The sequence below is a fragment of the Heteronotia binoei genome, chromosome 7 (assembly GCF_032191835.1).
Source record: "Heteronotia binoei isolate CCM8104 ecotype False Entrance Well chromosome 7, APGP_CSIRO_Hbin_v1, whole genome shotgun sequence".
Classification (NCBI taxonomy): domain Eukaryota; kingdom Metazoa; phylum Chordata; class Lepidosauria; order Squamata; family Gekkonidae; genus Heteronotia; species Heteronotia binoei.
In genome coordinates this window covers 18,017,233-18,161,411 of record NC_083229.1, presented here as the reverse complement: position 1 = coordinate 18,161,411, position 144,179 = coordinate 18,017,233, and the positions used below count along the sequence as shown (strand labels likewise).

At 48.0% G+C, this 144,179-nt stretch overlaps 1 protein-coding gene and 1 non-coding gene across 2 annotated transcripts; both read right to left on the bottom strand.

The window, feature by feature from the left end:
• Positions 1–52,549: 52,549 nt before the first annotated feature.
• On the bottom strand, positions 52,550–127,784 carry DNAAF11 (dynein axonemal assembly factor 11). The gene is made up of 12 exons (XM_060243109.1): positions 127,694–127,784; positions 127,109–127,276; positions 124,384–124,461; positions 110,590–110,762; positions 107,248–107,456; positions 104,914–105,105; positions 101,648–101,725; positions 93,088–93,153; positions 89,696–89,765; positions 85,693–85,788; positions 75,266–75,351; positions 52,550–53,004 (listed from the first exon to the last, which is right to left on the bottom strand). The coding sequence occupies exons 1-12, from the start codon at positions 127,782–127,784 to the stop codon at positions 52,818–52,820; spliced, it is 1,494 nt and encodes a 497-aa protein (XP_060099092.1). The 3' UTR covers positions 52,550–52,817.
• Positions 127,785–141,535: 13,751 nt separating this feature from the next.
• TRNAV-GAC (transfer RNA valine (anticodon GAC)) lies at positions 141,536–141,607 on the bottom strand. Its single transcript has one exon. It is a non-coding gene; the product is annotated as a tRNA-Val (tRNA).
• Between the last annotated feature and the right edge of the window lie 2,572 nt (positions 141,608–144,179).

Here is a 144,179-nt window from a genome sequence, read left to right as displayed (position 1 = left end):
AAAGGAGTCCACTGATTTATATGGCTAAATCTGAGTCCAGCAGCACCTTAGAGAACAAGATTTTTGAGAGTCAAAGCTCCTTTTATCGAATCGAGGAAGCTCTAATGCTGGAAAGCTTGTGCCCCCTCCCCCAAATGTTGTTGGTCTCTAAAGTGCTCCTGGGCTCGATTCTAGTTGTTCTACTATGGACCAGCATGGCTATCCTTGGAAACTTCAGGGATAGTCCAAATTGTATTAACTAGAAAGTCTGATGTGAGAAAGGAGGGCCAGTTTGGTGTAGAGGTTAAGTGCGTGGACTCTTATCTGGGAGAACCGGGTTTGACTCTCAACTCCTCCACTTTCAGCTGTTGGAATGGCCTTGGGTCAGCCATAGCTATCACAGAGCTGTTCTTGAAAGGGCAGCTTCTGGGAGAGCTTCTCTCACCCACCTCACAGGGTGTCTGTTGTACGAGAGGAAGATAAAGGACATTGTGAACTACTCTGAGACCCTGAGATTCAAAGTGAAGGGCGGGATATAAATCCAATATAATCTTCTTTCTTTAAACTAAAACTGCAATCCTGTGCAGGTGTAGAGAGTAGGTTTCACAGTGCTCACTGTAGATTACTTCCGAGTAACCATGGAGAACAAGCCCAATGAGGAAAGGCTAAGGGACTTGAGGCTATTCAGTCTGGAGAAGAGGAGGTTGTGGGGGGAGACATGATTGCTCTTTTGAAGTATTAGAAGGGCTGCCACTTAGAGGAGGGCAAGGAGCTGTTCCTGCTGGCAGCAAAGGAGAGGACTGGCATAGGGAAAACTTTTTAACAGTAAGAGTTGTTCAAAAGTGCAATCAACCCATCACTGGCAGCCTTTAAGCAGCTGCTGGACAAACACTTGTCAGGGATGCTCTGAGAAACCAGAACAGCAGTGCAACAGTTCAAAAACAGCTTATCAACAATTTGCCTTATGGTCCCTGTAGCTTGAAAGCGCTCTGCTCAGATACTGCTATCAGAAACATCATATTTGAAAGCAAGGAATCCTGCAGTTCCTTCCATTCCACTCCTAAACCAGAGGCGATGCTGGCCGCTGTTTCTGCGAGATTAATGGGATCCAACATTTCCTGTAATAAATCCACATCCCTTCAAAAAAAGGATGATTCAAGGTCCTGATCTCTCTCCCCCCCCCCATCCCCACACACCCATGCTCTCTTCTTCCCTTTGGCTTGGACCGTGTCACAGCAGTTTTAAAATATGAAATGCAACCAGTCTTGGCCACATGAAGCTGCCTTATACCCATCTCTCTAGTGCAGGGGTGTCCAAACTGTGGCTCGGGAGCCACATGTTGCTCTTTGACACACATTATGTGGCTCTTGAAGCCCCCACCAGAGAAGGCATTTGTCTCTTTAAACCACTTTCTCAAGCCAAGCCAGCCAGTGGCTTGGAGAATGCATTTAAAGTTCAAGTTGCTTTCTTTCCACTTCTCCCTCCCTGCTCCCTCCCACCATCGATTTTCCTTCCTTCCTTCCTTCCTTCCTTCCTTCCTTCCTTCCTTCCTTCCTTCCTTCCTTCCTTCCTTCCTTCCTTCTCTCAGACATCTGACTTTCGTGTCTGGTGGCTTGCACACATCTGACATTTATTCTATGTGGCTCTTATGTTAAGCAAGTTTGGCCACCTCTGCCCTAGTGGGTCCCATCTAACCCCCTCGCTAAAAGTGCAGGAACTCCTGCAAGGAATTTTCCTCTGTGTCTTGTGCTTGGGGGCTGCATTGTGGTTGCACCCACCCCCCTACATCAGAATTCCAAAGGTGCCCATGAGCTCAAAAAGGTTGGAGTGACCTGTTGTCTCTCTGAAGGAGGCCCAGTTAGGGTTGCCAGGTTTGGGTTAGGAAATACCTGGAGATTTGGGGGAAAGAGCCTGAGTTTGGGGAGAGGAGGATCTTCAATGACTCCAAGTCCACCTTCCAAAATAGCCAGCTTCTCCAGGAAAACTTATTTCCTGTCACCTGGAGGTTTGTTGTAATTCCAGGAGGTTTCCAGGTACCACCTGGAGTTTGGCAACCCTGTTCTGCACCCATGCTCAGAAGGGTATAATGCCACAAGGTCCACCTTTCAGAGCAGATATTTTCTCCAGGCGAACTGACCTCCATCACCTGGAGATCAGTTGTAAAAGCCAGCAACCTCCAGCTACCACCTGGGGGAGTGGTGGCCAAACTGTGACTCGGGAGCTACAGATGGTTCTTTTGCAACTATTGTGTGACTCTCGAAGCCCCCATCAGCCCATCAGCCAGCTTGGAGAAGGCATTTGTTTCTTTAAATCCCTCTCCAAACCAAGCCACTCAGAGTCCTCTCTGTGGGCACACGCGCTCTTTGTCTTCCCCCGAGGCTCGGCTCCCCCCTGCAGCCCCCCCGCCAACTCCCCACCTTCCCTCCCTCCCTGGAGCTGCAATGCAGCCATGCTCTGTGGCCATCCTCCTCCTAAGAGGGACGCCGAGCCACGCTGCGCCAAAGCTGAACCCTACTGGCTTCGATGCAGCCAGCGCACCTTCTAACTCTTTGAAGCCAGAAGTGAGGGGGAGTGAAACCTTCTCCTGCGCGGGCTTCAAAGAGTTAAAAGGCACGCTGGCCACATCAAAGCTGGTTGGGTCAAGCTTCAGCGCAGCACGCCTCTGAGGAGGAGGGGGGCCATGGAGTGTGGCTGCATTGCAGCTCCGGGGAGGGAGGGAAGGTGGGGGGGGGGGTGGCGGGAGGCCCCACGGAGGGGGGAGCCAAGCCTCGTGCATGGCAGGGAGCAAGGGACCACGCGTGCCCACGGAGAGGGCTTGTGATGAGACGCTGAAGATTTGATCAACGTCGCATACCAGAGACCTTCACGATATGACTGCAGGTAAGGTGTGAAGACCACACTGGCTCTGCCTTTGGTGGAAACCATTTTCTGGCTGTGCCCACCATGCTGTGTCAGAATTCCAAAGGGGCCCACAAGCTTGAAAAGGTCAGGGGGGAGGCTGCCCTACATCCATCTGATGAAGCAGGCTCTGGGCCAACTTCTGCTGGAATAAACTCATATTAATCTTGAAGATGCCACCAGAAACGGATAGAAGGAAGTACTTCTTCTCTCAAAGGAGAAGAATTCACTGCCACAGGTGGTGGTGGCTGCAAGCATAGACAGCTTTGAGAGGAGACTGGATAAGCATCTGGAGCAGAGGTCCATCAGTGGCTATTAGCCACAGGGTATTGATGAAACTCTCTGGGGCAGTGATGCTCTGTATTCTCGGTGCTTTGGGGGGCACAGTGGGAGGGCTTCTAGTGTTCTCGCCCCACTGGTGGACCTCCTGATGGTGCCGTTGAGGGTTTTTTGGCTACTGTGTGACAGAGTGTTGGACTGGATGGGCCATTGGCCTGATCCAATATGGCTTCTCTTAACATTCTTATGTTCTTTAACCTGTCTGGGAGGGGGAGGGGTAACAGAGTTACACAGCTCAGCTGCCTATAAGGGAATGCAGGGATCTTCAAACCTGCCTTATACCAGGTTGGATCCCCGGCCCCCTGTGCTGTCTGTTAGCAATGGTTTCAGCAGTTTCCAAAAATCCTTTAAACAAAACAAACAAACAGGGATAGAACCTGAGAATCTCCCCAAACGTGCTTCCCTGAAGCCACGAGCCCTCCCCTAATTGCACCGTTTTTGACAAAACGTTCATAGAAACGAAGCGGGTCGTTGCCAGGTGATAAACCCGCTTTCCTTGGGCTGCGTCTCTGCATTTACGTCTGATGCCAGTGTCAAATAAATGCCTTTAATGGTCAAAAGGATGGATTCCAAACGAGGAAAGGAAACGATCAAGAACTGTTGATCTGAAATAGATGGATGGTCCGTCCATTGCCAGCTACGTCTCCTGGCTGCCAGATGGCGAAGAGCGTCGTGGGCTTTCTGGGTACAGTCAGCCAGTCATTAATTTGCCTTATCCTGGGTTTTTTTTTTCCCCGTTATCAAAATAACAAACGGCAGCATCGGTGCCAAAGGAGATGATCTTATCACTGGGTTGATGATAAAAGGGCACAGGGCCGCGTTTATTAAATCAGACAGGAGGCTAATCTCTAGTGACAAGCGGGCTGACATCCAAATACATCGCAGGCCCTTCACGGTGTGTGTAAAGTTCCATCAGGTCTCAGCCAACTGATGGTGACCCCAGCAAGGGGCTTTCAAGGCGAGTGAGAAGCAGAGGGGGTTGGCCATTGCCTTCCTCTGCAGAGCCTTCCTTGGTGGTCTCCCTTCCAAGAACTGACCCTGCTTAGCTTCCAATTTATGGTGACCCCAGCAAGGGGCTTTCAAGGCAAGCGAGAAGCAGAGGGGGTTGGCCATTGCCTTCCTCTGCAGAGACTTCCTTGGTGGTCTCCCTTCCTAGTACTGAATCTGCTTAGCTTCCAACTTATGGTGACCCCAGCAAGGGGCTTTCAGGGCAAGTGAGAAGCAGAGGGGGTTGGCCATGGACTTCCTTTGCAGAGTCTTCCTTGGTGGGCTCCCTTCCAAGTACTGACCCTGCCTAGCTTCCAGCTTATGGTGACCCCAGCAGGGGGCTTTCAAGGCAAGTGAGAAGCAGAGGGGGTTGGCCATTGCCTTCCTCTGCAGTGCCTTCCTTGGTGGTCTCCCATCCACGTACTGACTCTACTTAGCTTCCAACTTATGGTGACCCCAGCAAGGGGCTTTCAAGGCGAGTGAGAAGCAGACGGGGTTGGCCATTGCCTTCCTCTGCAGATCCCTCTGGGCTTTCAGACTAGAGTATCCAGCTGCTTTGTTTACCATTTTCTACTAACTGTGGTTTGTTCACAAACCATGGTTTGTTGAGCAGCATCACCCTTTGCCTAAGCACACATATAACCTGGGGGACATGTCACATGAATGCATGAATCTGCTTTACAGTGAAAGAGGACACTGTCCCATCTAGGTCAGCATTGTCTACTCAGAGTGGCAGCGGCTCTCCAGGGTCTCAAGCACAGGTCTTTCACATCATCTACTGCCAAATCTTTTAAACTGGAAATGGCAGGGCTTGAACCCAGGACCTGCCATGGAGCCATGCTCTGCTCTGCCATGGAGCCATGGCCCCTCCCTGCAGGAAGGCAAGAACCAGACAAACTGTGCTTGACAGACAATTCGCTCGTTATTTACTGCTCTGTTGTTCACTGTCGTGTTCTTTTAGCTGGTTGTAATTCTAACCATTAATCAGGAGTTCGCTTTCGCTGAAATGTCTCGTTGCTGTTTTTATCGACGGAGAGTTTGGAAAGGCATCTGGGGAAACAAAGAACCCACTTTGGCTTCTGCACTGAGATTTATGCGTGCCATAAACAAATGTATGCATCTCTGCATGAGTCACCGCCGCGATGAGTCCCTTTTCAATCAGGATGCCTCGAACAGTGACTCACACAGAAGCACGAGGGCATTCCTGCTCTTCCCCATAAACTTCTGTAGGGTGTAAAAACGGTCTGTGCTTCCAGTTGGAACATATAAAGCTGCCAACTGGTGGGCTGCACTGGACCTAGATAGCTCAGGCTACCCTGACCTTGTCAGAACTCGAAAACTAAGCAGGGTCACTCCTGGCTAGTCCTTGGATGGGAGACGACCAAGGAAGTCCGGGGTTGCAATGCAGAGCCAGCCATCTCTGTTTGTCTCTTGCCTTGAAAACCCTATGGGGTTGCTGCAACCAGGCTGTGACTTGATGCCGCTTTCCATCACAGCGTTGCCAGTTTGGTGTAGTGGTTAAGTGCATTGCCTCTGGGAGAACTGGGTTTGATTCCCCACTCCTCCACTTGCAGCTGCTGGAATGGCCTTGGGTCAGCCATAGCTCTGGCAGAGGTTGTCCTTGAAAGGGCAGCTGCTGTGAGAGCCCTCTCAGCTCCACCCGCCTCACAGGGTGTCTGTTGTGGGGGGAGAAGATATAGGAGATTGTAAGATGCTCTGAGTCTCTGATTAAGAGAGAAGAGCGGGATATAAATCTGCAATTCTTCTTCTTCTAGTGTCCTGGCCCCACTGATGGGCCTTTAATGGCCCCTGGTTTTTTTGGCCACTGTGTGACACAGAGTGTTGGACTGGATGGGCCATTGGCCTCATCCAACATAGCTTCTCTTACATTCTTAGAGAGGGGAGGGACTTCAATGGGGTTTAAGAAGAAGAAGAAGAAGATATTGGATTTATATCCCGCCCTCCACTCCGAAGAGTCTCAGAGCGGCTCACAATCTCCTTTCCCTTCCTCCCCCACAACAGACACCCTGTGAGGTGGGTGGGGCTGGAGAGGGCTCTCCCAGCAGCTGCCCTTTCAAGGACAACCTCTGCCAGAGCTATGGCTGACCCAAGGCCATGCTAGCAGGTGCAAGTGGAGGAGTGGGGAATCAAACCCGGTTCTCCCAGATAAGAGTCCGCACACTTAACCTCTACACCAAACTGGCTCTCCAGTTAATGTTGTGGAGTCCACCTTCCAAGTCAGCCATTTCCTCCACGGGAACTAATCGCCTGGAGATCAGTCTTAAATTACGACTCGTAATCAATGCTCCCTCTAGGTTGTGGAGTCTTGTGAGCAAAAATTCTATTTTGTGAGCTACTGGCATTAAAGCTGTGAGCTACTGCATAAATTTGTTAGCTCTGGGGCCATCCTTCCTGAGCTAAGACAAAAATGGGTGAGCCAAAGGCTAAAAAAACTGAGCTACTTCCCACCAGCTCAGCTCAGAGGGAATTCTGCAGAAGATCTCCAGCCACCACCTGAGGATTGGTAAACAACGAAAGTATCTGTGCATAGAAACCAAATATTACACAATCACATCGACAGATAAATCCTAAATAATGTGCATTGTTGAAAAGTTTCTCAAAAAATAGACACCAAAAGAGAGAAACGCTTATGTAAATAACTTTTTGATGCAATAGAAACTCATAAGAAACATCTCAAGGGAGAACCAGTCTTATATCAAAGCATTAGACCGAAGAATTCTTCCAAAAAGCATCTCAGTGCTGATGAATAAATGACTCAGAGTCGAAGAATGAAACGTCTTGAGGAAAGTCTTTGAAGATGCAATTCTGGCCCAAGTCCAGAGTCAGATGCTCTGAGATTCAAAGGCGAGATATAAATCTAATATCTTCTTCTTCAAGCCTGGACTCTTCCTAGATACTAAAATGATGACTAAACCGAGGCTGTAGAACTTTGGTCGCATGATGAGAAGACCAGAGTCACTGGAAAAGACAATAAGGCTAGGAAAAGTTGAAGGCAACAGGAAAAGAGAAGGAGGAGGAAGGAGATATTGGATTTATATTCCGCCCTCCACTCTGAATCTCAAGAGTCTCAGAGCGGCTCACAATCTCCTTTATCTTCCTCCCCGACAACAGACACCCTGTGAGGTGGGTGGAGCTGAGAGGGCTCCCACAGCAGCTGCCCTTTCACGGACAACCTCTGCCAGAGCTATGGCTGACCCAAGGCCATTCCAGCAGGTGCAAGTGGAGGAGTGGGGAATCAAACCCGGTTCTCCCAGATAAGAGTCCACACACTTAACCACTAGATAAGCATATGAAGCAGAGGTCCATCTGTGACTAGCCACAGTGTATTGTTGGAACTCTGTCTGCAGCAGTGATGCTCTGTATTCTTGTGTTTGTGGCGGGGGGGGGGGCACAGTGGAAGGGCTTCTAGCCCCACTGGTGGACCTCCTGATGGCACTTGGGTTTTTTTGGCCACTGTGTGACACAGAGTGTTGAACTGGATGGGCCACTGGCCTGATCCAGCATAGCTTCTCTTATGTTCTTATGTACACCAAACTGGCTCTCTGAGACCCAACATGAGAGGGATCAACTCCATCAAGGAAGCTGCAGCCTGCAGTTTGCAAGACCTGAGCTAGACTATGAACGATAAGGCATTTTGGAGGTTCTTCGTTCATAGGGTATCCATAACTTGCAAGCGGACTTGATGACACTCAACACACCCAGCTTTGTGAATCATTTTGTACAATGCTCCACCACAGCTGTCAGCTGTCTCCTTGATGTTTCCTTAACAGCAGGGGGGAGGAAATGTATTGGAACCAGAAAGGAGCTACTGAGTTAAGGATGTCATCAGTCATGTGGGAGGGATGACCAAATTATTGGAAGCTGGTTGCAAGGACATTAAGTGGGGACAACAAATCTATTAGACATTCTGGAGTGGGATCTAGCAAGGAAGGAGGCATCCACATCTGTTTCTTCTTCTCCAGATGGCCCCGTTGCAGTGGCTGAATGTTGTTTCCTTCCTTGCTTTCACATGAACTGTGAATCTACCTTATACTGAATCAGACTATTGGTGCATTGAGGTAAGCATTGTCCACCTCAGATTGGCAGCAGCTCCCCAAGGCCTCAGGCTAAAGAAGAAGAAAATGACATGGGATTTATATTCCACCCTCCACTCAGTGTCTCGGAGTGGCTCACAAACTCCTTTATCCTCCTTTCCCCACAACAAACACCCTGTCAGGTAGGTGGGGCTGAGAGGACTCTCCCAGAAGCTGCCCTTTCAAGGACAACCTCTCCAAGAGCTATGCCCGACCCAAGGCCATTCCAGCAGCTGCAAGTGCAGAAATGGGGAATCAAACCTGGTTCTCCCAGACAAGAGTCCATGCACTTAACTACTACACCAAACTGGCTCTCCAGTACTTACAGGGTCAGTAACTACTCTCAGCCCCACCTACCTCACAGGGTGTTTGTTGTGGGGGAGGAAGATAACGGAGATTCTGAGCCACTCTGAGTGGAGGTCTTTCACATCACCTAATACAGGATCTCTTAACTGGAGATGCTGAGGATTGAACCTGGGACCCTGCCTTTGAAATGCACTCTGTCCACTGTGAAGGTGGAGCAGCCCACCTACCACAGGTATCTCTGTGTTGATCCATATCCCAACATGGAACAAGTTGAATGACTTGAAACGACACCGTTGGATCTCTGCTCTGGGAGTTATTAGGAAGGGAACTGAAAACAAATCAACCAGTATCATAATGCCCCTGTATAAATCGATGGTGCAGTCTCATTTGGAATACTGTGTACAATTCTGGTCACCGCACTTCAAACAGGATATTATAGCATTGGAAAAAGTGCAGAAAAGGGCAAGTAGAATGATTAAAGGTTTGGAACACTTTCCTTATGAAGAAAGCTTAAAACATTTGGGGCTCTTTGGCTTGGAGAAACGTCGACTACAGGGTGACATGATAGAGGTTTACAAGATTATGCATGGGATGGAGAAAGTAGAGAAAGAAGTCCTTTTCTCCCTTTCTCACAATACAAGAACTCATGGGCATTCAATGAAATTGCTGAGCAGTCGGGTTAGAACGGATAAAAGGAAGGACTTCTTCACTCAAAGGGTGATTAACATGTGGAATTCACTGCCACAGGAGGTGGTGGTGGCTGCAAGCATAGTCGGCTTCAAGAGGGGATTGGATCAACATATGGAGCAGAGTTCCATCAGTGGCTAATAGCCACAGCATATCATTGGAACTGTCTGGGGCAGTGATGCTCTGTATTCTTGGTGCTTTGTGGGGGGGGGGGGGGCAAAGTGGAAGGGCTTCTAGCCCCACTTGTGAACCTCCTCTTGTGAACTGAGGGCCGTGGCTTCCATGACCAAGTCAAACCATCTCATTTTGGATCACCCTCTTTTTTCTGCTGCCTTCAGATTTTTCCTAGTGATATGTCTTTTCCAGTGACTCTTGTCTTTTCATGTAAGCACGGCTTTTTTTGTGTGTGTAGCAGGAACTCCTTTGCATATTAGGCTACACCCCCTTGATGTAGCCAATCCTCCAAGAGCTTACAGGGCTTTTCTTACAGGGTGTACTGTAAGCTCTTGGAGGACTGGCTACATCAGGGGTGCGTGGCCTATTATGCAAAGGAGTTCCTGCTACAAAAAAAAGCCCTGCATGTGAGAGTTACACAAACCTTCGCTCCCTGATATTTTGTGGTTGGCTCTGCCTCCTCGGGCAGCTCTTTTGTGACCATGCCACCATATAAGAACATCATAGAAGCCATGTTGGATCAGGCCAATGGCCCATCCAGTCCAACACTCTGAGTCACATAAGAGAAGCCATGTTGGATCAGGCCAATGGCCCATCCAGTCCAACACTCTGAGTCACATAAGAACATGAGAGAAGCCATGTTGGATCAGGCCAATGGCCCATCCAGTCCAACACTCTGTGTCACACAGTGGCCAAAAACAAAAACCCCAAGTGCCATCAGGAGGTTCACAAGTGAGGCTAGAAGCCCTTCCTTCCACTTTGCCCCCCGCCAGCACCAAGAATACAGAGCATCACTGCCCCGGACAGAGCGTTCCAACAATATGCTGTGGCTAATAGCCACTGGTGGATCTCTGCTACATATGTTTATCCAATCCCCTCTTGAAGCTGGCTATGCTTGTAGCCGCCACCACCTCCTGTGGCAGTGAATTCCATGTGTTAATCACCCTTTGAGTGAAGGACTTCCTTTTAGCCGTTCTAACCCAACTGCTCAGCAATTTCATTGAATGCCCATGAGTTCTTATATTGTAAGAAAGGGAGACAGGAAAGAAAAGCACTTCTTTCTCTATTTTTTTCTCAGATTTAAGAGATTTTTTTTTTAAAGATGCACCTAAACACCTACATGTGACTGCAATAGATGTCTGCAAATGGAAGTATTATAGTATGTTTCTCAGGAAATCTTCATTGGCTACTTCTCCCTGTTGAGAGTATACTTGGAAACAAACCTAGGCGTGAAAGGGCCGCTCCAGTGGTGGCCCCAAACCTCCAGTCCAACCCTCCAAGCTTATTGTCTAGGAGGATTCCCATACAAACAGAGGGTGCAACCATGGCTTAAAACTCTTCAGATCTGGAAGCAAAATGTTTTTATTCCTGACAGATAGACATATAAGATGGTTCGCAACTCCTTCCAATGTACCTACTCTCAATAATTTCTTGTTTGGACTACTATTGATTCTTCACAGCTCTTTTATGTATCAACAAATTTATTAGTTTCATTTCTTGCCAGTAGCTCATAGCAATAAGGCAAGGTGTAGAGTTCATTTTCTCTCTTCAACGACCCATTCTTCTTCCGAGCTCTTAATGGTAATCAGGAAGAGGAAACAACCTTTTCAGGGGTTATAAAAGGCAAATTACTTTTAAATTCAATCAAAGTTTAAGGGATTGATGGCATCTCTTTCTGGCCTCATCTTCTAGAAAATGTTGTCATTTTAGCTGTCTCTCTTTTTAACCTCATGACATGAAGCAAGGTCGTAGAAAGGCCACCAGTTTCACTTGTGGGTCCCAGAGCAGTTATTAGCACAACATGGTCAGAGTCTAACCGTTATTCTCTTTAGGCATCATCAAACATCGCGGTTTATTTATCAAATGTTTGGAACTTCTGGACTGGATTACTGCAATGCCTTTTATGTGGGGCCACCCTTGAAGACTGCCCAGGAATTACAGCTAAAATAGAGTTCTGAGGAAAGAATGTCCAAGGGGAGCGGGCCAAAAGGAACATACCACTCCAATCTTGTTCCATCTATGCTGGCTCCATGTTTGCTTCTGCACCCGATGTTTTGTTGTAATGTTCACTGGAAAGGCAGCATAGAAATGTTTTAAACAAGCAAATAAATAAACTTAGTCATACTCACCTACCATAGCTCCTGACATGGGTCAGCGAGGATCCAGCAGTAGTGAAGACTCCTCAGAGAAGGAGGGTCCCTGCATAGCCAGCCTGGGGCAATACTCCCTCTAAGATGTGGGGGTCTTGTGAGCAAAAAAATTATTTCCTGAGCCCCTGGCGTTAAAGCTGTGAGCTACTGCATAAATTAGTTTGCTCTGGGGCTATTTTCCCTGAACTACAACAAAAAAATGTGTGCTCCAGAGGCTAAGTAACTGTGAGCTAGCTCACACTAACTCAGCTAACTCAGAGCCAGCTTGGTGTAGTGGTTAAGTGTGCGGCCTCTTATCTGGGAGAACTGGGTTTGATTCCCCAGTCCTCCACTTGCAGCTGCTGGAATGGCCTTGGGTCAGCCATAGCTCTCATAGACCTTCTTCCCCCGTAGTGGTTAAGTGTGCGGACTCTTATCTGGGAGAACCGGGTTTGATTCCCCACTCCTCCGCTTGCACCTGCTGGAATGGCCTTGGGTCAGCCATAGCTCTCATAGACCTTCTTCCCCTGTAGTGGTTAAGTGCATGGACTCTTATCTGGGAGAACTGGGTTTGATTCCCCACTCCTCCACTTGCAGCTGCTGGAATGGCCTTGGGTCAGCCATGGCTCTCATAGACCTTCTTCCCCTGTAGTGGTTCAGTGCACAGACTCTTATCTGAGAGAACCGGGTTTGATTCCCCACTCCTCCACTTGCAGCTGCTGGAATGGCCTTGGGTCAGCCATAGCTCTCATAGACCTTTTTCCCCTGTAGTGGTTAAGTGCGCAGACTCTTATCTGGGAGAACAGGGTTTGATTCCCCACTCCTCCACTTGCACCTTCTGGAATGGCCTTGGGTCAGCCATAGCTCTCATAGACCTTCTTCCCCCGTAGTGGTTAAGTGTGCGGACTCTTATCTGGGAGAACCGGGTTTGATTCCCCACTCCTCCGCTTGCACCTGCTGGAATGGCCTTGGGTCAGCCATAGCTCTCATAGACCTTCTTCCCCTGTAGTGGTTAAGTGCATGGACTCTTATCTGGGAGAACTGGGTTTGATTCCCCACTCCTCCACTTGCAGCTGCTGGAATGGCCTTGGGTCAGCCATGGCTCTCATAGACCTTCTTCCCCTGTAGTGGTTCAGTGCACAGACTCTTATCTGAGAGAACCGGGTTTGATTCCCCACTCCTCCACTTGCAGCTGCTGGAATGGCCTTGGGTCAGCCATAGCTCTCATAGACCTTTTTCCCCTGTAGTGGTTAAGTGCGCAGACTCTTATCTGGGAGAACAGGGTTTGATTCCCCACTCCTCCACTTGCACCTTCTGGAATGGCCTTGGGTCAGCCATAGCTCTCATAGACCTTCTTCCCCTGTAGTGGTTAAGTGCGCAGACTCTTATCTGGGAGAACAGGGTTTGATTCCCCACTCCTCCACTTGCACCTGCTGGAATGGCCTTGGGTCAGCCATAGCTCTCATAGACCTTCTTCCCCTGTAGTGGTTAAGTGTGCGGACTCTTATCTGGGAGAACCGGGTTTGATTCCCCACTCCTCCACTTACACCTGCTGGCATGGCCTTGGGTCAGCCATAGCTCTGGCAGAGGTTGTCCTTGAAAGGGCAGCTGCTGTGAGAGCCCTCTCCAGCCCCACCCACCTCACAGGGTGTCTGTTGTGGGGGGAGAAGACATAGGAGATTGTAAGCCGCTCTGAGTCTCTGATTCAGGGAGAAGGGTGGGGTATAAATCTGCAATTCTTCTTCTTAGAGGGAACACTGGCCTGGAGTCCTCAGAAACCATGAGGAGGACAAAGAGGTGCAGGCATGTCAAAATTGACCAACAGTTGGGGCAGGATACAGTTGCCAGATCCAGGCTGGGAAAACTCCTGGAGATTTGGGAGGGCAGTCTGGGGAGCGCAGGGACCTCAGTGGGTGTACAGTGCCACAGACTTCATCTTCCAAAGCATCTATGTTCTCGAACTTATCTCTGTAATCTGGAGATCCCCAGGTCCTACTGGAGGCTGGCATCCTTAGGGCAGGATCACCTCCACCTCCCAGCTCTTATGAGAAGAAGAAGAAGAAGAAGAAGAAGAAGAAGAAGAAGAAGAAGAAGAAGAAGAAGAAGAAGAAGAAGAAGAAGAAGAAGAAGAAGAAGAAGAAGAAGAAGAAGAATTGTGGGGCATCAAGTTGCAACCAACTCAGGGCAGCTTCAGGACCATGGGATTTTCAGGGCAAGAGGTGACGAACAGAGGTGGTTTAACCTTGATTGCCTCTGCATAGCAACCCTGGGCTTCCTTGGTGGTCTCCCATCCAACTGCTAGCCAGGCCAGGTCCTGCTTAGCTTCCAAGCTCAGACAAGCACCAGCTAAACTGGGCTAATCAGGCTGCTAAAAGTTGGCGTTGCAACGCAGTCTAGGCCGCCTCCCAGCTGGCTGAGTGCAGCACCGCCTAAAAGCATGCCCAGAATTCTCTGCGATGGTGCAACTCTTTTCGAGGTGCGAGATCTCCATCGACCTCCAGTTCCTCCACCTCTCCCTACCTACCCATGGAGGGGTCCTCCCAGCTCCGTTGCCCAAGAGACTGGATCTGGGTCTATGAATACATCCTCTCAAGTTCTAAAAGGTCTATTTTGAGAAAGTAGGGCAGCTAGAACACAGTGTGCAACGCCTGGCTGTGCCCTTAGGATGCATGCCATCTCTTTAACAAGTTCAGTTCTCTGTCTTGTCTTGTGGGGTCAGAGTAGGTTTCAGCTCATATACCCATCTTTGCAGCAGTAGCAGAAGAAGAAGAAGAGGAGGAGGAGGAGGAGGAGGAGGAGGAGGAGATTGGATTTATACCCTGCCCTTCACTACCTGAAAAAGTCTCAGAGCGACTTACAGTTTCCTTCCCTTCCTCTCTCTGTAACAGACACCCTGTGAGGTAGGTGGGGCTGAGAGAGCTCTTTTGAGAACTGCTCTTGAGAGTATAGCTTCAAGCAGGCACTTTTTTTTTTTTTTTAAAGCAGGAACGCACAGGAACGCAGCTCCGGCTGGCTTGGTGTCAGGGGGTGTGGCCTAATATGCAGCAAATGAGTTCCTGCTGGGCTTTTTTCCTACAAAAAAGCCCTGCGCAAGACCAAGGTGGTGCAGGGGTGTGTGGCCTAATATGCAAATGATTTCCAGCTAGGCCTTTTCTGCATATAAAGCCCTGGCTTTAAGAGAACTGTGACTGACCTAAGGTCACCCAGTTGGCACCATGTGGAGGCAGAGTGGAGAATCAAACCCAGTTCTCCAGATTACAGTCTGCAGCTCTTAACCACTACACCAAAGTGGCTCTCATGGTAGGTTAGGAGGAATAACATAAAGTCATGCAGTCACGCGGAGTAGTTTCATGGCAGAATTACTGGCACAATGAGCCATGTTTGAGAAAGGTGATGCCCAAAGTTTAAGAGAGGCGCATGAGACCACGTAGCCGCTGTTTCTCCTCTTTGGAACACAGCTCAAAAGCACACCAAATCAACTCAGAGACATCTGTAGACCCCGGCGGGATTAGGATTTGCTGGCCGACCTCTTAATGATTATATATAGCAGACCTCCTGAGAATTGTGTTTAAGATTAAAAAGAAAAATCTGCTGTGACATTCACAGTGCTCAGGAGATAGATCAAAAGAGTGTGATTTACAACCAGAGGAACATCCACCGCGGTCACCTATACTACCATAAATTTGTTCAGATACACATTTCATTGACACATCCAAGAAGGGATGTTGTCTTCCATCCAAGGTAACCACATTACTGCTGAGCAGGGGTCGTTTTGTAGAAAAATAGATGGTGGAGCTCATTAGCATAACTCATTAGCATATGCTGCTCCCCCCCCCCCCGTCAGCCAAAAGCAACCTAATGCAAGAAAGGAGAGCCCCGGATGAGCGAGGCCTCCTTGGGCTAGCTAGACTAGAAATCCAGCCAGCCCAAGCAGGCCTCGCTCACCTGGGGCTCTCCTGGACTGCCGCCCCCAGTCAAAAGGCTAGCAAGCCACCCGCCACCCAAAATCACATAAGAAATGGAGAAAGGGTGGTGTGGACTTCTCCAGGGGTTAATGAGGGCTGCTGGGGGTGTGGCAAAGACTCTGGTGGCTGTCTGGCTGCCCACTCTCCTAATCCAGGGATTGTTATGCAGCTGCACCTACTATTCAATGGGCAAGGAAGGTGGGGAGGAAGAGCGGGGGCGTCAGAAAGGTTCAGGAGCTGTGCTCCTGCTGAATCTGAGGCCTGCTGCTGAGCATCTGGGCACACAGAGACATGTATCTATTCAACATTTGGACCAGCTTTTACAATTTGGCCAGCTCTCAGAAAAGAGGTCCTTAGTAGGCCCATATATCCTTCAAGAAGCATGAGGGTGTAGGGAAGCAAGACATTTGATTGACCTTTTCAAGCTACTTGGCCTCATCTTTGACCCAGGTAGTGGCTGTCTTGGAAGGGATGACTCACTTTCTTCATCACTGACCCAGTCCAAGAAGCCATGGCTCTGTCCAGGAGGCAATAGACGTTACCTTCTTCATCTCCAACAATTGGGAGCAACGCAGATTTCGGTTGCCAGGCAACCTGTTTGCTCCAACTAGCAAAAATTTAGGGCTAAGCGCCATGGTGCAACATCATGACATTATTTACGTTGTACCAAGAAGGGATGTCACCAGGGCCGGCTCGCCCACTAGGCAAACTAGGCATTTGCCTAGGGCACCGGGAGGGGGGCGCTGAATTGGGCTCCCCCTCTCCTGCTGCCCAAGACAAACGCCTAAATTTGCCTCTTCCCCCTGCTGCCGCCACCACAGCTGCTGCTGCCACTGCTGCCACCACCGCCACCTGACCCCTCCCTTCCACTGTGCAGTGCTCTGCCTCCCCACGATCCCTGCCCAGTGCCCACCACCACCCTCCCTCCCTCCGCAGCACCACAGTGCTGCACTCCACCCCCCCCCCCGAGTCGATCAGAGGAGCGTGTCTCGACAAGGCCCCATCGGCTTCAATGTGGCTAGCATCTGATTGTTTTGAGGAGAGTGCTGGAGGAGGCTTCGCTCCCCCCTCACTTCTGGTTCCAGAAAGGAGGGGGGGAGAAGCCTCCTCTGGTGCTCTCTTCAAAACAATCAGATTGGCTGCGTCGAAGCTGGTAGGCCTGAACCTTATCGTGGCACACTCCTCCGATCAATCAAGGGTGGGCGACGGAGCACGGTGCTGTGATGCGGCACTGCGGAGGGAGGAAGGGCAGGGGCGGGACACTGGGCAGGGAGCCTGCCTGGGGTGCCATGTTCCCTAGGGCTGGTACTGGAAGGATTTCCCATTCTCTATGGTTAAAACCTTAGAGATTTAGGGAATTCCTAGAGTGTCCTGATGTCACTTCCAGATACAACCCACTGACACTTCCCACCCATTCTCCATTTTTGCTCCCCTTGGAGAAAAGAGCAGTGGTGTGGGCCAGGAAACTTTTTTACCATAGAGGGAAATCAGGAAACTCCGGACCTTACAGTATAATTGGTGCCACCTTCATTGTGCCCCCCCCCCACAAGCAATCACTTGGGTGTCTTAGCTGGAGAACTGCCCACAATTTCAAGGAGACTGTACCCCTTTTCAGACATCACAGCCCATATATACTGGCTGGCCAGCAGCTATGGGTAGATCCTCCTAATATGTGTGTGGTCATCACCAGAACTTTTTTATTTTGAGCAGGAAGGCGCAGGAGCACAGTTCCGGCTGGTTTGGCATCACGGGGTGTGGCCTAATATGCAAATAAGTCCCTGCTGGGCTTTCTCTACAAACCCCCACCCCCTCAAAAAAAAAGCCCCGGCCATCACCACGTTGTCTGAAAGGAACAACACAAGCTTCAGAGTTTGGAGTAGTGCGTTCAGAGGCTGCACACCCCTGAGAAATCTAGACCGATTTCACACTAGGCTTCTTCCGGGCAGAGAGCCCTTTTGCTCCCGGCGCTTCTCTCTGTTTTCACACAAACTGCCACGGAGCTGCGAGTTGGAGCGCCGCTTTCCCGCTGCAACTAAGATCCTCTTACAAGCGGTTTCTGCTTGCCGCGGGAGGGCAGCGCGCCAACCCTTAGCTCCGCAGCAGTTTGTGTGAAAACGAAGAGAAGCACCGGGGGCAGAAGGGCTCTCCACCCGGGACAAGCTCTAGTGTGAAATCGGTACTAGCGTTGTCAGCCTCCAAGCGGAACCTGAAGATTTCCTGGAACTGCAATCCATCTCCAGACCACGGAGCTTGGCTCCCCTGCAGAAAAGAGCTGCGATGCTGGTTGGACTCTATGGTCTCTCCCCTACCCACACCTCACCAGTCCCCACGCTTTGCCTCCAAATTTCTTAACCCAGAGTTGGCAACAACCAGAGCGTTGCCCTTCTTAAACAACACGGTCACGATGTCTATCAGGAGGGTCGGGGTAGTGAAAGATTGGCACGGTGTATGTGCAATTGTAGTGCTTGGGAAAGAGTTTTTCCTTGGGCCACATGTGGTTAAGTCCACAACGCTGTAAGTTATGAGGTTAGCTTAAAGTCCTTTGTTGTACAGGCAGGCCTCAGATTCAGCAGGAGCTCACAGGAGCACAGCTCCTGAACCATTCGGAGGGTTCCCCCTCCACCTCCCCACCTGTCTTGTCCAATGAATAGTAGGTGCAGCTGCATAACAATCCCTGGATTAGGAGAGCGGGCAGCCAGCCAGCCACCAGGGGCTTTGCCACGCCCCTACCAGCCCTCATTAACCTCTGGAGAAGCCTGGACCACCCTTTCTCCACTTCTTATGCGATTTTGGGCAGCAGGGGACTTGCTGGCCTTTTGACTTGGGGGGGAGCAGCCCAGGAGAGCCCCAGGCGAGCGAGGCCTGCTTGGGCTGGCTAGATCTCTAGCCATCCCAAGCAGGCCTTGCTCATCCGGGGCTCTCCTTTCTGGTATTGAGTTGATTTTGGCTGGGGGGAGGGGCTGCATATGCTATTGGGTTATGCTAATGAGCTCTGCCACCTATTTTTCTACAAAACGACCCCCGTGTACAGGCGCATATGGAGTTAAGCCTTGGACATACAGATCTGTATATATCAGATTCAGGGGTGGCCAACGGTAGCTCTCCAGATGTTTTTTTTTCGCCTACAACTCCCATCAGCCCCAGTCATTGGCCATGCTGACTAGGGCTGATGGGAGTTGTAGGCAAAAAACATCTGGAGAGCTACCGTTGGCCACCCCTGGTATATATCCATTGCAAAGACTTCTGTGTCCTTCTGTAAGGATGCCTTTCCCATATGTAGTGAAACGATAACAACAACATGGAGAAGGACGGTTTAGTGCCGTTGATCAGGGAGGACACAATCTGTCAGGCAGAGAGAGGGACACGCATGTCAGTGAGCTGATCTCTGCTCCCCCCTCCCCCCACCCCAGTGCAGAATTTAGACGGCGGTTTAGACGGAGGTTGAAGTCGGGGCCTCCTGCATACGCATCACACTCTGAAAAGCAGGTTCGTTATCTTTGCAATAATGTTTCGTATCTCTCCGAGCAAGACTACCTGTCCACCTCCTCCTCTTGCAGGCAGAAGAAAGCTGATGAAGATAAGATATTGCATTTGGGGGTGGTAGAATGTGCTATTGAGTCGCAGCTGACTTATCATGACCCTGCGGGGTTTTCAAGGCCAGAGATGAACAGAGGTGGTTTGCGCCATCGCCTGCCTCTGCGTAGCAACCCTGGACTTCCTCGGTGGTCTCCCTTCCAAGTACTAACCAGGGCTGACCCTGCTTAGTTTCTGAGATCTGACAAGATCAGGTAAGACTGTGCCATACAGGTCAGGGCTGACTGGACATGAAGTACTTCAGATGAGAGCGAGACTACCCCTTTTCCTCGACAGAACCATTTCTTCAGTGTAAAGTTACAGCTAGTTTCTATAACAGGGGTCACCAAACTCACTTAACATAAGAGCCACTTTGAATAAATGTGAGATGTTTGAGAGAAGGAAGGAAGGAAGGAAGGAAGGAAGGAAGGAAGGAAGGAAGGAAGGAAGGAAGGAAGGAAGGAAGGAAGGAAGGAAGGAAGGTGGAATCAACTTCCGGATGAAGTGCGGGCCCTGCGGAGTCTTGATCAATTCCGCAGGGCCTGCAAGACCACTCTTTTTAAGACGGCCTTCGCCTAAATATGGAGTTAAGTTGATCCGCTGTTGACGTTCCCGCCACTAAATTTACTGAAGGTTTGAGATGTAGCACCATAAATCTTAATTTTTAATAGCAATGTTGGTTTTAAATGATGGCTTTATTAATGCATTAATGTGTATTATTTATTGAATTGTATGGATCTTTTGTTGTATATTGATTTACATGTTGTGAGCCGCCCTGAGCCTGCTTCAGCGGGGAGGGCGGGATACAAATAAAATGTATTATTATTATTATTAAGGAAGGAAGCCTTAGCTTGAAGAAGTGATTCAAAGAGAGAAATGCCTTCTCCAAGCTGGCTGATGGGATGGTGGGGGCTTCAAGAGCCACACAATATGTGTGTAAGAGCCACACGTGGTTCCCGAGCCACAGTTTGGCCACTCCTGTTCTATAACCATGATTACACCCACCCTCTCCCCTACTTGCATGTTTGAGCATTCCAATCTCATAATTCCAACCTCATCTGCAACATTCTCAAGTGTTCCCGTAATCAGCCCAGTTCTTGCTGATGGGGCAACAAAAATGGCAAAGAGTGTGCCGAGCACACCAGAAGGTGTGGCAACCGTGCTGCCACCCACTGGTCACGGACTAGCATTCTACCACACACCCCTGATGTAGCCAATCCTCCAACAGCTTACAAAAAAAAAGAGCCATGTAAGCTCTTGGAGGATTGGCTACATCAGGGGGTGTGGCCTAATATGCAAAGGAGCCCCTGCTAGAACTCCACCCCTGCCCTTTTGCATATTAGGCCACACTCCTTAATGGCACCATTGTTTCACATAGGGGCTTTTTGGTAGAGAAAGCCCAGCAGGAATTCATTTGCATGTTAGGCCACACCCCCTGGCACCAAGCCAGCCAGAACTGTGTTCCTGCTCAAAAAAAGCCCTGCTAACCAGAAATGACCCTGTTTAGCTACCAAGATTGGGACTACCAATCACTAGAGCCAGAGAAATAAGCACCACCGGACACTGTTCCGAGAGCAATCTGTCGAACAGCACAAGGTATATACTTCTTCCCTTGTCTCTTCCTGTGACTTTCAGCATAGAACTGCCAGCATCTCGATGAGTTTTTACACCTTCCCCCACCCACCCACCTCCTTCGTCTCCGGCACTCAAGTTCTTTGCAAGAGGTGTTAATACGTTTCTGCAGTCAAGCGGAGCTTCAGCCCGACGGAGCTTCTGACACCAAGGGTTAAATCTGGAGCTCGGCAAGATGTATTTTTGGCCTTTCAAGCAGGCACAAGTCTATTGACTGGGGCCAGAGCTAGAGGAAGGCAAGGAAAACAAACATGTTTGGAAAGAAATCCGCCGCAATCCAAAAGGAAAATAAAGAACAAGGGATGGAACGCAAACATCACTCCGGCAGCCGAAGCACGAGAATTCAACACTGGTCTTCAGCAGTGTTTTCGTCATTCTCTTCTGCAATCTCACCATCAAATATTTGCAGGGATATTCAATTAATGTCGGCCAAATATCCAAGCAAATATGGAGTGCTGGCATAGAATATTTGATTGAATATTTGACAGATGTCATGCAACAGAGATGGGCTTTTGGAATTTCAGTAATCCAATCCAAGCTGAATGTGTCCTCTGGGTTGACCTTGGAAAGGGGGAGAAGAAGGAAATGGTTTTTATACTCTGCTTTTTCCTGCCCTAACAGCCCCATGGTGCAGAGTGTTAAAGCTGCAGTACTGCAGTCCTAAACTCTGCTCACAACCTGAGTTCGATCCCTGGAAGAAGCTGGGTTTTCAAGTAGCCAGCTCGAGGGTGACTCAGCCTTCCATCCTTCCGAGGTCGGTAAAATGAGTACCCAGCTTGCTGGGGGGGAAGTGTAGATGACCGGGGAAGGCATTTATCTTGATTTCAGTAAGGCTTTTGATAAAGTTCCACATACTATCCTTGTTGACAAGTTGGTAAAATGCGGTTTGGATCTTATTACCGTTAGGTGGATCTGTAACTGGTTGACAGATCGCACCCAAAGAGTGCTTGTGAATGGTTCCTCATCCTCTTGGAGAGGAGTGACAAGTGGAGTGCCTCAAGGATCTATCCTGGGACCTGTTTTGTTCAACATCTTTATCAATGATTTGGATGAAGGAATAGAGGGAATGCTTATTAAATTTGCAGATGATACTAAATTGGGAGGGGTTGCAAACAGAGAAGAAGATAGAAACAGGATACAGGATGACCATGACAGGCTGGAAAACTGGGCTAAAATCAATAAAATGAATTTTAACAGGGATAAATGTAAAGTTCTACATTTAGGTAGGAAAAATCCAATGCATGGTTATAGGATGGGGGAGACTTGTCTTAGCAGTAGTATGTGCGAAAAGGATCTAGGGGTCTTAGTGGATCATACGCTGAACATGAGTTAACAGTGTGATGCGGTGGCTAAAAAGGCAAATGCAATTTTGGGCTGTATCAACAGAAGTATAGTGTCCAGATCACGTGATGTGATAGTATCGCTTTACTCTGCTGTGGTAAGACCTCATCTGGAGTATTGTGTTCAGTTTTGGGTACCACATTTTGAGAAGGATAGAGACAAGCTGGAACAGGTCCTGAGGAGGGCAATGAAGATGGTGAGGGGTCTGGAGACCAAGTCCTATGAGGAAAGGCTGAAGGAGCTGGGGATGTTTAGCCTGAAGAGGAGGCGGCTGAGAGGTGATAGGATCACCATCTTCAAGTACTTGAAGGGCTGTCATACAGAGGATGGTGCGGAATTGTTTTCTGTGGCCTCGGAAGGTAGGACCAGAACCAATGGGTTGAAATTAAATCAAAAGAGTTTCCGGCTCAGCATTAGGAAGAACTTCCTGACTGCTAGAGCGATTCCTCAGTGGAACAGGCTTCCTCGGGAGGTGGTGGGTTCTCCTTCCTTGGAGGTTTTTAAACAGAGGCTAGATGGCCATCTGACAGCAATGAAGATCCTTTGAATTTAAGAGGAAGTGTTTGTGAGTTTCCTGTATTGTGCAGGGGGTTGGACTAGATGACCGCAGAGGTCCCTTCCAACTCTATGATTCTATGATTCTAATGGCAAACCACCCCGTAAAAAGTCTGCCATGAAAACGTTGTGAAAGCAACATCACCCCAGAGTTGGAAACGACTAGTGTTTGCACAGGGGACCTTTCCTTTTCCTGCCCTAAGTTGTCTCAGATCAGCTTACAATCACCTCCCCTTCCTCTATCCAACTTTATGAGGTGAGTGGGGCTGAGAGACTCCTGTGAGAAGTGCGATTGGCTCAAGGTCACCCATGGGGAGGAGGAGGAAGACAAAGAACAGAAGAGTTGTTTTTTATACCCTGCTGTTTGCTACCTTATGCTGTCTCAAAGCGGGTTACAACCTCCTTCCCTTTCTCTCCTCACAGGCACCTTGTGAGGGAGGTGGGGTTGAGAAAGTTCTGTGAGAACTGTGCCTGGCCCAAGGTCACCCAGCAGGCTTCATGAGGAGGAAGAAGACAAATAAAAGTTGATCCTTTATACCAGGTGTCCTCAACCTACGGCCCGCGGGCCAGATGCGGCCCGCTGAGGACGTTTATCCGGCCCTCCGGGTTATGGCAAAATCAGACCGGAAGTGACGTTCGACCTAAACTCGCGTTAGCAACGCACACTTCCGGCACTGGGCTGAGGCGGCGGAGACAGAGTGTGAGGCGATACCGAGGTGAGGGGAGTTCCCAGGCCAGGGTGTGTGGTGTGGGGAAGGGAGAGAGATGCAGAAGACGGAGAACTGATGGCCCGCGGCCTTGTACAGTAACGGCAGTCCGGCCCTCCAACAGTCTGAGGGACAGTGAACTGGCCCCCTATTTAAAAAGGTTGAGGACCCCTGCTTTATACCCTGCTTTTGCTACCTTAAAGTGTTTCAAAGCGGGTTACAATCTCCTTCCCTTCCTCTCCCCACAACAGGCACCCTGTGAGGTAGGTGGGACTGAGAGAGTTCTGAGAGAACTCTGACTGGCCCAAGGTTACCCAGCTGGCTTCATGGGGAGGAGGAAGTAGAGAATCAAACCCAGTTCTCCAGATTTTTCACCCAAAGGGTGATTAACATGTGGAATTCACTGCCACGGGAGGTGGCGGCGGCTACAAGCATAGACGGCTTCAAGAGGGGATTGAATAAGCATATGGAGCAGAGGTCCATCAGTGGATATTAGCCTCAAGGTACAGATGGAACTCTCTGTCTGGGGCAGTGATACTTTGCATTCTTGGTGCTTGGGGGGACATAGTGGAAGGGCTTCTAGCCCCACTGGTGGACCTCCTGATAGCACTTGATTTTTTTGGCCACTGTGTGACACAGAGTGTTGGACTGGATGGGTCATTGGTCTGATCTAACATGGCTTCTCTTATGTTCTTATTAGACTCCACCACTCTGAACCCCTACATCACATTGACTAACTAGTACAGATCCTCTGATTGGCCACTCCAGATGGATTAGGGCAGATCCAGCAATCACACTGGTGGCACTAAAAGGTCTGGGGCTGTTGTCATCTTGCTCGTGACTTGCACCATCTGGTATTTCCATTTCCTAAGGAGGGCAAGGGTCATGAAAGGAGCAGCAAAGTGATAGACTTAGCAGATATGTGCCTAATAGGCACATTGTCCAACCAGAAGAATTAGCTCATCTTTACGCCACATGGTATAATTTCTTTGTACAGCGTTTCCCACATTCTCTGTGCTGGCTCACCAGCTTGGCGGGGGGGAGACTCTCATTTTAAACTACTGTTGTATCTACTGAGAGAAAGCAGGGAGAGGACAGAGGCATATATTCATATATATTCCGTTTCGTGTTGGATTGACAGGTCCGCTTTGGCCAATGGTGTGTTATGGGGAGGTTTAAGGTTGCCAGCTCCGGAAGGGGGAACTCCTGGAGATTTGGGGATAAGGCTGAGAGGGCTCTCACAGCAGCTGCCCTTTCAAGGACAACAGTTCTAACTAACTAGATGGCTTTGGATAATAGTAGGCCATCTGCTTAGTTCAGTTCAGGAGGAGAGACATTGTGCTGTTCCTCCTGATGCATGCAGGGAAGAAGAAAAAAAGAGGAGGAGAACAAACAGGAAGGAAGTTCCCTGAGTGACATTCTACTGGTTAGAGAGGTGAGTGAGAGTACACAGGAAGAAGACTGATATGAACCTAGCTATCTATATTGCTTTACGGTATTTGCAGTCTTGGAGGACTGAGCAAGGGACATAGTCTTCTAACAGTCTACATCTGAACTGTAGGGTTGGCAGCTCTGGGTTGAGAAACCCTCTGGGTTGAGGGGGTGGACACTAGGGAGAGTGGGGTTTGGGGAGGGGAAGGACCTCAGCAGGTATGATGCCCTACAGTCCACCACCCAAAGCAGCTATTTTCTCTGTGGGATCTGATCTCTGTCATGGGAGATCTCCAGCCACCAACTGGAGATTGGCTGCCCAACTGAACCCAAAGATGATGCCTTCTGAGATCTTCTGAAGTACTTCCTACTCTAGAGAGGTAGAGGCGCACCAAGATTGGAAGAAGAAGAAGAAATTAGATTTATATCGCGCCCTATACTCTGAATCTCAGAGTGGTCACAATCTCCTTTTCCCTTCTCCCCCCCACCCACAACAGACACCCTGTGAGGTATGTGGGGCTAAGAGGGCTCTTACAGGGAGCCGTCCTTTCAAGGACAACTCCTATGAGAGTTATGGCTGACCCAAGGCCATAACTATCACAGGAGTTGTCCTTGAAAGGATGGCTGCTGTGAGAGCCCTCTAACCCCTACCCACCTCACAGGGTGTCTGTTGTGGGGGGAGAAGATATAGGAGATTGCAAGCCGCTCTGAGTCTCTGATTCAGAGAGAAGGGAGAGGTATAAATCGGCAATTCTTCTTCAAGTGGAGGAGCGAGGAATCACCCGGTTCTCCCAGAGAAGAGTCCGCGCATTCAACCACTACACCAAACTGGCTACACCGAACTGGAAGGAACAAGCAAGGCTCATGGAAACCCACTGATTGCACCAAACACATGTGGTGCCATATCGGGCGATGAGTGCCATATCAGGCACCACTGGTCTCAAGAGTACAATTCTGTGCACACGTCTTGGACTAAAGCCCGCGCTTACTGGGGTGCTTACCAGTGAGAAAAGCACTCCGTTCTGGTAAACAAGGACCATCAGCACGTCTGCATTCTCTTGACACTTGGGAGCGAATATTTTTTAAGTGTTTGAGAATAATTGTTCCTTCTTCCCCCTTTCCCCCCATTAGTAACTGCACCAAAGGTTCCATATGCTGAGCTATAAGCCTATTAATTTATCGAGATGGCATTTAGATGCTTGGCAGAGACCCTGGGCACATTTTTTGTAAAAAAAAATATTTAATCGCTTCGCTGCCGTTTCCTTTAGACGTCACCCGCCCAGTGGAGAACTTGTGGCCGCTTCTTTCCTCGCTTCGTCTTAAGCCGTCCGTTCAAATTAAGCAGATTTAAGACGTTAAACTACTTTTCATTTGAGGTTTGTGAGAGATGCGCATAGGAATCAAGAAATTAAGAGACTGAAAGAATCGAACAGGTGTTCAAATGTGCCAAGGATATTATGTTGAGTCTGCCAAAGATAAGATTAACCCGAGGGGGAGGGGGTATATGATTATGGTTTTCAAATATCTAAAAGAAACCAAGAAAGAGTCCTCGTTTTTCTAAATGTCCAACAGAAGTCTGCTGAAGAGAGGGCATGATCTAGGCCCTTCAGCTAAGAATGGGAAACCTGGGGAAAGTGGCATTTAGGGAAGGGATGGTATTCAGCAGGGATGTGATGCCATAAAGTCCACCCTCCAAGGCTGACATGTAATCTAGGGGAACTGATCCAGAAGAAGAGGAATGGATTATACTCTGCCCCCCCTATCTTCTCATCCCCATCTGCAGAAGAAGAAGACTGCAGATTGATACCCCGCCCTTCTCTTTGAATCAGAGTCTCAGAGCAGCTCACAATCTCCTTTATCTCCTTCCCCCACAACAGACACCCTGTGAGGTGGGCGGGGCTGAGAGAACTCTCCCGAAAGCTGCCCTTTCAAGGACAGCTTTGCGAGAGCTATGGCTGGCTCAAGGCCATTCCAGCAGCTGCAAGTGGAGAAGCGGAGAATCAAACCCAGTTCCCCTGATAAGACTCTGCACACTAAACCACTACACCAAGCTGGCAAGATTAGTTCGGTAGAACCATAAAGACCAACAAGTTTTTCAGAGAAAAAGCTGTCAAGAGTCAACGTTCCCTTGATCGGATTGGGATGAGGGAAGCTTGGACTCTCAAAAGGTTGCAGGCCGGAAATCTTGCCCGTCTGTGAGATGCTACTGAACTCAAATCTACCCTTCGCACATTGGATGCTTCCTTCCACCCTCAAGGTCAGGAATGGGGGGAGAATTCTCATCTCCAGCTCTCTGGTATCCTATGCAGCAGTGAATACTTCCTTCTGTTGCCCTGCAGCTGCAACCCCCCCCCCCCCAACAGCAGCCAAGAGGGTCCCAGACGAAGGATTAGGTCATCGCCATAAATGATTTGGCAGCCGGTGCGGGAGGCACGTCACGCCTGCCATGCAGGCAGCTCTGGGAAGCTGTGCTTGAAAAATGTAGGACTTCTTAATTAAAAAAAATAAAAATAAAGCGAGGGCACAGACTTCTCTCCTCTCCCTGCTCAGGAGTCTGAAATAGCATCAGGGACCCGAGCGGAATACATTGAGGGTGTTAGCCAGACCGAACCGCTGTCATCGAGAACCGAGACGCATTCGTAGCGAGCACTGTTGGATTAGCGCTGGAGAGTGGCGAAAGAGGACACCCCCCACCACCCTTTGCCCTACCCAATTCAACACGCAGAGCATTTTTCTCCCAGAAAAAGAAAAAGAATTTCCAATTCCAAAAACCTGTACTGGCATAATGAAAAAGAATGTCACCATCACAAGAACCAGCTTAACCCAGCACAGAGGAGGAGGAGGAGGAGGAGGAGGAGGAGGAGGAGGAGGAGGAGGAGGAGGAGGAGGAGGAGAAGAAGAAGAAGAAGAAGAAGAAGAAGAAGAAGAAGAAGAAGAAGAAGAAGAAGAAGACGACGACGACCACAGATTTATACCCCGCCCTTCTCTCTGAATCAGAGTCTCAGAGCAGGTCTGGATCTACAAATTGTTTGAGGATATTAGGGATCACAATGGCCTTATGGGCCATTCTATCTTATGGGCCCATAGAATACAATGTACTCCATACCCAATTTGGCGACCCCCCTCTGTCGGCGCACGGGGCAAGCATCCCCCTCTGCCCCCCCAGATGCCACCCTGCCTCAGAGCGCCTTACTATCTCCTTTATCTCCTTCCCCCCACAACAGACACCCCATGAGGTGGGTGGGGCTGAGAGGACTCTCACAGCAGCTGCCCTTTCAAGGATGACTCTGACGAAAGCTATGGCTGACCCGAGGCCATTCCAGCAGGTGTAAGTGGAGGAGTGGGGAATCAAACCCGGTTCTCCCAGATAAGAGTCCGCACACTTCACCACTACAGGGAAGAAGGTCTATGAGAGCTATGGCTGACCCGAGGCCATTCCAGCAGGTGTAAGTGGAGGAGTGGGGAATCAAACCCAGTTCTCCCAGATAAGAGTCCGCACACTTCACCACTACAGGGAAAGAAGGTCTATGAGAGCTATGGCTGACCCGAGGCCATTCCAGCAGGTGCAAGTGGAGGAGTGGGGAATCAAACCTGGTTCTCCCAGATAAGAGTCCGCACACTTCACCACTACAGGGGAAGAAGGTCTATGAGAGCTATGGCTGACCCAAGGTCATTACAGCAGATGCAAGTGGAGGAGTGGGGAATCAAACCTGGTTCTCCCAGATAAGAGTCCGCACACTTAACCACTACAGGGGAAGAAGGTCTATGAGAGCTATGGCTGACCCAAGGCCATGCCAGCAGGTGCAAGTGGAGGAGTGGGGAATCAAACCTGGTTCTCCCAGATAAGAGTCCGCACACTTCACCACTACAGGGGAAGAAGGTCTATGAGAGCTATGGCTGACCCAAGGTCATTACAGCAGATGCAAGTGGAGGAGTGGGGAATCAAACCTGGTCTCCCAGATAAGAGTCCGCACACTTAACCACTACAGGGGAAGAAGGTCTATGAGAGCTATGGCTGACCCAAGGCCATGCCAGCAGGTGCAAGTAGCGGAGTGGGGAATCAAACCCGGTTCTCCCAGATAAGAGTCCACACACTTAACCACTACAGGGGAAGAAGGTCTATGAGAGCTATGGCTGACCCGAGGCCATTCCAGCAGGTGCAACTGGAGGAGTGGGGAATCAAACCCGGTTCTCCCAGATAAGAGTCCGCGCACTTAACCACTACACCAAACTGGCAGATACATCTCTGGTTCTGAATAGGGCAGGGTGTATTTCCCAGAGACATGTTATTTTGTATCATCAATGTCCAAGGCACATTCCTTCTGTTAAGTGTGTGTGTGTATTTGAGTGAGAAAGAGGTGGCTTCTGCGGAATATTCAACATTAAACTATTTTGCTAGCCCCCAACATTTAGGGCTGCCAAGCCCCCGGGCCAGGCGGGGGGAACGTCCCCCAATGTCGCCGATGCGATGATGTCACCCGGGAGTGATGTCATCATGCCAGCGATGTCGCACACTGGCTGCTCTAGGTGTTTCCAGGAAAATTCTATGGTTTTCCCGGACACTCTAGCATTTTGGGAGGGAAAAACTCAATGAACTTGGCAACCCTATCAGCATTGTACAAATTAAGACGTGCCGTCTTCCGCTTCTTTTACATTTCATGGCCTTTTCACCCACACGCTTCACAATTCTATTTCTCCTCTCCCCCACCCCCTGCTGAGTATATATCCCTGCTGAACACAAATCCACTTTGTGCATCATAGTGCTGCCAACCACCAGGAAATAGCCTGGCATTAGAACTCATCTCTGAGCAAGGGAGATAGTTCCCTTGGAGAAAATGGTTGCTTGGGAGAGTGGACTCTACGGCAGTATACCCAGATAAGAAGAAGAAGAAGAAGAAGAAGAAGAAGAAGAAGAAGAAGAAGAAGAAGAAGAAGAAGAAGAAGAAGAAGAAGAAGAAGAAGAAGAAGAAGAAGAAGAAGAAGAAGAAGAAGAAGAAGAAGATAATGATGATGATGATGATGATATTGGATTTATATCCCGCCCTCCACTCCGAAGAGTCTCAGAGCGGCTCACAATCTCCTTTACCTTCCTCCCCCACAACAGACACCCTGTGAGGTGGGTGGGGCTGGAGAGGGCTCTCACAGCAGCTGCCCTTTCAAGGACAACCTCTGCCAGGGCTATGGCTGACCCAAGGCCATTCCAGCAGGTGCAAGTGGAGGAGTGGGGAATCAAACCCGGTTCTCCCAGATAAGAGTCCGCACACTTAACCACTACACCAAACTGGCTCTCAATATCCCTTTGTAGAGCATCCCCCTCTGCAGGAGATAAATTTGATAAATGAAAGTAAAAGCTCAGAAAAAATATCAAAGTGTTTCTGATGCACCAATAAATCAAAAGAGTTTAGGTCCTACCTCTCCCCAAACCACTCCTTATACAGGCTCCACCCCCCCCCCCCCAAATCTCCCCACAAAGCTTTTTGCAAGTACTTGAAGGACTGTCATTTAGAGGATGGTGTGAAATTGTTTACTGTGGCCCCAGAAGGTAGGACCAGAACCAATGCGTTGTAATTAGAAGAAGATGATTTTGGATTTATATCCTGCCCTATACTCTGAATCTCAGAGTCTCAGAGCGGTCACAATCTCCTTTACCTCCCCCCCCCCACACACACACAAACACCCTGTGAGGTAGGTGGGGCTGAGAGGGCTCTCACAGCAGCTGCCCTTTCAAGGACAACCTCTGCCAGGGCTATGGCTGACCCAAGGCCATTCCAGCAGGTGCAAGTGGAGGAGTGGAGAATCAAACCCGGTTCTCCCAAATAAGAGTCCGTGCACTTAACCACTACATCAAACTGGCTCTCAATATCCCTTTGTAGAACATCCCCCTCTGCAGGAGATAAATTTGATAAATGAAAGTAAAAGCTCAGAAAAAATACCAAAGTGTTTCTGATGCACCAATAAATCAAAAGAGTTTCCGGCTCAACATTAGGAAGAACTTCCTGACAGTTAGAGCGGTTCCTCGGTGCAGCAGGCTTCCTCGGGAGATGGTAGGCTGTCCTTCCTTGGAGGTTTTTAAACAGTGGCTAGATGGCCATCTGACAGCGATGAAGATCCTGTGAATTTGCGGTAGGTGTTTGTGGGTTTCCTGCATTGTGCAGGGGGTTGGACTAGATGACCCCGGAGATCCCTTCCAACTCTATGATTCTATGATTCTCAAGGTATTTCCCAACCTGCAGCTGGCAACCCCTTATGCCTCTGACAAAGAGGATTCTTGCTATGGCTTCCAACCTCCAGGTGTCTTGTAGGATAAAGACAGCACAACCGAAGTTACAGTGACCGAATAACTAAGAATGTATTGAAACAAAATCATACAAATACGTCCAATAGAAGACTAAATAGTAATAACGATTCCCCGAAAGTTTCACAGTTCCGTTAAAGGAGTCCCAATGAACAGGAGGTCGACTTTTCAAATCCTCTTCTAGCATAGGGTGCTCCGACCACATATCTCAACCGAAGGCAATGTTTTATTATATATTTTATTTTTAAAATGATACGTTTGCCTATTGCTAATGTTTCTACACTGTTGTTAGCTGCCCTGGGCCTGTCGGGGGAGGGCGGGTGATAAATTTGATAAATGAAAATAAAAGCTCAGAAAAAAATATCAAAGTGTTTCTGATGCACCAATAAATTGCAAACAACTGCAAAACCCACAAGATTCTTTTTCAGTGGAGTTTAGTGCCGCTTTGAAAGCTTACTGGAGAATTTCTTTCCCATTTGTCTGTTGGGAATTCTATGTGCCGCCTTTGGACGCACGGAAAAAGAACCTTGTGGGGTTTGCAGCTTTTTGCAACTTATTGCTGCATCGGAAACGCTTTGATATTTTTTTTCTGAGCTTTTGCCTTTGGTTGAGATATGTGGTCGGAGCACCCTATGCTAGAAGAGGATTTGAAGCGGGAGTAATTGAGTCGATCTCCTGTTCATTGGGACTCCCCTTTGATGGAACTGTGAAACTTATGGGGGATTGTTATTGCTATTTAGTCTTCTATTGAACCTATTTATGATTTTGTTTCAATACATTCTTAGTTATTCGATCACTATAACTTCGGTTGTGCTGTCTTTAACCTCCAGGTGTTGGCTGGAGATCTCCTGGAATTAAAACTGATTTCCAGACTAGGAAAATGGCTGATTTTTTTATCTAAAAGTTTATTCCGCACCTCCGGGAGTATATGGCTTCTTTGGAAGGTGAGCTGCATGGCATTTACCCTACTGAGGACCCTCCCCTCTTTGGAGAGCCAGTTTGGTGTAGTGGTTAAGTGTGCGGACTCTTATCTGGGAGAACCAGGTTTGATTCCCCCTCCTCCACTTGCAGCTGCTGGAATGGCCTTGGACATATCACATAGCTCTCCCATGAAGTTGTCCTTGAAAGAGCAGATGCTGTGAGAGGGTGGGGTATAAATCTGCAGAAAGGGCGGGGTATAAATCTGCAGTCTTCTTCTTCTTCTGGAGAGCCAGTTTGGGGTAGTGGTTAAGTATGCGGACTCTCATCTGGGAGAATCAGTTTTGATTCCCCCTCCTCCACTTGCAGCTGCTGGAATGGCCTTGGGTCAGCCATAGCTCTCTTAGGAGTTGTTGTTGAAAGTGCAGCTGCTGTGAGAGCCCTCTCCAGCCCCACCCACCTCACAGGGTGTCTGTTGTGGGGGAGGAAGGTAAAGGAGAGTGTGAACCGCTCTGAGACTCTTCAGAGTGGAGGGCAGGATATAAATCCAATATCTTCATCTACCTCACAGGGTGCCTGTTGTGGGGGAGGAAGGTAAAGGAGATTGTGAGCCACTCTGAGACTCTTCGGAGTGGAGGGCGGGATATAAATCCAATATCTTCATCTACCTCACAGGGTGTCTGTTGTGGGGGAGGAAGGAAAAGGAGATTGTGAGCCGCTCTGAGACTCTTTGGAGTGGAGGGCAGGATATAAATTCAATATCTTCTTCTTTTTAAAACCCACTTTCCCAGGTTCCACCTTCTAAACGCCGGGGACTTCCAAATAAGGTTGCCCGCTCCAGGTTGGAAATACCTGGAGAGTTGGGGTGGGGGCGACAGAGAAAGACCAGTTGTGATTCTGCAAGATCGCCAGACACCATGTGGAGACTGGAAATTCTAGGGGATGTCATGATGTCCAAGGATACCTCACTGGGGACTCCGTTCCTCCTCTTCTGTACTCTGCACTCCACCACCTTGGCTGGTTCCAGACCAGGCAGCTTGGCACACATGGGAGGCATCCCAAATTGGGCCAGCTCAAAATGGAGCGGGGAAAGCCCGTCCACGTGCTCCCCCGCTAAGCACCCGTATCCTATGCGTAGGGTTGCCAAGTCCCCCGCGAGTCCCTATTGTACCATAGAATTTTCCCTCCCAAAATACTAGAGTGTCTGGGAAAACCATAGAGTTTTCCCAGAAACACTTAGAGCGGCTGGCGCACGATGTCGCCAGCGCAATGATGTCACTCACAGATGACATCATTACTCCGGCAACATTGGAGAGGATCCCCCTACCGGCCCAATGTGGCAGCCCTACCCATGTGGGAGGCGCTTTGGCATGGTCAGACAAACGTAGCACACCATTCCCTTGGTGCAGTTTAGGTTTCTTTTTTTCCATTCATTTTTAGTGGTCATGCGCATATGAGCTCATGCTTACATGTGCTCTAAGCAATTTAAAGAAGAAGACGACATTGGATTTATATCCCGCCCTCTACTCCAAAGAGTCTCAGAGTGGCTCACAATCTCCTTTACCTTCCTCCCCCACAACAGACACCCTGTGGGGTAGATGAAGATATTGGATTTATACCCCGCCCTCCACTCCGAAGAGTCTCAGAGCAGCTCACAATCTCCTTTACCTTCCTCCCCCACAACAGACACCCTGTGAGGTAGATGAAGATATTGGATTTATATCCCGCCCTCCACTCCGAAGAGTCTCAGAGCAGCTCACAATCTCCTTTACCTTCCTCCCCCACAACAGACACCCTGTGAGATGGGTGGGGCTGGAGAGGGCTCTCACAGCAGCTGCCCTTTCAAGGACAACCTCTGCCAGAGCTATGGCTGACCCAAGGCCACGCTAGCAGGTGCAGGTGGAGGAGTGGGGAATCAAACCCGGTTCTCCCAGATAAGAGTCCGCACACTTAACCACTACACCAAACTGGCTCTCCAGAGAATGCCGGCGAGTACCTAGAGCGGATTGCCAGGTTCACACCTCCAATCCACCTCACTTGCGTGCTTCTGCGTCCAGGCGCTGAAGAGGCGAATAGCGGGCGACTCAGAAATTTGCTACCATTTCAAAAACGGTTGCTTTTTGAGCCGCTTTGAGGATGCTGGAGGATGGGATGCTGGAGGATGCTGGAGGATGGGGTGAGTACAGGGCCGGGGCGGGAGACAGATGCGGGCATTTGGATATGCTTTTCTGATCTGTTTCTGATCCATCCCTGGGTTGCCTTAAACTACTGGTCTGGGACCAGCCCTTGAGTCTAGGGCTAGCAATGTACTAGATAAAACCAAACTAAAATTAAACCAACACATAAGGACTTAAAATAGCTTTGAGTTGCAGCGGTATGCAAATAGGAAGTGTGGGACCCTAGGGAGGGTGGGGGGAGCACCGAGAAGTGAAAGATGAAAGAGAACATTATTCCTACAGGGTGCCAACACAGCAAGTGCAGGTTTCCTAGGATATCAGTCCAATCCTGCTCCAGCTCACTTAAAAAGGTAAAGGTAGTCCCCTGTGCAAGCATCGGTCGTTTTTGACTCCGGGGTGACGTCGCATCACGACGTTTATATTTTTATGGGTTGGTTTGCCATTACCTTCCCCACTCATCTATACCTTACTCCCAGCAAACTGGGTACTCATTTTACTGGCCTTGGAAGGATGGAAGGCTGAGTCAACCTTGAGCCAGCTACCTGAAACCAGCTTCCACCGGGATTGAACTCAGGTCGCAAACAGAGTTCGGACTGCAGTACTACAGCTTTACCACTCTGCACCACGGGGCTCCTGGAACTTAGGCAGTAGGGGAGGGACGGTGGCTCAGTGGTAGAGCATCTGCTTGGTAAGCAGAAGGTCCCAGGTATCTCCAACTAAAAAGGGTCCAGGCAAATAGGCATGAAAAACCTCAGCTGGAGACCCTGGAGAGCCGCTGCAAATCTGAGTAGACAATATTGACTTTGATGGACCGAGGGTCTGATTCAGTATAAGGCAGCTTCATATGTTCATATGTTCAAATTCTAAGAAGGCAGAGGGAAGGAAGAAAAGGAAGCAACAACCTATATCACTGGGAGCTTAGGGGGGGGGTGGAATAAAGCTGACATCCACAAGCTCAGAAATGTCAAAGAAGTACAAAAATAGGTAAAATAAAATAAAATCTCAAGCTCGATTTAACACAGCTTTGCAGCAAAAATCAGACTTCCAAATGGTGCCCTGGAAAGTCAGGTTATTCTGCTACTGTGTTACCTGCAAACATTACCATAGAGGAATGGTAATGCAAGGGTCATTTTGTAGAAAAAGAGGTTCCAGAGCTCATTAGCACAACTCATTTGCATATGCCACACACCCCTGACATCACCGGAAGGCGTACTAAATTATATCACCTCAGCATCTACCTGAAAATGCTTCTGGAATTATAATTGTCATAGTAAAACCTCACTCCCATCATACTTTTTAAAATCACTTTCTCCTATGTGATCACAGTGGCAGGATGACAATTTCCATCTGAACATAAGAGAAGCCATGTTGGATCAGGCCAATGGCCCATCCAGTCCAACACTCTGTGTCACACAGTGGCCAATATGTGTGTGTGTGTGTGTGTGTATACACACACACACATACATACATATACACACATATATATACTGTGGCTAATAGCCACTGATGGACCTCTGCTCCATATTTTTATCCAATCCCCTCTTGAAGCTGTCTATGCTTGTAGCCGCCACCACCTCCTGTGGCAGTGAATTCCACATGTTAATCACCCTTTGGGTGAAGAAGTACTTCCTTTTATCTGTCTGCTTTATATGTTTTGGTCATTTCTCCATTTTTATGGGGGGAAATATTAAGAAAGTTTGTCAAAACTTAAGAGTTCAGCAAAATTCTCCCAGGGGGTTGGAACAATGGAGCCCAGAAGCAAGTACTGAAGTGGTAGGGGTAAGAAAGGAAGAGCACAATAAAATGTAGAGGTTCCGGAGCTCCGCTCCTGTGAGCTCCTACCCAAAATGAGGCCTGTCCTGAAGCATGCCATTGATTAACGCTTTCTTTTTTAGTTTTCTCCCCACGGGAGTGAATGCCTTTTCTGACCAGAGGAACTGCTAGATTGGAGTCTAATTTCACCTTTAGAGACTGACACGTAGGGATGCCAGCCTCCAGGTGGGACCTGGGGATCCCCTGGAATTCCAGTTCATCTCCAGATTACAGAGATCAGTTCCCTTGGAGAATATGGATGCTCTAGACTAGAGGGTGGACTCTATAGCCTTGTCCTCCACTGAGCCCCCTCTTCAGTTCCCACTAGGCTCCAACCCCAAACCTCCAGGAATTTCTCAACCTGGAGCTGGCAACTTACCCTCCCCCCCGGCCAGTGTTCCCTCCAAGCTGATTTAGTGTAAGCTAGCTCACAGTTTTTTAGCCTCCGGCTCACACATTGTTGTCTTAGCTCAGGAAAAACGGTCCCAGAGCAAACTAATTGATGTCGTAGCTCACAACTTCAATACCGGAAGCTCACGAAGGAGAATTTTTGCTCACAAGACTCCACAGCTTAGAGGGAGTATTGTCCCCTGCCCCTCACTAGAGGCCAGTGAAGAGCTGGTAACCCTATCAAGAAAATTTCTGGGATATACATTTTTGAAAGTCAAAGCTGTCTGCCTTTATATCTGACGAAGGGGGGGGGTTGATTTTTAAAGGCTTATATCCTGAAAATCTTATTCTCTATGGTGCTCTTGGACTGGAAGCCATCTGGCTTTCTGCAGACCAATATGGCTACCTCTGAAATGGACCAAAGAGGAAATGACTTCCCTATGACTTCCTCTGGGAGAAGTGGGAAGCTCAAAACACCTCTCATATTTTTATGCAGATGTGATCGGGGTACGCTTGGTGGGCGCCTTCCTTTGAGGAAGAGGCTTCCAACAGAGTCTACTAGGATCTGAGACTAATGGAAACAGTCCAAGACAACAAAGCAGAGATTCTGTCCACTGGGGGGGGGGGGGGGTCAGGGGCTAACTTTTAACTTTTAAAAAAGGAGAGCATTGTATGAAGTAGGGCTGCCAATCCCAAGGGGGGGGGCAGGGAATCTCCCAGTTTGGAGCCCCTTCAAGCGGAGGGGAGGGGGAAACGTCTGCTGAGCACTTCGTTATTCCATATGTAGATCGATTCCCATAGGGTATAATGGAGAATTGATCCACGGGTATCTGGGGCTCTGGGGGGTTGTTTTTTTGAGATAGATGCACCAAATATTCAGCATAGCATCCGGTGCCTCTCCCCAAAATACCCTAAAAGTTTCAAAAAGATTGGACCAGGGGGTCCAATTCTATGAGCCCCAAAAGAAGGTACTCCTATCGTTCATTATTTCCAGTGGAGGAGAGGCATTTAAAAGGCGTGCAATCCCTTTAAATGCAATAGCTAGAACTCCCTTTGGAGTTCAATTATGCTTGTGACACCCTTGCTCCTGGCTGCACCCCCCAAAGCCTCCTGGCTCCACCCCCAAAGTCCCCAGATATTTCTTGAATTGGACTTGGCAACCCTAGTATGAAGATCCAATCGTAGATCTTTCCTTTATCTAGTTTGAAAACTTGTCAGGATACTGTGGGGGAGAGTTATTCTGTCCTTTCCCCACTTCATAAACCCAATCCAATTTGGACCCACTGGGGGCTGAAGGCTACTTTTAACTTTTAAAAAAGGCGATAATCATATGAGGATCCAATCACAGGTCTTTCCTTTATCTTGGAGAAAAGGGACTAGTTTGAAAACTTATCAAGGTCGCGAGATCTGAGTTTGCTGAGAGAACACGGCTGGCCCGAGGCACCTCTGAGCCCCCGGCGAAGTATTAAAATGGCACAGCCTCTCGGGATTTCTTCCCAGGGCTTCGAGTTCATCGGCAATCTTCTTTCATTTGCTGAACCGCAGTAAGCCGAGCCGCGTACCCACTCGCCCATGCCTGCACTTTTGGGACTGGAAACAGTGACAAATTACAGCTGTCTGAATACCTCCCTCAGGGAGGTTGAAGTCCTTCCGCTTGCCGCAACGACTGAAGATGTGGTCCCCTCTGAGGCTGCTCTTTGCCATGGCCCAAGGGCCAGGGGCTGGATACAAAGGCCTTTTCCCTCAGCCTTCCTGACCAAATTTAGGGTTGCCAGTCTCCAGGTGGGGCCTGGAGATCTCTGTTGCAACTGATCTCTAGCTGGCAGAGATGAGCTCCCCTGCAGACAATAATAATACAATAGCACAGGTACCGGTGTATTAAGCACAATATATCCTTCAAAACCTCACCGGTTGAATTATCACTCTCACACAAAAAGTGTGTAAGCAAACATTTAGTGCACAGTTTATAATAAGTCCATACAGCAAAGTAATAGAACAAACACCCACATGATGCTCCCCCAGACTGTTTTCTAAAGTCACGTCTCAGAGGCACTGCCTTCAGCTGCTTCTTGCAGTTCAGAATCTGGGTGGAGACAACAAGGGCATTGTTCTGCAAAACTTTTCACAAAGAGTTCAAAAGACCGTATTTCCTGGATTCCTACGGTTTCATTGGTTTCACCCTTCGTCAGTCTTCTCTCAATGCTGTTTTAACTGGAGCCACAGTACAAAGTATTCAATCACGGATCAATGCATACATGCTCAAGTCTCTGCTTCCAGAGCTGGTAGCTGGTAGCAGAGTCTTGAGCAGAAGAGCTGGTAGCAGAGACTTGAGCATGAACGCGTTGATCCGTGATTGAATTCTTTGTACTGCGGCTCCAGTTAAAACAGCATTGAGAGAAGAAAGATGAAGGGTGAAACCAACGAAACCGTAGGAAATCCAGGAAATACGGTCTTTTGAACTCTTTGTGAGAAGTTGTGCAGAACGATGCCCTTGTTGTCTCTACCCAGATTCTGAACTGCAAGAAGAGGCTGAAGGCCTTCCCCTGGAGACGATGGCTGCTCCGAAGGGTGGACTTTAGGCCAGGGGTCCTCAACCCCTGGGCCGTGGACTGGCACCAGTCCGTGGCCTGTTAGCGACCGGGCCGTGAGTTGAATAATTGTTTCATTATTCATTATTTCAATGTAGTAATAATAATAATAATAATAAGACACTGGATTTATACCTGCCCTCCACTCTGAATCTCAGAGTTTCAGAGCTGCTCACAATCTCTTTTAACTTCCTCCCCCACAACAGACACCCTGTGAGGTGGGTGGAGCTGAGAGGGCTCTCCCAGAAGCTGCCCTTTCAAGGACAAGTGTGTGAGAGCTATGGCTGGCCCAAGGCCATTCCAGCAGCTGCAAGCGGAGGAGTGGGGAATCAAACCCGGTTTTCCCAGAGAAGAGTCCACCACAACAAACTAATAGAAATAAAGTGCACAGTTGTATCATCCTGAAACCATCGCACCCCGCCCCCACCCTGGTCCGTGGAAAAATTGTCTTCCACAAAACTGGTCCCTGGTGCCAAAAAGGTTGGGAACCGCTGCTCTAGGCCATTGTACCCTGATGAGGCCCTTCCCCTCCCCAAACCCCATCGTCTCCTGGATCCAACTCCATTGTCTCCAGGTATTTCCAACACAGATCCTACAACCATACAACTACCATCTCTGGACATAAGGACATAAGAGAAGCCATGTTGGATCAGGCCAATGGCCCATCCAGTCCAACACTCTGAGTCACACAGTGGCCAAAAAACCCAGGTGTTATCAGGAGGTCCACCAGTGGGGCCAGGACACCAGAAGCCCTCCCACTGTTGTCCCCCCGCCAAGCACCAAGAATATAGATCGTCACTGCCCCAGACAAAGAAACATAAGAGAAGCCATGCTCGATAAGGCCAATGGCCCATCCAGTCCAGTTGAGTTGGGAACTACCTGGGTTACTACTCTGGAAACTACTCTGGGTTGGGAACTACCTGGAGATTTTGGGGGGCGGATCCAGGAGGGCGTTTGGGGAGGGCAAGAACCTCAGCAGGGTACACCTTCCAAATCAGCCGTTTTCTCCAGGGAACTCATCTCTGTTGGCCGGAGATCATTTGTCATTCGGGGAAATTTCCAGGCCCCACAACCAGTGTTCCCTCTAAGCTGAGTTAGTGTGAGCCAGCTCAGTTTTTTAGCCTCTGGCTCACACCTTTTTGTCTTAGCTCAGGAAACATGGCCCCGGATTTATTTATGCAGTAGCTCACAACTTTAATGCAAGTAGCTCACAGAGCAGAACTTTTGTTCAGAAGAACTTTTGTTCACAGTTTAGAGGGAGTATTGCCCACAACCCATACCTGTCCATCCGTCAGCACTCAACTAGGGTCACCACCAGTGTTCCCTCTAAGATGAATTAGCGTGAGCTAGCTCACAGTTTTTTAGCCTCCAGCTCGCACATTTTTGTCTTAGCTCAGGAAAAATGGCCCCCAGAGCGCAAGAATTTATGCAGCAGCTTTACAACTCTAATACCAGTAGCTCACAAAGTAGAATTTTTGCTCACAAGACTGTGCAGCTTAGAGGGAACATTGGTCACCACCTCCGGGTGGAGAAATTCCTGGATATTTGGGGGTGGAGCCTAGGGAGAGTATAGTTTGGGGGGAACAGGAGCTCAGCAGGAATGTGATACTTTAGAGCAGGGGTGGCCAAACTGTGGCTTAGGAGCCACGTGTGGCTCTTTCAAACATATTTTGTGGCTCTCAAAGCCCCTATTACCCTGTCGGCTGGCTTGGAGTGTGCAGTTAAGGTTTAAGTTGCTTTCTGTCCACCTCTCCCTCCCCCATCTATTTTCCTCCCTCCCTTCCAGCCTTCCTTTCCTCCCTCCCTTCCTCCCTTCTTCCATCTGTCAGACATCTGGCATTCATGCCTTGTGGCTCTCAAACATATGACATTTATTCTATGTGGCTCTCACGTCAAGCAAGTTTGGTCATCCCTGCTATAGAGTCCACCCTCCAAAGCAGCCATTTTCTCCAGAAGAACTGGCCCATGTGGTTTGGAAACCAACCCTGGAAGAATTCCAGTTTCCAGGTCCCACTTGGAGGCTGGCAATCATCACTTTCTAGGACAGGGGTGGCCAATGGTAGCTCTCCAGATGTTTGTTGCCTACAACTCCCATCAGCCCCAGCCATTGGCCATGCTGGCTGGGGCTGATGGGAGTTGTAGGCAAAAAAACATCTGGAGAGCTACTGTTGGCCACCCCTGCTCTAGGAGAAGGGAGGGACCGAGAGGAACCTTCTATTCTCTATTGGCATAACTTTCATTATTTGGTATAGGATCACAGGCTGCTGTTTCACAAGGTTTTCCATTTCCCACAAACTGTCCTATTCAGCTGGGTTGCCAGGCCCCCTTGGCCTAGGGTGGCCAATCCCCAGTTGGGGACAGAGGCCCTCCCTCTACTTCAGGGAAAATGTCCACAGGAAACTCCTTTATTCCCTATGGAGATTGATCTGGTATGATAAAGAATCAATCTGTGGGTATTTGAGGCTCTGGAGGGACTATTTTTGGGGGTAGAGGCACCAAATTTTCTGCATATCATCTGGTGCCCCTCCTCAAAAAACCTCCCAACTTTCAAAGAGTTTGGACCAGGGGGTTCAGTTCTATGAGCCCCCAAAGAAGGTGCCACTATCCTCCATTGTTTCCAACGGAAGGAAGGCAATTTAAAGGAGTGCCGTCCCTTTAAAACGTGATGGCCAGAACTCCCTTTGGAGTTTAATTGTGCTTGTCACAACTTTGCTCCTGGCTCCACCCCCAAAAGTCTCTTAGCACCACCCCCAAGTTCCCCATATATTTCCTGAGTCTGTCACTGGTGGGGGATGGTGGGGTAGGGTTGGCAGATCCAGGTTGGGAAACTCCTGGAGATTTGGGGATGGAGCCTGGGGAGGACGGGGACCTCAGTGGGCCACAATGCCACGCTGTCCAGCCACCAAACCTTCCATTTTCTCCAGAGGAAGCTCATCTCTGTAGTCTGGAGATGAGCAGTAACCCCGAGGGATCCCCAGGCCCCACCTGGAGGCTGGCATCCCTTTGCCCCAGGGCAGAAAGCTCCTAAATAAATTCACGCTCCATCAGTCATTGTAAAGAAAGCCTTGGGTGAGGTTTCAGACCCCTCTGGGCCTTGCTAATTTGTTCTCCTTCGCTTCGTTAATCAAACCCCGCAGCAGCTCGACCACCGTGGCTATTTTTAGGAATGAAGTCATCTCGGGATTACAATTACCGTTTAAAATTAAAATCACGTACGTTTCCTAGATCGGAGGGGGGGAGCTTTTTTAAAAAACAGCACTTTCTGTTCTACTCTTCCGAGGGTAAACGAAGGGGGCTTCAGTTACTTCCCAAACCATCTGCAATAAAAGAGACTGCAGAACCGCTCCATGCTGAGGGGTTGCCAGAAAACACCATCCAACATTTCTCACTGACCTTTCTTCTCGCTGGCTACCGGAAGACCCCTGGCGCAGACCCCTGGCGTCTTTATTTAAGAGCATACCAATGTATAGGAAGCTTTGGTTGATTGGGATTCATCTCTGCCCCTTCCCCATAAAAAGCAGGCGCTCATGTTAACGTGATTTATGTTCATGTGGGTTCCACTCTTGAAAGGAAGAGGCGACGGGACTTCCAAGTTTTGTGCTTTCTTTTCTGTTTACATTCTCAAGGCTACTGGCAGCATTTCAGAGTTAAATGTTACATGCAGCGCGGGCCCAAGGGCGTGTGGCGCCCCAGCCAGGCGTCCCCTGCAGCGCTGCAACGCAGCACCACACTCTGTCACAACCGCCCCCCAGCGTGCGGAGCCAAGGCGCGGCACCCGTCTCTCCTTTCCCTTCCCTTCACCTCCCCCCCCCCACCAGTGATCACAGCACGTTGCACCTGGGCCCCGACGGCCACAACTGCATGCATCTTCCAAAGGATGCGCTGGAGAAGGCTTGGCTCCCCCTCCCTTCCGAAACCGGGCAGCAGGCGGAGGAGGCGGGCAAACTAGGCACTTGCCTGGGGCACCGGGAGGGGAGAGCCCAATTCGGCGCCCCTACCTTCCCAGCGCCCTAGGCAACCATCTAGTTTGCCGACTGGGCGAGCCGGTCCTGGTTATGTGCCTGTAAACAGGGTTACCGACTCTGGATAGGGAAATTCCTAGAGATCTGGGGGGGAGGCGCGGAGCCTAGGAAGAGTAGAGTTTGGGGAGGGGAGGGAAGAGACTGGGCAATGCCACAGACTCCGCCCTCCAAAGCAGCCATTTTCTCCAGAACTGATCTCTCTTGCCTGGAGAGCGGTTGTAATTCCAGGAGATGTCAAGGATCTTCCTGGAGGATGGCGACTTCCTGGAGGTCCCCAATTCTAAGTAGCACCTGGAGATCTCCCACTATTACAAGTGATCTCCAGATCACCGAGATCAGTTCCCCTAGCAGTGCCAGTGCTGGGGCTTCCGGCACCCCAGGCAAGCGTTGCCCGCCCTGCCCCCTTCAGACAAAGGAGGTGAGCGGGGTACTCGGCGTCTTTTCTCAGCTTTGAGGGGTTCAAAGGTGCTCTGAATGGGCCCGCTCCGAATGCCTCAGCGCCAAGGGAAAATGGTGCAGGTCGGCACGAGCGGGGACAGGGAGGGGGCGCCTGCCCCCGCACCTGCGCCCAGGTGGCATCCTAGGCGGCCACCTACCTGGCCTATTCCCACCCGCTGGCCGTGTACCCTGGAGAACATGGCTGCTTTGGAGGGTGGACTCTGTGGCATTGTACTGCTGAGATCCCACCTGTCCTCAGACTTGTCGGAAGTACCTGGTGCAACGTCCCTGTGCCTCAGACCTCCAGAAGCAAGTGACGGAGTAGGCAGGGCATGTAAGCACACACTAGCTCCTTCCTGCTTACTCTCTACTGTCACAGTCTCCCTTTGAAATGCAGATGAACGCTCCTACAAAAAAAAGCAACTTCCTTCCTTCCTCACAAAATGGGGCTGCAGGGTGCTTCTCCCTGCATCCACCCCCATCTGCTAGTAGATAGCGTAAGATCCTTCTCCGTCTCTTACCCCACACTCTATCAGACATGTATTTCTAGGATAAACTGGGTATTATCGTGTTTCAACCCAAAACGGTGGTTCTGTGTGACTTTGTAACTTTGCAGCCCCATGGTCTGCATTAAAGCCTTGTGCATTAAAGCCTTACGCGCTCTGCTAACTGTTGTGTATGCGGACTCAAGTGAAGACTAAATAGGGTTTTCCTGCCTGGCTCATTGGAGCCATAAGAACGGAGCTTGGGGACTCAGGAACAATGGGGCAGCAGGATGCAAATCCCTGCTGCCCTGCACCAATCACGGGCCCCCTCCTGGTTTGAATGACCCAATAACGTGCTTGCGCGGGAACCCTGCGTCGTATATAGTTGGCCCAGTTCTCCAGCCTGGAAGTGCAGCCTACCTAATGCTGTATCCAATACAGAGCTGATGTTCCCTACCACCTCGCCTCTTCCGTGCATTGAACCCACTATATTATACTAACTGAAGAAGGACCTGAACCAACCAGCAAATGACTCTGCGTTTAGATCAAGGTGGGTAGCCATGCCTGTCTCCTGCAGCAGCACGAAAGAGTGAGAGTCTGGCAGTGCCTTCGAGATGAATAAAATCCGTTCGGCACGAGCTTCTGTGAGTCGCCGCTCACTTCTTCAGGTACGTGCATTCGGAGCTGCAATGACAGGGAAGCGGAGGGTTCTCCTTGCATTGCAAAAGCGTAATACCTCACACCAGCTTTGCCCTGTTGGCATCATCAGGACTTGCCTTATGTACTTCAGATGCTGGGGATTCGGCGACAGCCAAGATCAGGCATCTATTGCGGGGGTGGCCAACGGTAGCTCTCCAGACGTTTTTTTGCCTACAACTCCCATCAGCATGGCTTGCTTTGCAAGGCTTGCTCAATAGCACAAGAGCTAAAGAGCAACGTCTCTTTTCTCCATTGGCTGAGGCTCCTCCCTTGGAGAGGAAGGGGGGGGGAGGGAGAGCTTGCTTTGCCAGAATCCCTCAATGCACAGAAGGGGGGGAGGGAGAGCTTGCTTTGCCAGAATCCCTCAATGCACAGAAGAGTTACAAAGCCAAGCCTCTCTTCCTTCTATTGGCTGAGGCTCCTCTCCCTCATGGCCCCTGGGGAAGGAAGGCTGATGGGAGTTGTAGGCAAAAAAACGTCTGGAGAACCACCGTTGGCCACCCCTGATCTATTGTATTCATAACAAGCAAATGGTGGGCTCCCACCTACTGCCCTTCAGCACGTGTCTATGTTGGCTGCTTCTCAGCCCTCTTCAAGCAGAGCTCAGCGAGGAACACGCGTTCCCTTGGAGCTCTGGGGCTTCCACGAGGGGTTGGTTGCCTTGGCAACTCTCCTGGGTGCCACATCATTGGCAGGGGCTGCGCCATGCGTTGGCAGGCCTCGTGTGCTTTTTTCTCCCTGCCACGTCTGTCGGGAGAATTCCCAACTCTGGGTTGGGAAATCCCTGGAGATTTGGGGGTGGGACTTAGAGAGGGTGGGGTTTGAGGAGGGGAGGGGACCCTGTACAATCTGCTTCCCAAAGCAGCCGCTTTCTCCAGGAGAACTGATCTCTGGATATGTAGTCATGGCGGAAGATCTCCAGGCCCCACCTGGAGGTTGGGAACACTACATCTTGTGCTGTATGTTGGGGCACCCCCTGGGCTTGAGGAACAGCTTCTTGTTCACCTACTCCTAAACCGCAACAGCCTAGGATAGGGGTGTTGAACTCACTTGTTCTGAGGGCCGGATCTGACATAAATGAGATCTTGTCGGGCCGAGCCATGTTGGACCAGGCCCTGTGTCTACCTATTTAAGATTAGATAGCAGAGATATACATTTTATAAAGGACACAGGCAAACACAATTAAAGATATATTTTTTTTAAACTTAAAACATTAGCACTCGTTGGTCTGAAAGGTGCTTTCCTTGTATCTCTCCCATGGGATCCAGGGAACTGGGCAAAGGAAGCTCTGGTTCTTTCCTTCCTTCCTTCCCCAGGGGCCATGAGGGAGAGGAGCCTCAGCCAATAGAAGGAAGAGAGGCTTGGCTTTGTAACTCTTCTGTGCATTGAGGGATTCTGGCAAAGCAAGCTCTCCCTCCCCCCCTTCCTCTCCAAGGGAGGAGCCTCAGCCAATGGAGAAAAGAGACATTGCTCTTTAGCTCTTGTGCTATTGAGCAAGCCTTGCAAAGCAAGCTGGGATGCAGAAGGAAGCAAAAGAGGGATGGAGAAGGAAGCAAATGACAGCCAATTGCTTGGGGGCCTGATAGGAGCTTTCCAAGGGCCTGATTTGGCCCCCGGGCTGCATGTTCGACACCCCTGGCCTAGGACTACAGCATACTTAGCCAGGCTGCTGAGAATGGGAACCAAACAAGCACAAATCTCCTCACCTACCTCCGAACTTGAACCCGAGCAATACAGTGCAGGGTGGTCTGATTCCTCATCTCCTCTGCAGTTAGGCTTCTTCTGTGCGTGGGGTTCCACCTCCGGAGGCAGCCATTTTGTCTGCACCCGCCACCCCTGTGTCAGAACGCCAAAGGTGCCCACAGGCTCAACCAGGTTGGGGACCCCTAAGCAGAGAGGTCAAAGTAAGATCACCTAAATTTCTATTTTTACAACAAGGGTGAACAGCGAAGACAGCCCGATGTTCGGTTTTTGTGCGCTCTCAGCAGAATAACAATGAAATGAGCCCTGCAAGGAATGAAAATGTCCTCTAAAGGCCAAGGGCAGACTGGGGAGTAAAAATAGTCCAGCAGCAAGCAAGACTTTGTGGCCCCAGGAGTATGAGTTCATGCTTATGGTGGGGCTGTGACTCAGTGGAAGAGCCTCTGCTTGGCATACAGAGAGTCCCAGGTTCAAACCTCAGCATCTCCAGTCCAAAAGAACCAAGCACATAATGATGAAAGTCTTATATGAAGCGGCCTTATACTGAATCAGACCCTTGTTCCATCAAGGTCGGTACTGTCTGCTCAGATTGGCAGCGGTTCCCCAAGGTCTCAGGCAGAGAAGTCTTTCACAGCATCTACCGTACTACAGGGGTGGCGAACCTCCGTCCCGAGGGCCGTATGCGGCCCTCGAGGTCCCTTGGTGTGGCCCTCGGGGATTGCTGGGCCGAACCGAGCCATGTGGCAGCCTCTCTGGGGCCTGGCTGGCCAGCGAGGATCGTGGGGTCCAGCCGCACTGTGCAGCAGCCTCCCCAGGGCCAGGCAGAGATCACAGGCCCCAGATGCACTGTGCGGCAACCTCCCTGGGGCCTGGCTGGCTGGCCAGAATTGCTGCAGGGCCTGGAAAAGTTACTGTCACAGTTTAGTTTGCACTTGATTATCCCAGAGGGTGTGGCCTAATATGCTAATATTAGGGGATGTGGTCTAATATGCTACTGAGTTCCTGCTGTGCTTTTTTCTACAAAAAAACCCTGGACCTATGCATTTGCCTAGGGTGGCGGGCCATGTGTGTATGTGTTTGCCAGATTAGGCTCTCCCCACATGACTTCAAATAGAAAAACAATTACTTGCATTAATTTTGCTGGCCTGAATCATTCTCCCTTGGTGGAGCACTGTTTTTTAAGTTGATAATTTTTTATGGCCCGCGAATGATGTTAAAAATATCCATATAGTCCTTGGCAGAAAAAAGGTTCTCCACCCTGATCTACTGCCTGGTCCTTTTTTAACTGGAGATGTCAGGGATTGAACTCGGACCTTCTGCATGCCAAGCAGTTACTGAGTTACAGCCCCTCCCTCAACCGCCTGAGACCCTGAAGAGCTGCTGCCAGGCTGAGTTGATAACACCAACCTTGACGGACTAATGCTCCAATTCCACATGAAACAACCAGAGAACACCAGGTATCTCCCTTGTTCAATGAAAACAATGTACCTAATTACGCAAACACGCGAAAAACACACAAAGCGCTAGTAATACTTATGGGGGAAAGTCAAAATGTTGTAACACACACACTGTTGCCAATGAATACAAGGGTCAGGGTAACAAAAACTGATCCACCAAGTTACCAATACAATCCCAGGCTTCCAAGGAGCGTGTAAAGAATGTTCAATACTCAAGAATAGTATGAATGTAAATTCTCCAAATGTGCATAAAGTTGGTTCTCAATGGGATTTCAATTGTTACTGTTGCGTATGAGGACTTATATTACAAGCGTTCCTGCCTGGCTAATTGGAGCCTTTAGGTCTGAGCTTGGGGACTCGGGAACATTGGGCAGTAGGATCCAAATCCCTGCTGCCCTGCTCCAATCACAGGCCCCCTGCTGGTTTGAATGATCCAATGGCGTCCTAGCGTGGGAACCTTGTATATAGTTGGCCCAGTTCTCCAGTCTCAGAGTTCACCCTTTGCCATCCTTTACTTAATAAAGGAGCTATGATCACTGCTACTTCGTCTCTTCCATGCATTGAACCCGCTATATCAGGGGTGGCCAACGGTAGCTCTCCAGATGTTTTTTTGCCTACAACTCCCATCGGCCCCAGCCATTGGCCATGCTGGTTGGGACTGATGGGAGTTGTAGGTAAAAAAAACATCTGGAGAGCTACCGTTGGCCACCCCTGCACTATATTATAGTTATACTTCCCATTTCGATAAATATCTTTATCAAGAGATAGAATCATAGAGTTGGAAGGGACCTCTAGGGTCATCTAGTCCAACCCCCTGCACAATACAGGAAGCTCACAAACACCTCTCCCTAAATTCACAGGATCTGCATTGCTGTCAGATGGCCGTCTAGCTTCTGTTTAAAAACTTCCAAGGAAGGAGAGCCCACCACCTCCTGAGGAAGCCTGTTCCACTGGGGAATCGCTCTAACGGTCAGGAAGTTCTTCCTAATGCTGAGCCGGAAACTCTTTAGATTTAATTTCAACCCATTGGTTCTGGTCCTACCTTCTGGGGCCACAGAAAACAATTCCACACCATCCTCTCTATGACAGCCCTTCAAGTACTTGAAGAGGGTGATCATATCACCTCTAAGCCGCCTCCTCTCCAGGCTAAATATCCCCAGCTCCTTCAGTCTTTCCTCATAAGACTTGGTCTCCAGACCCCTCACCATCTTCATCGCTCTCCTCTGGACCCGTTCCAGCTTGTCTATATCCGTCTTAAAATGTGGTGCCCAAAACTGAACACAATACTCCAGGTGAGTAGAGCAGAGTAAAGCGATACCATCACGTCATACGATCTGGACACTATACTAGATGTGCATATAAACAATGTAAGGCTTTACACTGAGGCTCTCGAAACTATGTAAAGTTCACAATATATTATTTTAATGCTTCTTATCTCTGGAGCCTTATCTCTACTACCCCAGCAGGAACCATGTACCACTGAGTCGTGAATGTTACAGAGGCTGCAAGGCTCCAGAGTTAAAAAGCATTAAAATAACATATTGTGAACTGGATACATAGTTTTGAGAGCCTCAGTGCAAAGCCTTGTTGTTTATATGGGCATCTCTTGATAAAGATATTTATCGAAAAGGGAAGTATAACGATCGAAATTAAGTTGAGAACCTACTTTATGCACATTTGGAGAATTTACATTATTACTACTCTTGAGTACTGAACATTCTTTACACGCTCCTTGGAAACCTGGGATTGTATTGGTAACTTGGTGGTTTGGTTTTTGTTATTCTGACCATTGCATTTATTGGCAACAGTGTGTCTGTTGTAACATTTTGACTTTTCCCCATAAGTATTACTAGTGCTTTGTGCATTTTTCATGTGTTTGTGTAATTAAGCACATTGTTTCATGTGTTTGTGTAATTAAGCACATTGTTTTCATCGAACAAGGTGTTCTTTGGCTGCATAGTCTTTCTCCCCATCCCTGTTTTTTCATTGTTTCGATTCCACATAAGGAAGCTCCATAATGCCAGAGGGCAGAGATCAGACTAAGGCCCCAACAGCAGCAGCAATGGGGAACAGCAGCAGAGGAGGAGAAAGTGCCAGGTGAGCTAATGCCCAGAGCAGGCCAGGCAAGAGCCGAGTGATCCCTGTAGCGCCGATAGAGCTATCAGAGTTTGGCTCTGCCTTTTCCTGGCTGCCAGTGGACCTTCAGACCAGCAGCCCTTCGAGACCACTCACCATAAGTCAAACAGCCAGTCCACTCCAGGTAGGGACACATGCAACAGTGCCGAAGCGCTCTATGCATCAGACTGGCTCTGGCTTTGGTAGTCTCCCAGCCTGACAGGGGAAATGCAAACCAGTCTCCCATTACGGTTTCCTTTTCAGGGGACCCTTTTAACCAGCTGACCTCACCAGTGGTGGGGCTGATCATCAAGGCTTTTTTTTTTGTAGCAGGAACTCCTTTGCATATTAGGCTACACCCCCCCCCCCCCCTTGATGTAGCCAATCCTCCTGGAGCTTACAGTAGGCCCTGTACTAAGCCCTGTAAGCTCTTGGAGGATTGGCTACATCAGGGGTGTGTGGCCTAATATTCAAAGGAGTTCCTGTTACAAAAATGCCCTGCCGATCATGAACCAAACAACTTGGGACCCCGCGGGGGTGCTGTCGGTCCACGGGCTCCCAGTTTCGCAGCTCTCTGTCCAAAGCGCGACCGGCTATGCATTATTGTGAAGGACGTTCTCTGAAGCGGGGAAATAAATAGTTCAAAGCAAAAACAGGCAGCAAATTGAAATCAAAGTGTCCGTTCCTGCCTTGCTTTGACAACTCGCAGGTGCTTTCCAGCAGGTGTTCTGACAGAGAGCGATGCCGAGGTTATCTTTGGGCCGCCTTCTACAATTCATTAAGCGAGAAGCAACAGTTTGCAGTTGACGGGCCCGTCTCCCAAGCGAGCCCTCCGCAGCCTGCGCAGGTACTGGGCGTCCTCAAATGCAGATGGCTTCCGTGGAGACGCAGAAGAAATGCTGGATGGGGAATAAGTGGGACGTGCCTTGTTCTTACAGAACAAGAAGTTACCTGAGACTGATCTGACAGTCTGTCCTAAAAAAAAAACACCGCCAGCCAGTATCCCAGAAAACAGCAAGATGCAAAAATACGACAGTTGAACAATTCCAGTACTTAGAATCACAGAACAGAATCATAGAATTGGAAGGGACCTCCAGGGTCATCTAGTCCAACCTTCTGCAACTCACAAACACCTCCCCCTAAATTAACAGGATCCGCATTGCTGTCAGATGGCCATCTAGCCTCTGTTCAAAAACCTCCAAGGTTTGCTTAACTTATCACTTACTGAGAAATGTGCTCACGTAAAAGCCCATAATTTATTGCATGAGGGCCAAAGCACACATTACGGCATGAACCTTTGACCAGTGTAACGTGTGTGCGTAAGGCGACTGCTGAAATTGGTTTAGCATCAGACACCTGCTGAAATTGCTTTAGCATCAGACACCTACTTCCTTGAGGCTCAAAACCCAAGACCAACTCCAGAATGGGATATTCATCCTTTGTGACGATCAGGCCTGTAGCCATGGTGGGGGGCCCTACACCCCGACTTCCAGGGACTCCTCCAGGGCGCAGTTTGCTTTTTCCCTTTACCCCTTTTTTTGGTCATGGCTGAGTGTCATCAGTGGCAGCCAGAGCCGGGAAAGCTGAGCAGGGCACAGTGCACCGCAGCAGCAAAACCAGCAGGCCAACCAGTTCCTCTGGAGGGCCAACAACAGGGCAGAGAGGGCCAAGGCCTTCATAAGAACATTAGAAGAGCCCTGCTGGATCAGACCGGTGGTCCATCTACTCCAGTGTCCTATCTTACACAGTGCTCAACTAGTTCCTCTGGAGAGCCAACAACAGGGCATAGAGGCTGAGGCCTTCATAAGAACATAAGAAGAGCCCTGCTGAATCAGACCAGTGGTGCATCTAGTCCAGCCTCCTGTCTCACATCGTGGCAAACCTGTTCCTCTGGAGGACCAATAACAGGGCATAGAGGCTGAGGCCTTCATAAGAACATTAGAAGAGCCCTGCTGGATCAGACCGGTGGTCCATCTGCTCCAGTGTCCTATCTTACACAGTGGTCAACCAGTTCCTCTGGAGAGCCAACAACAGGCATAGAGGCTGAGGCTTTCATTAGAACATCAAAAGAGACCTGCTGGATCAGACCAGTGGTCCATCTAGTTCAGCCTCCTGTCTCACATAGTGGCTAATCAGTTCCTCTGGAGGGCCACCAACAGGCATAGAGGCTAAGGCCTTCATTAGAACATAAGAAGAGCCCCACTGGATCAGACCAGCATTCTGTCTCACGCAGCGGCCAACCAGTTCCTCTGGAGGGCCAACCACAGGGAAGAGAGGCTGATGCTTTCATAAGAACATAAGAAGAGCCCCTGCTGGATCAGACCAGTGGTCCATTTAGTCCAGCCTCCTGTCTCACATTGTGGCGAACCTGTTCCTCTGGAGGACCAATAACAGGGTAGTCCATCTACTCCTATGTCCTGTCTCACATGGTGGCAAACCAGTTCCTCTGGAGGGCCAACAAAAGGGCACAGAGGCCAAGGCCTTCCCCTGCCATTGTCTCCTGGTTCTGGGTCAGAGGTTCCATAGCAGGTGTGCTTCCCCTCTCCCCCACCAGCTACTTCACTCAAAGACCTCCAATGTCCCTGTGTACCTTACAGAACAAGTCTGGTCTTGTCTCCTGAAACGGAATGAGAAAGGATTGCTTGAGACCCTGGAAAGTATTCACATTTTACTTAGGTATGACATAGGAATCCCTGAGAAAGGAGAAACTATGGGAGTCCTACAAAAATTCTGTGCTGTTGTTCTTGCTTGTTGCAGGTGGACCTCCATCATGACAGGGGATTCCAATGATCACCAAAGACAGTGGCAAGAAAGCATATTGGGTTCTTTATACAACCAAATGTGGAAATCAGGTCACAGGCAAAAATAGAATTCTTAGAGCAGACTGTCTACTGGAACTCAACTAAAACGTTTACATTGGTACTCAGATTAAAGGTGGGACCTCCAGGTCATCCTCAAAGACTTCAGGTGGGCTCCTGGTATCCACAGCTTTCAGCCGCTGGAGTCTAAGAGGGCCCTGTCCAATCGGTTCTTTTTTCTGGACAATGTTTGTCACATCAGGGAATGAATATTTACTCGGGTCAACCTCCAGCTTCTCGGTCCGCGTGCTTCTGTAATGAGAAATGGACCAGTGATGGCCACTATGTGCAGAAGGTCACCTTAACACGGCAACACAAGGAATCATCCTTGGAAAAAACACTTGAAGGTTCACCTGTGCTGGCAGGATTCCAGAAGGCATCACAGGCAGATGCTCATTAGTAGCATCTTCACAACTCCCAAGAAAGTTTTATGATTCAAAACAAACACAGGTTAGCAAACAGATTCTGGTAGTAGACAAACCTGCTGGTACATGAATTTCACAGTAATAACTTATGTCAAACGATGATCATTTCTCTTTTTAGATTTTTCTTTTATAGTGATAATTTAATAGTGAAGACAGATGGAAGGGTTTTTTTAGAGTGGTCTCAAGGAGGGGCTATTGACCACTGTCACGACTCAGGGGGTGGGGGGGTCTTACCAATTGCTGCCACCACTCTGTGTTAAGGGTCTCCTTGAGAAGACTCAAGAGTTCCCTCCCAAACCCTTCCAGATCTCCCTTAGCTTAGGCGAAATAATGGGCATGAGGACCAGGCAGAGTTAACAACACGGGAAAAAAAAGGTTTATTTTAACAAACAAGGTGCATAAAACAGTAAAAGGGTGAAGGGAAAAATAACTAAATGCCTAACGCTTCTAAACTTACTGTCCCAAAGTGTCTCAGTCATACCTGGGTCTTCACCCTACCTCACAGGGTGAGGGTCTCTCCCTGGCAGCAGCTCTTCCTTAGCTCTGCCTCCTGGGAAAAGAACCCCCACTTCCTGGGCTTGGCCTTTATACATTCTCTTCCCAGGCCCCACCCTTCTCTGGACCTGTTTCCCTCCAAAACCCTCGCTACCCAGTCACAGAGGGGATCCTGGGAGATGTAGGCTTTTCCCAGTAACTCCTAAGCAGGCTTTCCTGGGGCCTGCAGGCCTCACTAGGCCAAGGATCATGACAACCACAATTAGGGTTGCCAATCTCCAGGTGGTGGCTGGGGATCTCCTGCGATTACAACCAATTCCCTCTAAACTGAGTTAGTGTGAGCTAGTTCACAGTTTGTTTAGCCTCTGGCTCACACACATTTTTGTCTTAACTCAGGAAAAATGGCCCCAGAGCAAACTAATTTATGCAGTAGCTCACAAAGCAGTATTTTTGCTCACAAGACACCACAGCTTAGAGGGAGCATTGGTTACAACTGGTCTCCATGTGACAGAGATCAGTTCACTGGGAGAAAATGGCTGCTTTGGAAGGTGTGGCATTACACCCTATTGAAGTCCCTCCTCTTCTCAAACCACACCTTCCTCAGACTCTACCCTGAAAACCTCCAATTATTTCCCAACCAGGAGTTGGTAATACATTCACCCCAGTTTTGCAGGCCTCGGTAAGTATTCCAAAAGCCCACAAAGTCTGTTTGGCCATTGGGGCAACACCATGGGTCTACGCCACGGAAAGCAATGCTTCAGACCACTGCCGACTCTCAAAAGATCGGGGTTCATGAATTTCAATACCATTCGAGTTTTGTTAAAAAACCCCACTATCTTATTAGCAATAAGAAATTTGTGTCGTGGAGCTGTTTGGCTAATTTATTAATCCCCCAATGCAGGAAAGGCCCATTTCAATGCTCTCCCACTTACAATTCTGGAGGGCTGTGGTGTAACGTTTCACAAACTTTATGTGCCTGTGTGAGTGGGGAAACTGAAACAGTTGGGCATATATTTGTATACTTACTTTATTTATAACCCACCTTTCTCTCTACTGGGGACCCAAGGTGGCTTACATCGTTCTCCTCTCCTCCATTTTCACAACAACCCTGTGAGGTAGATTAGGCTAAGAAGAACGAAGCTGGCCCAAATGAGGTTCCATGGCAGGATGGGGATTTGAATCCGGGTCTCTCGGAGTCTAGTGCAGCGCTCTGACTATGGCACTACATTGGCTGTTTGCTGCACTGCCCCTTCTGTGATGATTCCAGACATGCATTCATCATTCCTATCTGTCAAAGAACCCTTGGAAGATCAGATGAGTAGCAGACCTCCTTCCTTCTAAGACCATCGGAGAAGCCATAATGGATCGGGCCAATGACTCATCGGGCGTTTTCGCACTCACCTTCAAGTGGCGCGACCACCCTCTTCACGCCGGAGGATCTGCAGGGATTTCGCATAAGAAGCGCCGGAGCAGCCAAAAGAGCCGGAAAGTTCCGTCGCGAAACCCGCTCAAACGGAAACCGCCAAGAAGCAGGAAAACGTTTCAGCGGCTTTTGCGACGGAAGTCGCCGGCTCTTTTGGCTGCTCCGGCGCTTCTTATGCGAAATCCCTGCAGATCCTCCGGCGTGAAGAGGGTGGTCGCGCCACTTGAAGGTGAGTGCGAAAACGCCCATCCAGTCCAACACTCTGTGCCACACAGTGGCCAAAATCCAGGTGCCATCAGGCGGTCCCCCAGAAGGGAAAGAAGCCCTCCCACTGTTGCCCCTCAAGCACCAAGAATACAGCACATCACTGCCCCAAACAGAGTGCTCCATCTATTAAAAGGTAAAGGTAGTCCCCTGTGCAAACACCAGTCGTTTCCGACTCTGGGGTGACATCGCATCACAACGTTTTCACGGCAGACTTTTTACGGGGTGGTTTGCTATTGCCTTTCCCAGTCATCTAAACTCCACCCCCCCCCCCCAGCAAGCTGGGGACTCATTTTGCCAACCTCAGAAGGATGGAAGGCTAAGTCAACCCTGAGCCGGCTACCTGAACCCAGCATCTGCCAGGATCGAACTCAGGTCGTGAGCAGAGGATTCGGACTGCAGTACTGCAGCTTTACCACTCTGCGCCACGGGGCTCCATCTATACCTTCTGGCTAATAGCCACTAATGGACCTCTCTTCCATATGTTTATCCAATTCCCTCTTGAAGCTGTCTATGCCTGTAGCTACCACCACTTCCTGAAGCAGGGAATTCCACGTCTTAATTACCCTTTGGGCGAAGGAGGACTTCCTTTTATTTGTTCCACCCGATATTCCAAACAGTGGACCTTGAACCCAGAACCATAAACAGAGTTCCTAGATTATGTGCTACTACTGGAGTCTACCGTGATTCAGTGCTGACTTGACTTACTCAAGTGTCAAGTTTTCCGAGCTGTATCAGCTTTGATGCTTTCCTCTGCTTTTTCTCCCCCAAACCTGCTGACCTCATCATGGTAAGCGTAGGTGTTAAATCACAAAATCAAGACAGAAACAGAGGCAACGAGAAACTCTGTGCACCACAAAGCATGCGTTGAGGTACAACGTGCTGGATGCTGAAGCAGCACGCTTCTTATCCTACCATTTCCCTTGCACATTTAGCTCTGCTGTCTCTTTCCACCAGTCTATTCTCCCCGCCCCCCCTCCCCAATATCTCAATTATACCAAATCTGTGCAAAGCTAAGATAAAGACACACCTTTTGTTAGCAAACAAACAAACAGATGTTTGCTGCCGTTTAGATGGAAGAGTATTTTTATGGCGGATTACGTCGATATTGATTTTGCTAAATGCACTTTGGGTGGCATTGTGAGATATAAAGCCACGTCTCCTGTGCGGTCTCACCTTCCCTCAGTTGCTAGACTGGGGGGAAAAAATCAGCTGTTGCAAATGAAGCTACCATCTGGAATGCCTGTGTGACGCCCTCTCCCTTCAAATGCTACCTTTCCCATGAATTACTTGGCGCAATCCATTATTCCCTCTCCCTGAAGGCTGCCAACTTCCAGCTGGGACCTGGAGATCTCCTGGTATGACAACTGATCTCCAGACTACAGAGATCAGTTCCCCTGGAGGAAATGGCTGCTTTGGAGGGTGGAGTCTATGGCATTATACCGAGTTTTCCCCTGCTCCATCCCGCAAAACCTGCGGGTATTTCTCGACCTAGAGTTGGCAACCCACTCCTTGAGTTCCTCCAGTACGACTTCCTCTGACACAAGATGGCAGAACAGGAAGTATGAGAGTGACTTCATCCCATTCCCCCCCTCACCCCTTTGACTGGAGCTGCTTGTGCCATTTGGCTTTGTGTCCAAAGGATCTGCTACTGGCCAGTGTTCCATGTAGGTCATGGAGTGAGGGAAGATGAGCTTTTGCCGCTTCATTCCTACGGACCACATCAGTCTTTCTAAAAAATTACCATAATAATTGCTTACTTAATTTATACACCCCACCTTTCTCCTCAGCAGGGACCACTATATCCTTGGGATATAACACTGTATCCTAGCCATGGTGACTTGAGGGAAACCACATTCTAACCCACTGAATCCCAGAGACTCTGAATGTGGAAGTTCCCCTCAGTCACCCTGTCTGGTAGCCACTGAAAGACTTCTCCTCCATGAATCTATCTAATCCCCTTTGAAAGCCGTTTCTTCCCGTGGCCATCATTATATCCTGCGGCAGCGAATCCCCCATTTTTAATCCCTCTCTGTGTAAAGTACTATTTCGGTTTGGACCCCGTACGGGGGTGTGTTATTTGTTGTAATTTATTGAAACTTTTAAAAATAAAATTTAAATTATATATAAAAAAAAGTACTATTTCCTACTGCCCATTAGCGTCATCGGATGCCCTTGAGTTCTAGTATGCTGGGAGAGGGAGAAAAAGTTCTTTGTCAACACCCCAGCCATCATTTTACCAACCTCCATCACGTCTCCCCTTCATCATCTCTTTTCCAAACTGGAAAGTCCCAGACTCTTCAGCCTTTCCTCATAGGTGCTCTTCTTATGAACATATATATGAACATATTGGAAGATATTGGATTTATATCCCGCCCTCCACTCTGAAGAGTCTCAGAGCGGCTCACAATCTCCTTTCCCTTCCTCCCCCACAACAGACACCCTGTGAGGTGGGTGGGGCTGGAGAGGGCTCTCACAGCAGCTGCCCTTTCAAGGACAACCTCTGCCAGAGCTATGGCTGACCCAAGGCCATCTCAGCAGGTGCAAGTGGAGGAGTGGGGAATCACACCCGGTTCTCCCAGATAAGAGTCTGCACACTTAACCACTACACCAAACTGGCTCTATGAAGCTGCCTTCTACTGAATCAGACCCTCGGTCCATCAAAGTCAGTATTGTCTACCCAGACTGGCAGCGGCTCTCCAGGGTTTCAAGCTGAGGGTTTTTCACGCCTATTTGCCTGGACCCTTTTTAGCAGGAGATGCCGGGGATTGAACCTGGGACCTTCTGCTTACCAAGCAGATGCTCTACCACTGAGCCACCGTCCCTCCCTTCTTCCTAAAGCAAGGAAGACTGAAGCAAGGTAGATTCGAGCCAGCTGCTCGACTTTCACTGTGTCTAAAGCAGCATAGCAGCTGGTCAGCACTGACCATTATCTTGGCGGGAGCCCTAGACAATGGCCATCGCATATATATTCGGCTTCTGGCATCAAATGAACATGCAAAACTGCCACATACTAAGCCCCTACCCCTGGCCCATCCAGCTCAGTATTTCTATTCTGACAGGCAGTGGCTTTCCTGGGGGTGGGGGCGTAAGGGATCTGCAGAGAAAGGTCTTTCCCAACACCTGCTATATGATACCGGCTTAACTAGAGATGCCGGAGTCTGGACCGGAACCAGGGACTGATACTGGGGATTGAAACTGGGACATGCCAAAGAGGCCATCTGCTGTGGCTTTCTCCAACATGAACAGCTGGCTTATCAAGAAAGGACAATTTAAAAAAACACATAGAAGGCTGTAGGAGGCGGCCATGTGACTTGCACAGATGCTGTAAAGCACCCGAAGAGATGGGAAAACCCTGTTCTTGGCATCGACTATCTTTGCATTAACTCTTCCGAGTTATCCAAAGGCTAAGAAGAAGAACTGCAGATTTATACCCCACCCTTCTTTCTGAATCAGAGACTCAGAGCGGCTTACAATCTCCTTTATCTTCTTCCCCCACAACAAACACCCTGTGAGGTGGGTGGGGCCGAGAAAGCTTTCACAGAGAAGCTGCCCTTTCAAGGTCAGCTCTGAGATAGCTAAGGCTGACCCAAGGCCATTCCAGCAGCTGCAAGTGGAGGAGTGGGGAACCAAACCCGGTTCTCCCAGATAAGAGTCCACACACTTAACCTCTACACCAAACTGGCTCTCCTGCACACAGATACTGCATGCATGTTCAGAGCTTTTTTTGTAGCAGGAGCTCCTTTGCATATTAGGCCACACACCCCTGAGGTAGCCAATCCTCCTGGAGCTTGCAGTAGGCCCTGTAAGGTCTTTGAGGATTGGCTATATCGAGGGGTGTATGGCCTAATATGCATAGGGATTCCTGCTACAAAAAAAGTCCTGTGCATGTTGCAAGCACTGATGTGCATTCCTGGCTGCTGTCCTCTCCTGATACAAATGGCACACACACCTACACACACACACAAAGCCTGGGTGTCTTGACTCTTCCTTGTTCCAGATGAACCAGGCTAGCCTTGTCAGATCTCAGAAGCTGCGCAAGGATGACTGTGGTTAGCAACCACCAAAGAAGTCCAGGGCTGTTACGCTGAGGGAGGCAACCTCTGTTCATCTCTCACTTTGGAAACCCTGTGGGGTTGCTGTAAGATGGCTGCAACTTGACAGAACTTTCTGTCACCAGCAACACGAACCTCCTCAGATCCACCTTCCATCCCATGGAGGAATCTCCTCATCTACTCAACTGACTCCCTGAACTGCAATCCTGAAGTAATCTGTTATGAGGTTACCGCTTTCTAGAAGATCACATAGGTGCTTCTGAAAGGATGGGGAATTGGGGGAATTTCTGCTCCTGTGACTGCCTACTGAGAATGATGCTTCAGGTACAAACCTCCCACAGAATCAGAGAGCTGGAAGGGACCACACAGGCCATCTAGTAGGCTTGCCAATCCCCAGGTCCCAGCGGGGGTTCTTCCGCTTTCCCAGGCTCCTTCCCACCCCCGGTCAGCTGGCCGGCAGGGGGAAGCCCCGCCCCCAAAGTCACCATGTGACTTTCCTCCTCCAGAGGCATCAGTCTCTGATTGAAAGGCTTCCTCTTGGGATGGTGTGTCTGTGTTACTTTGAAGAAGTTGGCAGCAACTTCTTCAAAGTATGCCAATCCCTCACTTCAGAGTAGCCAGAAATGGGGGAGGGGGGGAATGTCTGCTGGGCACTTCATTGTTTCCTATGTGGAGATCGATTCTCATAGGGTATAATGGGGAATTGATGTGGAGGTATCGGGGGCTCTGGGGAGGCTGTGTTTTGAGGTAGAGGCACCAAATTTTCAGCATAGCATCTAGTGCCTTTCCCCAAAATACCCCCCCAAGTTTCAAAACGATTGGACCAGGGGGTCCAATTCTATGAGCCCCAAAAGAAAGTGCCCCTATCCTTCATTATTTCCTATGGAAGGAAGGCATTTTAAAAGGTGCGCTGTCCCTTTAAATGTGATGGCCAGAACTCCGTTGGAGTTCAATTATGCTTGTCACACCCTTGCTCCTGGCTCTGCCCCCAATGTCTCCTGGCTCCACCCCCAAAGTCCCCTGGCTCCACCCCCAAAGTCCCCAGATATTTCTTGAATTGGACTTGGCAACCCTACCATCTAGTCAAACCCCCTATTCAATGCAGGATCAGCCTAGAGCAGGGGTGTCAAACTCATCTATTATGAGGGCCAGATCTGACACAAATGAGACCTTGTTGGGCCAGGCCATATTGGACCAGGCCCGGCTTGTTCCTATTTAAGATTAGGTAGCAGAGACGTAAACTTTATAAAGGGCACAGACAAATGCAATTAAAGAATTTTTTTTTAAAAAAACTTAAACATGCTTAAAACATTAGCAGTCTTGGTCCTAAAGGTGCTTTCTTTATATATCTCCCATGGGATCCAGGGAACTGGGCAAAGGAAGTTCTGGCTCTTTCCTTCCTTCCCCAGGAGAGCAGGAGGGGGAGGAGCCTCAGCCAACAGAAGGAAGAGAGGGTTGGCTCAGGAGCTCTGCTGTGCGACTGAGAGAACCTGGCAAAGCAAGCTTTCCCTCCCCCCCTTCCTCCCCAAGGGAGGAGCCTCAGTCAATGGAGAAAATAGAGGTTTTGCTCTATAGCTCCTGTGTGGTTGAACAAACCTTGCAAAGCAAGCTGTGATGCAGAAGGAAGCAAGAGATAGGGAGAAGGAAGCCGATGACAGCCAGTTGCTTGGAGACCTGAAAGGAGCCCTCTGGGGGCCTAATTTGGCCCCCGGCCCACATGTTCAACACCCCTGGCCTAGAGTCTCCCTGGTGTTTGTCCAGCTGCCAGTGGCCAGTGAGCAGGAAGCTCACCACCTCCCAAGGCAGCCAATTCTACTGCGTATCTATTTTTACCGTTTAACACCCCCCCCCCCCCCCAAATATCCAGCTAGTACCTTCCTGCCCATAATTTAAACCCATTTTTGTCCTCTGGTGTCAACAGGAACAGCTCTGTGCCCTCCTCTACGTGGCAACCTTCCAAAACCTTCAAGAGAGCAATACCCCTTACCCTCAATTTCTGAAAACGAATAAAACTTTTAAAACAGAGAGCAATCCTGTCCCCACTCTTCTTCTCCAATCTGAATATTCCCAAGTCCCTCAGCCCTTCCTCATAAGAACATAAGAGAACGTGAAGGAAGCCATGTTGGATCAGCCCAGTGGCCCATCCAGTCCAACACTCTGGTCAAAAAACCCAGGTGCCATCAGGAGATCCACCAGTAGGGCCAGGACACTAGCCCTCCCACTGCTGCCCCCCCCCCGCAAGAAGCAAGAATACAGAGCATCATAGGGCTTGATCTCCAGCCTTGTCACCCTCCTCTGTGCCCACGCCATCCTGTCCACATCTTTTTTGAAATGAGGTCTCCAGAACTCCACACAGCACTCCCAGTGGGGCCTGACCAAGGCGGTGCACAACAGGACTCGGACATCCTGCAGTTCGGACGTTATGCCATCTTTGGATCTTTCCAGCAACCAGACTACATCAAACGACGAGTGTATCACATTTAGCTTTCTGGATGACGTGAAAATACCTTAACTGTTTTTTTTTTTAATAGCTCCTTCAGAACTAGTGAGTGAGACAGTCCAAGGACTTTGTATAGATATACGGAATTAGGTTTTTATAGAACCAGGTAGATACCGTGAGTGACCGAAAAGCTTCTCCTGATAAGAGAGGAATGCTCAGAAATTCTTCAGCTGTTTATGAGCCGTACAGCTAGATCTTCCCTGCGATTAAACCCTATAATGACGCTGAAGGGGATTTAATATTACGGCCAATGCACTAAAAATGGTCATCCCTGAGAAGCAATAAACCCTTATCGTCTTGGCTAATTTGAAGGGGAGAAAAAGAGGGGGGGGGGGTGTCATGACTTTGAATCACATGATTAGTCACTTTGGGGGTGGGTTTCTAATGTCACTGAATTTCTCATGTAATCCAATATGGGGAGTAACTCTGCTCCCGTGCTAAAACGAGCTAAAAGATAAGGACATTTGTCAGCTCGGGCAGCCGTCACTAAAACATTTATTCCTGTTTAACGATCCCACATAAATTACATCCAACGCTGAATTAGCGGAGCAAAAGAGCCAGGCATGGATTCCTTAAAGTAATGGAAATAATATAAATGCTGCATGTGATTGATACAGACTACCGGCCTTTACCTTTTAAGGTTAGGAAGCCTGAGTGCAAATGGAAAAGGCATCTTCCTGAATCAAACTGGAAGTTGTCACAGGCCCTCTCTAAAAAATTATGCCTTTGCAGGGAACCAAGCTGTCTTCAACATCTGCTGTGTCCATGCAGACCTGGCCCAGGATAACTTTCTGGTGCCCCTGAAGCTCTTCCAATATTGCACATTGTACCTGGAGGGTCATGCCTTTGTTGTACTTATGTGCAAAGCAAGCTAACAGTTCAACATGGACTCTGCGATGAACACAAAGTCAAGGATGGAGACGTCGTCAGCATCTCCCTGATGCAATTTCTTGGACTGTTTCCAGTTTGCTTCCTTTGAGTGTGCAGACAAGATGTTAGACAATGAGCCTACGGAATACCAATAGCTAGGGAAGGGAGGGAACTACAGGGCTATTACCAGCTTCACTCCTTGTTCAATTCGTAAGGGCTCTCCCGTAGAGCAGAAAAAGTTCATCACCTCTAAGTGTAGCTCAAGGACTAGAGCAACAAAGAAAGTGTTACATTCGGCACCACTTGAAACTCGGTGAAATGGGATTCGGTTTTCACCTTGTTGGATAGTCTTTGTTTATAAGGACGTAAGAAGAGCCTTGTTGGATCAGATTGACAGTCCATCTAGCCCAGCATCCTGTCTCACACAGTGGCCAACCAGTTCCTCTGGAGGACCAATAACAGGGCACAGAGGTCAAAGTCTTCCCTTGATGTTGTCTCCTGGCTCTGAGATTCAGAAGCTTAGTGTCTCTGAATGTGGAGGTTCCCCTCAGTCCTCATGGCTAATAACCATTAATAGACTTGTGGCCAGGAGACATTGGGGGTGAAGCAAGGAGCAAGTGTGTGACAAGCATAATTGAACTCCAAAGGGAGTTTTGGCCATCACATATATGTACATATAAAAGGAACTGCACACCTTTTAAATGCCTTCCTTCCATAGGGAATAATGAAGGATAGGGGCACCTTCTTTTGAGGCTCATAGAATGGGACCCCCTGGTTCAATCTTTCTGAAATTTGGGGGGTATTTTGGGGAGAGGCACTGGATAATGTATCAAAAAAACAGCCCCCCCAGACACCCGCAGATCAATTCTCCATCATTTCCTCTGGGAATAAGACTCCATAGGGAATCATGAGTGCTCAGCAGACATTTCCCTCCCCTCCCCCTGCTTTCTGATGACCCTGAAGCGGGGGGAGGGTCTCCAATCCATGGGATCCCCTGCCCCCACCTGGGGATTGGCAGGATCCGGCCCTCATAACACCTCTGCTCTAATCACTCTCTGGGTTCCCTTCCAAACTTCTCCCCTGCCTCTCTGCTACAAACTAGCATGCTCTCAGTCAGCCCGGAGATGCGATGGCTGTGAGGCACCTTCACAAAGCAGACAAGATGAAAAGCAGAAACGTTCATTACCGGCTGCAGTTCAAAACTCCAGCCTCAAACACCTCTCTTTGACCCCCCCCAGTCCCCCCCCAACTTTATGATGCTGCGGAATTCAAAATAATATCACACTCTTTTTTTTTTACAACATCTGCTGCAACAAAAAGATCACATCAGCCAGAAGTAAAACTTTACGACAAAGTAAAACAGGGGGTCTTTCACTGCCCTCCCTGCTTCCTGCCTCCCAAGAAAATTCTGAATACAACCCCCCCCCTCCACCACCATAAAAAAACCTCTACCCTAATAGAATTGTCTGGTGGTCTCATGGAGCAGACGGTTTGTTGAACGCCTGGCAGACGAAACCGTCATGGGAACAGATGACGACTGCAAAAAACCAGACAACGGTGTCAGCCCTTGAATTGCAATGCCATCTGAAGCCGAGGCAGGCCTGGCTTGCTTTGAAAGCCCGCCTGAATTCCCTGCGACTGACACCAGTGCTTCAGAGGTGTTATGCATCAAAGCATCTGGCATCTCGGAAAGCGGGTGGTTTCCAGAGGGCTGGTAATTTGGAGGGCAGCATTCAAAAGCCACCATCGATCTTTCAACGGAAAGAAACAAGCCGATCCTGAAAGAAGTGAAAACAAGCTTATCCTCTAACCTTTGTTTCTGTTAGGTCAGGCCTCCAGTTTGGCTTCTGTACTTGCGTTTTTGGCATCTCTGGGGGGGGGGGGGAACGTTTCCCTACTAATCTCTCAGGATGTGGAAGGGGACGGTACAGCCGGATCTTGCCGGAGCTCGGAAGCCGAGCAGGATCAGCACGTGGAAGCGAGATGACCGAGGAAGGCTCTGCAGAGAAAGCCAATAGCGACAGCTTCTCTCTGGCACTGAAAGCCCCTTGCTGAGTTGCTATGAGTAAGCTGTAACTTGATGGCACTTTACAAACACACGTACAGGCATGTACACAAACACACACACATACAGAGTATCTTGGGAGGGAAGGTGGCATGGTACAGCCTGGAAGCTATGCAGGGTCAGTATTTGGGTGGGACTCTGCAGAAGAAGGCAATGGAAACCACTTCTGCTGTGTGTGAGTATGTGCGAGAGAGAGAGACAGAAGAAGATGATGACATTGGATTTATATTCGCCCCTCCATCCTGAATCAGAGTCTCAGAGCGGCTCGCAATCCCCTTTATCTTCTTCCCCCACAACAGACACCCTGTGAGGTGGGTGGGGCCGAGAGGGCTCTTCCAGCAGCTGCCCTTTCAAGGACAACCTCTGAGATAGCTGTGGCTGACCCAAGGCCAATCCAGCAGCTGCAAGTGGAAGAGAGAGGGAGAGAGAACGAACAATGACATATTCTACACTTCACTGGTTTGGTGAATTTGTAATGTTAGGCAAGAGAGCCAGCGTGGTGTAGTGGTTAAGAGCAGCAGACTCTAATCTGAGGAACCGGGTTTGATTCCCCACTCCTCCACACGCACAGGTTCCATCACAGTCTCCAAGATCAGCCAAGAGTGTTCCCCTGATATATAGCTGAATAAATTCCCACCATGTCTCAGGTCAAAGAAAGACCAAAGTCAAACATGTTTTATCTTTCATCTGCAGGGTAGTAACTGGGCGGGTGGGGATCTCAATTTCAGAATGTTTCATTCGAAGAACTGAAGAGAATGGGTGACCTTGGGTCAGGCAAGGGATGCCAAGCTCCCGGGCAGGGCGGTTTTTTCCCACTTTGGATCCCCTCTCGACATCGCTGGCGCAATGATGTCACTCGCAAGTGACGTCATTTTGTCAGCAATGCTGCACTCTGGTCACTATAGGAGCTTCTGGGAAAACTCTATGGTTCCCCCAGACACTCTAGCAATTTGGGAAGGAAACTCTATGGTAGTCAGTTTGGTGTAGTGGATAAGTGCGCGGACTCTTATCTGGGAGAACCGGGTTTGATTCCCCACTCCTCCACTTGCACCTGCTAGCATGGCCTTGGGTCAGCCATAGCTTTGGCAGAGGTTGTCCTTGAAAGGGCAGCTGCTGTGAGAGCCCTCTCCAGCCCCACCCACCTCACAGGGAGTCTGTTGTGGGGGAGGAAGGGAAAGGAGATTGTGAGCCGCTCTGAGACTCTTCGGAGTGAAGGGCGGGATATAAATACAATATCTTCTATCATCGCCGGCGTGATTGCATCAACTGTGAGTGATGTCAGTGCGCCACACGCGCACAGGGGACTTGGCAACTCTAGGTCAGTCACAGTCCTCTCTTCTCTCAAGAGTAGTTCTCTCAGAGCTGTCTCAGCCCCACCTACCTCAAAGGGTGCCTGTTGTGGGGAGGGGGATGGGAAGGAGATGGTAAGCCACTCGGAGTGAAAGGCGGGGAAGTGAGAGGGAGCAAGGCCTCCTCCAGCGTGCTCTTCAAAGAAGGATCAGATGCTGGCTGCATTGAAGCCGGTAGGACCCAGCCTCAGCGTGCTCCTCTGATCGCGCTGGGGAGCGGGGTGGGCAGGCAGAGTGCAAGGGAAGAGGGCCAGCGGCAGCGGGAGCAGCAGGGGGAGAGAGGCAGGCAAACTAGGCATTTTTCATGGGCACCGGGAGAGGGGGAGCCCAATTCAGAGCTCCCCCTCCCGCCGCCCTAGGCCTAAGTTGCCTAGTGGGCGAGCCGGCCCTGTCAGGAAGTTATCCCTAGTGTTTAGCCAAAGACTCTTGATTTTATTTCAACCCGTTGGTTCTGGTCCGACCTTCTGGGGCAACAGAAAACAAGTCCGCACCATCATCTATATGACAGCCCTTCAAATACTGTTAAGATGGTGATCCTATCATCTCTCATTTGTCTCTTCTCCATGCTAAACATGCCCAGTTCCTTCACCCATTTCTCATAGGACTTGGTCTCCAGACCCCTCACCATCTTCGTTGCCCTCCTCTGGACACGTTCCAGCTTGTCTATAACCTTGTGAAATTGTGGTGCCCAAAACTGAACACACTCTAGGTGAGGCCTAATCAGAGCAGAGTAAAGCAATACCATCACTTCACATGTCCTGGACATTAGACTTCTGTCGATGCAACCCAAAAGTGCATTTGCCTTCTTTAGCTATCGCATCACACTGCTCTGCTAACTCATATGAAGATGCTGCCGTCTACTGAGCCATTCAGCCTGGTGCTGAATCCTCCTAACAGCGCTGACTTTGCAACCAAGGATCCTTGGACTTGAGAGAAGCAGGACTGAAACCAGGGCTTTTTTTGTAACAGGAACGCCTTTGCGTATTAGGCTACACCCTCTGATGTAGCCCATCCTCCAAGAGCTTCCAGGGTTCTTAGTATAGGGCCTGCTGTAAGCTCTTGGAGGATTGGCTGCATCAGGAGTGTGTGGCCTAATATGCAAAGGAGTTCCTGCTACAAAAAAAAAGCCCTGGCCATCAAGATTTAAGGCATGTGTTTTGTGCACTCAGCAGCGTTGCTGTAGCCTTGCAATGATATAAGATGCCAGTGCAGCCCTGGGAGCTCTGCTCTGATGTGTTTCCATTGACTAACACCTCTTCAACTTGGGAAGTGCAGAGATCTGCACCAGCTGCAGCCTCTTCCTTCAGCTGTGCTATTTTTTTTTAATGCATTGCTCCTTATGACACCATGTCCCATGTTCTGCTAAGATTTTCAACATTTATGCAGTGCTGTTAATAACACTCAGCGCTTTAAAAGCCACTTTCATTTGCCCTTAGGTTGAGAGATCATTGCCATTAAACTGCACCGATCATGGCAACATAAAAAGGCTATAACCAAGCGGACCACACAAGGAAATCTGGTTCATTTTCAGACCTCACACACCCTCCTTTTCACAAAGCAGTGAATGGATAAAGCTTCAAACAAAGCTGAAATGAGACAATAACCTCCGGAGGATAAAGAGACATCTCCCTTTTGCAAAACATGAGAGGATATTTACTAATATATGATCTATCTGGGCTGTGTGAATGCCTAAGCAGGGATCCCAGTCACATCCTATCTAGCTTTAAGCTTTCACTACAGACTCTAGTTCCAGGCTGTTAAGTCAGGGGGGCATTCACTGCTAGAATACTGCTATAGAATACTATACTACTAAGAAGATCCCTGTTGGATCAGACCAGTGGTCCATCCAGTCCAGCATCCCATCTCATACTGTGGCCAAAGAGTTCCGCTGAAGGGCCAACAACAGGGCATGGAAACTGAGGCCTTCATTAGAACATCAGAAGAATGCTGCTGGATGAGACCAATGGTCCATCTAGTCCAGCATCCTGCCTCACGCAGTGGCCAACCAGTTCCTCTGAAGAGCCAGCAACAGGGCATAGAGACTGAGGCCTTCATAAGAACATCAGAAGAGCCCTGCTGGATCAGACCAGTGGTCCATCTAGCCTATCATCCTGTCTCACACAGTGGCCAACCAGTTCCTCTGGAGGGCCAACAACAGGGCATAGAGGCCGAGGCCTTCATAAGAACATCAGAAGACTCCTGTTGGATCAGAGCAGTAGTCCATCTAGCCCAGCATCCTGTCTCACACAGTGGCCAACCAGTTCCTCTGGAGGGCCACCAACAGGGCATAGAAGCCAAGGCCCTCCCCTGATGATGCCTCCTGGTTCTTGGATTTAGTGTCTGAATGAGGAAGCTCCCCTCAGTCACCATGGCTAGTAGCCATTGATAGACTTATCCTTCATGAATTAGCAATGCTCATAAGAACATAAGAGGAATTCCAACTAAGAGTGAACGATACACAGTAGGATAGACCACATTCCCCACTAATGTGTCCAAGTAACTTTGTAAGTCATTTTGTATGTTACTACCATGCAGATGGGAGGTGAACATACAAAGCTGCCTTATACTGAATCAGACCCTCGGTCCATCAAAGTCAGTATTGTCTACTCAGACTGGCAGTGGCTTTCCAGGGTCTCAAGCTGAGCTTTTTCACGCCTATTTGCCTGGACCCTTTTATAGCTAGAGATGCCAGGGATTGAACCTGGGACCTTCTGCTTACCAAGCAGATGCTGTACCACTGAACCAGTGATAGAACATGTGGCTGGCATTCAGAAGGTCCCAAATGGATCCCTGGCATGTCTAGTTGAAAGGATCTGGTCACATATGATATGAAAGGCTGCCTGAGACCCTGAATAGACAAGAGCGACCTCAATGGATGAAGGATCTGATTATAAGCATAAGACAGCTTCATGTGTGTTTGTGTCTGGGACATAAGAACATAAGAGAAGCCATGCTGGATCAACCCAATGGCCTGTCCAGTCCAACACTTTGTCACAAAGTGGACAACGCATGAATCATAGAATCACAGAGTTGGAAGGGACCACCAGGGTCATCTAGTCCAACCGCCTGCACAATGCAGAAAATTTACAAACACTTCCCCTTAAATTCACAGGGATTCGCATTGCTGAGATGGCCATCTAGCCTCTGTTTAAAAACCTCCGAGGAAGTAGAGACCACCACCTACCAAGGAAGCCTGTTCCACTGGGAAACCACTCTGTCAGGAAGTTCTTCCTAATGTGGAGCCGGAAACTGTTCTGATTTAATTTCAACCCAATGGTTCTGATCCGACCTTCTGGGGCCACAGAAAACAGTTCTGCACCGTTCTCTATATGGCAGCCTGTCAAATACTTGAAGATGGTGATTGTATCACCTCTCAGCTGCCTCCTCTCCAGGCCAAACGTGCCCAGCTCCCTCAACCTTTCTTCATAGGACTTGGTCTCCAGACCCCTCACCATCTTCATCACCCGCCTCTGGACCCCTTCCAGCTTGTCTATATCCTTCTTATAATGTAGTGCCCCAAACTGAAGTTTCATTGAAGGCGCAGATATGGAGCAGGAAGTGTCGAAGAACCCCTTGGCTCGTATAATAAAGCAGAAGCCTGAAGAACATCCCTTGAGTCACAAGCCTAAGGATATGTGCATGACTTTTAGAGCCCGATCAGAAAGAACATGCAGTAATAAGCATCATTTTGTGGCAGATATAATTCATTTGGGGGGGGGGGGGAGTTCCCAATCACTCCTGACATTGTCTCGGTCACCTTGTTCCCCAAGCTCAGCATATGTCATAAACATGATTAATTAAAAGTTTCAAAAGAAAAAGTCTCTGATGTTCCTCTTGGCACTGACTCGCAATTACCAGGGGAAACAAACAAACATTTCAATGGCTTCTATGACATTTTCAGGAGCAGCCCTTCCTCAAATGAGTTACACTAATAAAAAAAGGGGGGGCATAAAAAGAGAGAAAGGCAGCATGGAGGACAGAATCATGGAAATGTAGAGGTCAGTGGGACTTGAAGGTCCCGATGCTCAAACAGGGACTGGCCCTTCCAACGACCCTGTGCCATATTGCCAGAAATCAGCCCTGCTGCAAAACACCAACTGTCCATCTAGTCCAGCATCCTGTCTCACACAGTGCCCAACCGGTTCCTTTGGATGACCAACAGCAGGGCACAGAGGCCAAGGATTTCATAATAACGTAAGAGGAGTCCTAGTCCAGCATCCTGCCTCACACAGTGGCCAAACGGTTCCCCTGAAGGGCCAACAACAGAGCAGAGAGGCCAAAGCCTTCCCCTGATTAGAATGTAATTGGGGAGGAACGGTGGCTCAGTGGCAGAGCATCTGCTTGGTAAGCAGACGGTCCCAGGTTCAATCCCCGGCATCTCCAACAAAAAAGCGTCCAGGAAAATAGGCATGAAAAACTTCAGCTTGAGACCCTGGAGAGCCGCTGCCAATCTGAGTAGACAATACTGACTTTGATGGACCAAGGGTCTGATTCAGTATAAGGCAGCTTCATGTGTTTATAAGAGCCCTCCTGGATCAGACCAGTGGTTCTTCTAGCTCAGCATCTGATCTCACACAGTGACCACCCAGTTCCTCTGGACCAGGGGTGTCAAACTCATTTGTTATGACGGCTGGAACTGACATAAATGAGACCTTGTCGGGCCAGGCCATGTGTGTCAAAAAATGCAATGCCAGGGAGCAGAGATGGCAGAGACAGACCAAGAGAGAGATCTTGGGGTCATGGTAGATAATTCACTGAAAATGTCAAGACAGTGTGCGTTTGCAATAAAAAAGGCCAACGCCATGCTGGGAATTATTAGGAAGGGAATTGAAAACAAATCAGCCAGTATCATAATGCCTCTGTATAAATCGATGGTGCGGTCTCATTTGGAGTACTGTGTGCAGTTCTGGTCGCCGCACCTCAAAAAGGATATTATAGCATTGGAGAAAGTTCAGAAAAGGGCAACTAAAATGATTAAAGGGCTGGAACACCTTCCCTATGAAGAAAGGTTGAAACGCTTAGGGCTCTTTAGCTTGGAGAAACGTCGACTGAGGGGTGACGTGATAGAAGTTTACAAGATAATGCATGAGATGGAGAAAGCAGAGAAAGAAGTACTTTTCTCCCTTTCTCACAATACAAGAACTCGTGGGCATTCGATGAAATTGCTGAGCAGACAGGTTAAAACGGATAAAAGGAAGTACTTCTTCACCCAAAGGGTGATTAACATGTGGAATTCACTGCCACAGGAGGTGGTGGCATCCACAAGCATAGCCACCTTCAAGAAGGGGTTAGATAAAAATATGGAGCAGAGGTCCATCAGTGGCTATTAGCCACAGTGTGTGTGTGTGTGTGTGTGTATATATATATATATATATATATATATATATATATATATATATATATATATATATATATATATATATATATATATTTGGCCGCTGTGTGACACAGAATGTTGGACTGGATGGGCCATTGGCCTGATCTAACATGGCTTCTCTTATGTTCTTATATTCTAGATGCAAATTTTATAGAGGACACAAACACACACAAAGATTTTTTTTTAAAAAAACCTTAAAAACAAAACATGCTTAAAAAATTAGCACTCTTGGAATATTTCGTTTAACAGTTTCTGATAATTGACACCTTTTCCTCGGAATTATTGCATCAAAATCTGGAGACAATGTCTGTGCTGTAGCAATCTTGAGTATGCTGTTCACGTGTTGTTCAGGTGTGTGTAAGTTGCAAACATACTTTTGATTTATTGACATTCATTACAGAAATCTCATGGTCAATGCTTTGAGCCTAAGACCCAGAGGAAAACACGAAATGACTGGGCATTGCAAGCTTTTGTACGTAAGAAGAGATTGGATTTATACCCCACCCTTCACTACCTGAAAGAGTCTCAAAGTGGCTTACAATCTCCTTTCCTTTCCCCTCCCCACAACAGACACCCTGTCAGGTAGGTGGAGCTGAGAGAGCTCTTTCATAACTGCTCTTGAGCAGAACAGTTTTGAGAGAACTTGTGGCTGACCCAAGGTCACATCAGCAGGTGCATGTGAATGACTAGAGAATCAAACCACGCACTTGACCACTACACCAAACTGGCTCTCGTGTTACTTCATGTGCTGGTCAGCCAATGGAGGAAAAAAGGGGCTTTGCTCTGTAGCTCTTGTGCAACTGAGCAAGCCTGACAAAGCAAGCTGTGATACAGAAGGAAGCAAGATAGAGAGAAGGAAGCAGATGACAGTGAGTTGCTAGCAAGCCTGATAGGAGCCCTCTGGCCACATGTTTTGACACCCCTGCTCTGGACAGCCAACAACAAGGCACAGACGTCAAGGCCTTCCCAAGATGTTGCCTCCTGGCTCTGGGGTTCAAAAGTTTAGTGCCACAGGAACAAGGCACCCTCCTAGCTCAGATTCTTAGCCATTTGCCATGCACAAGATTTATAGGAGAAAAGCTAATGCTCAGCACCTGTGTGAACCAGGAAAAAGTCGTGCCAGGTTTGGAAAGTGCTCTGCTAGCAAGAGAAAAAGGAGATGTCCAGTTTAGAAGAAGAAGAAGAAGAAGATATTGGATTTATATCCCGCCCTTCACCCCGAAGAGTCTCAAAGCGGCTCACAATCTCCTTTACCTTCCTCCCCCACAACAGACACCCTTTGAGGTAGATGAAGATATTGGATTTATATCCTGCCCTCCACTCCGAAGAGTCTCAGAGCAGCTCACAATCTCCTTTACCTCTCCCCCCCAACAGACACCCTGAGGGGTAGATGAAGATATTGGATTTATATCCCGCCCTCCACTCCGAAGAGTCTCAGAGCGGCTCACAATCTCCTTTCCCTTCCTCCCCCACAACAGACACCCTGTGAGGTAGATGAAGATACTGGATTTATATCCCGCCCTCCACTCCGAAGAGTCTCAGAGCGGCTCACAATCTCCTTTCCCTTCCTCCCCCACAACAGACACCCTGTGAGGTGGGTGGGGCTGGAGAGGGCTCTCACAGCAGCTGCCCTTTCAAGGACAACCTCTGCCAGAGCTATGGCTGACCCAAGGCCATTCCAGCAGCTGCAAGTGGAGGAGTGGGGAATCAAACCCGGTTCTCCCAGATAAGAGTCCGCACACTTAACCACTACACCAAACTAGCTCAGCAATGCACCCCAGAGCCGACATTCATCGCGGTCTGCTCAAACTGAGAATCACCTATGCAATAACGTGGGCGTCCAAAGAAAAGTCTGCTCTAATATTCTGATTTCTTAACACTTTTCTACTCCCCCTTTTCTGCATGATAAACGGAGAACGCTCAAGAACTGTTTGGCTTGGCAATGACCGGCTCATCTAAACCAGGGCCTGTTAGCAACCAGGCCATGAGTTGTACAATTATTTCATTGTTTCATTATTCATTATTTCAATGTATAATTCAATAATAATAATATTTCAATTTCAATGTATATGTAATAATATTTCACAATGTAATAATATTTCAATGTATATTTCAATAATAATAATAATAATAATAATAATAATAATAATAATAATAATAATAATAATACATTGGATTTATATCCTGCCCTCCACTCTGAATCTCAGAGTTTCAGAGCTGCTCACAAGTTCCTTTATCTTCCTCCCCCAAAACAGACACCCTGTGAGGTGGGTGGGGCTGAGAGACTTCTCCCAGAAGCTGCCTTTCAAGGACAGTTCTGTCAGAGCTATGGCTAACCCAAGGCCATTCCAGCAGCTGCAAGTGGAGGAGAGGGGAATCAAACCTGGTTCTCCCTGATAAGAGTCTGCCCACTTAACCACTACACCAAACTAATAGAAATAAAGTGCACCGTTGTATCATCCTGAAACCATCGTTCTCCACCCCAGTTCGTGGAAAAATTGTCTTCCACAAAACTGGTCCCTGGTGCCAAAAAGATTGGGGACCACTGATCTAAACAGTTAGCAGATCAGTGGCCTGCACGCATTCTCCTAAGTCAGGGGTGGCCAAACTTGCTTGACATAAGAGCCACATAAAATAAACATCAGATGTATAAGAGCCATAAGACATGAACAAATATCACACACACGTCTTTATTACTGAGAGCCAGTTTGGGGTAGTGGTTAAGTGCGAGACTCTAATCTGGGAGAACCAGGCTTGATTCCCCACTCCTCCTCCACATGCACCTGCTGATGTGACCTTGGATCAGCCACAAGTTCTCGCAGAGCTGTTCTGCTCAACAGCAGTCATGGGAGAACTCTCTCAGCCCCACTCACCTCACAGGGTGTCTGTTCTAGGGAGGGGAACGGAAAGGAGATTGTAAGCCGCTCTGAGACTCCTTCGGGTAGTGAAGGGTGGGGTATAAATCCAATCTCTTCTTCTTTTTCTCTTCTGTTAAAAAACTTGATACTTTCTTTGCACAGGAAGTCAAAAAACATATTTATGCATTTTACAACCTGGCCATGCTAGAAGGAGACTTAAAAAAAAAAAAGCTGAGAATAACAGTCCTCATAACACCAGCATAGGGAAAGGATAGGGAATTCATTTTTTTTTTCTGTTCATATCTTGCGGCTCTCAAACATCTGGGGTTTAGTCTATGTGTCACTTACATTAAGCAACTTTGGCCACGCCTATAGTAACACATATTAGAAAATGTAGAAGGAAGACGGGTCTGGCAAAACCTGGGCTAGGCAAGATGAGAGGAACTCCCAACCCACCAAAGTTGCTCAGGTGGTCGAGCAGAGCTGAGAATTTTTGCAGAGCCTGGTTCTGAGGAAGGACTTGAGTTTTAATCCATAACACTGAGAGGGGCTCAGTGACACTCAATGGAACACAACTTTCCTAAGGCTGTAAGAGCTTTCTTGGCTCTGCCATTGAAGCAGAGAAGTCTATATGCACCACCAGACAGGCCATTAAGTTGACAGCCTTCTCCTGCATAGCTTCGCTTCATACAAATCAATACCTTTCTTTCTGTCTTTTTACTCCCTACAGTTATCTATTTGTTGTGCACCAATATACTGGCAGGTGAATAAACCTTTTCCATCCCGTATAAAACAACGTAAAGGGGAGGGGGGAAAAAATCTCCTAAGTTACCTTTTAAGATTGGCTTGTGACTGACTGACATTAGACCGCTCCTTTGAAGTGGATAGTTTTGGGGTAGCCACAATTGTTTCTTTAGCCTGGGAGGGAAAAAACAAATGTCGGTTTCATTATTATGAGGCATCTTCTATAAGACAGCCAGCAGCGGGGTGTATTAGTTAGAGCAGGACTCCGAAACCCTGGTTAAAATCCTTACACTGCCAAACGTCAAGATGAGTAGCCGTGTTTGTCTGTAGCAGCAGAAAAGAGCAAGTGTCCAAGTAGCGCCTTAAACACTAGAACGATTTGTGGCAGGGGGCAAGCTTTCGCGAGTGACTGCTCACTTCTTCAGATAGAAAAGCACAAGAGTCCAGTAGCACCTGAAAGGCTGCCAAATTAATGGCAGGGGATGAGCTTTTGTGGGTCACTGCTCACTACTTCAGGTACAGCTAGAATGTGAGCCCGTCACTCCTTATAACTGAAGAAGACTGCAGACTTATACCCCGCTCTTCTCTCTGAATCAGAGACTCAGAGTGGTTTACAATCTCCTTTATTTTCTTCCCCCACAACAGACACCATGTGAGGTGGATGGGGCTGAGAGAGCTCTTGCAGCAGCTGCGCTTTCAAGGACAACCTCTGCCAGAGCTATGGCTGACCCAAGGCCATTCCAGTAGCTGCAAGTGGACGAGTGGGGAATCAAAACCGGTTCTCCCAGATAAGAGTCGGCACACTTAAACACTACACCAAACTGGCTTTCACTGAGTCACTGTGTACTTCTTCATGGCCAAAGTGTGAGGGCACAAGCCTTGCTTAGCATGAGCCACACTTGGCCCCTCCCGCTTCCTAAGAACACTCAGCAGGCACCAGAAAAGGTATCAGTGGGTGCTGTGGCCCCCAAGGGTGCCATGGTGGGGACCCATGATACTCCACAACCAGGTGGAATGGCTGGCGGGAAAGGGGGTTGTCATAAGAACATAAGAGAAGCCATGTTGTGTCAGGCCAATGGCCCATCCAGTCCAACACTGTGTCACACAGTGGTCAAAAAATTATATATATATATATATATATATATATATATATATATATATATATATATATATATATATATATATATATATATATATATATATATATATATATATATATATATATATATATATATACACACACACACACACACACACACACACTGTGGCTAACAGCCACTGATGGACCTCTGCTCCATATTTTTATCTAACCCCCTCTTGAAGCTGGCTATGCTTGTAGCCGCCACCACCTCTTGTGGCAGTGAATTCCACCTGTTAATCACCCTTTGGGTGAAGAAGTACCTCCTTTTATCCGTTCTAAACCGACTGCTCAGCAATTTCATTGAGTGCCCACGAGTTCTTGTATTGTGAGAAAGGGAGAAAAGTACTTCTTTCTCTACTTTCTCCATCCCATGCATAATCTTGTAAACCTGTATCATGTCACCTCGCAGTCCGACTAAACCAGGGGTGTCAATCATGGACCCGGAGGTCAAATCAGGCCCACAAAGGGCTCCTATCCGGCCCCCGAACAACTGGCTGCCATCTGCTTCCTTTCCCCTCTTTCTTGCTTTCTTCTCCATCACAACTTGCTTTGCCAGGCTCGCTCAATCACACAGGAGCTACAGAGCAAAGCCTCCATTTTCTCCATTGGCTGAGACTCCTTCCTTGGGGAGGAGGGATAGCTTCCTTTGCCAGGCTCTCAGTCACACAGAACTACTGCGCCAAGCCTCTCTTCCTTCTATTGGCTGAGGCTCCTCCCCATCCTTGCCCCCTGGGGCAGGAAGGAAAGAGCCAGAGCTTCCTTTGCCCATTTCCAAGGATCCCATGGGAAAGATACAAGGAATACACCTTTAAGACCAATGAGTGCTAATGTTTTAAGCGTGTTTTATTTTAAAATCTTTAATTGTGTTTGTAAAGTTTATATCTCTACTACCTGGCATTACATTTTATGACACACGTGGCCTGGCCTGACAAGGTTTCATTTATGTCAGATCCGGCCCTCATAACAAATGAGTTTGACACTCCTGGACTAAACAGTACAAGATGGGTAGCCAAATAAATGGGTAAATAAAAATAAAATAAATAGCTGTGTTAGGATCCAAGATCACGGCAGATGGTGACGGTAGCCATGAAATTAAAAGACGTTTGCTCCTTGGAAGGACAGCTACGGCGAACCTGGGCAGTATAATAAAATGTTAAGACATCACCCTGCCAACAAAAGTCCATATAGTCAAAGCGATGGTATTCCCAGTAGTAATGTATGGCTGTGAGAGCTGGACCATAAGGAAGGCCGAGCGCAGAAGAATAGATGCTTTTGAGCTGTGGTGCTGGAGAAGAATCTTGAGAGTCCCTTGGACTGCAAGAAGATCCAATCAGTCAGTCCTAAGGGAAGTCAACCCAGACTGTTCCCTGGAAGGTCAGATGCTGAAGCTCAAATACTTTGGCCACCAAATGAGAAGGGAGTCCTCACTGGAGAAGACTCTTGAGAGTCCCTTGGACTGCAAGAAGATCAAATCAGTCAGTCCTGAGGGAAATCAACCCAGATTGTTCCCTGGAAGGTCAGATGCTGAAGCTGAAGCTCAAATACTTTGGCCACCAAATGAGAAGGGAGCACTCCCTGGAGAAGACCCTGATGCTGGGAAAGACAAAAGGCCAAAGAAGAAGGGGACGGCAAAAGATGAGATGGCTGGGCAGCGTTACTGATGTAACAAACACGAATTTGAGCAGACTTCGGAGGATGGTGGAAGACAGGAGGGCCTGGCGTGACTTGGTCCATGGGGTCGCAAAGAGTCAGACTCGACTGTGCAACTGAACACCACCAAAGCAGCAGAAAAGAGCAAGAGCCCAGCAGCACCTTAAAGACTAATAAAATTAGCTTTTGTGCTTTGCTGTTCACTTCTTCATATATTAGGTATCTCCCTGTCACAACCCTCCACACACTAACACTCAAAAAATAACAATTCGTTCTGAATTTCCTCCAGCATTCAGCAAGCCATGAGCTCAATCCAACCAACATTGAGCCCCTCGTTGTGTTCAGTGGGAGAAGCAGGTACATCGTTAAGTCTGCCCTCTTTGAAAGTGCTTCAGTTGTCTGGATCGTGCCCACAGGAAAAGACTTCTATTAAAGCTATCTGAACCTGTACTTCGAGCTGAGCAGTATTTTGCAGTACAGGATATTCCCAGGAGTAAACAGTATTGGCACACACTGCTATAAAATAACATTTTAGATTGTAAATGGAAATCACATTTTAATATACGTAGTTTGTTTACTGAATTCAGCTACCATGCATTTCTAAATGTTTCATTCATTAAATGCAATTATTAGGGTTTGTAGAATCTTTCGGGCTCAAGTGCCGTGTTCTACTGGAGAAAGTTTTCCTTCCAGACGTTTCGTTCTCAGCTGCGGAGAACATCCTCAGTGGCATTGCAGCCGGAGCAGGCGCTCTGACCTTCTTGGCTGCTGTGCATTGAGTGGGGGGCAAGAAGGTCAGAGCGCCTGCCCCGGCTGCAACGCCACTGAGGATGTTCTCCACAGCTGAGAACGAAACGTCTGGAAGGGAAACTTTCTCCAGTAGAACACGGCACTTGATCCCGAAAGATTCTATAAACCCTAATGATGTTACCAGCCGTGAAAACCTGAAATCTTTGATAAATGCAATTAGTCTGCCAATCTTGAGTAAAACGTCTTTATAAACAATCTTATTTCAGTTCTGTTTTCCTTGGCCATCAGCTGAGCGTCTGGTAGCAGGACATAAGAAGGGCAACGTGTTGCGAGAGTATTTCCCCGAAGTGCTCCAGGCTCACAATAGGTTCCCGAGTCCCCTGTTCTTACAACAACATTCATGCCAACGTCAAGCAGCTTGACTCTTCCAGTGGATCTACATGTACTGAACTCAGCCCAAGAACAGGGTCGAACGTTTTTAAGATCGTAATTTGATGTGTGCTGAAAAAAACCTTGGCAAAGCAAGGGTTGAACCAGAACATGTCCAGCCACAGCTTGGGAGATGTGTTGAATCATTTATGAACCCAGCACAAAAACCTGCAAAGCAGATTTTTGAAAGAACAAGCGCTGGCTTGAGACAGTAAAGTGGGTTTGTGACCCCCACCCCCACCCCCCGCCACTCTTAAGCTTGCTTTGGATTGGTTACATGAAAAAAGGCTCTGTTTTCTTCAGCTGAAACCTTTCAGCTGCCCTTATTGGAGGTGCGAGCCCTGCGGAACCTTGCGGAACCCTGTGGAACCTTGCGGGCCCTGCGGAACCTTGATCAGTTCCGCAGGGCCTGCAAGACCACCCTCTTCAAGCTGGTGTTCACAGACTGCTGATTCATGGTGTTTAATAAAGAAAACCACCAATATGGTCCTGTCTAGGGACCCTGTTATTATGTAAACTGACAGAAATAGCGTCAGAAACACCATGGTACTGTCAGACTAAGTTAAGTTTAATTAAGTATTAACTGGTTTTTAAATAATGTTAATTTAAAGTTTTACTATCTATTGTATTGTGTTCTTACAAATGTTGTTAGCCGCCCTGAGCCGGCTTTGGCGGGGGAGGGTGGGATATAAATAAAATTTTATTATTATTATTATTATTATTATTATTACTGCAGGAGAAGGAAGAAGATTAGTTTTCGGAAGTGAGAGGGGAAACGTCAAATGCTTTCATTTACTTGAGGTGAAGCAGGGCTGAAATAAAAATATATTAAATAAGGTAAATTGAAAGCCATCAATTAGGCACAAGGGCAAGAAAACAAAAGGGTCAAACTAAGAGATTTTAAAAGTGCTTGCTAGATGCCTCTGTGAAATAATCCTTCTAGATTGCCAGAGTAAGGAAAGGGAAGTTAGTGTGTCCAGCTTGTAGAAGCATAGGGCAGCGAAAGAGGAAGTTAATCCTTCACCCACCGGCTGTGCCGCAGCTGCCTAAAAGAGGAACTAGAAAATTGCTGGAATAAGCACTAAAATAAGCATTGAGCAAATGTACCTTGGAAAATGTCTCGGGAGCAAGTCAAAGGTGCAAATGTGTTTTTCATGAAGGAAACTGCTGCAAGAGTGTTAGCAACATCAATGCCATGTATGGAAAAACCCTCCCTGTCTCCTCCATGTTCCTTTAGTAATATGACGCTTGTAATGATGTATGGGATATGGGGATGGTCCTTTCCTGTAATTGTGCGATAGTTTACTGGAAATGATTGTCTGTGACTATAAAACTGTAGACCTTCCTGAAATCGGGGCCCCCAGATTCATTGACATGAGTCTGATCTGGGGTCCGTGTACACGTTAAATAAATGGCTGTTTCTTCCTGATTTCGCCTGTGGCCTCGTTTCTGACTGAACACCAATGGCGAAGGTTGCTGCTGCAGAGGCAGCCGTTTATTCTCTCCAGGACCTTTGCAATGACCGGGTCACAAAGAGAACAAGAAATAGCCAAGTTATTTTTAAATGGTGTGGGGGAACCTCTGAAAAGACGAAAGGAAAGCTCTGATCCAATGAAAGGCTCATATTGAGCCCTAAAGGCTCGAGAATGGGGCCCACCAGGACCTGTGCTATATCCATCCAACACAGCACTTCTGGACCCCAGCGGGCCACCGCAGATCTGTAGGCCTCTGATCCGTACAATGAGCCCATATCAGATCCTGTGTGTTTCTGATGGTCTCGCAGGAGCGATGACAGCAACTATCAGCGCACAGAGAGAACGAAAGGATGGAGAAGAGCCAAATGGCAGTAAGAAAGCAATGCAGACACATGAAGCTACCTTATCCTGAATCAGACCAGTGGTCCACTGAGGTCAGTATTGTCTACTTAAATGGGCGGTGGCTCTCCAGAGTCTCAGGCAGAGGCCTTTCGACATTGCCTACTATTCATTCCTTTTAACTGGAGATGCCAGGGATTGAACCTAGGACCTTTTGTATGCCAAGCAGATGCCTTGGGTCAGCCATAGCTCTCATAGGAGTTGTCCTTGAAAGGGCAGCTGCTGGAAGAGCTCTCAGCCCCACCTGCCTCACAGGGTGTCTGTTGTGTGTGTGCGTGTGTGTGGGGGGGGGGGGAAGGTAAAAGAGATTGTGACCGCTCTGAGATTCAGAGTATAGGGCAGGATATAAATCCAATACCATCATCATCATCTTCTTCCATTGAGCCGCAGTCCCTTCCCCAAAAGGACTCTTAGTGCCAACAGATAACCAGGGCTTTTTTGTAGCAGGAGCTCCTTTGCATATTAGGCTACACACCCCTCCTGTAGCCAATCCTCCAAGAGCTTACAGGGCTCTTAGTACAGGGCCTACTGTAAGTCCTAGAAAGACTGGCTACATCAGGGGTATGTGGACTAATATGCAAAGGAGTTCCTGTTACAAAAAAAAGCCATGCAGATAACTCTGACTAGATTGCATGGAATGGGAGCACTGGGATGACTTTTCGGGCAATTGTCAGCAATCGGCGATATACGGCAAAAGGTATGAATACAACAAAGCCGCCTTATACTGAATCAGACCTTTGGTCCATCCAGGTCAGTATTGCCTATTCAGATGCTCATCGGGTCTAAGACAGAAGTTTCACATCACCTTCCACCTGGTCCTTTTAACTAAAGTGAGGAGGAGGGCATTGGACTTACACCCCACCGTTCACATAGAGGCTTACAATTTCCTTCCCTTCCTCTCCCCACAACAGACCCCCTGTGAGGTAGGTGGGCCTGAGAGAGTTCTGAGAGAATTGCTCTTGAGAGAACAACTCTGAGAGAGCTGTGATTGACTCAAGGTCACCGAGCAGCAGCATGTGAAGGAGTGGGGAATCAAACCCGGTTCTCCTAGACTGAAGTCTACGCTCTTAACCCGTATACATGTTCCCCAGAGAGCACTTTGATCCTCAGAATCTTTTGGCTGTCCCTGGGCTAAAAGAGGCTAGGCTTAATTTCACCAGAACAAGAGCCTTTTCGGTTGCAGCCCCAATACTCTGGAACACCCTCCCAGAAGCCATCAGGGCCCTGCAGGACTTATCGCAGTTTCGCAGGGCCTGCAAGACTGAACTGTTTCGGATGGCATATAACATCTAATGGGAGAGGGCTGCCACATCTGGATCTATCGCACTTCAGTACTAACTGCCTAGGATCTGCACACGTTGAGAAAGGAAAATATTATATGATCCACCTGAATAGATGAAGTAGCGCCATGGCAATTTTGCTTTATTGTTTTACTGTTTTAATACTGCTTACAGTTTATTGTGCATTTTATGTAGTTAGCCACCTTAAGTCTGCACAGAATGGGCGGGATATAACCATAACGTAAATAAATAAATATACCAAACTAGCTCCCAGATTAAAGCTGGGGCTTTCTGTGTGCAAAGCAGATGCTCTACCGCTGAGCCATGGCCCCTCCCAAAACAACAGATAAAGAATAGAAGAAGAATTATAGATTTGTACCCCGCCCTTCTCTCTGAATCAGAGACTCAGCGGCTTACAATCTCCTTTACCTTCCTCCCCCACAACAGACACCCTGTGAGGTAGATGAAGATATTGGATTTATATCCTGCCCTCCACTCCGAAGAGTCTCAGAGCGGCTCACAATCTCCTTTACCTTCCTCCCCCACAACAGACACCCTGTGAGGTGGGTGGGGCTGAAAGGGCTCTCACAGCAGCTGCCCTTTCAAGGACAACCTCTGCCAGAGCTATGGCTGACCCAAGGCCATTCAGCAGGTGCAAGTGGAGGAGTGGGGGATCAAACCCGGTTCTCCCAGATAAGAGTCCATGCACTTAACCATTACACCAATGGGGCTTAATTGTGCACAGAGATGGGGATCCTTCTCCACTTTTTGGAGTTCAAAAGCTTGAACGCACAATGCTTTTTTGCTGATGCAAACACACAGAATGCAGTCATTTAGAATATCCATCTGCAAACATTTTAGATGTCAACAGCAGTTTGAGAGACACCCGTTTAGAAATGGATTAGATATTTATTTGAAAGGGAATATCTGAACATTTCAAAGCAGAGGATTTTGGTCAAATGAATCTAATTCCAGGCACAATTCCAGTCGCTGACGAGGCTGCAAACCTGTCATTACAGATGTACCATTTGAATTAATGAGAGGCCTTGCAAAGCAAAGGCAGATGGTAGGGACTTGAAAGAGAATGGCTGCATGCATCTAAAGTCACAACTTAAAAAAACTTAAGAACAAAAACAATATTGACAAGCAAAATGTGCCACTGACAACATCTTCGTCTGCGGCCGAAGGAATGTGAGGTCTTCAGCAGCGCTGTTTACAAGTCCATTATTATCATGTTATTACCACTGCATTTATATGATGTACTAACTCCATGTTGCAAGTGTATTCACAAACACTAACCTCACTGATTTTTGTAGCCATTTGGTATTTTGTGTTCTGTGGGATGCTCCAGGCCGGCAGGTGGAAGAAGCGCATGCGGGGAAACCCAACTAATCTAGTCTCCCTGGGCAACACTGATAGGAACATAAGAGAAGCCATGTTGGATCAGGCCAGTGGCCCATCCAGTCCAACACTCTGTGTCCCACGGTGGCCAAAAAACTCAGGTTCCATCAGGAGGTCCATCACTGGGGCCAGGACATTAGAAGCCCTCCCACTGTTGCCCCACCCCCAAGCACCAAGAAGACAGAGCATCACTGCCCCAGACAGAGAGTTCCATCTGGTTTTTTTTATTCAGTCGCACAGTCGAGTCTAACTCTTTGCAACCCCATGGACCAAGCCATGCCAGGCCCTCCTGTCTTCCACCATTCTCTGAAGTCTGCTCAAATTCGTGTTAGTTACATCACTAATGCTGTCCAGTCATCTCATCTTTTGCCGTCCCCTTCTTCATTTGCCTTCTGTCTTTCCCAGCATCAGGATCTTCTCCAGTGAGTGCTTCCATCTATACACTGTGGCTAATAGCCACTGATGGACCTCTGCTCCATAAGTTTATCCAAAACCAACTGAACCAGCTGAACTGGAGTGCATGGGATGTAACCTTGACTGGGAGCGACATCAAGGCCTGGGGAAAGAACTTTTTATTAATTCAAAAGACTTTTAGCAGGCGCGGGGAAAAGGGGAGCTGTTATGTTGTAACCTTTAAGTGCCAAGGGTCTGGCAGTCCAATTCAGTCTGGCAAGACCTGATCTTGCAATGTATGTACTTAGTATGTGCTTCAAGTCTCATCATTAAAAGCTTCTTTTGAACCAACCTAAGGAGCCTTGTGATTGAACTTGGGCAAACCTTACACCACCCCATGTCGGCCCAGAGACCTGTCAAGGAGATTGTGCATTGGGAGTTCATGGTTGAAATTTTGGCTTGTGGGGTCCTTGCTCAGTCCTGCACCCAGAGAAACAGCAACCAGAACACGAACGGAGCACTGAAGGGAGGGAAACCAATGCAGAATACCCCGGTGGGGTAGGGCGGGATATAAATCGAATAAAGTAAAGTAAAGTAAAGAATGACCAAAAAACTCATGACGGACATTCGCAGGGAGGTAAGGGAAAACACTTGTGCATAATAGGCCTAAAATACTGTGTATAATTGTACTGCAATAAAGAAGTAGAATGTGAAGTAGTTTTAAATGTTGAATATAAATGCATCCCCACAGAGGTTGTTTTCATTGTACTTTATAGGCAGTGTTTCAAAAATTCCTTAATAAGATGAAGGGGGTGGTGGGGAGAAATATTTTCTGATATATAATTACTTATGATATGTAATTACTTTTCTCTTTCTGTGTTTTCTTTATATTATCTGTTTGTTTTCTATAAAATACATGAAGAGTTTCACACGTTCGTGGAGGATAGGTCCATCAATGCCCACAGTGACTGTGCAATTCTGAAGTCCCTTTTGGATCACTTGACTGCTTAAAACAGGGGCGTCAAACTCATTTGTTATGAGGGCTGGATCTGAAATAAATGAGACCTTGTTGGGCCAGGCCATGTCAGGTGGGCCAGGCCATGTGTGTACCTATTTACAAATAGGTAGCAGAGAGATAAACTTTATAAAGGACACAGAAATACACAATTTTTTAAAAAAAACAAAACCTTAAAACTTACTTAAAACGTTAGCACTTGTTGATCTTAAAGGTGCTTTCCCATGGAATCCAGGGAACTGGGCAAAGGAAGCTCTGGCTCTTTCTTTCCTTTCTTCCCCAGGAGACCAGGAGGGGGAAGGAAGAGCGGCTTGGCTCAGTAGCTCTGCTGTGCGATTGAGAAAGCCTGGAAAAACAAGCTCTGCCGTCCCCCCTTCCTCTCCAAGGGAGGAGCCTCAGCCAATAGAGAAAACAGAGGTTTTGCTCTGTAGCTCCTGTGCGATTGAGCAAGCCTTGCAAGGCAAGCTGTTATGCAGAAGGAAGCAAGTGAGAAGGAAGCAAATGACAGCCAGTTGCTCAGGAGCCCTGGGTGCATGTTTGACACCCTTGGCCTAAAACATCTGTGGGGAACACCGTTCCTACCTTTGGCAAGGTGATAAGCAAATGCCCAGTGGTCTGAGATCTTTTGGCAGTGCTGCTGTCTGGTTTCACTTCTGCAGGCAGGACAAGTTGAAAAGGCTAAAGAGAGAGAAAGTGCCAAAGAAATAAATCATTTGATATACAATTCATTTAAAAAACCTCATCATTTATCAGACTTATTTTTGTGGATTTACAGAGAGATGAAATATTAAAATGGCAGAATAAAAACACGTATGACCCAGATAGGAAATATGCAGTTGCATGTCTTTGATCTGAGAAGATTTATTGACTTAAACCTTCTCTTGTGCTATATATTACCACCACTCCTAATGGGCGATTTGCATCTTAAACATTCTCCATTTACAGTATTAAGTATGATGCGTGCGTGTATATATAGACGGATAGAGACATGTGGGCATGACATCAGCTTTGCCGCTGGGGGGAAAAAAAGTGACTTTTCTAAAGAAGGTTACGACATCGTGCTTAAGTTATATTAGTAACTAAAGGAGAATAATTATGCTACTCCACTTAAGACCTAAAGTAATTTTAATCTGCATTTAGTAGCATGATTACAAATGCAGTTTCTAATTTTTGGCTTAGCGTAATAACCCTGCCTCATTTTTGAAACTGGAAATGAGGAAAACGGAAGATGCAAACAGATTTTCTTTCGTTAAGTTTTTTTTAAAAGGCATATAGGTTCAGCTCCCTGCTCCCTGTAAATTATAGCTTTTAGGGATGATTCTGCCACGCAGAAAGGCTGACCTAGAATCACAGAATCATAGAGTTAGAAGGGACCTCCAGGGCGATCTAGTCCAACCCCTTGCACAATGCAGAAAACTCACAAATGCCTACCCCAAGTTCACAGAATCTTCATCGCTGTCAGAGGGCCATCTAGCCTCCAAGGAAGGAGAGCCCACCACCTCCCGAGGAAGCCTGTTCCACTGAGGAATCGCTCTAATGGTCAGGAAGTTCTTCCTAATGTTGAGCCGGAAACTCTTTTGATTTAATTTCAACCCATTGGTTCTGGTCCTACCTTCCGGGGCCACAGAAAACAATTCCACACCATCCTCTAGATGACAGCCCTTCAAGTACTTGAAGATGGTGATTATATCACCACTCAGCCGCCTCCTCTCCAGGCTAAACATCCCTAGCTCCTTCAACCTTTCCTCATAGGACTCGGTCTCCAGACCCCTCACCATCTTCATTGCCCTCCTCTGGACCCATTCCAGCTTGTCTAGATCCTTCTTAAAATGTGGTGCCCAAAACTGAACACAGTACTCCAGGTGATGTCTTACCAGAGCAGAGTAAAGCGATACCATCACATCGCGTGATCTGGACACTACTATACTTCTGTTGATACAGCCCAAAATTGCATTTGCCTTTTTAGCCACTGCATCACACTGTTGACTCATGTTCAGCAGATGATCTACTAAGACCCCTAGATCCTTTTCGCACATACTACTGCTAAGACAAGCCTCTCCCAACCTATAACTATGCATGGGATTTTTCCTGCTGAATTGCAGAACTTTACATTTATCCCTGTTAATTTTTATTTTATTGGTTTTAGCCCAGTTTTCCAGCCTGTCAAGGTCATCCTGTATCCTATTTCTGTCCTGAATGGTTCCTGAATTAAAATGGGGTTCGGTAGGAAGGAGAAGGGTGCGCAAGGACACCTTTATGCTCCTTCTGGTGTGCGAATGGATTCAAATATTCAAACAATAATAAGACACAGAATTTATTATTGATCCCTGGGCCGAGGGAGGCAAGACTGCAGACCACCAGAGAGAGAGCCTTCTCAATCGTGGCTCCCTATTGGCGGAAACAACTTCCGGAAGAAGTAAGAGCCTTGCGGGACCTCGCCCAGTTCCGCAAGGCCTGCAAGACAACATTATTTCGGCTCGCATTCAACTGAATTTATAGTAGTATAAGAGGATACCAAAAAGGGCTGAATGACACAGGAAATTAACGACACTAGCACCAAAATTGTTTTAAATTGTTTAATTTGTTTTAACGATCAAATTCTAGAACGGATGAATTGTTTAAATGTTTTATTGCTGTGAGCCGGCCTGAGCCTGCTTCGGCAGGGAGGGCGGGATATAAATCAAATCAATCAATCAGATAAATAAATAACATATTGGATTTATATCCTGCCCTTCACTCTGAATCTCAAGAGTCTCAGAGTGGCTCACAATCTCCTTTACCTTCCTCCCCCGCAGCAAACACCCTTTGAGGTAGGTGTGGTTGAGAGAGCTCTGACAGAAACTGCCCTATCAAGGACAACTTTGCGAGAGCTATGGCTGACCCAAGGCCATTCCAGCGGCTGCAAGACGAGGAGCGGGGAATCAAACCCAGTTCTCCCAGGTAAGAGTCCACACACTTAACCACTACACCAAGCTAGCTTCCTGTGGCAGTACAATTTCAGACTGTAGATGAGGGGGAGGGTTCACTTATTTGAATGTGGCTGGTGGGGGGACCTCCTGCACATGGAACCTCAGCATGTCAGAAGCCAGGGCACCTGCCAATACCACCTTTGACACCCACTGAGGTATTCGTAAGTCTGGACTTGTCACTGGCTGCCCTCATTCAAATGAAAGGTTTTTTTTACTGAGGAAATCAGGAAGACTGGTAAGCGTTTGGGACACTCCTTAGCTGGTGTGTTTTTCCATTCCCCTTTCATGCTTTCCTTCTTCCCAGGAGGTGTGAGAGAGAAGGTAATCTCTTTGGCTGTACTTCCTGCAGCGGCCATTTTGGCTCCAGCTCCTGTCAGCAGCACTTTGGGGACGGTGCTCACCACCACCTTTCAAAATTCCAAAGGTGTCTGCAGGCTCAAAAAGTTTGGTGACCCCTGTCCTAGACACGCTAGCTTTCTATAGGCTAGGACACAAGTTCCCAACATGGTGCCCCTGCGTGCCACGGTGCCTGAGTGTTTTTAAAAAGGGCTTCTGACTGGCCACTGAAGAACTGACGGATTTGTTTTATTCTCTCTCACTTCCCTTTCCTATGTAGTTTTAAATTACCCTCTTTTCTCCTGTACTGGGGCTTCCTCACTGTGCGTGGCTCTGCCTCCCATGGCAGCCATTTTGTGCTGTGCCTCAACACCCTGCTTCAGAATTCCAAATGTGCCCACAGGCTCAAAAAGACTGGGGACCCCTGGGCAAAATGTTCAGAAAAAAAGAAGCAGCATTCAAGCCTTCTCTCCCCCACCACTGGCATTCAGAAATAGCACAGCCCCAGAAAGAGGCCTTTGCATTCCCTCTCCGAACTGGCTCTCACTCCCTCCATTTCATATGCCTTCAGCACCCTTTGTCACTCTCTCTTATCCCACAGAGCCAGTTTGGCATAGTGGTTAAGTGTGTGGACTCTTACTGGGAGAACCGGGTTTGATTCCCCACTCCTCCACTTGCAGCTGCTGGAATGGCCTTGGGTCAGCCATAGCTCTAATAGACCTTCTTCCCCTGTAGTGGTTAAGTGCGCAGACTCTTATCTGGGAGAACCAGGTTTGATTCCCCACTCCTCCACTTGCAGCTGCTGAAATGGCCTTGGGTCAGCCATAGCTCTAATAGACCTTCTTCCCCTGTAGTGGTTAAGTGTGCAGACTCTTATCTGGGAGAACCAGGTTTGATTCCCCACTCCTCCACTTGCAGCTGCTGGAATGGCCTTGGGTCAGCCATTGCTCTTGCAGGTCTTGTCCTTGAAAGGGCAGCTGCTGTGAGAGCTCTCTCAGCCCCACCCACCTCACAGGGTGTCTGTTGTGGGAGGAGAAGATATAGGCGATTGTGAGCCGCTCTGAGTCTCTGATTCAGAGAGAAGGGCGGGGTATAAATCTGCAGTCGTCTTCTTCTTCTCCCATCACCCTACTGAGAGCTGTGTGTCACCTTTATTTGTGGCGCCACTTCCCTTTCCTCGAGTCCCATCGCCCCAACCACATCAGTATGGTGAGTCAAGGCACCAAAATTAGTACATGACTAAAAACTGAATTTATGTATTGCACCAAAGCAGTACTGACCTTGCTTTTGACCATCACTCGGACGTAAGAAGGCTGTACGTCAACGTCGAGCAGGGAGGTATCCAGATGTCTTTAGAATAAATGAGATCAAAGCCTGATTAGCTGAGTGGCTCTTAAAGTATGAGAAGAAAGAGTGAAGCCTCCTATTGATGAGTTGTATTTATACAAAGAAACATAGTGTTTGCTCTATAGACTAGTCTGATTCATAAGGTTTTGCTTCCCATATGTATTACTGTTTGCTCGCATGAGGGGCGGGGTCAAGACAAATCTTTATATGAGGTGACAAACTCATTTGTTACAAGGGCAAGATCTGACACAGATATCACATTGTTGGGCCGGAGAATGTGTACCTGAAAATGTAATGCCAGGTACAGGAAATATACACTTTATAAAGAACACAAGCAAACCCAACTGACAATATTATTTTTTTACTCAAAATACAAACGTACTTAAAACGTTAACACTCTTGCAGTATTTCCTTGCAGCATCTCTCTGATGCCCACCTTCCCACTTCGACCATCCATACTCATTAAGACTGGGACAATATACAGGGACATAACCCGGGGCTGTCAAATGTGCAGCCTGTGGGATGGATCAGGCCCCCCGGAAGGCACCTATCAGGCCCCTGAGAAACTCACTGTTGTCTGCTTCCTTCTCCCTCTCTTTTGCTTCCTTCTCGCTTTGCCAGGCTTGCTCAGTCGCACAGGAACTTCAGAGCAAAGTCTCTATTTTCTCCATTGGCTGACCAGCACATGAAGCAACTTATAAACTTTTAAATTTTATTTTATCAAATTTATATCCTGCCCTCCCCTGACGGGCTCAGGGCGGCCCTCAAAAACTCGCAATGCCCAACCATTCCGTGTCTTCCTCTGCTTCTTAGGCTCAAAGCACTGACCATGAGATGTCTGTAACGAATGTCAATAAATCAAAAGTAGGTCTGCAACTTACAGATACACACCTGAGCAGCACACTCAAGATTGCTACAGCACAGACATTGTCTCCAGATTTTGATGAAATCATTCAGAGCAAGAGGTGTCAGTTACCAGAGACAGCTAAACAAAATACTGCAAGAGTGCTAATCTTTTAAGCATGTTTTATTTTTAAGTTTTTTAAAAAAAATTAATTGTGATTGTCTATGTTCTTTTAAAAGTTTATATCTCCGCTACCTGGCATTTCATTTTATGATGCTCTTGGTCCGGCCCGACAAGGTTACATTTGTCGAATCAGGCCCTCAAAACAAATGAGTTTGACACCCCTGGCACAACCTCTGTCATCTGGCAGTAAAGGTAACGACCAGTCGCTCACGGGACGGATAAAGGCCCTGGAAGGGCTGATTCTGGTCCGCAGACCGTATGTTTGGCACCCTTGCAAGGCCTTATATCTCTAGGCAAATTCAGAACAGGGTTGCCAGATTTCGGTTGGGGAAAACCTGGATATATTGGTGTTGGAATCTGGAGAGGCTTGAGGAAGGTAGAGATCTCAGTGGGGTACCCTGCCATAGAGTGCACCCTCCAAAGTAGCCATTTTCTCCAGGAGAACTGATCTATGTAGTCTGGAGTTCAATTGTAAAAATGGGAGATCTCCAGACCCCTGCAGGAGGTTGGCAATCCTAAACGGTCTTGTCTCTCCCCTTTTCTCTGGCCTTCCTGAACACCACAGGGTCTACAGAACAGAGGGTGCTCCTGGCCTTTGAATTCTTAGACTTGCTTGTTTGCTTTTCCACTTCATTTATACCAAGCTTTTTCTCTCTTACAATATTCTCGCCTTCTCCGTTCTTAACATTTAAGAAAGGAAAGAATCTGAACTGGTCGACTGAGATTTGTTTGGCTGTGCAGGATTTTTAAAAAATTGCTTGGCAGCTGCCGCCAGCACAGCAACAAAGGAGAGCCAGTTTGGTGTAGCGGTGAAGTGCACAGACTCTTATCTGGGAGAACCGGGTTTGATTCCCCACTCCTCCACTTGCAGCTGCTGGAATGGCCTTGGGTCAGCCATAGCTCTGGCAGAGGTTGTCCTTGAAAGGGCAGCTACTGTGAGAGCCCTCTCAGCTCCACCCACCTCACAGGGTGTCTGTTTTGGGGGTGGAGAAGATATAGGAGATAGTAAGCCGCTCTGAGTCTCTGAGTCAGAGAGAAGGGTGGGGTATAAATCTGCAATTCTTCTCCTTCTTCATCTCCGCTGTGTGACTGAAGGGAAACTGCTGGAAGAAGCTGTTTTGTTATTGGCTCCACCTCCTGCAGCAGCCATTTTGTGGCAGCCATTTTGTGGCTGTGCCCTTCACTCTATGGAAGAATTCCCAAGGTGCCCACAGGCCCAAAAAGGTCAGTGTAGAGGAAACCAAACCTAAGTCTTGATAATCAAATCACATTTGCAATTGCATCTCAGTTTAGCTGCTTTTCAAGAGCCCCGTGGTGCAGTGTTAAAGCTGCAGTACTGCAGTCCTAAGCTCTGCTCACGACCTGAGTTCGATCCCCGCCGGAAGCTGGGTTCAGGTAAACATATGGAAGAGAGGTCCATTTGTGGCTATTAGCCAGAAGGTATAGATGGAGCCCCGTGGCGCAGAGTGGTAAAGCTGCAGTACTGCAGTCCGAATCCTCTCCTCACGACCTGAGTTCAATCCTGGCGGAAGCTGGGTTCAGGTAGCCGGCTCGAGGTTGACTCAGCCTTCCATCCTTCCGAGGTTGGTAAAATGAGTCCCCAGCTTGCTGGGGGGAAAGCGTAGATGACTGGGGAAGGCAATGGCGAACCACCCCGTAAAAAGTCTGCCGTGAAAACGTTGTGAAAGCAACATCTCCCGAAAGTCGGAAGCGACTGGTGCTTGCACAGGGGACCTTTCCTTTCCTTAGCTGCTTTTGGGGAAGACAATGGCAAACCACCCCGTAAAAAAAAGTCTGCCGTGAAAACATTGTGAAAGCAACGTCACCCCAGAGTTGGAAATGACTGATGCTTGCACAGGGGACCTTTGCTGCTTTCCAATGAGAGAGGCTTGGACAGCTAGGTTCGACTGTGCTGTGAGACCAATTTAATATTGACCGTTCTGAGTCAGGATGTGGATTTATAAAACCTGATGGCAGTAGGCAGCGTCTAACAATGCGGGCAAAGCAGATGTGCAAATATTCGAAAATCACTAGGGATGCCGGCCTCCAGGTAGGACCCGTGGATCCCCTGGAATTACGGCTCATCTCCAGACTGCAGAGATCAGTTCCCCTGGAGAAAATGGATGCTTTGGAGGGGGGACTCTATGACGCTGCACCCCACTGAGGTCCCTGTCATCCTCAGACTCCATCCCCAAACCTCCAGGAGTTTCCCAACCGGGAGCTGGCAGCCCTAACCCCCGACCCTCCCCCTGCAAGCAACAAAGAGGGACCTGGCGACCCTACGTGAACCCTTCTCACCTGTAAATGGCAAGGTCCAAAATGAATTGGTTGTTTTCTTCATCATCATTCAAGGAGAAAGGAAGCCTAGAAACAGAAAGGAAATGAATGCACTTTTAGAAGGACGGGACGAGGTTCTTTGACAGAGCTTTCAGTCGACGGCAGGCATGGCTTCGTTAACAAGGCATGCAGTGTTCTCCTGATATGACTGCAGGATCCCTGTAGAAATACACAAATTGTGTTCTAATTTGCAGGAGGCGGTTAAGTACAAGCAGGGGTCGCTTTGTAGGAAAACAGGTGGCGGAGCTTATTAGCATAACTCATTAGCATATGCCGCCCCCCCCCCCCCCAAGCCAAAAGCAACCCGATACAAGAAAGGAGAGCCCTGGGTGAGTGAGGCCTGCTTGGGCTGGCTAGAGATCCAGCCAGCCCAAGCAGGCCTCACTCACCTGGGGCTATCCTGGGCCACCCCGCCCCCCTCAGTCAAATGTCCAGCAAGCCACTCACTGCCCATAATCACAGAAGAAGTGGCGAAAGGGTGGCGTGGGTTTCTCCAGGGGTTAATGAGGGCTGCTGGGGGTGTGGCAAAGCCCCTGGTGGCTGGCTGGCTGCCCGCTCTCCTAATCCAAGGATTGTTGTGCAGCTGCACCTACTATTCAATGGACAAGGTAGGTGGGGAGGAAGAGAGGGAACCCTCAGAAAGGTTCAAGAGCTGTGCTCCTGTAAGCCCATGCTGAATCTGAGGTCGGAGTACAAGCGTAAAGGAAGCCTTCTGCCCACACTCAGTTTTTTTTTTTAATTTTAAGGCAGATCATGCTGGAAGAGAGACATCTGCTGGCAGCAAAACTAACCAAGAAATAGTTTCATATCTATTGTCTACATGGAACAGAAGAGTATTGCGTAGTTGTTGGCTTTTTTTAATGTGACATGATTTCAGGGAGTGTTAAAGATAATGAATTATTCATTCTGGAGTCCAGCCTCTAAAGCAGGGGTGGCCAAACTTGCTTCACATAAGAGCCACATAGAAAAAACATCAGACGTTTGAGACATTACATGAATATAAGATGTTTGAGAGCCACAAGACAAGGAAGGAAGGAAGGAAGGAAGGAAGGAAGGAAGGAAGGAAGGAAGGAAGGAAGGAAGGAAGGAAGGAAGGAAGGAAGGAAGGAAGGAAGGAAGGAAGGTAGGTAGGTAGGTGGGGGAAGAGATGGAAAGAACCCAACTTTAAATGAATTTCCCAAGCTACCAGCTGGGAAAAGTGATTTAAAGAGAGAAATGTCTTCTTCAAGCCAGCCAATAGGGAAGTGGGGCTTCAAGAGCCACACAATGTGTGTGAAAGAGCCACATCTGGCTCCCGAGCCACAGTTTGGCCACCCCTGCTCTAAAGTATTCAGGTCATGTTTTGATCTTCACTGTCTGCTCAATTTCCCTTCAGATATTCTCTAAGATGGGGTCCTCAACTGCATGGTTTAAACTGGAACCCAGGGAACTGCTTCAGAGAGGGATATTTTCTCTCTCTCCTGAAAAACAGCTCCTTTCCTATACCATATTATAACTTAAGAATGTAAGAGAAGCCATGTTGGATCAGGCCAATGGCCCATCGTCCAACACTCTGTGTCACACAGTGACAACCCCTCCCTCCCCAAAAAAACAGGTGCCATCAGGAGGTCCATCAGTGGGGCCAGGACACTAGAAGCCCTCTCACTGTGCCCCCCCACCAGCACCAAGTATACAGAGCATCACTTGCCCCAGGTAGAGAGTCCCATCGATACCCTGTGGCTAATAGCCCCTGATGGACCTCTGCTCCGGATGTTTATCCAATCCCCTCTTGAAGATAGATGCCAAACATCATTGGTCTCTTTCCTTTCCTTTTTTACTTTGCTTGATCAAACGCCTGAAGCTTAACAACAGGATCACAAATTAACAACATAAACAAAGCAAGCATTGCCTGGCAAGCAATAAGACAGAGGTCAGCAATAAAATACACAAAAACGCAGAGATAAAACAGGGGGCAATCGATTACAGATTCATAACTGGGTTTCAAAGACAGTTCGTTATGTGTCATGGGGGAAAGGGGGGGCGCTATTGGAGAGACACAAGTCCGAATGTCCTTCGGGCATGCCGTATCACTTGCGCAATATCAGATATCTTAGAGGCTACGTCTGGCATGAGATCACCCCTGCAAAAGATTCTCTGGGCTCGGCACACGTAGGAGTTGATTGTGTGGAGGACACCACACACCTGAGCTCAGTAGAGCGGCCAACCTCCAGGTAGGCAGAGGTACAAAGCAACGCTTCCGTGTATCAATTAGACTCCACTGCGCTTCGGAAAACTAACGCAAATAAAGATACTCTTAACACAAAAATAGAACCGGCCTTATGAAAATATAATTCTAGCAAATGAAACATCAGCAGGAGAAGAGCCAAAAGTCAATGATGCGTATGTTTTTTTTTTAAAAAGTCCGCAAAGGCGATTTCCTTTTTCTTATGTCAATTTCATAGAAGGTGCAGGTTCGGTCTCCTGTGATGCAAACAGTACGAAGGATCGCCTTAAGAATGCTGAGGGAAACGGGCGAACGTCGGCTGGTCAAGGTAGATTCTCAGACGTGCAGAAAATTTCTGTTTTTACTGCATAAGAGCTAAATGAGGTATCTAGAAATTCAGAACCCATTTTCACCTTCCAGGCTTTCTTAAGGAGAGTCAGTTTGGTGCAGTGGTTAAATGTGCGGACTCTTATCTAGGAGAACCGAGTTTGATTCCCCACTTCTCCACTTGCACCTGCTGGAATGGCCTTAGGTCAGCCATAGCTCTCATAGACCTTCTTCTCCAGTAGTGGTTAAGTGTGTGGACTCTTATCTGGGGGAACTGGGCTTGATTCCCCGCTCCTCCACTTGCAGCTGCTGGAATGGCCTTGGGTTAGCCATAGCTCTGGCAGAGGTTGTCCTCAAAAGGGCAGCTGCTGGGAGAGCCCTCTCAGCCCCACCCACCTCACAGGGTGTCTGTTGTGGGGGGAGAAGACATAGGAGATTGTAAGTCTCTGATCCAGGGAGAAGGGCGGGGTATAAATCTGCAATTCTTCTTCTTCTTCTAAGCTCCAATCATGACAAGGCACTTCCCACTAAGTGCCATAGCTTCAGTTTTTTACAGTTCCAGATAGGTTACTAACATGCTTAAAAGTTAGATCCAGGTGCGCAGCCGTGTTGGTTAGTAACCTATGGGTTCTGAATTTCCGGATACCTCGTTTAGCTCTTATGCAGTAAAAATAGGAATTTTCTGCGCGTCTAAGAATCTACATTGACCAGCCGACGTTCGCCCGTTCCCCTCGGCGTTCTTAAGGCGATCCTTCGTTCTGTTTGCTTCGCAGGAGACCGAACCTGCACCTTCTATGAAATTGACTTAAGAAAAAGGAAATTGCCTCTGTGGACTTTTTAAAGAAAACATATGCATCATTAGGCGTTTGGATGTTCTCCTGCTGATGCTTCATTTGCTATAAATATATTTTGATAAGGCCAGTTATATTTTTGCGTTAGAGTAACTTTATTTGTGTTCGCTTTCGGAAGCACAATTGAGACTAATTTATACACAGAAGTGTTGCTTTGTATCTCTGCCACCCTTATCTGAGCTCCACTTTGGTTGCTTAACTTCCAGGTAGGGCCTGGGCGATCTCCCATATGAACAACTGATCTCTAGACTACAGAGATCTGTTCCGTTGGAGAAAATGGATGCTTTTTCTTGGGGGGGGGGGGTCCTTTGGCACTGTACCCACTGAGGTCCCTCCCCTCCCCTTCCCAAAACCCACCCTTCTCAGGCTCCACCCTCCAAAATCTCCAGGTATTTCCCAACCCAGAGCTGGCAGTCCTACTTCTGCTCCACGATGGTTATATGAACGCAACGTCTCTGGAAGCAGAGGGTGAGTATAAATGGGCAGTCTTCGCAGTGGAGGACGGTAAGCAGTGGGGTGCCGCAGGGCTCAGTACTGGGTCCCATGCTCTTTAACTTGTTCATAAATGATTTAGAGTTGAGAGTGAGCAGTGAAGTGGCCAAGTTTGTGGATGACACTAAATTGTTCAGGGTGGTGAGAACCAGAGAGGATTGTGAGGAACTCCAAAGGGATCTGTTGAGGCTGGGTGAGTGGGCGTCAACGTGGCAGATGCGGTTCAATGTGGCCAAGTGCAAAGTAATGCACATTGGGGCCAAGAATCCCAGCTACAAATACAAGTTGATGGGGTGTGAACTGGCAGAGACTGACCAAGAGAGAGATCTTGGGGTCGTGGTAGATAACTCACTGAAAATGTCAAGACAGTGTGCGTTTGCAATAAAAAAGGCCAACGCCATGCTGGGAATTATTAGGAAGGGAATTGAAAACAGATCAGCCAGTATCATAATGCCCCTGTATAAATCGATGGTGCGGTCTCATTTGGAGTACTGTGTGCAGTTCTGGTCGCCGCACCTCAAAAAGGATATTATAGCATTGGAGAAAGTCCAGAAAAGGGCAACTAGAATGATAAAGGGCTGGAACACTTTCCCTATGAAGAAAGGTTGAAACGCTTGGGACTCTTTAGCTTGGAGAAACGTCGACTGCGCGGTGACATGATAGAGGTTTACAAGATAATGCATGGGATGGAGAAAGTAGAGAAAGAAATACTTTTCTCCCTTTCTCACAATACAAGAACTCGTGGGCATTCGATGAAATTGCTGAGCAGAAAGGTTAAAATGGATAAAAGGAAGTACTTCTTCACCCAAAGGGTGATTAACATGTGGAATTCACTGCCACAGGAGGTGGTGGCGGCCACAAGCATAGCCACCTTCAAGAGGAGGTTAGATAAAAATATGGAGCAGAGGTCCATCAGTGGCTATTAGCCACAGTGTGTGTGTGTGTGTGTGTGTGTGTGTGTATGTGTGTGTATATATATATATATATATATATATATATATATATATATATTGGCCGCTGTGTGACACAGAATGTTGGACTGGATGGGCCATTGGCCTGATCTAACATGGCTTCTCTTATGTTCTTATGGAAGGCAGCCATTTTAATGGAAAGCAAACTGTACACAGAAATCCTCCTTTTCTACCTGTCTTTAGCCCAGGGAAACTATCACAGCCTTTATCTCACATTAGAAAACCACGTGGAGTGAATAATCCCACGAGGCCTGCTCGTGTAACACATTCTCCACGTCTTGAGAGATTTATGGTGGGAATGGGGTGAGCATAAGAACTCAAAAACTGGTGACAAGAAACCACAAAGTGAACAATTAGCGTAAATTACACACATCAATCCAATTAGAAAAGGTGCGCCTTTCCTTACTGTGATTTTTAAAAAAAGTCAGAATGTGTTCAAATTCCTCTTCTTATTATTTATTTTCTTTTCTTCATTTCAACCCTGCCTTCTTCCTCAGTGGAGACTCAGAGCAGCTTATATCTTTCTCTTCTCTTCCATTTTCTCCTCACAATGACCCTGTAAGGTAGATTAGGCTGAGAGCTTCCAGCCAGGGCCAGCATTTGAAACTGGATCGCCCAGACCCTCATCCCAGAGTTCCCAACCCTTCTGCACCTGTGGGCACCTCTGGAATTCTGACATAATATGGTGGGTGCAGGCTCAAAATGGCTTCCACAGCTTACAATCAGTCACACGACGAAGATCTTTGTGTTGTGGTAGCAGCCACTGCCAAAGCGCTGTTTTTAAAAATCCGCACAGCCAATCAAATCTCCAACAGCCAATCAGAAGCCTCGCTGGGCAAAAGTCACACTGGCTCCACCCACTCTGCTAAAGCACTTGATGGGCACCAGGAAAGGTATTAGCTTTAAGGTCCTCTACCCATGTGCATTCTTCTGAAGACTAAACCACTATAACACAGTGGCTTTGTGTGCTTGAAAGCAAGCAAGTGAGCATGGGACACTGAAGGAGAACAAAAAATCAGAGACAAGAAGACTTAACATGCATCAAGACACTGTACAAAGAGAAAAGATCTTATACCATAAAACAATAACACCTGCAACTGCACTAAAAGGGCTAGAAACCTGATATCTGAGAAAAGATGCTTTAGCCACTCTAGTTCCTGCTTCCTCTTATTATAGCGAAATTAATCACCAAACAGGGGTTGCAGCTTGTGTTGTTCCCCAACCTGTATAACAGGGGTGGCCAAACTGTGGCTCAGGAGTGACATGTGGCTCTTCCACACATACTGTGTGGCTATCAAAGCCCCCACTACCCTATTGGCCAGCTTGGAGAAAGCATTCGTCTCTTTAAATCACTTCTCCAAGCCAGGCCAGCCAGTTGCTGGAAAATGCATTTGAAGTTAAAGTTGCTTTCTTTTCCCCTCTCCCCATGTTTTCCTTCCTTCCTTCCTTCTTGAAGCTCTCAAACATCTGACGTTCATGTCCTGCAGCTCTCAAACTTCTGACCTTTATTGTATGTGGCTCTTACAATAAGAAAGTTTGGCCTCCTCTGCTGTATAATAATTTATCAAAATCCAGCTTTATTAACCCACTGCACAAAGAGAACACTACATCATTCAGTAAGCCTGGGGAGCTTTAGAGGTTTCTTCCCCGTGTGTTTTCAACTCTCGGAGCCACCTTTGCAACCTGCCGATGCAACCTTTGAAGGTACTGCCTTGTTTGGCTTCCCCTGAATGAGAAAGCGACTCTAATTTTTGTGCAGCTGTCAACACGTTTTTACAACAGAGCTGAGACATCGACACAGCAGAGAGTTTCTTGCAAGACACTGTTGTCAAACATCGGGATTTGTTTTTCTGCCGCTGCTCTGCCTTCCCTTCATAGCTCTCTGGCAGGATGCAAAGATGTTGAAGATAATGATGATGATATTGGATTTATACCCGGCCCTACACTCCGAATCTCAGAGTGGCTTACAATCTCCTTTCCCTTCCTCCCCCACAACAGACACCCTGTGATGTGGGTGGAGATGAGAGAGCTCTCGTAGAAGCTGCCCTTTCAAGGACAACCTCTGCCAGAGCTATGGTTGACCCAAGACCATTCCAGCAGCTACAAGTGGAGGAGTGGGGAATCAAACCCAATTCTCCCAGACAAGAGTCCGCACGCTTAATAATCACAAACATATAATGAGAAGTTCCACTTTCCCTTAGTAACCTAGGACTCTGCTTTGCAGTACAAATGCCTGAAAGGCGTGTGGATCACTATAGACGTCAGAGTCCCCTTCACACCCACGATTCCACCAACAAGGTATCCAGAGAGGCTAGCCAGTCTCAGCCAAATCAGCGTAAGAGAAGCCATGTTGGATTAGGCCAATGACTTATCCATTCTGTGTCACACAGGGCCCAAAACCCAGGGGGCCATCAAGAGGTCCACCGGCAGGGCCAGAACCCCAGAAACCCTCCAACCGCTGCCCCCCAAGCACCAAGAATACAGAGCATCACTTGCCCCAGACATAGTGTTCCATCTATACCTTGTGGCTAATAGCCACTGATGTTGATTTAATCCCCTCTTGAAGGTGTCTATGCCTGTAGCCGCCACCACTTCTTGTGGCAGTGAATTCCACGTGTCAATCACTTTTTGGGTGAAGAAGGACTTCCTTTTATCCATTCTAAGCCTACTCCTCGTTAATTTCATTGAGAGCCCAAGAGTTCTTGCACTGCGAGAATGAGAGAAAAATACTTTTTTCTCTACTTTCTCCATCCCATACATAATCTTGTAAACCTCTATCATGTCACCCCTCAGTTGTCGTTTCCACAAGCTAGGGAGCCCTACCCTCTTTAACCCTTCTTCTACCCCCTGATGTAGCCAATCCTCCAAGAACTTACAAGGCTCTTTTTTTGTAAGCTCTTGGGGGATTGGCTACATCAGGGGGTGTGTGGCCTAATATGCAAAGGAGCTCCTGCTAGAATTCCACCCCTGCTGAAAACCAATAATAAACAAGCAAAATCAGGAACATCGATTGCTTAGGGGATGGAGAAATTAGCAGGTGCATAGTGTGGGAGTGGGGGATAGCAGAAAACAGGACAGCTTTCTGAACCACTGAACATATATCAAGGTGAGTAGTCATGTTAGTCTGTCTGCAGCAGCAGAAAAGAGCAAGAGTCCAGTAGCTCTTAAAATTTGTAGCAGGGGATGTGCGAAGAGGTGAACTGTGACTCACAAAAAGCCCCTACCCTGCCACAAACTTTGTTAAGTATTTAAAGTGCTACTTTGTTAAGTCTTTAAAGTGCTCTTTTTAACGGCTGAAGAATCGATTATATATTCCTTCTCCAGCTTTGCAGCATACATTGAACCTCAGCAGGGGTGGAATTCCGGCAGGAGCTCCTTTGCATATTAGGCCGCATCCACGTGATGTAGCCAATCCTCCAAGAGCTTACAAGGCTCTTTTTTTGTAAGCTCGTGGAGGATTGGCTACACCAGGGGTGTGTGGCCTAATATGCAAAGGAGCTCCTGCTAGAATTCCACCCCTGAACCTCAGCGCAGCAAACCTTACATGGAAAAAATACTCTTTTTAGAATCCGACAAAGCTGTTCTGACTAGCGAATTATCCGAATTTCCCATCAGATCACCAAGCCCCTCATTCAAAAGCAGATCACTTTCCAAGAAGAGAGTTTCTCCTTACGCACTTGGGAGCGTTCACATTCAGAACTCTTCCTTCTGGCGTGATCAAAGTCCTCGGCAGCTTTTCTTTCTTGTTCTGTTCTCTATCGGGAAAAAAAGAGGGGAAAAGAACAGCAGTTTTTGATTTTGCGTTCCAATTCCTTCTGAGAGGTGACAAAAAAGAGAAAAGGAAAGACAACAGGGGGCCCACAGAATGGCATCTCGCTTTTGATTAGAATACATTAAAAACACCCCCTTGCATACTTTCATGCTAGGAAATGTGTCATCAAAAAATCAAAAATGCCAGTAAAGTTAAAAACTACAGACGGCTGCTGAGAGCTCAAGTCCTGGCTACCAAATCCCAGTCCAAGAAGAGAAGTCTCATACCAAGCTGAAGATACTGCCGACTGGGAGCTCAGGAACTTTCTAGAAAGCCACTTCATCGATGAGAATCAGCCGCTGGAATTCCTCTGTGACATCCTTGTCTTCAAATAAAGGAAAAGGTAGTCCCCTGTGCAAGCACCAGTCGTTTCCGACTCTGGGGTGACATTGCTTTCATGTTTTCACAGCAGACTTTTTACGGGGTGGTTTGCCATTGCCTTCCCCGGTCATCTACACTTCCCCCCCCAGCAAGCTGGGCACTCATTTGACCGACCTCCGAAGGATGGAAGGCTGAGTCAACCCGGAGCCGGCTACCTAAACCCAGTTTCCGCTGGCATCGAACTCAGGTCGTGAGCAGAGGGCTCCGACTGCAGTACTGCAGCTTTACCACTCTGCGCCACGGGGCTCTTCTGTCTTCAGATAACCACCTAATATTACTGGAAGTGGCTTCCAGGCAACTGTGCTGCAGTTTTCCTTACTGTGTGAACTGTGCACAGTTTTCCTTACTGTGTGAACTCAGCAGAAAAATATGATTGATACATGTGACACCGGTCACAAGAGCTTACCCCATCTTGTAGTCTCATGTACAATTGAGGGGAATTCACCTTCAGAGGGCTTCGTTGCTCTGTCAGCTCTGGAACGCTGCGAGGGGCCGAGGGAAGGCTTCCCTCCTGTGCTGTTCTTGCTGGTAGAAATGACTGTGGGGTGGGCTTGTTTGTCCTTCCACGCAGCCCCGTAGCTAGGGGCTGCAGGGGGAAGGGGTCCTTTAAATCATGCAGGAGGTTGGCGACTGTTCCTGTCACCACTTCTGCATCATTTAGACCCCACTGATCAGCTGATTTCTGGGCCCTTTAAATGGCATGGGAGGGGCAGCAGCTGCTCCTGGATGCCCCTCCCATGTGATTTAAATCATACAGGAGGGAGGCAGTAGTCCGGGGGGTGAAGGGCCCCCCAAAACTATCAGGGGGTCAGGCCCCGTGGGCCCCTGGTTAGCTACGGGCCTGCTTCCACGTGTCATCATTGTGGGAGTGAGTGACTCAGCATGCCTGGACATTGGGGGGGAGGGGTGCTGCATCACTCTTAAGTGTGTATAGGAGTTGTCAGGGGTGGAATTCTAGCAGGAGCTCCTTTGCATATTAGGCCACATACCCCTGATGTAGCCAATCCTCCAAGAGCTTACAAAAAAAGAGCCTTGTAAGCTCTTGGAGGACTGGCTATATCCGGGGTGTGTGGCCTAATATGCAAAGGAGCTTCTTCTTGAATTCCACTCCTGGGTGTTGTCTCCTTGAATGGGAAGCCTCTCTTTGTCTTAACCTTGGAGCTGCCCTCTGCCCTCTCCCTCTGCCCTCACTGCTTTGTCCTCTCACTTTTTCTACGTGACCTTCCATTGGGGACCCATGTCTCTGCAGGTCTTTCCTGTAGAGACATTGCTGTCATGCTCCCACACACAATGCTGGACAAGCTGGCCATTTGTGATAGGGAAAGTACTCTTTGGATTAGGCTTCCTTGTCTGCTTTTGACCGCAAAGGAAGGACGGTGGCTGAAGGAAGGACGGTGGCTCAGTGGTAGAGCATCTGCTTGGTAAGCAGAAGGTCCCAGGTTCAATCCCCGGCATCTCCAGCTAAAAAGAGTCCAGGCAAGGAGGCGTGAAAAACCTCATCTGGAGACCCTGGAGAGCCGCTGCCAGTCTGAGCAGACAACACTGACTTTGATGGATCGAGGGTCTGATTCAGTATAAGGCAGCTTCATATACGTTCAATCCTGCTCAAGGATGACCCCAGAGCATATATGTTCATATATGCAACCTGAATGTGAACTGAGTCTGATTGAAAAAATACAAGTTTACCTTTCTTCGCAATATTCTTCTTGGCCAATTTATTTATTGTACTCAGTATCACATTTCTACAACTGCGCAAACTCTGCTATATTAACCAGACGTCTGAATAATCACACCCTGAGGGACAACTACAGTCTGAGGAATGGGCAAACAGCCCCGCCGTGGCTGTTTCCAAATGAGAAAATGACATGGGGGGGAATCTTGGAAGCTCTCCCTGCTCCCATGGCACTTCTGAGCTGAACTGGGCAGCTGAATGTTTTGAAGGTGTGCTTCCCCAACTGTACATGTGACTACAAGACAAGTCTGGCACTGCTGATCCAACTAAGTCACATGTATTGTATATTTTGGGTCTCACAGCACAAAGAAGAGATGGTTGACCTTCCCTGTATCCCCTTCAGTTAAGATGAGAAGAGGGCTGGATTTATACCCTGCCCTTCACTACGCAAAGGAGTCTGAGAGGCTTACGATCTCCTTTCCCCTCCCCTCCCAACAGACACACTGGGTCTGAGAGAGCTCTGAGAGAACTGCTTTTGAGAGAACAGCTCTGAGAGAACTGTGATTGACCCAAGGTCACACCAGCAGCTGCATGTGGAGAAGTAGGGAATCAAACCCGATTTTCCCATATAAGTGTCCGCAGACTTAACCACTACACCAATCTGGCTCTCTCCAAGGATGTGCTCTCCAAGGTACTTAAAAAACGAGCCACGGAGGGTCGTCTCACTGATGCAGAGAAGAACAGGGGCTCAGTTTACTGCTGTTCCAGGCCATGAAACCAGCTCTTGACCTTTATCGTTTCCTGTACCTTTTTCACCTGTTCTCTCCACCCACGCCTCACCTTGAGTTCTACTGTAGAACTGCACAGTCAGCTGTGACAAAGGTGCCATATATACGGATTTGCTAACATTAAAGGCATATCAAATATTGCTTGGACAGTGGGGGGGGGGGGAGACCCAAAAAAGCTATTTAGAGACAGTATCTGGTCTCGCAGCTGTGATGAAAATCAATGCAAATCTGATAACACGGAAAACCATTGATCATCAGTTTAGGAAACACGCAGTGAGAATGACAAATAACCTGGTGTCTTTGGGATTCTTCCTTTCTTCAAGAAATCGGTGAGCTTCTAGCCTAGTCTCTGGGGTGTGGGGCACGGGCTCCTCCCAAAAAGCTTTCGCTTCTTCGTCATCCTCTTCCTCGACCACCATGTCACGGTACTGGTTTCCTCTTTCACCCTTTAGATGGTTTTCTCTCTCCTCTAGGGAGTAGATGCTGGACCCCAAAGCACAAAAGAAATCCCCTTAAATCATGATGCTAGCTGCAGGTGCTGATTACAACTGCCATAAAGCCAAGAAAACTGCACATTTTGCTTTATAAATAATAGCAATGAACATGCAGGAAACTGCCTCATACTGAATCAGACCCTTGGCCCATTAAAGTCAGTATTGTCTCCTACTCAGACTGGCAGTCTTAGGTCAAGGTCTTTCACATCACCTACTGCTTGGCACTTTAAACTGAAGATGAGAACATAAGAGAAGCCATGTTGGATCAGGCCATTGGCCCATCCAGATCAAAACTCTGTGTCACGCAGTGGCCAAAACCCAGGTGCCATCAGGAGGACCCTCAGGGCAGCTAGAACTCCAGAAGCCCTCCCACTGTTGCTCCAAGCACCAAAAATACAGAGCATCATAAGAATAGAGGAGAAGTCATGCTGGGTCAAGCCAATGGTCCATCCAGTCCAACACTCTGTGTCACACAGTAGCCAAAACACAGGTGCCATCAGGAGGTCCACCAGCAGGGTCAGGACTCCAGAAGCCCCTCCACTGTTACCCCCAAGCACCAAGAATACAGAGCATCACTGCCCCAGGACCTGGGACCTTCTGCACGCCAAACAGATGCTCCACCATTTGAGATATTTATCGTGCACATGGCTTCTGGGACTGGGAGCTGCTTGCAGCATACAGACCCATGCAAATACTCAGTCCTTACGCAATACGCATACTGAGTAATTGTTTTCTTTCCAGGACTGAAACATGCCCATATTAAATGGCAGATCTAGAAGGGGAGCATAGCTCAGTAGTTGGAAGTATCTGCTTTGCATGCAGAAGGGCCCAGATTCAGTTCCTAGAACTGGGACGCCAAGGAGCAAAGGTTGGAAACCAAGGGGTTCCATCATCTTTCCACGGTTTCCTGTTCTGCTTCTAGTCCAGAGGAGGTTTTATTAATGTAGTTTGGTGCTGCTCAGTGTTCGGCTTAGGCTGCTTTCACTATCTGGCTTGTTTTTAGTGACGCGTGTGGTTTTGTTGTCGGGTTTTAGTCATGAGCCTCCAGACACAGGCCTCTGGAGTGGTGGTGTATACATTTTCTAAATAAATAAGGGCTCTTTCTCAGCCACTGTCTATAACCGACCAGGAGTACCCAAAATGTGGGTTCCATGGCGCTCTTTGGTATCTTTCATGGCGTCCATAAAGTGTTTTTAGGAAGCAGCCTAGGCCAAATAGGGCTTTCTCATCTAGGCATATGATTGGCTGTGCAACTGTTTAGAATGTCGCTTTGCTAGCATCTGCCACCGCAGCACAAGGACATGCACTGTGTTACTACAGTTAAGCTGTGGCAATCGTTTTGTGGCCGGCTCCACCTCCTTTGGCAGCCGTTTTGTGGCAGCCATTTTGTTCCTTCGTCCACCACGCTCTGTCAGAATTTCAAATATGCCAGCAGGCTCAAAAAGGTTGGGGACTCCTGAAGCAGACAACTGTTGCAGCCCCCTTGAAGGGCTGAAACTCTTCCTCGGAGAAGCTGTTTCTTCTTCTCTTGGATAGGGATTCACTCGTTTCACTGAAGAGTATCACTGTTTCCCCTTGCACAGAAAAGCTCATAACTTGAATAAAACTTTGTTGGTCTTCAAGGTGCCACTGGGCTCAAACTTTTTCCTTGCCTTGGCAGCCAAGAAAATATGGGCAAAGGTTATGCCTGAAGGTTGAAATGTTCTATCTCAAATAAGTGCTCTTAGGATCTGGTTTATTCCAATGATGTTATTTATGACTTATGTTTTATGTTCTCTGAGACAGACTGTAATGGCCTTTGGTTCTACAGTAAATGCTACCAGTCACAGTGCTGAGGGTCTAAAAGGGTAGAAGGCAGTTTCACAGGGGAGGGACGGTGGCTCAGTGGTAGAGCATCTGCTTGGTAAGCAGAAGGTCCCAGGTTCAATCCCTGGCATCTCCAAAAAAAGGGTCCAGGCAAATTGGTGTGAAAAATCTCAGCTTGAGATCCTGGAGAGCCGCTGCCAGTCTGAGTAGACAATACTGACTTTGATGGACTAAGGGTCTGATTCAGTATAAGGCAGCTTCATATGTTCATGTTCATATATGTTTGGCCATGCACATGAATACTGGGGTGCCAATGCCTGCGTACCACCGGCGGTCAAAGCAAGAAGTCGATTCCTTTGGTTCCTTCTTTTTCTTCTCCCGTTTGTCCTGGGCCTTCCTTTCAGCCTCTTCCTTTTCCTGGGACCTCTTAAGAAAGTAGGCCTGTTCCTGCTCTTTGATTCGTTTTTTGAGTTCAGGATAATTCTGCAAAGCCTGTATCCTCTCGGAACGCCTGATTTCTTTGGCATCCAAAGACTGTAAAGGGAGGGAAATAGTGTTAAAAATACTACACGTTATCAAGAAAGCCATCCAATATCTTATTAATATACAACTCGAATCGTAACTTCCAGCAACCATTTACTCTTCCCCCGGTAGGGTTGCCAAGCTCCTGGTGAGGCCCGGAGAACTCTCAAAATTAGAAGTGATCTCCAACCAACAGAGATTGGTTGCCCTGGAGAATATGGCTGCTTTGGAAAATTATTTTATTAGATTTTTTTAGGCTGCCCTTCCTTGAAAGGAGGGCAGCTTACAACAAAGGAACGTACGATAAATAGTTAAAAGTTAAAAACCTACAGTAAAATAAAAAGGTAAAGGTAGTCCCCTGTGCAAGCACCAAAATACACAGGGCTTTTTTTGTAGCAGGAACTCCTTTGCATATGAGGCCACACCCCTATGATGTAGCCAATCCTCCAGGAGCTTACAGTAGGCCCCATACTAAGAGCCCTGTAACTCCAGGAGGATTGGCTACATCAGGGGTGTGTGGCCTAATATGCAAAGGAGTTCCTGCTAAAAAAAACCCCTGAACATAACAAATACATAATATCAGGGAATCGGCCTGTTAAATGCTCCTGTTCTATGTGCCTGACAAAACTTTTAGCATGAATTTCATAACATGCTAAAAGAGCCAATCTATATTTCAAGATGGGAAGAAAAATGTCAGATTCTAAGCACGATACTTTGTTGTGATCATGTCCTTGCCCAAACTACTCCCTGGATCAGAGCAGTGCGACTGCTTGAGTTTGGGGTTTAGACTTCTCAATCCCAGAAATACTATGATGTTTGGGAAGCTCTATCTCCTGGTCAGACTTAGCTATAGAAAATACTCTGATCCATACTGCCTGTTTTAGCTAATGGCTGCTTCATGCTGTTCTTGGCTCCCTTTAAGCTAAAGCAGCATTTTAAAAATATGAATCTAAATGTAGACTGGAGTCTAAAAAATGCGGGAGCTAAATTTGGTGGGCTTGACTGCAAGGCAGCTAAATTTGCTCCGGTGGCCGAGGGAGGGGGGGGGGAATCAGACCGAAAACCAGCCATTTGTCAGTCTGGGGATCAGGGAATCGGCTTGTTAAATGCTCCTGTTCTATGCGCCTGACAAAACGTTTAGCATGAATTTCATTACATGCTAAAAGAGCCAATCTATATTTTGCATTAACATTAATATTGGATTAACTAATTCTGGCCCTTGGCACCAAGGAAGGATGTTCCCCGTTATCTTTCGAGTCACGGCGTTCCATTCCTCTAGGCCTTTAAGGCAGATGTGCTGAGGAATGGTCTTTTCTTAATGGCGCTCGGATAACGAATTTCATCTGCTGGTTACTCCTTCCCTTCTTAAGGCTGATTTCCTGAAGTAGTGTTCTTTTTGCATTTTCCGTACCGCTAGCTGATCAGCTTTGGGGCATTGTCCTGGTGGTATCATTGTTTGTTTTTTTAATGGATTGTCAGAATTACTGTTTTATGCTTGTTAGAGGCTTTGTGGGGCCCTGGGCTGACCCACAGAGAACAAATATCTGAAAGTCTCTGTCTTCCATCCACTGCCCATGAGGATAAAAGAACATGGAAGAGGAGGAGGAGGCAGGAAGGAGGATACTGGATTTATATCCCGCCCTCCACTCTGAATCTAGAGAGTCTCCTGAATCTCCTTTATCTTCCTCCCCCACAACAGACACCCTGTGAGGTGGGTGGGACTCAGAGGGCTCTCACAGCAGTTGCCCTTTTGAGGACAACTCTTCAAGAGCTATAGCTGACCCAAGGCCATTCCAGCAGCTGCAAGTGGAGAAGTGGGGAATCAAATCCAGTTCTCCCAGACAGGAGTCCGCACACTTAACCACTATAGCAACAGCCAACTACCCTCAATCAATGGTGGAAGTCCTACGGTTGCCAAGCTTATAGTGAGGGGCTGTGCTGTGGCTGTTATGACATCATTTCTGGGGGAAACCTGGAATTGACATTAGGTAGCTCTAGGAATCACTGGAAACTCTATAGTAAAATCATGGCAAAAATCACAGCATTCCCAGGAATTCCTACAGCTGCCCATTGGTTCAGTTCTGTATCAGATTTCTGCTTGTTTTTGGATTTCTGCAATCCAAATCTTATCGCACAGTTTATTGGATGTCCCAGCCCTTGATTGTATTGACTTGCATTGTGTAATCTGACTTGAGTGGGGCTACCATATTTTGAAAAGCAAAGAAGAGGACATATTTCCTGACTACTTCAAACAATTGATCACTATTGCAAATCTCATTTTAAATGCCCCTACTATTTGCACTTGCCTCCACTGGGGGACTATGGGGCAAAACAAGCTAAGCCTCCCATCCCCAAAATAGGGCATTTTTTCACCATATTTTTTTAAAGCTCAAAAGCGGAAAGACACCAAAAAAAGATGGCATGTCCTTTAAGAAGAGGACATCTGGTAACCCTAGCCTTCAGGGCTTTTTCACACTCCTTTTCGTAGCTTGTGCACCCCTATTCCCTCATTTATTTTTCTTTTCCTGTGTGTGTTTTGCTCCCTTTAGTGGTCACTTCAGTATTACATCATGTCTGGCATATTTCTCTCCCTTTTAAAATGGCAGGGAAATATGCTGCAGATACAGTGACATAGGGAGCAAAACATATGGAAGAGGGGGGGAGGGTAGAACAACGATGACGCAATGGGGCACACCAATGACAAAAGTGAGAATGTGGAAGAGCCCTGAGTCTCAGGGAGGAAGAGGGAGAATAAGGAATGTAAATGAAATAAATAAAGGAAGGAAGGAAGACGGGCAAGGTATTGATTGTGTAAAATAATTTAAAATCAAATAAATACTGCCGATGTGTTGTATCGTTGATAGGTATATCAGTTGGTTCAAAAGGATTACGCTCCCTCTAAGCTGTGGAGTCTTGCGAGCAGAAATCATATTTTGTGAGCTGGCATTAAAGTTGTGAGCTGCTGCAGAAATTAGTTTGCTCTCGAGCCATTTTTCCTGAACTTGGAGGCTAAAAAACTGTCAGCTAGCTCACACTAACTCAGCTTATAGGGAACACACACACACACACACATATGTGCTAGAAAGGCAAGGTCAGAATCTTTTTCAACGCATACGTAAATAAATGTCGTATCAACATAACATACTTGCAGTTGATGAAGAGTCGCAACCACAAACTGTCTATAACCCTCAAAATCAGTGCAGGGGTTCCCTACGAGGAAGAGCTCTTTGAGGTGTATGTTCTTCTTCAGGGACTCAACGCTGGACAATTCGCCAATGAAATTAGCTGTCAGATCAAGCTTCTGTAGGTCTTCACAGCCTGTTTGGAAAACGTGAGGGTTTTTTTTTTTCCCTCTTAACTGAAGTTGCATTTATTAAGCACACCCACTGACCCGGGGCAGCCTGATCATTCGGAACCTGTGGGCATGTTTGGAATTCTGACCCAGGGGGTGGGTGGGCCCAAATACAAAATGGCTTTCTGGGATGACGGCTCTCTCACACGTGGATGAGGCGAAACCAACCGCAAAATGCATAACCCTAAGCCGAACTCTCACAAAGCAGGAGTCAAGTTGCACCTTTAAGACCAACAAAGTTTTATTCAGAATGTAAACTTTCATATGCATGCGTCCTTCCTCAGGTGAAGGGATAAGGTACAGTGGCTTGAAATACATGTAGTTGGTGGGTTAAGAGTGTAAACCAGATATAAAGTTAGGATCAAATGGCAAAATAGTGTAATAAATTGGAGACCATTTGGTCAGGATAGCAATAAAAGGTAATAAAAGTTGCCCGTTAATTGCTGCTGTCGTAAGCCTAGGTAAAACAAAAGGACATGTATTTCCTAGTGATGTTCTCGTCCACCTACCGTAATTCACTTTCTAACTCTCACAGTAATCTTCAACAGTTCTGGCCTTTTTTTAACAGGATGCCTTTTAATCAGCACTGCCAATCAGATCTCAAGTGGCCAATCAGAACCGCGGCTGGGCAAAAGCCCTGCCTGCCCCTGCTGACTTTCTAAAAATACTCGGCAGGCACTGGGAAAGGTGTCAGTGGGCACCATTTTGGGGACCCCTGCACCTCCCCTCCCCTCCCCTGATCACAAGACACAAGTTCTAGCTTTATAATCTATTTTACAAGCAAAAATACCAGTTATTAGAACAAGTGACATTGTAAGAATTACGACAGTCCACTTGCTTCCAACGTCAAACTTATCATAAAACAAGAGCCATAAAAAAAAGACGTCATTTAAAACGCATAAAAACGATTAGTGGCGTTATAAAGAATATTTGGGGTAATTAGCTCTGATTTTGGCACATATGGTCTAGAGCAGTCAGTCTAAAATTAGGCTACTGATGGTTTGAATCTGGCCCAAGTGATTAAAAGCTGTAGCAGGAAATATGTGCGTTCCGGGATGGCTCTGCTCTCTCACGTAGATATCAACAGATGGTGGCGCTTCTATAATACAGGGCTAGGGCTGGAAGCCCCAGGTTCGAAATCCCTGCTCAGCCATAAAGCTCATTGGGCAACCTTGTGCCATTTACTCATTCAGTGTAACCTACCTCAACCCATTGTTACCGTAAAATGGAGGAAGGGGAAATCAATATGTTGCTCTGAGCGTAGTGGGGGAAACACAAAAGATAGCTAACCAGTGCACCGGTTTTTCTACATTTTGCTTCCTAAAAGAACACTGGATTTCACCCACCTAGTTACATGCTTCTAGCTTCCATTAGACACGTTAAAGAATATGCATCATTTTCCCACTGAAATCAATGGGAATCGAATGAGTTAAAGCTATGCTTGGATTGTACCCATTTTTCTTTTTAGCTTTGCAAATGAAAACCAACTGCTAATCTATAAATTAACAAATATGACTTTTCAGCTGAGAGCTCCCCTCCCTCTGGCAGCACCACCCCTATGGAGCAGTGCGATGTAATGGTTAGAGCAGGGGTGGTCAAACTGTGGCTCAGGAGCCACAAGAGGCTCTTTCACATATATTTTGTGGCTCTCAAAGCTCCCACACACAAACACACCATTGGCTGGCTTGCATAAGGCTTGCATAAGCCACCCTGAGCCCACTCTGGTGCGGTAGGGCGGGATATAAATCGAATGAAATAAATAAATAAATTTGTCTCTTTAAATTACTTCTCCAAGCCAAGCCAGCTAGCAGCTTGGAGAATGCATTTAAAGTTAAAATTGCTTTCTTTCCACCTCTCCTCCCTCCCCATCTGTTTGCCTGCCTCCCTTCCTTCCTGTGTTATGGCTCTTAAGCATCTGACGTTCATGTCTTGTGGCTCTCAAACATCTGATGCTTATTCTATGTGGCTCTTACATTAAGCAAGTTTGACCATCCTGGGGTTAGTGTGTCAGACTACGATCTGGGAGTCTCGAGTTCAAACCCCACTCTGCTATGACAGCTTGCTGGGTAACCTTGGTTCATTCACTCACAGCCTATTCCAGGGGTGTCAAACATGTGGCCAGAGGGCTGAATCAGGCCCCCAGAGGGCTCTTATAAGCAACTGACCGTCGCCTGCTTCCTTCTCCCTCTCTTTGGCTTCCTTCTGCATCACAGCTTGCTTTGCCAGGCTTGCTCAATCGCACAGGAACTACAGAGCTTCTCCCCTCTGGGTGAGCTAATGTGGTGAAAGGAACATTTACATACAGGGAAGAAACTCCAGGGACAGACAAAAGCAAGGTTTGTTGTTTCTGTTGCTGTGTTGGATTTAAACTAACCCGTATCAGTGTAAGTATGGGGTTCAAGAACAGGAAACAAATGTCTTTGGAAGACTCCTTGCAATTTTCAGAGCAAGAGATCTCATCCTTCCAGCACTCAAACCACAGTGAGAAGCAGTAGGGTGTAGTGGCTAGAGCTTCAAACTAGGAATGGGGAAACCCAGGTTCAAATCCCCATTCGGCCACGGAAGCTCACCAGGTGACTCTGGGCCAGTTGCTCTCTGTCAGCCTAATCTACTTCACTGAATTGTCATTGGAAGTATAAAATGTACAAGCTGAGACTGATGTTTAAGCAACTTTCAGTCCCCACCGGGAAGAAAAGCTAGGTACAAATTGTAAAGAAAAATGGTTCTTTGCAGAACTTTGGTCAAGAGCTGCCTGTGTAAACATCCTGTCTAGGCCTCTGGACTTCAAACACACTTTCTCACATACATATGCTAAACCCACTCTCCATGAGTATAGCTATATATCCACAGTATTCCAATGTATTTCTCTTTTATAATAGTGTATCAGAATAATGGTTTACATTGACATACTCAAAAAGGGGTTATTGGCTATTCATCTCATTACATATACCTAACCCATTTTCATTTTATGTATTCTTGTTTTCTAATGGCAGACTAGAATGATGTTTATAAAGTATAGATTGATGCTGATAAGCAGGTAGCCTACAACTAGGAAATACATGTCCTCCTGTGATTTGCAAAAACACCAATTGGCAGGGAACTTTATTGCCTTTTATGGCTATCCAGGCCAAATGGTCAAGCCCCAGTTTTATCATGTGACCACAGCCAGTTTGCACTCTTAAACAACAAACTGCATGTATTTCGGCCCACAATTCCTGATCCCCTCGTCTGATGAAGCGTGCTTAGAGAGCGCACGAAAGCTTACGTTCTCAATCAAACTCGGTTGGTCTTAAAGGTGCGCTTGACTCCTGCTTTGTTCAACTGCTTCAGACCAGCGCAGCTGCCCTCTGGGAACTTTCTCATATAGTTGGTGCGTGGCCTTCAGGCTAACGATTGGCACCTGGGTGAAAGAAGTAGCATCCTTTCTTGGGCTTCTTTATCGGCAAATCCCTTCCAGCTGAAGAAACAGCCTTGGACTGGAAAACAGGCAGCTAATCTGGAGTAGGCAGTCACGTGTCTCAGGAACAGGGGAGAAAAGTTACACCCCGGGGTCATTTTGAAGAAAAATAAGAGGTGGAGCGCATTAGCATAACTCATTAGTACATGCCGACCCTCCCACCAGTCAAAAGCAACCCAACGCAAGAAGAGAGAACCCTGGGCGAGTGAGGCCTGCTTGGGCTGGCTAGAGATCCAGCCAGCCCAAGCAAGCCTCGCTTGCCTGGGGTTCTCCTTGGCCGCCCCCACCCCTAGTCAAAAGGCCAGCAAGCCACCCAAAATCACATAAGAAGTGGAGAAAGGGTGGTGTGGGCTTCTCCAGGGGTTAATGAGGGCTGCTGGGGGTGTGGCAAAGCTGCAAAGCTGGTGGCTGGCTGCCTGCCCATTCTCCTAATCCAGGGATTGTTATGCAGTTGCACCTACCATTCAATGGACAAGGTAGGTGGGGGGAGGAGGGAGTGTCAGAACAAGAGCTGTGCTCCTGTGAGCTCCTGCTGAATTCAAGGCCTGCTTACATCACCTTTCGGACTGTGATTGGTTTATGTGAGCCCTGAGTCAGTCGGAATCTTCTGCTATAAGTGAGCCGGGCTTTGTCTTGCTGTTAGCCTGGTGACCACTTGGCAGCCAGGATGTCTAGTGGTAGCCTTCTCTTGAGGAATCCTTCTTGAATGCTGATCCACTGTGGGCTGATGCCCTGCCTTCTCTCTGAGAAAGAGTTTGATGCTGAACCTAACAATTCCTTGGATTACACTGGTAACTATCGCTGTCGTGTTAGCTATGCTGGAGATGCTTAGCCTTATGGTGTTTTTTCCTCCTCCACAGTCATATATATAATTTTTTTTGGCCACTGTGTGACACAGAGTGTTGGACTGGATGGGCCATTGGCCTGATCTAACATGGCTTCTCTTATGTTATTTTTATTTTAAATTTATTTTTAATTTTTATTTTGTGGATTTATAGTCTGCCCTTTCCCATTATGGGCTCAAAGAAATATCTTGGCACAGCCGTTGGGAATAGTCAAGAAAAGGACAGGTGGCAGCTACTGGTTTAGCCTAAAGCAAGGAGTTTCAGTTTGGTGTAGCGGTTAAGTGTGCGGATTCTTATCTGGGAGAACCGGGTTTGATTCCCCACTCCTAATTTGCACCTGCTGGAATGGCCTTGGGTTAGCCATAGCTCTCGCAGGAGTTGAGCTTGAAAGGGCAGCTTCTGGGAGAGCTCTCTCAGCCCCACCCACCTCATAGGGTGTCTGTTTTTGGGGGGGAGGGGAGAAGATATAGGAGATTGTAAGCCACTCTGAGTTCTGACTGATTTCGCACTCAGCTTACCCTCCTGTCACATTCCTCTTCTCCGCGCAGCGTCCTTCAGATTGCCGAAGCTGCAGCAAACATCGCCGTTTTCACGCGACAAAGGGAAACCACTAAAACCAGTTTCTGTTTGCCCTGCGAAAACCACGATGTTTGCTGCAGCTCCGGAGCATGTAGTGGGAAATCCGAAGGACGCTGTGCGGAGAAGAGGAACGTGACAGCAGGGTAAGCTGAGTGCAAAATCGGTCTCTGTTTCAGAGAGAAGGGCGGCGTATAAATCTGCAGTCATATTCTTCTTCTTTGGTAATTTGTTTTTGCCTTGCCTTTGAACCAAGGACTTTTCCCTCCCAGCCTTGGGGGGGGGGGGGGTAGTATCTTGACACAAATATTTAGACAAATAGATCAAATGGGGACATGCATTTCATCTGCTAAACTGTGCTGACCATTCTGTCAAGCCATCTAAATGATTCCAGGCTCCCTTTCCCATATATATTTCTGCACGACAGTCACAGCATTGGCTCACAAGGACCAAAACGGGACATGCGTTTGAAGAAAAACATCATCGTCACCCCTAACCGCAAGGGATGAACTAGCTTGTAACTCAGAGAGTTTTACAAAATAATTAAATGAAAGAGGTGCATCTCTCTGGGGTATTAATAGCAGGGGATTTAACTAGCCATAATTTCTGTGAGAGGGCACTGCCAACAAATGACACAAATAGCTTTTCCCATTAAAATTTTATTGGCTTAAAAGCAAGAAGATCTGTCCACAAGTTGCATAAACTGTGATTTACTTCTCATGCTCTCAATTTGATAGGTGGCTCTTTAATTAGAGAAACTGAGCCATATGGATGTCACAATAAAGAGTGAACGGTCCACCGCTATTTTGATGGTTCTGTTCCATGTCTTTAGATACTGGGTGTTATCCACTGAAGGTCAGCTGACCCTGGGATCCACTGCAATCAAGAAGAAGAACACTGCAGATTTATACCCCGCCCTTCTCCCTGAATCAGAGACTCAGAGCAGGTTACAATCGCCTATATCCTCCCCCCCCCCACCCAATAACAGACACTCTGTGAGGTGGGTGGGGCTGAGAGGGCTCTCACAGCAGCTGCCCTTTCAAGGATAACTCCTGCGAGAGCTATGGCTGACCCAAGTCCATTCCAGCAGGTGCAAGTGGAGGAGTGGGGAATCAAACCTGGTTCTCCCAGATAAGAGTCTGCACACTTAACCACTACAGGGGAAGAAGGTCTATGAGAGCTGTGGCTGACCCAAGCCAATCCAGCAGCTGCAAGTGGAGGAGTGGGGAATCAAACCCGGTTCTCCCAGATAAGAGTCTGCACACTTAACCACTACAGGGGAAGAAGGTCTATGAGAGCTATGGCTGACCCAAGGCCATTCCAGCAGCTGCAAGTGGAGGAGTGGGGAATTAAACCCGGTTCTCACAGATAAGAGTCCGCACACTTAACCACTACAGGGGAAAAAGGTCTATGAGAGCTATGGCTGACCCGAGGCCATTCCGGCAGCTGCAAGTGGAGGAGTGGGGAATTAAACCTGATTCTCCCAGATAAGAGTCTGCACACTTAACCACTACAGGGGAAGAAGGTCTATGAGAGCTATGGCTGACCCAAGGCCATTCCAGCAGCTGCAAGTGGAGGAGTGGGGAATCAAACCCGGTTCTCCCAGATAAGAGTCCGCACACTTAACCACTACAGGGAAAGAAGGTCTATGAGAGCTATGGCTGACCCAAGGCCATTCCAGCAGCTGCAAGTGGAGGAGTGGGGAATCAAACCCGGTTCTCCCAGATAAGAGTCCACACACTTAACCACTACAGGGGAAGAAGGTCTATGAGAGCTATGGCTGACCCAAGACCATTCTAGCAACTGCAAGTGGAGGAGTGGGGAATCAAACCCGGTTTTCCCAGGTAAGAGTCTGCACTTAACCACTACAGGGGAGGAAGGTCTATGAGAGCTATGGCTGACCCAAGGCCATTCCAGCAGCTGCAAGTGGAGGAGTGGGGAATCAAACCCGGTTCTCCCAGGTAAGAGTCTGCACACTTAACCACTACAGGGGAAGAAGGTCTATGAGAGCTATGGCTGACCCAAGGCCATTCCGGCAGCTACAAGTGGAGGAGCGGGGAATCAAACCCGGTTCTCCCAGATAAGAGTCCGCACACTTAACCACTACAGGGGAAGAAGGTCTATGAGAGCTATGGCTGACCCAAGACCATTCCAGCAACTGCAAGTGGAGGAGTGGGGAATCAAACCCGGTTCTCCCAGATAAGAGTCTGCACTTAACCACTACAGGGGAGGAAGGTCTATGAGAGCTATGGGGACCCAAGGCCATGCCAGCAGGTGCAAGTGGAGGAGTGGGGAATCAAGCCCGGTTCTCCCAGATAAGAGTCTGCACACTTAACCACTACAGGGGAAGAAGGTCTATGAGAGCTATGGCTGACCCAAGGCCATTCCAGCAGCTGCAAGTGGAGGAGTGGGGAATCAAACCCGGTTCTCCCAGGTAAGAGTCTGCACACTTAACCACTACAGGGGAAGAAGGTCTATGAGAGCTATGGCTGACCCGAGGCCATTCCGGCAGCTGCAAGTGGAGGAGTGGGGAATTAAACCCGGTTCTCACAGATAAGAGTCCGCACACTTAACCACTACAGGGGAAAAAGGTCTATGAGAGCTATGGCTGACCCGAGGCCATTCCGGCAGCTGCAAGTGGAGGAGTGGGGAATTAAACCTGATTCTCCCAGATAAGAGTCTGCACACTTAACCACTACAGGGGAAGAAGGTCTATGAGAGCTATGGCTGACCCAAGGCCATTCCAGCAGCTGCAAGTGGAGGAGTGGGGAATCAAACCCGGTTCTCCCAGATAAGAGTCCGCACACTTAACCACTACAGGGAAAGAAGGTCTATGAGAGCTATGGCTGACCCAAGGCCATTCCAGCAGCTGCAAGTGGAGGAGTGGGGAATCAAACCCGGTTCTCCCAGATAAGAGTCCACACACTTAACCACTACAGGGGAAGAAGGTCTATGAGAGCTATGGCTGACCCAAGACCATTCTAGCAACTGCAAGTGGAGGAGTGGGGAATCAAACCCGGTTTTCCCAGGTAAGAGTCTGCACTTAACCACTACAGGGGAGGAAGGTCTATGAGAGCTATGGCTGACCCAAGGCCATTCCAGCAGCTGCAAGTGGAGGAGTGGGGAATCAAACCCGGTTCTCCCAGGTAAGAGTCTGCACACTTAACCACTACAGGGGAAGAAGGTCTATGAGAGCTATGGCTGACCCAAGGCCATTCCGGCAGCTACAAGTGGAGGAGCGGGGAATCAAACCCGGTTCTCCCAGATAAGAGTCCGCACACTTAACCACTACAGGGGAAGAAGGTCTATGAGAGCTATGGCTGACCCAAGACCATTCCAGCAACTGCAAGTGGAGGAGTGGGGAATCAAACCCGGTTCTCCCAGATAAGAGTCTGCACTTAACCACTACAGGGGAGGAAGGTCTATGAGAGCTATGGGGACCCAAGGCCATGCCAGCAGGTGCAAGTGGAGGAGTGGGGAATCAAGCCCGGTTCTCCCAGATAAGAGTCTGCACACTTAACCACTACAGGGGAAGAAGGTCTATAAGAGCTATGGCTGACCCAAGGCCATTCCAGCAGCTGCAAGTGGAGGAGTGGGGAATCAAACCCGGTTCTCCCAGGTAAGAGTCTGCACACTTAACCACTACAGGGGAAGAAGGTCTATGAGAGCTATGGCTGACCCAAGGCCATTCCGGCAGCTGCAAGTGGAGGAGTGGGGAATCAAACCCGGTTCTCCCAGATAAGAGTCCGCACACTTAACCACTACAGGGGAAGAAGGTCTATGAGAGCTATGGCTGACCCAAGGCCATTCCAGCAGCTGCAAGTGGAGGAGTGGGGAATCAAACCCGGTTCTCCCAGATAAGAGTCCACACACTTAACCACTACAGGGGAAGAAGGTCTATGAGAGCTATGGCTGACCCAAGACCATTCTAGCAACTGCAAGTGGAGGAATGGGGAATCAAACCCGGTTCTCCCAGGTAAGAGTCTGCACTTAACCACTACAGGGGAGGAAGGTCTATGAGAGCTATGGTGACCCAAGGCCATGCCATCAGGTGCAAGTGGAGGAGTGGGGAATCAAGCCCGGTTCTCCCAGATAAGAGTCTGCACACTTAACCACTACAGGGGAAGAAGGTCTATGAGAGCTATGGCTGACCCAAGGCCATTCCAGCAGCTGCAAGTGGAGGAGTGGGGAATCAAACCCGGTTCTCCCAGGTAAGAGTCTGCACACTTAACCACTACAGGGGAAGAAGGTCTATGAGAGCTATGGCTGACCCAAGGCCATTCCGGCAGCTGCAAGTGGAGGAGCGGGGGATCAAACCCGGTTCTCCCAGATAAGAGTCCGCACACTTAACCACTACAGGGGAAGAAGGTCTATGAGAGCTATGGCTGACCCAAGGCCATTCCAGCAGCTGCAAGTGGAGGAGTGGGGAATCAAACCCGGTTCTCCCAGATAAGAGTCCACACACTTAACCACTACAGGGGAAGAAGGTCTATGAGAGCTATGGCTGACCCAAGACCATTCCAGCAACTGCAAGTGGAGGAGTGGGGAATCAAACCCGGTTCTCCCAGATAAGAGTCTGCACTTAACCACTACAGGGGAGGAAGGTCTATGAGAGCTATGGGGACCCAAGGCCATGCCAGCAGGTGCAAGTGGAGGAGTGGGGAATCAAGCCCGGTTCTCCCAGATAAGAGTCTGCACACTTAACCACTACAGGGGAGGAAGGTCTATGAGAGCTATGGCTAACCCAAGGCCATTCCAGCAGCTGCAAGTGGAGGAGTGGGGAATCAAACCCGGTTCTCCCAGGTAAGAGTCTGCACACTTGACCACTACACCAAACTGGCTCTCGACAAGTTAAGCATTTCATTTATACCGGCGGACAGAAGCATATCTTATTTTTTTTGCTGGACTGTAATCATCAATCCATTTGGTAGTATGACAAATGCTTCCCCAATGTATTGGTAGTGCTATCCATGCATATCACTCCTCCAGAGACTTCTAATATGCAGACACCATTGTCCCTCCAGTTGGTTACATGTAGTCACTGGTACGTTTCAGCTTATTTGGGGACCCCTTCTTTAGAAGCAGCGCTGGGTGGGCATTTGGTGCCACAGTGAGAAGGGAGGCAAGAAAACCCTTTCTATCCATGGAAGTCTCCCATGGGATCAAATCCTTTGGTTTTGCATGATCCAGATTAACTGATTTTTTGATTTAACTCCCAGAGTAGAAAGCTATGACACCAATACAGTTGTCCCAGGCAGGAACAGCAGAATGGATTTTTTTTTTTTAAAAAATGGGACTCTCCAGAGACGAGCAATAATGTCAGACACATATTAACGAGAGTAAATGTCACTTAAAAATATTCTGATTAATCCAAGCACTCATTTGGGCCCACTTGTAACCCATCAAGTATCTTAACAGGCATCAGCTTCCATTAAAGAAAGAAAAGACTCTAATTGCAACAATATCATCTCACATTGCACACTGGCTATGTTCCTTACCATTGGCTGCTGGCTTGCCCCGATTTCCCCGCATTCCCTTGTAGTCGGTTTCCATTATTAAGACCATAACCTAATTCATTTCTGAGGGTGCTTTCACATGGTGACTGTTTGCTAGTGGATTTTGCCATATTTGCACAGTAAAATACAGTTGCAACCAGTGTTCCCTCTAAGCTGAGTTAGCGTGAGCTAGTGCACAGATTTTTAGCCTCCAGCTAACAATTTTTGTCTTACCTCAGGAAGGATGACCCCAGACCAATGTTCCCTCTACGCTGTGGAGTCTTGTCAGCAAAAATGTGAGCTTCTGCCATTAAAGTTGTGAGCTCCTGGCATTAAAGTTGTGAGCTACCGCAGAAATTAGTTTGCTCTAGGACCGTTTTTCCTGAGCTGAGACAAAAATGTGTGAGCTGGAGGCTAAAAAATTGTGAGCTAGCTCACACTAACTCATCTTAGAGGGAACACTGCCCCAGGCCACAATAATTTACGCAGTAGCTCACAACTTTAATGCCAGTAGCTTACAAAGTAGAATTTTTGCTGACAGGACTCTGCAGCTTAGAGGGAACATTGGTTGCAAAGTGCATTATTGTGTGTGTGTGTGTGTGAAAGTGTCCAAAGACTGAAAAAACTCCTGTTACATTGCTACCTTATACTGGTCCACCTGACCCTATCCTCCAATAGCTGCAGGGCTTTTCCTAAATTCAGGCACAGGGTTCATTCTGAGGCTCCCTAGATCAGATCTTTTTCATTAGAGATCCCAACGGTTCAGGCCTGGAGCCTTCTGCAAGCACAGTGTGTGGTTTGTCTTAAACCCGCGTCACGCACCTGCAGATGTACAGCAGCGGTCCCAGCGCCAGCAAGACCAAGGCTGCACAGATTATTTCATTCAAAACCATTTCTTCGTTAGTGCATTTATTTATTTATTTTTTATCTCCAGGCACAACTGACTCATGGTGACTCCATAAAGCAGGAGTGGCCAAACTGTGGTTCGGGAGCTACATGGGGCTCTTTCACATATATTGTGTCGATCTCGACGTCCCCCACCACCCCATTGGACAGCTTGGATAACGCTTTTCTCTCTTTAAAGCACTTCTCCAAGCCAGGTGGCGGCTTGGAGAATGCATTTAAAGTTAAAGTTGCTTTCTTTCCACCTCTCCCTCACCATCTTCCTTCCTTCCTTCCTTCCTTCCTCTCAAACATCTGGTGTTCATGTAATACAGCTCTCAAACATCTGGCTTTTATTCTGTGTGGCTCTTACGTTAAGCAGGTTTGGCCACCCCTGCTATCAAGGCAAAAGGCATTCTGAGGTGGTTTGCCAGTGCCTGCCTCTACATGGAAACCCTGGATTTCCTTGCTGGTCTCCCATTCAAGTACTAACCAGGGCCAACCCCTGCTTAGCTTCCAAGATGCGACAAAATCGGGCTAGCCTATGTATTGCATTGACAAGAGAAATATGTCTTTAGGTAAACTTCAAGGTCTGTTCTCCAAATTATGCTATTATATCAGCTAGGAGAGACCGCTCTTCCCTACGCAGATTGCTTGCTAATAGCCACAGATGAGAGCCTATGGTTTCCCCATGTGGAATTTATGACTAAGGATGTTCTCTTTGTTAAATAGTGGGTTCGATACATGAGGACGCTTCTTTGCAGTTGATCGCAGCTCTTTATTAGTGATTACAGCATGGAAATAGGCAACTAAGAAGACTGGTCAACTGGGCCAACTATACACACTCAAGAGTCCCCGTGCTAAAACGTCATGGGGTCATTTGAACCAGCGGGGCAGAGGAAGCAGGGATTTGGATCATGGTTCCCATTGTTTCCATGTCCCCCAAGCTCAGTCCTAAAGGCTCTAATGAGCCATAACATGAAGTACAGATTCCACATACACAACACTTTGGGGAACAGGAATCTCTCTTCAGTCTTCAGAACCAGAGCTAAAGGTAGGGACAAAGAGAAAGCAACGAAGAGCTGCGTGTGATGGTCTGAATTGGACTTACAGTGTTGGAGAGGCCAGACTTAGAGACGGGAGTTGGCTGAAGACAAAGCACCTTGGGGTGCCCTTGTAGCCTTTAAGAAGTCTGATACGGGATCAGCAGTTTTGCTCTCTGCTGCAGGAGCTGATTTATCTCCACTATGATCTGCTTGCGTGTTTCTGAATACATTACAGACATCAGAGGTCTCCAGTGCTCTCTCACCCAAATGACTCTGAAGGATTATCCCTGATTTTTGTACCAATCAGGCATCAGACTGGAACCAGGGGTTGGGGTGAGGAAATCCACCTTGGACCACAAGGAACGGTGGGGTGTAAAAGAGTAGGTCTCTCTGTTGCTCAGGTCAGAGGGAGGAAAATAACTTAACCCAAGAATTTCTACAAGGGCACCACCGAGACTTAGCATGGTCCCAGGAAGCCTCCTTTCTTGGCAAGGCTTGTTCTTTCGGCTAAGGAGGAGGAAAGAGAAGAGGAAGAGTTGGATTTATACTCTGCCTTTCACTTTACAACCTCTTTCTCTTCCTCTCCCCACAACAGACACCCTAAGAGAGCTCTGAGAGAATTGTGACTGACCCAACGTCACCCAGTTGGTGGCATGTAGAGGAGTGGGGTATCAAACCCGGCTCTCCAGATCAGAGTCCGCCCTTCTTAGCCACGACACCACACTGGCTCTCTGGTCCTCCTATGAGACTAAAGCAGTGGCATGGCAGTGTTTCAGCAGGTCATCCCCACACGTGTAAACCCAACAAGAGACCAGGTAATACAACCATTAGCTTCTGGAGGGGGACAAATGTACATGGAGCATTGATTCTGCACTCTCACCATCCGTCTCAAACTCAGGGTTGCCAGGTCCCTTTTGGCAACTGGTAAGCGACTGTGGGGGGTGGGAATTACTCGAAGGCGGCCTAGTCCATGTTGCTGATCTCACATAGGAAGTGACATCATCAAACCAGCAACTTCTGGGTTACTCGCTGGTATCTGGGCAAAAACTCTACGGCTGTTTCCACAGTTGTTGCCCCAATGCCAGAGTGCTGCCCAGAAGTCGGTGGCATGGTGATGCCACTTCCTGTGCGACTCCGACAACACGGCCTAGGTCATCTTCTGCCTGCTAATCAGCAGCTGGGGATGAGGCCTGGCAGTGGGAGACCCCTGCCTCCGATGGGAACCCTGGCACCCTGGGTTAGCGATCTAGACTTAGGGAAACATTTTCAAAGCCAAGAGTGTTTACCTTCCAAATTTTCGATTCTTTCAATGTTGTTCAAAGCCAAATTCAAATACTCCAGCTTCTTCAGTTTGCTAACATTTTCTAGAACAGAACAAAAATGCATCTTTAACTAACCAGGCATCGGGAGCAACCAGACCTCAAAATCATGTGACCAGCTACTGTGGTGGTGGGGGGGGATGGGTTTTAAACATATATTCCATTAATTTCTTGGGCAGAAAAAGACAACAGGGAGATAGTGTATGAAAACATAATTTTGTCCTTGGGCCTGCTAAAATTACAGTGCAATCCAGCAAAGAGTTACTCCAGCTGGAGCCCATTGAAGTTAATGGTCTTAACCTGGAGTAAATCTGCTGAGAATTGCACTGCTTGTCAACAGTTTTGAATACTTTTAGACATTTTCCTTAAAAGTAAACCACATAACGGAAGCATATGTCTTATTCTTATAAAATTACGGATATCATTCCAATAAAAATATGTCCCACGTGAATTCTCCAATTTGTTTCCCTATGCCACTTATAAAGAAAAAAAAGGTAAAGACAGACCCCTGTGCAAGCACCAGTCGTTTCCGACTCTGGGGTGACGTTGCTTTCACAAGGTTTTCACGGCAGACTCTTTATGGAGTGGTTTGCCATTGCCTGCCCCGTGGCCCAGAGTGGTAAAGCTGCAGTGCTGCAGTCCTAAGCTCTGTTCACGGCCTGAGCAGAGCCGGCTCGAGGTTGACTCAGCCTTCCATCCTTCCGAGGTCGGTAAAATGAGTACCCAGCTTGCTGGGGGGGGGGGGGCGGGAAGTGTAGATGACTTATAAAGAACAGGCTGTTAAATGAAGGAGCTTCTCCCCAGGGCCATAGCCAGGATTTCATGTTCGGTGGGGCTCACAGCAAGATTTGTTTGTTTGGGGAGGGCAGGGGGGCCACCTGGTTTGGCACTGTCAGCTGCCTTGAGTTACAGAAGCTAACCCACCCCACCCCACCCCACCCCCTCGCCTTTGCCTGGGCAGTCACAGCAGCTCCACTCCCCCCATCCCGTCCTTATGTGCCCCTCCCCTGGCAGAGAGGCCAGCAGCAGAGTGGCGGTGAGCAAAGAGGACAGATTGGGGGCCCTCTAATGGAGAGGCCATACGGTTGGAAGGAGGGGTTGAAATGGGGTTGTACTCCCCCCCACACATGCCTGCTTCTCTCTGGAGGCAGTGGTAAAGGAAGGGAATGAGCAGAACGCAGGCAGGGATAAAGAAGTGGCTTCCGTTTGCCTTCCCTTCCTCTCGCGGTACAGGCTACAGCCAGACCGTAACAGCTTCATTTCAAGAAATTATAGCTTGTGGGTTTCAAACAGCGGCTATGCCAGGGAAAGCAAAACACAATGAAATCATAAAGGCCAAAGCTCAGCGAGAAAACTGCTTATTCCTTTCAGGGATTCAACAGATCAGCGCACACTGTCACAACGCCGCTCGCTGGATTAGCAACTGCATCCGCTGAGACTAAGTGGGGATTATCCAAAGCAAACGCGGGACAAAGAAAAGGACCGAATTCGGGTTGCCAATTGGCCTGGGGAGGGGAGTACAGCCCCATCTTGTAGACCCTCGATATGTGGAAATGGCAGAAGCTCTTCGGAGCATGAAGGTAAATGTGTGGTTAGACAACCCCTCGGGGAGAGTGAGGCATTTAGTCAGCTGGCACTGGTCTTAAGCTGCTAGGCCACAAGGAGGAGCTGACCCCTTTCTGTTTATTCCATGCATTACCTATGGTGACTAATGGGAACCTCCAAATTCAGAGACAGTCGAATCCCAGCGCCGGGAGGCAACATCAGGGAAAGGCCTCAGCCTCTGTGGCCTGTTCTTGGCTGTTTAGAGCAGGGGTCCCCAACCCCCAGGCCGTGGACCAGTACCAGGCCATGGCCTGTCAGCAACTGGGCTGTGAGTTGTATAATTATTTCATTATATATTACAATGGAAGAAGAAGACGACGACATTGGATTTCTATCTTGCCCTCCACCCCAAATCTCAGAGTGGCTCGCAATCTCCTTTATCTTTCTCCCCCACAACAGACACCCTGTGAGGTGGTTGGGGCTGAGAGAGCTCTCACAGAAGCTGCCCTTTCAAGGACAACTCTGCCAGAGCTATGACTGACCCAAGGCCATTCCTACAGCTGCAAGTGGAGGAATGGGAAATCAAACCCAATTCTCCCAGATAAGAGTCTGCACACAACCACCACAAAGTGCACAACTGTATCATCCCGAAACCATTGCCCACCCCCCCACCCGCCGGTTCGTGAAAAAACTGTCTTCCACAAAACTGGTCCCTGATGCCCAAAAGGTTGGGGACCACTGGTCTTGAGGAACTGGTTGGTCGCTGTGTGAGACAGGAAGGATGCTGGAGTCGATGGACTAGGGATCTTTCTAGCAGAGCTTTTATGTCCGCACTTAAGGTTTACCCTCTGCTGCCATCAGCTGGCTACTAGTAGAACTGTCTGCGGCAGACTCTAGTCACCTTCAGCATCCTCTCAATTCAACCAGGCAGAGGGGGGATTCCTGAAACCTCACTTGTTAGAGAGGTTCTCGACTAGACAGATGCTCGCTGCTTCTCTCTTATACTTTAGTAAGTGTGAGCTGAACCACGAGAGGGTCTTTTTGTATGTGTTTGCAGAGGCCAAATGATTCCAATATTAGAAAAAGAAATGTTTATCTTGCGGAATATAACACATATGCACCACCTATTATATATATGCACACGTACCAATTTTGGGAATCAAGTTGTTCTGCAGATAGAGAATTTTTAACTCCCGGCACCATTTGTCAAGGTGTTCTAGTTTTTCCAGGTCCTGTTGGTGTAAGGAAACTTCTTCCAAGGAAAAGAGTTCACAGCTGTTGTGCTCCGCTCGCTGTCTGACAAGTTGCTCTGTGACTGAAAAATATCGTAACAGACGGGTGCGATTCCTTTTAGAAATTCACGTTGCATTCATTTCTCCATTAAAGCACAGAATATATCAGCCTTCCCCCCCCACCAACCTTTTAAACCTGTGGGAAACTTTGGAATTTTGGCATGGGTTGATGGGAGGAGACACAAAATGGCTGCCGCAGGAGTGAAGTCAGCCAAAAAACTTGAGGGAGCAAAGTCATACATAACTCTGATAGTAACCTGTCAGCCTTTCATGCAGAAGCCTGTTTAATATGATGCCTTTTTAAAGGATCAAACATACTTTCTTGTATACACACACGTTACTTTCAGTCATACAGTGAAGATCATGTACAGACAGCTGCTGCTGAAGCAATTACAAAAAATCCCCTCAGGCAATCAGATCTTCAATGACCAACCAGATACCTTGCTGAGAGGAGGCGGAAGAGGAAGAAGAAGAAGAAGCTCTTTTTGGCTCAGGCTTATACAATAGAGTGATTAACAGACATTCTCCCATTTTGACGTATTACTGTTTTATTTTCTCATATTCATGCTATCCACATCAAAGGTTTGCTCAACTTGTTAATTTTACTATTCTGTCACTGGATCTTAAATTTGTACCATTTTGCATTCTAAACCACGGCCTACCAGCTAGCTGTATCTCTGCTCACTGTACCTGATTCCTCCTCTGACTAAGTGTGCTTGGAGCACACAAAAGCTTACGTTCGGAATAAAACTTTGTTGGTCTTAAAGGTGCACATGACTCCTACTTTGTTCTACTTGAAGGGCTGTCATATGGAGGATGGCGTGGAATTGTTTTCTGTGGCCCAAGAACGTAGGACCAGGTTGAAATTAAATCAAAAGAGTTTCCGGTTCAACATTAGGAAGAACTTCCTGACCGTTAGAGCGGTTCCTCAGTGAAACAGGCTTCCTCGGGAGGTGGTGGGCTCTCCTTCCTTGGAGGTTTTTAAACAGAGGCTAGATGGCCATCTGACAGCAATGAGGATCCTGTGAATTTAGGGGGAGGTAATTGTGAGTTTCCTGCATTGTGCAGGGGGTTGGATTAGATGACCCTGGAGGACCCTTCCAACTCTATGATTCTGATGTGCCATCTTTTGCTAGGCTTTCTTCTTTCTAGTGATTCCAGACTTCTAAAACCATAATGCAGGGGTGTCGAACTCATTTATTATGAGGGCCTGATCAGACATAAATGAGACCTTGCTGGGCCAGGTCATGTTGAGCTGGGCCATATGTGTACCTCTTTAAGATTAGCGTGGCAGAGATATAAACTTTACAAAGGATACAGTCAGACAAACACAATTAAAGATTTAAAAAAAAAAAACCCTTAAAACATTAGCACTCATTGGTCTTAAAGGTGCTTTTATTTGTATTTCTATCATGGGATCCAGGGAAATGGGCAAAGGAAATTCTGGGGTTCTTTCCTTCTTTCCCCAGAGGACCAGGAGGGGGAGGAGTCTCAGCCAGTAGAAGGAAGAGAGGCTTGGCTCAGTAGCTCTGCTGTGGGATTGAGAGGATCTGGCAAAGAAAGCTCTGCCTCTCCCCTTCCTCCCCAAGGGAGAAGCCTCAGCCAATGGAGAAAATAGGGGTTTTACTCTGGAGCTCTGCTGTGCGATTAAGCAAGCTTTGCAAAACAAGCTTTTATGCAGAAGGAAGCAAGAGAGAGGGAGAAGGAAACAGATGACAGCCAGTTGCTGGAGCGGGGGGGGGGGGCTGATAGAGCCCTCTGGGGGCCTGATTCAATCCCCGGGCTGCACGTTAGACACCCCTGCCTTAATGCATTGGTTACTGAACGCCGCATTTTGTTAACTGCGCCGACTCATTACGCGTAGTCTGCCTTGTGACCCTGTGAAAAAGATATACATAACATAAATTTTAAAAGAAAGAAAACATGCAAGGGCTGAAACAAACGCATGTCTGAAAGTATTCAAAAATACTGGGGGAACTGCAAATCATAATTTGAAGTTTATGCACATGAACAAGCTGCAGATCCTGAAAAGCTTTCCATCACCAAGCCATGAGCAAGAGGAGGAGGAGGGAGCTCAGTGATCTGAAGCTCACAAAACCATATGGTCGGTTGTTATAGCCGAACCTTGCCTGTCTGCCTGGATAGATTCTCCCAGAGCCCACCGGACCAATCTGCATTAACGACAAGGTCTCATTTCCAAAAGCTGAAGCCATTCCACGATCCGCCCCTCATAACAGCCATTGTCGCCTGTGCCAAATACATATATTAAACCCACAGATGGCAACCTGCTCCAGTCTGAGTAAGCCTCCAAACAGTTTGGACGGCTGTCGTTCCTTTGAAGGTTTAAACGATGCGACAGAAATTATGGGTCTTGCATTTGGAAAGCAGAGGCATTTGGAAATGTCAGAATTGCATCTGTGGATTACAAAAGCTCTCTCCAGCGACATGTGTGTTTCGTTTATTCAGCTTCCCCCCCACCCACCCCCCGCAACCCTTTTTCCTCAGTTGAAGGGGGGGAATAGCTATACATGTAAATAAAGACGAAAAACAAGAAATGTAAACATGGCCTCCGCAGAAAAATAAAAGGTTCATAGAAGGGTTTATGCCTTCCAATATGAGATATACACTCTTCGTGTGATCTCTGCTGCCTGTCTTTGGGAATGTGCTCTGCACATGTTCAGGGCTGGCCTTGGGAATGCACTCTGCACATGTCCTCTGGTTTTGGGAACACCCTCTGCTCCCTAGCTTTGGGAATGCACTCAGCACACACTTTACGCTCCCTGGCTTCTTTGAGAATGGACTCTACACACACTCCACTCCCTGGCTTTGAGAATGCACTCTGGATACGCTTTAAGAACATAAGAGAAACCATGTTGGATCAGGCCAGTGGCCCATCCAGTCCAACACTCTGTGTCACAGAGTGACCAAAAAAAAATTATATATAGATATACACACACATATACACACACTGTGGCTAATAGCCACTGATGGACCTCTGCTCCATTTTTAATCTAATCCCCTATTGAAGCTGTCTATGCTTGTAGCCGCCACCACCTCCTGTGGCAGTGAATTCCACATGTTAATCACCCTCTGGGTGAAGAAGTACTTCCTTTTATCCATTCTAACCTGACTGCTCAGCAATTTCATTGAGTGCCCACGAGTTCTTGTATTGTGAGAAAGGGAGAAAAGGACTTCTTTCTCTACTTTCTCCATCCCATGCATTATCTTGTAAACCTCTGTCATGTCACCCCGCAGTCGATGTTTCTCCAAGCTTAAGAGCCCCAAGCGTTTCAACCTTTCTTCATAGGGAAAGTGTTCCAACCCTGTAATCATTCTAGTTGCCCTTTTCTGGACTTTTTCCAATGCTGTAATATCTTTTTTGAGGTGCGGTGACCAGAATCGCACACAGTATTCCATATGAGACCACATCATCGATTTATACAGGGGCATTATGATACTGGCTGATTTGTTTTCAATTCCCTTCCTAATAATTCCTAGCATAGCGTTGGCCTTTTTTATTGCAATCGCACACTGTCCTGACATTTTCAGTGAGTTATCCACCATGACCCCAAGATCTCTCTCTTGGTCAGTCTCTGCCAGTTCTGCTTTCTGCTCCCTGGCTTTGAGAATGCACTCTGCGCATGTTCTCAGGTCCCTGGCTTTGGGGATGCACTCTGCCCATGCTTTCAGCTCCCTGGCTTTGGGAATGGACTCAGTGCATGCTCTCTGTTCCCTGGCTATGAGAATGCACTCTGGATACGCTTTCCACTCCCTGGCTTTGAGAATGCGGTCTGCACATGCTCTCTGTTCCCATAATTTGAGAATGCACTCTGCACATGCTCTTGGCTCCCTGGCTTTGAGAATGCACTCTGCATGTGCTCTCTGCTCTCATGCTTTGAAAATGCAGTCTGCACACACTCTCTGCTCCTTGGCTTTGAGAATGCACTCTTAACATGTTCTCAGCTCCCTGGCTTTTGGAAGGCACTCAGCGCACACTCTTGGCTCCCCAGCTTTGAGAGTGTGCTTTGCACACGCTCTAACGCTGGGGTGGCCAAACTGCGGCTCCGGAGCCACATGTGGCTCTTTCACGCATATAGTCTAGCTCTCAAAGCCTCCACTGCCCCATCTGCAGGCTTGGATTGCAGCCATTTGTCTCTTTAAATCTTTTCTCCAAGTCTAGCCATTGGCTTGAAAAACGCATTTAAAGTTGCTTTCTTTCCACCTCTCCTCCCCCCTGCCATATTATATGCCCGCCTGCCTCTTTCCCTCCTTCCTTCCTTCCAGTCCTTCAACATCTGACTTTCATGTCTTGCGGCTCTCAAACATCCGGCCTTTATTCTATGTGGCTCTTAAGTTAAGCAAGTTTGGCCACCCCCGTCTCGCGCATCAAACTCTGCGCATGTGCACAGCTTCAGGGAGTGGAACTGTGGCCAAGAGGCTCGCTCCCTCCTCATTCCCGCACCAGCCCAGGGAGTCCAACAGCCGGCTCCTGAATCCTCGCCTGGCCGGGAAGGAGAGGCCGGGGCTCCGCGCCGCGCAAAGAAAGAAAACGCAGCCGCCACTCACTGCGCACCATGACGGCCTCGCCGCGCTTCCCTCCCGGCCGCCGCCAACGGACGCCTCGCGCGTAGCCATGGCAACCGGAGAGGGCGTGGCCAAGTTAACGGCCGGCTCTCGCTCTCTCTCCGAGGGAGCCGTCGCGCTAGGCATCCCCATCTCTATAGCCCTGCGCGCTTTGCGCTTTGGAGAATAGCTAGGGGAAGCCGCCCCCCTCGGGTTTGTACCGGAAGTGACGACAGTGAGAGGGAACAGCGTTGAAGGGGAGAAGAGAAAGCTTGGGAGTGGGGTGCTACTGTAATGATTGGGTTGCCAATTTCCAGGTGGGGCCCGGGTGGAATCTTCCAAAGTTAGACCTGATCTCCAGGCGGCAGAGATAAGAACATAAGAGAAGCCATGTTGGATCAGGCCAATGGCTCATCCAGTCCAACACTCTGTGTCACACAGTGGCCAATATAGGTGTGTGTGTGTGTGTGTGTGTGTATATATATATATATATATACACACACACACAAACACACACACACACATATTACATACATACATACACACACACATGTATATATACACACACACATATTACATAAATACATACACACACACACACCTGGGGATTGCCAACCCTAGCTGAGGGGCACAGTTTGGAAGTCTCAGCTCTCAAGTTCTACCTATCCCAGACTGCCTAAAGACCTTTTCTTTTACTTCTCTCGCCCACCCCACCCCCCTTGTCAGCCAGCTGTTCCCAACATTCTCTGTTCTTAGAGCATACTCCGCGTAGGATGCGGACTCCAGTTTGGGGAAATCCAGGTGATTTGAAGATGGTGCTTGAGAAGGAGAGAGGGGAGGGGCCATGGTAGCTCAGTGTGGCAGGTAGAGTGTATACTTGGCATGCAAAAGATCCCAGGTTCAGTCTCCAACATCCCCTGTTAGAGTTGCCAGCTCTGGAATGCAAATAGGGTCGCCAATCCCCAGATGGAGGCAGGGGATCAGGGGGAAAGAAAGCGAGGGGGGAATGTCTGCAGGGCACTCCATTATTCCCTATGGAGATTGATTCCCATAGGGTATAATGGAGAATTGATCTCTGGGAATTGGGGGAAGCTGTTTTTTGAGGTAGAGGCACCAAATTTTCAGCTTAGCATCCGGTGCCTCTCCTCAAAACACCCTCCAAGTTTCAAAAACATTGGACCAGGGGGTCCAATTCTACGAGCCCCCAAAGAAGGTGCCCCTATCCTTCATTATTTCCAATGAAGGGAAGGCATTTAAAAGGTGTGCAGTCCTTTTAAATGTGATGGCCAGAACTCCCTTTGGAGTTCAGTTATGCTTTTCAAACCTTGCTTTTGGCTCCACCCCCAAGGTCTTCTGGCTCCACCCCCAAAGTCCCCAGATATTTTGTGAATTGGACTTGGCAACCCTAATTGGGAAATTCCTGCAAATTGGGAGGGGGGGGGGGGTTGGAACCTGGAAAGGGACACAGTGGGATGTAATGCCATAGTGCCCAATTTCCCAAGCAGTCATTTTCTCCCCAGGGAAACTATCTCTGACATCCGGAAACCCATTTGTAATTCTGGGAGATTCTCCAACCAACACTTGGAAATTAGGCAATAGAAAACGAGAATCACAGACAAGAAACTGGAAAGGCAGAAAAATCCGTGCAAAATTACTAATACAATTCAGATGCTATTTTCAATTATTTTCTAGCCAATTTTTAAAGTATTACATAACACGTGAAATTTCAAGCCACATAAGCAGCATACCAAATCTTATAGATATAGGTTACACATTGGTTTTCAACAATTGCAATAAGCTTTACAATAATTTTGGCCAATGATGAGGTACTACTGCAAAAATATTTCTAATGCCTTAAAGTCCACACATTTTTCAATGGAGGTGTACAGACGACCCAATGCACCCTTAACATGGATTGCCAACGTATTTTGCACGTTTCGATCAACACCTAAGACAAAACCCAATTCTGTTGCAATATACCACCATCTAGTGGCTTGAGGAGCATTCATTTGACAGCAGCTTCCTTTAGTTAGGAGTAAAATTTCTCAGAAAAAAATTATTTCTCTGCAACTGGCCCCCTGTTTCTTTCCCATGGAGTTGCCAGTCTCCAGTTGGGACCTGGATATTCCCCAGGATTACAACAAATCTCCAGATGACAGGTATCAGTTCTTGAGCCGTTTCAATCAAGCACAAGAAAGAACATTGCTACAAATCTACTTAAGTCTTGGAAACTGACCAGAATCTTGCATTTGAACTTTTGCATTGTTAAATGTATTGGAAATGTACTGGAACATTGGGTGACCTCAGAGTTGCTGTTTTACTCCAAAGGAACTTCAAGAACAAAATGGAGAGGAAAATTGCTGAATAAATTATTGTGAAACTTGGAACAAACACCTCTCCAGGACTGAACAGGGATATTGGGTTTTTTATCTCATTACATATGCTAAACCCACGTTCACCAAGTATGGCTATATTTCCACAGTATTCCACAGTATTTCTCTTTTAGGATAGTGTATCAGAATAATGTTTTTTTTATTGACACACTTGAGGGAGGCAATGGCCAACCACCTCTGTTCATCTCTCACCTTTCAGGGGTACCAAACTCATTTATTATGAAGGCCGGATCTGACATAATGAGACCTTGTTGGGCCGGGCCATGTGTGTCATAAATACAATGCCAGGTAGCAGAGATATAAACTTTATAAAGGACACAGACACACACAGTTTTAACAGTTAAAACCCTTTAAACAGCAGCGCTCGTTGGTCTTAAAGGTATCAAAGATTTCAGGTTTTCACAGCTGGCATCATCATTAGGGTTTGTAAAATCTTTCTCCAGTAGAACACTTGAGCCCGAAAGATTCTACAAACCCTAATAGTCTTAAAGGTGCTTTCTTTGTATTTCTCCCATGGGATCCAGGGGACTGGGCAAAGGAAGCTCTGGCTCTTTCCTTCCTTTCCCAAGGGACCAGGAGGGGGAGGAACTTCAGCCAACAGAAGGAAGAGAGGCTTGGCTCAGTAGCTCTGCTGTGCAATTGAGTTTGGCAAAGCAAACTCTGCCTCCACCCCATCCTACCGAAGGAAGGAGTCTCAGCCGATGGAGAAAGCGGAGGTTTTGCTCTGTAGCTCCTGTGTGATTGAGCAAGCCTGGCAAAGCAAGCTGTGATGGAGAAGGAAGCAAGAGAGAGGGAGAAGGAAGCAGAGGACAGCCAGTTGCTTGCGGGCCTGATAGGAACCCTCTGAGGGCCTGATTCATCCCCTGGGCCGCATGTTTGATACCCCTGCTCTGTGGGGTCACCACCCTGACCTGGATAGCCCAGGCTAGCCCAATCTCAGAAGCTCAGCTGGGTCAGCCCTGATTAGTACTTGGATCGTGACCACCAAGTAGGGTTGCCAAGTCCAATTCAAGAAATATCTGGGGACTTTGGGGGTGGAGCCAGGAGACATTAGGGGCGGAGCCAGGAGCAAGGGTGTGACAAGCATAATTGAACTCCAAGGGAGTTCTGGCCATCACATTTAAAGGGACAGCATACCTTTTCAATTCCTTCCTTCCATAGGAAATAATGAAGGATAGGGGCATCTTTTTGGGGGGCTCACAGAATTGGACCCCCTGGTCCAATCTTTTTGAAACTTGGAGGGTATTTTGGGGAGAGGCACTAGATGCTATACTGAAAATTTGGTGCATCTACCCCCAAAAACAGCCTCCCTCACAGCCCCAGATACCTGCGGATCAATTCTTTATGATTTTCTATGGGAATAAATCTCCATAGGGAATAATAGAGTTCCCAGCAGACATTTCCCTCCCCTCCCCCTGCTTTCTGATGACCCTGAAGCGGGGGGAGGGTCTCCAAACCGGGGGATCCCCTGCCCCCACCTGGGGATTGGCAACCCTACCACCAAGGAAGTCCAGGGCTGATACACAGAGGAGTCAGGCAATGTCCAGCCACCTCTGCACCAATGCTCTCCCTAAGCTGTAGAGTCTTGTGAGCAAGAATTCTACTTCATGAGCTACTGGTATTAAAGTGGTGGAGCAACTGCATATATTAGTTTGCTCTGGGGCCGTCCATCCTGAGATAAGAGAAAAAATGTGTGAGCCAGAGGTTAAAAAACCCCCTGTGAGCTAGCTCACACGAAGCCAACACAGAGTAGGGTTGCCAATCCCCAGGTGGGGGCAGGGGATCCCCCAGTTTGGAGGCCCTCCCCCCGTTTCAGGGTCGTCAGAAAGCAGGGAGAGGGGAGGGAAATGTCTGCTGGGAACGCTATTATTCCCTAGGGAGATTTATTCCCATAGAAAATCATAGAGAATTGATCTGCGGGTATCTGGGGCTCTGGGGGGCTGTTTTTTGGGGTAGAGGCACCAAATTTTCAGAATAGCATCTAGTGCCTCTCCCCAAAATACTCCCCAAGTTTCAAAAAGATTGGACCAGGGGGTCCAATTCTATGAGCCCCAAAAGAAGGTGCCCTTATCCTTCATTATTTCCTATGGAAGGAAGGCATTGAAAAGGTGTGCCGTCCCTTTAAATGTGATGGCCAGAACTCCCTTTGGAGTTCAATGATGCTTGTCACAGCCTTGATCTTGGCTCCACCCCTAATGTCTCCTGGCTCCACCCCCAAAGTCTCCTGGCTCCACCCCCAAAGTCCCCAGATATTTCTTAAATTGGACCTGGCAACCCTAACACCGAGGGAACGCTGCTCTGAACTTCTCTTGCCTTGAAAACCCTTGAAAACCCTGAGTCAGCTGCAACTGCAACAGCCACCATCAAAGAGAAAAGCAGAGAGTAAAGGAGGAATTTGATCAAAGCACCTGCCTTGAGGAAATCGCTGCTGTTCTGCAGACAGCTTGAGTGTCGGATGGTTCCTCAAACCCACAGTGGTCCAGCATTTATTATTTAGATAAGTATGGCCCACTTTTCTTTCCAATGAGGATCCAGAGTGGCTTACAACCAAGGCTTTCTCCTTTTTTGTAGGAAAAAGTTCAGCAGGAACTCATTTGCATATTAGGCCACACCCCTGGCACCACGCCAGCCAGAACTGCGTTCCTGTGGGTTCCTGCTAAAAAAAAAAAAGCGCCCAGCTTTACAACACCATCCTCCCTGTCTCCATTTTATCCCCAGAAGAACAATACCCCTATGAGGTTGGATAGGCTGAGAGTGATTGGCCCACGGTCACCCAGCAAGCTATTGTCGCAGACTGGGGACTTGATCCTGTGTCTCCCGTCACACCTTCTGCTGCTCCCCCCCCCCCCCCCGCCGGTGCCTTAGAACCAAGCAGTTTTATTTGCAACTGATCTTCCAACCCTTGGAATGATTGACACCTCTGCAAAAGAACACGTTGCACTCTAGTCATATTTTGATATTTTTATTGCATCGTATTAAATGTGTTTAAATCGTTAGTGCAAGGGAGGTGTTGCAAACTCATCCACGACAGGCCTTCAGGATTAGGCTAATGTCTGATACGGACCTGGTCAATTCAGTCGTGTGTGCTTTATACAAATATAGAGCTCTTCCTCAGGCAGTTTATTGTCCAAGGGTTTCACGGTGGTGATGCCACCAGTAGGGCACTGGTTCTTAGACTTCTGGGGAATCCATTGATGCACTGGAAAATTGTGAAAGGTTGGTTCCTTCCTGAGAAGATCTGTTACGAGCAGGGGTCATTTTGTAGAAAAATAGGTGGCATAACTCATTAGCATATGGCATAACTCACTAGCATATGCCAAAAGCAATCCGATGCAAGGCAAGAAAGGAGAGCCCTGGGCAAGCGAGGCCTGCTTGGGCTAGCTAGAGATTCAGCCAGCCCAAGAAGGCCTTGCTTGCCTAGGGCTCTCCTGGGCCACACACACACCCTTGTCAAAAGGCCAGCAAGCCACTCGTTGCCGAATCCCATAATAAGTGGGGAAAGGGTGGCGCGGGCTTCTCCAGGGGTTAATGAGGGCTGTCGGGGGCATGGCCTCATTAACCTGGTGGCTGGCTGGCTGCCCACTCTCCTAATCCAGGGATTGTTATGTAGCTGCCCCTACTATTCAATGGACAAGGTAGGTGGGGAAGAGGAGGGGGAACCCTCAGACAGGTTCAGGAGCTGTGCTCCTGTCAGTTCCTGCTGAATCCTAGGCCCCTGGTTATGAGCATACAAGCATCCTTGAAAGAGAGCTTGCAAGCCGACTGCTGGTCCTCCCATAAAGTATCCAGATGGGAAAAGAATAGTGTTAGGTGTGCGTTCACCTGGAGTGATGGTGGGGTTCCCAACTCCATGTCTGGAAATTCCTCGAGTTCTGAGGATGAAACCAGGAGATGGGGCGGTTTGGAGAAAGGAAGGACCTTATAATGCTGTAATTCCACCCTCCAAAGCAGCCGTTTCCTTCTCTGTAGTCTGGAGACCAGTTGTCATTCCATAACATCTCCAGGTCCCACCTGGAGTTCGTCAACCCCAAAAGAGGACATTTTCTTTTATTTTCTTTTTAAAAAAGCTCAAAAGAGGACGGACATCAAAAAAGGAGGGCATGTCCTCTAAAAAGAGGACATCTGGTAACCAATGTTCCCTCTAAGCTGCAGAGTCTTGTGAGCAAAAATTCTACTTTGTGAGCTACTGGCCTTAAAGTTGGGAGCTACTGGAATTAAAGTGCATCAGTTAGTGCATCAGAGAGCCAGTTTGGTGTAGTGGTTAAGTGTGCCGACTCTTATCTGAGAGAACCGGGTTTGATTCCCCACTCCTCCACTTGCACCTGCTAGCATGGCCTTGGATCAGCCATAGCTCTGGCAGAGGTTGTCCTTGAAAGGGCAGCTGCTGTGAGAGCCTCTCCAGCCTCACCCACTTCACAGGGTGTCTGTTGTGGGGGAGGAAAGTAAAGGAGATTGTGAGCTGCTCTGAGACTCTTCGGAGTGGAGGGCAGGATATAAATCCAATATCTTATCTTATCTTATCTTATCTTATCTTAGTGTGTTCTGGGATCATCCTTCCTGAACTAAGACAAAAAGGTGTGAGCTGGAAGCTAAAAATCTGTGAGCTAGCTCACACTAACTCAGCTTAGAGGGAACACTGCTGGTAACCCTAACCTAGGTGGCCAGAAAAGATTGGAAAAATTGGAAACATGGGTTGCTAGAATTTCTTGCTTGAAACAACATTCTGGGCTTTGATCTTTGGATAAACTTCCAGGCTACAGGGCAGGGCAATTTCTTGACGCAAATGGTCTGTGATGCCCTCTGGGCTTATTTTTTGGATGTGCAGTTCTACATAAGAAGAGCCCTGCTGGATCAGACCAGTGGTCCATCTAGTCCAGCCTCCTGTCTCACACAGTGGCCAACCAGTTCCTCTGGAGGGCCAACAACAGGGCATAGAGGCCGAGGCCTTCATAAGAACATCAGAAGACTCCTGCTGGATCAGAGCAGTAGTCCATCTAGCCCAGCATCCTGTCTCACACAGTAGCCAACCAGTTCCTCTGGAGGGCCAGCAACAGGGCACAGAGGCTGAGGCCTTCATTAGAACATAAGAAGAGCTTTGCTGGATCAGACCAGTGGTCCATCTAGTCCAGCATCTTGTCTCACACAGTGGCCAACCAGTTCCTCTGGAGGGCCAACAACAGGGCATAGAGGCTAAGGCCTTCATTAGAACATAAGAAGAGCCGTGCTGGATCACACCAGTGGTCCATTTAGTCCAGCATCCTGCCTCACACAGTGGCCAAGTAGGTCCCCTGGATGGCAGGTGAGATTAGCCTAACAGCTGCACCCACCCATTGTTCAGGCACTCCTAACCAGCTCTACTCAGAATCCTGCTTAGGTCTGCACACTGGGCTTTACTCCCAGGAAAATATTCTTAATAGTCTGTTCTAGTGCAATCCTACAAACATTTTCTTGGGAGCAAACCCCACTGAGTAGTCCTGAGTAGGATTCTAAGTAAACCTGCTTAAGATTGCTAAGCAGTCCTGCGTAGTTGGTCTCAGGAGCCCAATAGACTTAACAGTCTGGGATTACAGGTCATCTCCAGACTACAGAGATCAATTCCCCTGGAGAAAATGGCTGCTTTGGAGGGTGGAATATACGGCATTATACCCCGCTGAGGTCCTTGTCCTCCTCAGGCTCCATTCCAAAATCTCCAGAAGTTTCCCAACTTGGATCTGGCAACTGTACACCTCCATCTTCTGCCAGGGACCTGGCAACCCTTCTGGTGTCACTTAAAAGCAGGGCTTTCTTTTCTTGATAGTCCTAGGTGAGACTGTGTGAGGTTGAAGTAAGCATCTTTGAAGGCCAGAAGTGATGATTGGAGATCATGTGAGTGCAGAAAAGATGGCAGTCGCAGGTGACGAGAGCCAAAGAGCCAGCAAATCTGATGGAAGAAGAGTAGTGATACACATGAATGCACACAAAGCTGCCTTATACTAAATCAGAGTGTTGTGTTTGTGAACGGAAGTGTGTATATTTACTGGTGTTCCTGCCTGGCTCATAGGAGCCTGTAGTACTGAGTTTGGGGACTAGGGAACAATGGGCAGTAGGATCAAAATTCCTGCTGCCTGCTCCAATCATTTATCCGATTTATCTCCTGCCCTTCCCTGACAGGCTCAGGGCGGCTAGCAACAGTTTAAAAACATTAGCAATTGACAAACATCATATTAAAAAATAAAATATATAAAAAACATTTCCATACACATTAAAAATCCAAGACTGCAAGCTTTTGATTTCCATTATATTAGTTCAGTGAGATTGTTGGTGCTGTAAGGTAACAGCCACCTCCCCCTAACTGTTGAAGGCGAGTTTGAATAATTCGGTCTTACAGGCCCTGTGGAACTGTGGAAGGTCCCGCAGGGCCCTGATGTTTTCAGGGAGGGCATTTCACAAAGTGGGGGCTATAACCGAGAATGCTCTGGCTCTAGTGCTGGTCAATCAAGCTTCTTTTGGTCCAGGGATCTTAAGGAGATTTTGAGACCCTGAATGTAGTGCTCTCTGGGGTACGTATGGGGAAAGGCGGTCCTGAAGGTCCCAGGCCATATAGGGCTTTAAAACTTATAACCAGCACCTCTAAGTGAATCTGGAACGCCACAGGCAACCAGTGTAATGCTTTCAGCACAGGCTGAATGTGCTCCCGTACAGGTAGCTCCATTAACAACTTGGCTGCTGCATTTTGCACCAATTGCAGCCTCCAAAATTGAGTCAAGGGCAGCCCCATGTAGAGGACGTTACAGTAGTCTATTTTTGAGGTGACCATTGCATGGATCACTGTTGCCAAGTCGTTGCACTCCAGGTATGGAACCAACTAAGATGGCAAAATGCGGATTTGGCAGTGGCTGCTACCTGCTGTACTAAATAAAGAGAGAAATGATCACTACCACTTTGCCTCTTCTGTGTGTTGAACCCGCCATATAATACAGAGGAACTGATCTCTGTAGTCTGGAGATGAGCTGTAATTCCAGGGGATCCCCAGGTCCCACCTAAAGTCTGGCTTCCCTACACAACAATGTCAGCGAGAAACTGGGGGAGGTCCTGCTAGTTAGCAGCAGATGGCAAACAGCCAGTTTTCTCTCCTTTCTGCAGACCAGCATTAAAAGCCTGGGCACGCTCATGGATGTGAGTCAAAGGGCTCCTGTCTTTGGGCTTATAGCCCAAGGGCTGCAATCCATGGCTACAAAGAACACCCACACGTGAACACACTTAAAGCTGCCTTATACTGAATCAGGCCATGGCTCCAGGGTCTCAGGCTGAGGTCTTTCAGATCACCTACTGCTTGGTCCTTTTAACTGGAGAAGACAGGGATTGAACCTGGGACCTTCTGCATGTCAAGTAGATGCTCTACCACTGAGCCACTGCCCCTCAGCTGGCAGAGAAAGAAGATCTGCTTGACAATCGGAAGCCTCTAACTGTTTTTTTTCTGTTTGTTCTGATGCATTTTTCTTTCCATCAGTGGCTGTTAGCCACAGCGTATTGTTGGAGCTCTCTGTCTGGGGCAGTGATGCTCTGTATTCTTGGTGCTTTGGGGGCAACAGTGGGAGAGCCTCTAGTGTCCTGGCCCCACTGATGGACCTCCTGATGGCACCTGGGTTTTTTTGGCTACTGTGTGACACAGAGTGTTGGACTGGATGGGCCATTGACCTGATCCAACATGGCTTCTCTTATGTTCTTATATGGAGCAGAGGTCCATCAGTGGCTATTAGCCGCAGCGTATTGTTGGAACTCTCTGTCTGGGGCAAGTGATGCTCTGTATTCTTGGTGCTTGGGGGGGCACAGTGGGAAGGCTTCTAGTGTCCTGGTCCCACTGATGGACCTCCTGATGGCACCTGGGTTTTTTAGCCACTGTGTGACACAAAGTGTTGGACTGGATGGGTCATTGGCCCGATCCAACATGGCTTCTCTTACGTTCTTATGTTCTGTAACTGCTTTGTGTTCCCACGGGGGAGAAAACCACAGTATGAAATAATATAAATGAAATAGCATGGACCTTTATAAGAGCCATTCTACAACATCAGTTTGTGACATGGTCTCCTGCAGTTCTTGATTCCCAGAAAAGCTATTGGCAGATTTCCCGCCCCCCACCTCCAACCACAGTTGTCAAGGGTATTGGGCTAAAAAAAACCATACTGACCTTATTTAAAATATCTGTAAAATATTGCTTGTATTAAGGCAGCAGGTTAGTCTCTTGAACATGTTAAGCACTCAGTTTACCTGTCAAGAAAGAAAAGGAGGGATTTTGAATTGTCAATTTCTACCCTCTGGTTCTTTTTCAGCAAAATGTTCACATTAGAGAAACGTGACTGTGCTCAAAATGAAAGGTGGTAATAAATGAAACGCAAAACTGCGTGGCCCAAAAATCACTTATATCACAATAAATTGTATTCAAACATATCTCACAAAACACAATCAAAAGTGCAGAAGAATGAATGGAGCCCAGCTCCAGCAAGAATATCTCCGTTCATTAAGTCCCATTCTGACAGAAGATGAAAAAAAGTCAAAACCCTTTCAAGACGGGAAAAGGCTTAAAAGAGCACCGGTAGGAATGAAAGTCCGTTCAAAGGGGGAGGTGGGTTGAAATTCGGGTTGCCAAGTCCAATTCAAGAAATATCTGGGGGCTTAGGGGGTGGAGCCAGGAGACTTTGGGGTGGAGCCAGGAGACATTAGGGGTGGAGCCAAGATCAAGGCTGTGACAAGCATAATTGAACTCCAAAGGGAGTTCTGGCCATCACATTTAAAGGGACGGCACACCTTTTCAATTCCTTCCTTCCATAGGAAATAATGAAGGATAAGGGCACCTTTTTTGGGACTCATAGAATTGGAACCCCTGGTCCAATCATTTTGAAACTTGGGGGGTATTTTTGAGAGAGACACTAGATGCTATACTGAAAATCTGGTGCCTCTACCCCCAAATAACAGCCCCACCAGAGCCCCAGATACCCGCGGATCAATTCTCCATGATTTTCTAGGGGAATAAATCTCCCTAGGGAATAACAGCGTTCCCAGCAGACATTTCCCTCCCCTCCCCCTGCTTTCTGACGACCCTGAAGCGGGGGGAGGGCCTCCAAACCGGGGGATCCCCTGACCCCACCTGGGGATTGGCAACCCTAGTAGGGTTGCCAAGTCCAATTCAAGAAATATCTGGGGACTTTAGGGGTGGAGCCAGGAGACATTAGGGGTGGAGCCAAGATCAAGGCTGTGACAAGCATAATTGAACTCCAAAGGGAGTTCTGGCCATCACATTTAAAGGGACAGCACACCTTTTCAATGCCTTCCTTCCATAGGAAATAATGAAGGATAGAGGCACCTTCTTTTGGGGCTCATAGAATTGGTCCAATCTTTTTGAAACTTGGTTGGTATTTTGGGGAGAGGCACTAGATGCTATACTGAAACTTTGGTGCCTCTACCCCCCAAAACAGCCCCCCCCCCCCAGAACCCCAGATACCCGTGGAGCAATTCTCCATGATTTTCTATGGGAATAAATCTCCATAGGGAATAACAGAGTTCGCAGCAGACATTTCCCTCCCCTCCCCCCACTTTCTGACGACCCTGAAACGGGGGGGGGGGCCTTCCAAACCGGGGGATCCCCTGCCCCCACCTGGGGATTGCCAACCCTAGACTAGCGGTGCTAGGGCCTTTAAAAGTAACAGAAACCTCAAAGGGGCCAAAAAAACCCGTCCCCAAATGAATAGACTTGGAAACAGTCCAACTGAAATTGATAGATATAAGTCCTTAGGAGCAGCCACCTTGTGAGGAAAGAGCCCAGTGTTCACACTGAAAACGAGAAGCTTAATGCTGTGATTAGAGGATGTAGAACGGGGTTCCTAAACAACTGAGCCGTTAAAACTGAAGAAGGAATTGAAACGTCATCAAAATCCAGAGAGACGTCTTTTTAAGAAAGCGGCTGCATTGAAGCTACGTTCCTTAGCAGCACCCA

Bases quoted from the DNA above. Each gene is read 5' to 3' on its own strand.
- DNAAF11 (XM_060243109.1), bottom strand. From the start codon at position 127,784: ATGGGAGAATGTCTGTTAATCACTCTATTGTATAAGCCTGAGCCAAAA. The intron at 93,154-101,647 runs GTGCGTAAGGAG...TTCTGTTTCTAG, and splicing joins CTGAATGTGAACGCTCCCAA to GCTTCCTTTCTCCTTGAATG. The intron at 75,352-85,692 runs GTAGGAACGGTG...TTTCCCTCCCAG, and splicing joins TGCTTATCACCTTGCCAAAG to GCTAAAGAAACAATTGTGGC.